This window comes from Xenopus laevis, chromosome 1L (genome assembly GCF_017654675.1).
Source record: "Xenopus laevis strain J_2021 chromosome 1L, Xenopus_laevis_v10.1, whole genome shotgun sequence".
Taxonomy (NCBI): Eukaryota; Metazoa; Chordata; class Amphibia; order Anura; family Pipidae; genus Xenopus; species Xenopus laevis.
The window spans coordinates 202,528,333-202,672,511 of record NC_054371.1 but is presented as its reverse complement, the minus strand read 5'-3'; the positions used below and the strand labels follow the sequence as shown (position 1 = coordinate 202,672,511).

Sequence of the window (144,179 nt, the reverse complement as noted above, 5' to 3'; positions counted from 1 at the left end):
TGATCTGATGTTTTCAAGTTTTCATTATGATTAGTATTAACTTTTAGCACCTGCTCTTTCTTTGACTCATCAGTTTCATTTAATATATCAGCCATCTCACAAACTTGCTTTGGTATAAGCATAGGGTTTTCATCCAGATATTCTAGTTTATCTTCCATTTGATCACTGGCTTCTAGGTCAACCGTTGATATGAGTTCCGGGGCAAGAATATTTAATATTTCTGAACCATCGGAGACTATACTGAAAACATGTGATTGAGTGTCAGGCAGCTCATCTGTGTTCTGATCAAGTTCAGAGTTTGCTAATGTATTTTCTCCTTCAGGAAAGAGGAGATTGCCTATATTCTCTGAAACACTGTTCAGGGCTTTCCGAGGAACTATTGGACGGTTCATTCTTTCTAAACGAGTTCTTTTGGATGTGATAGAAGAATTATTTGCCATCAGGTCATCTGCTTTTTCAGGTGAGGTGGGTAAACTTGTAAATGAAGGACCCGTTGTTGATGAATGGTTTTCACCAGATGATGGAAGCGGATTTTCAACATCTGTAGGTGTCATTGAGATCTTTTCTTTTAACACTGGATTTTGAAGAATATCCTTTTTGCTTTCTGGGTTAAGAATCTGTGCAGTTGGTACAGAATCCATAGTATCTTCTAAAAGTGGGTGCATTTCTGTAGCCCTTTTTTTCAAAGAACTTCTTGATGCAGGGTTACCATTTCTTAAATTGGGACTTTTGATTGTATTCACAGTATCTGTAAAACATAACAATAATAAGGTTACACAAAAAGGTTTTAAGTGAGCTTGGAAAATTTGTTGGTCTAACCTGAAAATGGGATATTATGAAATCATTACTGTATTTTGACAGAATGATAAGAGGTATGTTAATTATGGTAAATATTACGGTGCTAAACAGCATATAGTTACATTCTCAGCTATGTTGTATGTGAGTAGTGTATTGCACATTGCTGACTCATGCTGGCATCAGTCTGTAAGACCAGGTGAAACTTGTCAGCAACTCACAGCATAAGCATGTTAGTTTTCAGATAAAAAAAGTTAAAATTATTCAATATATAAACAACTGTAAGAAAGAAATAAACTAAACGTTAAATAAACTTCCACTACAGTTCAATGGATCTTCCATCACATTTGCAGCTTGTTTAAAATACCATGGGGCAAATTCACTAACCTACGGAAATTCGCCAGCAATGACTAATTCACTAAAATGCGAAGTTGCGTCCAGGGCGCCGAGCAATGGCGAAGTTTTGCTAGCGTTAATTCGGCAAGCAAATCAAAGTTGCGCTAGTGTTGGCTAATTTGCATATGTCGGGAAGTTAAATTAAAATAGACATATATGTTGCAGCAAATACATTACATTACATAAGCCCAGGGAACCTTAATAAAATAAAATAAAATAGAGTTGTTATAATGCCCTACACATGTGCCCAGTGTATAGTTTATGTGCCATATGTTAGGAAATGTAGGGGGTAAGCCGGGTACCCTAAAAAAATGTACGATATTTTGCAGCTTATCACCCTGAAAAACTGCCAGTGTTTTTTGGTACGTATAAAAATGTTCACATTTTTTTTGAGGAACTCCTATCTACTCTATTGCATTTCACCTGGTCTGAGGTGGCGAAGGCAAGTCTGGCGCAAGGTCATTAAAATCTGCATCTTAGCGAATTTGCGTAGTTACGTCCATTCACCAGAGCGAAAATTCGCCTGGCGTTAGAGTGCAAAGTAGCGCTAAAATGTATCTCCTTCACTAGTGAAGTTAAGCGAAGAAGCCCCAAAATGACATCACGCTGGCGAATTTTCGCCAGAGTTAGTCACTTTGTCCTTTAGTAAATTTGCCCCAGAGTGCGAAGTAGCGCTAGAGTCTCTCTCCTTTGCTAGCGAAGTTATGCCAGCGCCCGTTAGTAAATCAGCGAAGTCCCGAAATGATGTAAGTCACTTTGCCCTTTAGTAAATTTGCCCCCATGTTTATGTATCAGTGAACTTTTTATACGCTGACAAAACTCTGAGTATACATTTTAATAGGGTTCACCAAGATTAGAAGTTGTTTTGGGATTCAGCCAAAACCAAGCACTTTTTGCAGAATCAATCAATTCCCAACCCTTGGAGGCCTGTTTATCAAATTTAAATCAGTAAGGTGTTTTGCACAAATGTCTCCTAATTTATTTAAAAATCTGAATATAATAAGCACGAACAAATAAAAACGTGGAATGGATACAACAAAAACCTTGAAAGCTTTTCATGCAATTAAAAGTGCAAAAAAATTCTCAAAGTAAAAAAAGATTTTACAGTTTCAAAGGACAGCTCTCACTAGGGTTGCCATCTTTTAGCCTGGTGGAGACCGGGCAGGGGGCTGTAAATGTGGAGGCGGCAGGCTATGATGCAGGATCGACTATGGGTCAAACCTGACAGGTGGCAACCACTGACTTCAACATGACCTCTAAACACAAAGAAATAACAGATAGGAGCACAGGACTCAATGTCTGAATCACTTACTGAGTAGATCAGGTAGTCCAGGTGCACCAGCCCAAGACTCTCATCTTAGGGAACGTATAAACCAATAGCAGAAAAAAGAGGGGGCATTAATGCACTAAATCGTTTAAAAAAATATATATATATCGAAAGGCTATTTAGGAAAGAGGGCTTGGAAATCTGGTAAAGTAATGTCTACCCTGAGGTTATGCGTTAACACTGTTGGTTATCTCCTCTTTCCCCATGTCCCCATTCTCTCTAACAGTTGAATGATCACAATGTATGAATAACGTGCTTTATTATTATAAAATGACTGTCGAGATGTTATTTTTGTGTCTGCTATATCAACCAAAAATAAAGATTATATATAAAAAAAATATATATATATATATATATTTATTGTAGATTCATCCTAAAAAAGGATCAGTATCTCCATTGGCCCTACGCATTTCATGCCCCCAAGGCACTTAGTCATGGGCCAATGGAAAAACTGATTATTTTTTAAGATGAATCTACAATAAATAATATATATTTCTACAATAAAATATAAATATTTTTATACTATTTTCGGTGGCCCTTGTTGAGTTTCTTAAGTGCCTGGATGACCCCTTTTTTCTGATATTGGTTTAACCAGATTTTAGATGTTGAATTTTTGAATTAGAATTTATCACAATTAATACGTTTCAAAATTTTAGTAATGAGTAATGAATTAAAGCCATGATTTTTAGAGCTAAAAAGAGTCATGGAAACAAAAGAAAATACAAAGTTAATAAACTTTCATAATAAAATGTCATGTGACACTGGACAACTGAAAGCAAAAAAAAATTAGTTAAAAAAAACTGACTTTAGATTTGTTTTCTCAAATTTGAATATACAAATTAGGGATAGGATTTAATTTGGTATTTGCCCCTTAGTGCTCTTGCACTTCTGCCTTAGGTTATAAGTAAACAACCCTTAATAAATAAGGGGCAAGATTATTCAAATTAACATTTTTGAGAAAATCACGGCACAAAAACGTCAAATTCGAATATTTACTGAAATCAACTTTTTCGAGGATTATCAATCATTAAAATAACAAACACTTTAATTAAAAACTGGATAAGCTTCTATAGAAGTCAATAGGAGGTGTATTTTCAACATTCAATTTTTTAACTTGAGTTTCTTTTTTTTAATAATTCAATTTTTTGAAAATGTATGGAACAATTTCCATTCCTGTTGTTTTTTTCCCCCAACATATTAACAGGAGTGAGTTATTCAAGTTGAACAAACCTTCATCAAGTTTGATCTCAATTACTCAAAACTAATGTCTAAGTGTTATTTTGCCTAGCCCAAATGCATCCGTAAATTAATGAAAATAAAACACAAGGAGGTATTAGGTATCCCAGCAATGTACCCCTACCATAGACTAGACAAAAACTACAAAGTTTCCTGTGTACATTGGGCTCTTGTATGCCGTCTTTTTTTGTGGCTGTCTGTGACACTGCTCACAATTAAGGGGCATGTACAGTAAATATATGCCTATGGCCTCGTCATAATAGAACATTTATATTCATGGTGAGAACAATCAATGTTTCATGTGGGGTTCAGGTGCACAAGCGATAGACCAAGAGAGAGTGAGGCTTTACATGTTTTCAGAGTATTCAGGAAAGGACTCACAATGGACCACCATGTAGAAGAAGTGTTATTTAAAACAGTCTTATTTATTTGAATGTTGTTCCTGTGAATAAACTTTTACTTTTTAATCGCACCTCTTCTACACTTCTACTCTTCCAATTGTGCCTGTCTGTCTGAATACTTTTGGAAATATTTATAGAAGAATTGTGCCGAATTAGGCAAAATGTTTGTTCCTTGTGTAAATGCAAAACTGTGTTACCTTTAGCTTTTTCTAATGCTTGTTTAAAAGCTTCTCCCATGTTGTCCGTAGGTCCTCGCTTTGAAGGGTCTGCATTTCTTTTAGAATGGGAGGATTGCCGTGGTAACCCAGATGATGATGATGATCTGTGTTTTTTCCTGGGAAATTTGCCCTCATCCATAATAAATATAACTTTGCCTGGGACAGAACCTGAACTTTCCAAGCTGAACACATCAGAGGTGGTGCTGGCCTCTGACGCCCATGGAGTGGAGCATCGACTCGAGCTGGTCTCCCAGTGTATCCCACTGTCTTCACATTGAACTGCCAACATAGAGAAGGATGAGCTGGCCATAAGGCACTGCAACCTAGGTTTAACATCTTCAGCTTGGACAATTTCTTTTAAACTGAAATTAAAATAAGAACATATGATGATTATTATTATTCCAAAATGCACATCTTTAATTCCCACATTAATTTGCAGCAGGGCTTAGCAATTCAGAACTGAACTCTAACACCCCACTGAACAGAATGGTGTTCGCTCGCTCACGTTCATCTGCTCTGATAAATGTGACAGACAGGGATGTGTTTAGTAGATGAATAATATATAAACTTCTGGGAATCAACCCCTAGTAATAATTGTGGGAAATCTGCCTCCCAAGTCTGATATCAGAATACCAAAAGGCAACAAAAAAATTCCAATCATGATATTAATACCCAATATTTTAAAACATGGGAATGGGATTCATTGGATATCTGCGTTTTTACGTATCATGCTGATACTGATCAAAAATTATTAAGTATAATGCCTGGTGGAGACATTTATGTAGCTTCAAAGCCCATAAGACAAAACATGCAACCCCATATTTAGTGCACTGTTTCTAGAAAAAGTATTTTTATGTATATAGTCAACATGTTAGAGAGTTCATGGTTCACATCATTCCCCACCAGAGCGGAACACATGGTAACTTACAGCAGCCTGTATTTGAGAAAGAAGAAGTAGCAAAACCCTACACTCTCGAACACAATCTAATCTGATTGCCTCAATGAGTAAATTAACTGAGTACTATTTTAAAATATCAATCAATAGTTTCAGAGAAATTTAACATCCACCAATGAATTAACAGAAATAATTACAAAGTGCTAGTGCCGATCTAGTTGCAGTCTCAGACTGCCAATAAATCAACAATTGATATTAATGCAAAATTACTAGTGCTAATTCGATAAAGAAGAAATCTGACATCAACCAATGAAATAATTAATATAAAGTGCTGGTGCCGAACTAGTTGCAGTCTCAGAAGTTCGAAGAATCGAAGTTTAGAGAGATGAAAAATTCATTAAATAAAATTAAGAACCTCAAAAAACATAATTTAAGGAAAAAAAGTAGGAAAAAATGAAAATAGTGAAGAGTGAATATGAGATTGTTTTTCTAGGCCCTGGGACTCCAAAAGGAGAGAAACAAGAACACTAGGCACTGTGGTCACCTTTTCTGTCTATGGTTGAGAGCTAAACTTCCCTACAAGACCACACCTTCAGTGTCATTGAATAAAAGAGAATTAAATGCGGTAGTGGAAGAGGCTAACAGCGTTCAAATCAAAAGACTGATGTCCAAATGAATTGGAGTAAAGAGAGAAAATATCAAGAATCAATGTTGTCTAAAATCAAAAATTATCGGAGGCTCTGCCAAAGCGTTTCGCTTAAAAGCTTTATCAAGGCAAATGGGTACAGCAGCCTTATAAAGCAGATTGCCAGTCAGTGGCGGCCACCATGCTATTATGAGATCAAACTAATTTCCATGGCTTCGTGATAAATATTGCAATGAACAGAGTCCTGTGTGAATGCTGTGTCCTCTTCCCTTAATTACACCTTTAGAAAGCATTACAGGGACATTTTTGTCCTTGATTCCCACAAACAGTGAGAAAGCACAGGCTACTTGTACTGCAAGGAAATTTGGATTCCAGCATAGCAGCAGCTGATAGGGCTAATGTTATTGATTAATAATTTCCTCCTCCAAAAACTTCCATATTCTCATAGAGATATCATTTATAGCTGGAATTTACAGGGTTATACTCTAGTGTCACAGGCACTACATGTGACGCCCTAGGGTAGGCAAGTCCAAAGCGCGGCCCGTGGGCCAATTGCGGCCCGTTTTCAAATTTACACCAGCCCTCAGCCTCCATCATGAAATGAATAATAATGTGGCCCGACAGTACAGTGCAATCAGAAATCACGTAGCAGTATTATTTGGGCACATTAGTGAAATGATCTGAAACTTGGTCTATACTGCTGCCTGTGCAAGTACTGGCACATACTTCTTTAGGGCTGAAAGTGCAATAGACATACTGACGTGCCAGTACAGTAAACTAAAAACTGACGTGCCAGTACGCGTCTATTGCTAACACCTTCAGCACACAGGCAGTAGTATAGACGATCATTTCACTAATCATGTGCCCAAATATTACTGTCAAGGATACACAATTCCTTGTTTAAATAAGGCGCGAAGAATAAGTCCAAACAGACTCCACTTACTAAACGCAGTGTACTTGTCCATCTCCAGGAGTGAATGATCCTGATCACAAGCTAGCGACCTCGGAATGAATGTCAGGCTGAATGGTCGCGGCCCCCACACATTTTCACCTCACCAAATCTGGCCCTTGTTGCAAAAAGTTTGGACACCCGTGCCCTATGGGGACCTAGGAGGTATAGGTGGCCCCATGAGGCCCAAATAAAGAGCAATTTCAACATATACTGGTAAAACAGAATAACCTCTTTATATGCTGGGGCCCTAAAATGAATTTGCTGTGGGGCCCAGTAACATCTATTTATGCCACTGTACCCAAGAGTACTTAAAATCCTTGTGCATAGTGGCAGATTCAACTCATTCAAGGATCGCGAACAGACATCCATACTCACAAAATACATTTGTATAAACAAATATTGTAAAGTATACAGAGTACTCTACACATTTGAGAAGACCTCTAATGAGCCCCCAGCCCCTGCTTAGATCATGTAAGATAGTGCCTCTTCCAAATCCCATCTCTTCCTGGACCCTATCTTAGTTATGGGGTCTGCTTTACCACTGCGTCATCCTTTAAAACCTTCCTAACAAAAATACTATTAGGGTTGCACTTATGTACTTTTTCTACTACCTCTACACTCAAAACCAGAACTTTAAGGATGCAATGTTGAGTACTGTTAATATTGTCTATGCTGAATAAGCGTTCAATTGGGATGTGTAGAGACCAAGCAGATATGGTTGCACTCTGTGCCTTGGCTAGATATGGTTAGATGAGTACTTTATATTGCCATTATAAAGAGATATAGCCCAACAATTATAAAAGGTTAAAATTAAGAGCAGGGCCCCATAGCATAGCAGCTGTTGGTTGGGAGAGTGGGGGATAGCAGGTATAGTGTGTCAAAAAACAGCAACAGTAGGGCAAGTTGGTGTCAGTAAAACTTTATATCAGTGTTGCACAACCTGCAGTCCTTCACCTGTAGTTGAACTTTATCAATCGGGCATCAGAAAGTGTTTTTCTAAATGGCCCACAACTACATAAGGCAGCCCTGAAGCCAAGTAGAAAGCCTAAACTTGCCCAAGACAGTCTGCTGATGTAACTCTGCAGTTTATCAAACACAGCCACCATACCCACGGAAGTGCTGATTTTAGGGATTATCGCTCTTGTGGGCAGGTATATAAATCAGAGTCTCGCCCATTTTGACAGATCTCCTGGCTTAATTATAGAACCATCTGGGCCTAATCAGAACATGTGCACTGCTAACAGGTTACATAACTGAAGTGTGAAACCATGGCATGAAAATGAGAACAGCAGGGCTTTATTATACATTTTATATACAATTCGGGGAGATTAGTCGCCCAACGACAAACTCTTCTTCTTGGGGGCGACTAATCTCCCTGAACTGCCATCTCCTGCCTTCCCGCCAGCTGGAATGAAAATCGCCGGCGGGATGGCACTCGGAATGCTTTGTTTTCCAGTCGCCTGAATGAGGAAACTTCGGGCTACTTAGGAAAATGAAGCGCTATGATTGTCGCCAGGCGACTAATCTCCCCGCATCTGACCGTGTGTCTCTGCCCTACAGTGTACATATGGAAGAAACAAACCCAACTTATAAATTTCCAGTACAGAACTTTTTAACTGCATTTGGGAGGAGGTGGAAAAGGGGATTAAAATGTATCTAGTTGCCCCACAATAAATATAACCGCACTGCAAGGCGAACACAAGGTTATACAGCCGGTAGCCATTGCACAATGACATGACACCCATGAAATGGAATTGAGGATTGATATGTATGTGGCAAACATAAAAAGGAGGGGCCAGGCCAGACTCAGCTGTCATCTCTGCTACCTCTTTAAATAGAAACCCCAGGACAGCCAGGCCAGGAGCTGAAAGAAGAAGATTTTGGAGAGAGCAGGCTGGTTACACAGCAGGATGTTTAGGGAGTGGGTGGGAGGGTTTCAAGGCGTGAAAGGTTTTCAAGGCGTGAAAGGATATACATTACTTGCACTAGTTGTTGTGGATGTCTGGGAACTTTAGTGCTGTTTATTAAAATTGTTGCAGCTCAGCACTTAATTCCACAGTGATTGCTTTGACATGTTTACTTGATTTTCACACAAGTTTGGGAGTTTGACAATTGCTGGAAGACCAAGACTTGGAGATCTCTGATGTATACAGTGAAAATATATCAACTGACACACTTCCCTCTGTTACATTTTTAAAAAGTTGTTCAAATATGGCTTCCAGCTGCTGAGGCCCACGGCTAATGCCCTCTCTGCCCTACCCCAGTCCCACAAAAACGCCCAGTAACAGCAGCCAGAAATGATGTTTTATGAGGTAATAGTGCAAGTGATACAAAGGCTAGCTGCCACACACACACATCACTGTATGACTTTTGGCAGTAATGTTGTGGCCAGGCCAATGCCCTCTCTGTCCTACCCCAGTCCCACACAAACACAAACGACCAGTAACAGCAGCCAGTAATGTTTTGTGAGGTAAAATTGCAAGCGACCCAAAGGCTAGCTGCCACACACATCACTGTATGACTAAACGCTTTGCCAGTGTTGTGGCCAGGCACAGACTCTACCTCTGCGTCAGCTCCTCTGCTTCCCCTGCGTCCAGTACAGTGTCGGGGGATACTTCATCCTCCAGCCCCAGGGATACAGTTGATGCCCTCTCAATGTCTGGGGGGCACAAGCTCTCCATGATCCCGAAATGTTGCCCCTTCCTGGCTTTCTCCCCCTTAGGATCAGCCCCCTGAGTGTCCCAGAGAGACTGACATCTCAGCAGCAACAAGCAGCGTGTGTGGCTTCTATTCCCCTGACTAAGGGGACTCCCAAAATAACCCGCGCTGGCACATTCTGTGTTGAACACCGCCATTCCCTTGCCCTCTGCTGGATCCCCGGGGTCCCTACAACCCCATTGCACCGTCAAAGTACAGAAACTTATTCAAAATATTACTGTTCATGAGGGAGACAGGTCACACAGGTGAGGAGGCGCGAGATGACAAGCCGTAAATAATGGAATTTAATGAAAGTGCAGCTACACTGGGAAAAAGTGACGAGATTTCGACACCACGTTTAGGTGTTAGTACAGTTTATCTGGTGCTGCGAATATTCAGCGCGGGTTTCCGCTTTTCTTCTTTGCCTGTATGGCGCGGATTTATACATATAAATAACGCTCCCGCCTTTTTATCCAGCGACAGGCGAACACCTCAGGAGGCAACTCCCTGCGCGCCTAGTGGAACCGGTATAAATAACCTGGGCAGGAATATGCACGTGATCATCTGTCCCAATGTTGTCGGTATCTGGCAGAAGCCGGAGATATACTAACAATGAAGATGTAGGAGTATTTTATCCTTTAACAAATAAACTTTTTTACAATTCAGTGAAATCTTTTTTTGTCACCCGCGTTGAAAAAAAGATGCATTTTTATAATGAAGTTTAAATCTCAACAGAAGTTTGCACAATTCATGTTTTTTTCACATAATTAGATATTACTACATCTGTTCCAACCAAAATGTCACCCTGCTAGTGGGCTGGGCCTGCTTGCTGACCATTTATTATATGGCCTCATGATTTCTTATGACAGCCTCCAGTTCATTCCACCAGCAAAAATGGCGTCTCCCTCTCAACTGGTCGGTGATTTTCTGTCTCTGCCTGTGCAGCATCACACTAGGGTTGCCCATGGTGGTAAAAGTTATGAGTCATTTTAACTTTACTAATAGGAAATCATTTAAAAAGTAGGGGGAGGGCGATATTTTTTCCAGAAAAGGTGTCATCTCTTACCAACCCTCTCTCGAAAATCCAGTGTTTTTTGGAAATAGGACTGTAAGGCGTACACATTCATACTTTCAGCCACTTGGGTCAGCCTGTGAACAAGGTCTGAAAAAAACAGTAGCAACAACAATAACGGAGCAATAATATAATGGCCACGTCAGGGTGGCGGGTTTCCAGCCAATTTGGGCTATTAAATTAGTAGCCCAATAATAATAATAAGCCCAGGCGGGTTTAAAAAGTATAAACAAGCCACGGTACATATTCAGGCTACGTTTTGGGCCTTTGGCTGGTTTGTACTTTTTTTTACAGTTTTTTATTGCCCTAATGTGCCAAGCCTGGGTCTCCCAATGCATGTTGGATAATTTAGTTTTGCCGACTGCCAAGTTTAATTTAAGACTACAATACCCAGCATGCATTGGTACTGACTTGTGTAGAAGTTAGGAGTTACCAGATTTACCCAGTCTCTCGTAACTCTTAAGCATTCTCGCATTTTCTGGTGACTTTCAGGCAAAAATCTGCTAGCCACCAAAATGTCTAGAGGTTGACCTGTTTTACCAATATTTGTTGAAATTGTATATGAATTCGGGGGCCTCCTGGGCACCCCCCTCTGTAGTTACGCTCCCAGTGATGGGTGAATCTGTCCCATTTTGCTTCATAGAAAAATTAGCAAATCAGTAAAAATTTGAAAAAGGCGTATTTTCACACATATTCTTTTATTTTTTTTTAGACTTTTTTTTTCCACTGCACATATTGTGCTATTTTTCGGCTACTTTTGAAGTGCCTCTTGGCTATTTGTAGGCTGGTTTTGTAGCTGACCTTTGCTGGTTTTGAAAATAAGACAAGGCAACCCTGGCCCTGGAGAGAAGAATGTTACTAAGGGCAAGGCCAGACGTGGCGTTTTTACGTTGCATTTTTAAAAAAGCTCAGTTGGGGGTAAATACGCCACTGAAACCACACTTGACCATCAACATGCGTAGGTCTCTTTTCCCAACATGCATTTCTCATTGTTCTCGTTTCCCATAATTCCGCTGGCTGGAAATATAAATAGAAAAGCTATTTAGAAATAGAAAAACTATTTATATGCAAAATGGAGCAGGACTGATCATTAATACGCAATGTAATTACATCACCGGCCTTAAAACGTATATGCATAATTTATCTCGCAAGAATTTGGACACCATGTTTTAAATACGCTGCATATTTACATGAAGTGTGGTTTCAAACTTGCAGATCCCATAGTTTATTGATTTGGTAGTTTCTTGACGTTTCTGCTAAGAAACGCCAATACTGACGTCCCGTGGCGGATTTCAGCTTGCAAGCGCCCTGTAAGAATTGCCATAGTGCGTTTTCCATTAGTTTCAGTGGTCGTGCAGTTTATGCGTATTTACGCCGGACAGAGCTTTTTTAAAAGCGCAATGTAAAAACGCCACGTCTGGCCTTGTCCTAAGGATGCTGCTCATTGCAAGTAGCATATTGCAAAATATAAAGAATCAAATAGCAGAGATCCCCACCCCCCATGATTGGTAGTATTAGGCAAACCCATATTTAATCTGTAATATAGGCAAGAAAAAATCATCTAGCCAAAGAGCATCTCAAGGCACACATAAGGCACGTAATCACAAGAGGGTTCTCACCTATCATCAGTGAACTCTGATGAGCATTTCCCCATTCAGGCATCTTCCAATACTACCAATCATGGGATAGGGATCTCTACTATTTTATCTTAATATTTTGTTGGCATACTGTTTAAGCATTTAGGACTGTAGGGGAATTGTTTTCTCCCCCTTGTACCCGGGTACATAGGACTAGAGATTTATGAGGGAAGTCACTATCACTTTTGTTGTTGTTTGTGAATTCTTAACTCTATGATGTTACAATAAAGTGTGTCTGTGAGCCCTCGTCTGTTTCTCTATGGTTCTTTAAAATCGTTATATTGTATTTATTCCTGGAGGAGCTCCCACTGTGAAATTGGGTGTGGGTGTTATTATAGGGCACCCCGCTTTGGTTACAGGTGATTTATTAAGTAAACTTTGGGTTGACATGGTCTACAGCGCCTCGCATGTCGAAGCAGTCTTTTTAGTATAAAGCTGGGTGATCTATTTAAATGGTGACAAAGTAGGGCACATTGAGCCTATGAAGTTTTCTCCATTTGCAGGCAGATAGAATTGGAGGCTAGACTTTACAGGGAGAGGTGCGAACCATCCAGAATGATATGACACAGTAGCATGTTCAGGTTGACCAATGTCCAAAACTTCACTGTACAGAAAACAGTTGTCTGGGAAAATAAGTTAGAAATATGTGCACTGAAGTAGTAGTAGGGCCCTGGGCCCAGCAGCTTCTGCAAACAAAGCCCCTGCAATAAGACACAAAAAAACTGTCTTTTACAATGTCTTTTTGAAAGTATCATGATATATTACTAAACATTGGGTGGATTGATGCAGCAGCTGTGAAAAAAAGCTCTGGGCTCAGGGGCTCAGCACCATCCCTCTAGTGCCCAGTATTGTGAACTAACAGCTCTGGAATAGAAGGCTCTTTACACAGGAGGCTAATTAAAAAAATAAACTTGCTAAAATTATTATTGTGCTCAGGGGAGCATTTTCTGCACGGTCTATGTCAGCAACCATTAGTTTCCTTTTTTACTACAACTGCTTATACCTCTGCCCACTTTGTGATCTATTTATACTGGAAACAGCTGTGAAATAAATGCAAAATCATCATTATTATTATTGTTGTTAGAATATGGTTCTTTTTCTCATATGTATATATTATATTTGGTGCATCTGTACTTTCTTAAAGAAAGGCTCTTTATACCCCCCCCCCCCCTAGAATCTTGGCTATGTAGCACCCAAAACTCATTACCCAGCTCACTAACTTTAGAAAGTTGGTATGCTGTTAAATGGAACGTTTAAAAACTTTCAATAAAATGTTATAGACTGACCTATTCTAAACAATTTTCAACTGGTCTTCAGTTTCTATATTTTTTGTAATCATTAGCTTGAATATGCTCTGGGTGTCAGGAGTCATTAGCTTGGACAATCAAAAAGCAGAATTTTATAATTATTTTTTTAAATAGTTAGATTTTTACCGACCCTCTACTATTCATTATCCATACTGACTACCATACTTGTCTGGTAGCTAAGGCAATTTAAGGGGGCCTGTGGCCCTAAGAAATAATTCAAAATCCTAATTTATTGTCAGGCATAAAAAACTTTATTTATACTATATATAATCTTTAAATATTGTCTACTTTCTTCTTAAAATCCCCTTTCACAGCAAACAGACAGCAGACATTTTGTGGAAGCTCTTATTAAGGCAAGCTTTGCATCATCCCAAAATCATGTGTATCGATCAGAAAGGGCAACCTGATGCCCATGCCTATCATACAGTTATGGACCATGAGGAGGAAACGTAAATTGGACAATGAAAGTAATTGCCTGTTCCACCTTTGTGCCAGAGGTATAGAGGTTGGGGAAGAAAGTATGTGATTGACATATGTGCTTTTTAAATGTGTTTACAACAGGTATGGATGTTTTAATCAAATAAATCATTTGGATTTCATGTTTAATTTGTAAAGGAATCTTTTATCTGGACCTCTAGCAGCCAAAGAGCTATAATAATTCTAAGCTTGACGGCTGTACAACAAAGTATTTAAATAATTCAAAGCCCAAAAAATTAAGAGCATTTGCAGTCGTTAGCTGGTAATGTATGTATGTATGTATGTATGGTATGGTAATTGCTTCTTAATGTCTCTAGTACAGGTTTGAGCCACTGCATCAAGACCAGTCCCCTGTCAATCCAGTCAGGAGAAATGTTTCTCTGGCATATACAGAACCAGTAAGGTGTGGGGACATGAACCAAGGACAAGAATTTATACCATATGGCTGCTGTATCACCAGGCTGCAGGGTTGGACTGGCCCGGCAGGAGACCGGGAAAAAACCCGGTGGGCCCCCGCTGGGCCAGACCCCTCTGCCAATCTCCTGGGCCTTACGCATGTGTGCTGTGCGGCTCCGGCTGCGCATGCACGCTGGCACGGCACCGGCCGCACCGCATGTGGGTCAACGGCGCCACCATTATAGTGGGGTCCGGAGGGGGGCCCTGGACAGAAGTCCTGGTGGGCCCAGGGCCCCCCAGTCCGACCCTGCCAGGCTGTGGAAGTATACATTATAGAGCACTATTCCACTTGACTTCAAAATTTAATTTCTTTCACATGACTCACTGAAACATGTGTATTATAATAAAGTATATTTAAATATACATTACTGTATATGAGGATATTAGAAGTCATCTCGGAGTTCAATGACCAATGTTCACACATATATACACACACACACACACAATACAAGAGTCTGAAAATCTTGTAAATGATATCCTTAATGTTGCTTAGAGATGTAATATCTATCACGTGTCTCAATCAATATTGTGTATTATAATAAATAAAGTACCCCCTGTTGTAAAATATGAGGATTTTAGAAGTCACCTCTGAGTTCCATGATCCTTATAAAAGCATTTGGGCCTTTGGCTGTGTCTTTCTATGGTCATGGAACAACTCGGCAACTCAAAAATCATTGTATTTTTACAACAGGGGGTACTTTATTAACTATATATTTTAGTATATTAAAGGGGAACTCCGGCTTCCAAACCAAAATGTGAGAGAGGCCCACAAAACACAGAAACCCCTAATATACCCACCATAGTTACCCGTTTCTTCAAAAAGTATGAATAAATGCCATTTTCTATGCTGAAATCCAGCTGTTTAACAGTTCTTCTCTTTCTGCATCATTTGAAATTCTGGCAGGAAAGGAGGGACTTAAACACTGATGTTACATATATATTTAGACACTTCCTAGCTAACCACTGATGTTCAAACCCAGATAGCAGACTACTAAGTAGCTATCTCTTCCTGGATGAACCAACGCCACCTCAAGCTCAACAAAGACTGAGCTCATGGTCTTTCCACCCAAACAAAGCCCTTCTCTTCCTTTCACCATAACTATTGAAGGCATGACCATTAACCCGGTTAACTCGGCACGTGGCCTGGGGGTCATCTTTGACCAATCCCTCTCCTTCTCTAATCATATTAATAGTATTGCCAAAACCTGTAGTTTCTTCCTCCACAATATAGCCAAAATACGCCTGTTTCTTTCACAAACAGCCAAAACACTAATTCATTATCCTTATGTTATCCCGTTTAGACTATTGCAATCTCCTGCTAACCGGTCTTCCTGACTCCCATCACTCTCCCCTCCAATGATGAGAAAGAAGCCCTTTCTGCATGTACGCCACAAACAGTTGCTTGTTTTATGCAAAAGCTCATTTAGACAAGTCACAGTCATTTTGGAACAAAGTGCTTTGGACTGATGAGACAAAAATTTAGTTATTTGGTCATAATAAAAAGCGATTTGCATGGCGGAAGAAGAACACCACATTCCAAGAAAAACACCTGCTACCTACTGTCAAATTTGGTGGAGGTTCCATCATGCTGTGGGCTGTGTGGCTAGTTCAGGGACTGGGCCCTTGTTAAAGTCGAGAGTCGGATGAATTCAACCCAATATCAAAAATTCTTCAGGATAATGTTCAAGCATCAGTCACAAAGTTGAAGTTACGCAGGGGTTGGATATTCCAACAAGACAATGACCCTAAACACACTTGGAAATCTACAAAGACATTTATGCAGAGGGAGAAGTACAATATTCTGGAATGGCCGTCAGAGTCCCCCTGACTTGAATACCATGGAAAATCTATGGGATGATTTGAAGCAGACTGTCCATGCTCGGCAACCATCAAATTTAACTGAACTGGAGAGATTTTGTATGGACAAATGGTCAAAAATACCACCATCCAGAATCCAGACACTCATCAAAGGCTATAGGCGCAGGCGTTTTTTCATTGAAGCAGGCGGAAGACACAGGGAAGCAGTTCGGGGAGATTAGTCACCACAAAGAAGAGGCGATTAGTGGCCGGGAGACAATCTCCCCGAATCTCCAGGTGTGCCCTTACCCTTTAACAGTTGGAACTGATAGTTTAAACCTCTGGGATAGCTTTGAAACTGACAGTTGGGATAGCTTTTTGTAGATTGGACACACCTGCCTATAAAGTTCAAGGCTTAACAAGCTAATCCAAACCAATTTGGTGTTGCCAGTAATCAGTATTGAGCAGTTACATGCATTCTAATTTGCAAAATTACAGGGTACCCAAATTTTTGCACAGCCAGTTTTTCACATTTGATTTAATTAGATACAACTGAATACTGCTTCACTAAAAATCTTTGTTCAGAAAACACCCCAGAACTCAGATGTTCCTGGGAAATTAAAGACATACCACTGTTATGTTTTTTGTTAAAAGTGGAGTAAATTATTATGCAGGCTGAGAGGGGTTCCCAAACTTTTTCATATGACTGTATATTGCAAAGCTGCTTGAAATTATGTTTACTTTTCAAAAAGCTTAAGTTATGTTTATGCGGCATTCCCCTTTCAAAGCAGTGGTTCATAATATATGTTTTTTGGTAATTCTTCACAGTATGAGGCTGTACCTCCAAGGTGAACCCCTTTCAGTGTGTCCTTGCGGGTGAATATGAATCCTTATCAGAGCTCTGGATTCAATGTACATTATGAGGCACATTTATCAAAGGTCGAATTTTTAAAAACTCACCTAATCTCCTATAAATTCTTCTGAATGGAATCGACCCGAAAACGCTTAAACTAATTTGAAAAACTCTATTCCAGTTTTTTTTCTCCGAAAAAAACTCGAATGTCAGGAAGGCTGCAAACAACTCAAAATTGATCCCTGGATCTCTCCCATTGACTTAAATAGAGAATTTTACTTACCTACTTGACGTAAATTCCTTTTCTTCTAGTCCCGACATGTCAGTACACATGGGCATTGCCCCTCCCAGACCTGGAGGTAGGACCTATAACATAGCCAATCAAAATGAATCATGACCTATAAGACCACATGACTTCCTCCTCACCACAGTTATACTTTTGCCATAGCAGTACAGTAACCAAAATAAATAATTGGGATGGGAAACCCTGTACTGACATGTCGGGACTAGAAGAAAAGGAATTTACGTCGAGTAGGTAAGTAAAATTCTCTATTTCTTCTACGTCCCTCCATGTCAGTACACATGGGATCTACCAAGCCATGCACCGAAAACAAGGGGTGGGAATAACCAACATAATGCAAAAACCAAACTGATGCTAAGGAGGCCCTGAGAAAAGGCCAGCATCACATCCATCCAACAGGGGAGCTGATAAATGTATATCTCCTGAAAAGGGTAGATAAAAGGCACAAGAACAACATGACCTAGGACATGGTAAACGATTAACAAGAGCTACAAAATCAACCACAAAATTACAGAGACCGGTACTTGAGGATCAAGCATTGCAGATTAAGAATAAACATATTCTGTTTAAAAAGGTTCCCTCAGTGACTAGAGGGATACCTGCAATGTGGTTATCTGACAAAACCCCACCTGGGGAAGAACAAAAATCCTGCAACTCTTAAAACAAAAAAGGTGCCTAGGACAAAACCAGAATGATGGCAATAGCCATCTCAGAACTAAAACACCCTAGAAACCACCAGGAAATCAATCAGATCAGAAACTAAACACAACTTGAATGCATCTATCACCAGTGCTGGAGAAATACACGATCCTCAGCAATAGCAAGTGGCCCTAAAAAGACTTGGCCCACATTAGCCTGGTCCTGCATCTTAATGGAAGCAGCTCAAACCTCTACACCAGAGATCAGTCCAAGATCCACTAACTCCATGCTAATAATAGCTAATGAAGACTTAACCCAGAGTTGGTGTTCATTTAGTTATCATAAATCAGCATATCATTGTAACCATTGTAGAGCCATGCTGGTACAGCCCAGTAGCTCCACCAACCACCAAATCTAAACTGGGTATACAACAGCACAAGGATAAGCTGCTGAACCAACCAATGTGACTTAAAGCCATCTACCAGTAAGCTATGCTGTTGCCCCAGCCAACTGCTACACAAGCAAGCAATGGGACCCAAGCCAATTACAGTTCTAGAAAACACCCACAAAAGCCGAGGCCACTACAGCTCAAGCTGCACAATGCTACAGTTTATGCAAAAACTGAACCAAACCTGTGACCATACATAGAAGCTACTGAACCAGCCAACAGCTGGGATCACAATCCAAAATCAGGCATGCCAGAAGCTTATATCCTACAAAAACTGGTACCAACCAGCAATGATGCACAATCCACTGGCAGAGAGCCAGCCACCATACATGCAACCAGTGGTGGACCAGCCAGCTATTATGTATTCCAACATAGATGTGCAAGGCCATTGTCACACTAGCAGGCCAAGTTGCCCGTCAGCTGAAGTGTTTGCAAAAAACCCGAGTGGAATTCGAATACACAAGCAATAGTAAATAAGCCAGCTATTGTGAATGCCACCCTTAGGGACAAGGTAACCAACTGCACTGGCACCTGACACAAAAGTCAATTTCCATACATGCAACAATGGAGCATGTTTTGCATGTTGAACTTGCAAAACCCTGGTCCACAAGCCAGCCTTATTGATAATAAGCAGTGGCATACAAGACCAAAAACAATGCATGTAAGGCAGAAGAAAAGGTTAGCTGTAAGCCAACATATGACCAACATCAGCTGCTGAATACCAATCAGCAACAAAATTAGCTATGGGCTGTGAAACTCAGAGCAAACATCAGCTGATGGTACAACCCATGCTAGATCCAACCAAATAGTCAATCATGCCTACTGCTGGTGTAACCAGAACCATACCTGCAAGGATTGCAGACAAGACAAAACCAATGGCTGTTGTCCTGCCAAGGATTGCCGCAAGGCAAACAGACATGCCCACCAAGGGCCACAGCAAGAATAGTAACCATGCCTATCAGCCGCCACAGCCTGGCTGGTGACCTATGCACCATAGGTCACAGCCAAGACTGGCAGCCACAAGCCCACAAGGACTATAATAAAAACTAGCGGCCACCTTAGCCAGGGGCCACAGAAAAGGCCAACAGCCCAAGAACCCTGGTAAAAGGCAAGCAAGCACCTAAGTTAAGGGCCATGAAAACAGGCCCGCAGCCATAATAACCCAGGTAAAAGGACAACCAAACAAATGTGCCAAGGGTAAAAGACCACATGAGCCAAAGGCTCATGCAACAGGCCAGCAGAACAAGGGCCCTTGTAAAAGGCCAGCAGACCCAGGAGCCGAGGACCATGGTAAAAAGCCATGGACCAAAACAAGGGCTCTAACCCAAGCCAAGGGCCATAATGAAAGCCAGAGGCCACACAAACCCAGCTCCCTGGCGAGATGCCCGAGGCCACACAAAGGGCCATAGACTACAAGCTGGCTTCAAGCATGTTAAGGTGCCAATAGACATAACAGTAAGTGCCCTTTAATCTACCAACAATTAAAGAAGGGAAACCTACAGTCACAAAAACTCAGTAGATGTAGTATAACTACAACTGAGCTCCCAACAAAAGCCACCAGATGGGAATAGAATATCTAAGAGAAGGCCTACATCACACAAAAAGACACCATATAACTCGGAACACTGCCTGTTAAGTGTGGAAACATCATAGGAAAAAATGGGGTACAATGCTGCTACAGCAGAACAAACCCCTAGCCGGTCCTGGAAATACCAGGTGTAATAAGAGCACACTTGCCTACTGTGTCTGCGCAGAGAACTTGGGCTCACAAACCTAAGACCTCAGGTGACAACTATACAAGAAGTCAGAGGAATACAGGCACCTAACCAGATAATATGCGCTAGACAGTAGGAATAATCCAGACAGATCCTTGGTGGCAGACTGCTTCTAAGGAGCAGACTCAGGGGCGTAACTAAAGAGGAAGCAGACCCTGCGGCTGCAGGTGGGCCCAATGAGGCCCAAATAAAGAGCAATTTTAATACGTATTGGTAAAAAAGCACAACCTCTGGATATGTTAGGGGCCCTAAAATGAATTTGCTGTGGGGCCCAATGACATCAGGTTACAGCACTGAGCAGACAATGTAAGGAAGGAAGGGGCTACCATACTGCTTCAGCAATGCAAGCCTCCAGCCAACCCTGCAAGCACCCAGTGTAATAAAAGGCAAATATAACCTCTGTGTCTGCACAGAGGACAATAGAAACAACAGTAGCAAACTGAGGAGTATCTGCACATTACCTGATAGCAATGAAAAGTCCGCAGGTTGGAAACTTCAGCTAGAACCCGGATAGCTTTCAGCTGAGGGACATAATTAGCTTATTAACATGCAGACTTAGTACCTTGTGTAACTGCATTTAGCACAGAGGACTCCAGCTCACAACATACGACTTCATATAATATAAGAAGGAACACAGGCAGCTTACCAGATAGCTCAGACTTGTCAGCAGGAATATCCAGTCCAGTGGAACACTGCTTGTTAAGAGCAGACTCATAAGAAAGGAAGGAGGTGCCATACTGCTTGAGCACATGAGCCAATATAACCACTGTGTCAGCCAAGAGGATGTAGGTTCACCCATACAAAACTTAAAATATTAAACAACAATAGCAAAGGGGCCAAAGGAACACCTGCACCTTACCAGATAGTGACTAGTTAGCTTGATGGAAACTCCAGCCAAAGCCCTGATAGCTTTCAGCCGAGGGACATAAGCATATTAACATGCAGACTTCCCAGTGAAATTAATGTTTCAAATATACAATGGATACTGAGAAATCAAAATCTCTGGATTCAGGTACCACACTGCTTAGGCAGAGGGATTCACCAGCCAGTACTTAAAGTGTAGCAAGAGCCAATACTCTATTTTGCACAGAGGACGCCATCTCACAACATAAGACTTCAGATAATACAAGAAGTCAGGGGAACACAGGCACCTTACCAGATAGCTCAGGCTTGTCAGCAGGAATATCCAGGTGGAACACTGCTTGTTAAGTGCAGACTCATAAGAAGGAAGGAGGTGCCATACTGCTTGATCAGTGCAACCTCTAGCCCTTCCTGGAGGTGCCTTAGTAACAGGAGCCAATATAACTTCTGTGTCTGCATAGAGGATGCAGGGTCACCCATACAAGGCTTAAAATATTAAACAGCAATAGCAACAGGCCGAAGGCACACCTGCACCTTATCAGAGTGGCTAATTAGCTGGATGGAAACTCCAGCCAAAGCCCCAATAGCTCTCAGCTGAGGGACATAATTAGCTAATTAGCATGCAGACTTCCCAGTGCACTACACACAGTAGATAATGAAGAATCATACTCACCAGCTTCAGGCTGTTATAACTAGCCCATATGCATACCCACGGCCCTTTTGCAGAAGTTCTGTAGAGTTCTGTAAAGTCTCACATAACTCAAAAGAAAAGGGGAGTCCAAAAAGCTCACAGGTAACAATGTGGGAAGCCCACACCTGTGTCTGTTCCCAAAAAAGCACTAGATTGAATCTTGTGCCTCGCTGGGCATATAGCAGGGGGGCTGTTTTAGCACAGGGCTAGGACCATGGGTATGCCCACACCTGCACTTCTTCCCAATAAGCGATAATTTACAGATTATGCGTCTTGAGGCATCAGGTAAATTCTTCTCCATTACCTGGGAATCATCCCTCTGTGTCCACATAGAGATAAAAAATAAGCAAAAATAAATAAATAAATAAAAATACAGAAGAAAAAACAAAAGGCTCACAGGTAATAATGTGGGAAGCCCACAACTGTGTCTCTTCCCAAAAAGCACTAGATTTAATCTTGTGCCTCGCTGGGCATATAGCAGGGGGGCTATTTTAGCACAGGGCTAGGACCATGGATATGCCCACACCTGCATTTCTTCCCAATAAGCGATAATTTACAGATTATGCGTCTTGAGGCATCAGGTAAAATCTTCTCCATTACCTGGGAATCATCCCTCTGTGTCTACACAGAGGTAAAAAATAAATAAATAAACAAACAAAAAGAAAATACAAAAGAAAAACAAAAAAAAACAAAAACTGTGTTTGATTTCTCTCAAAATTCAACAAAAAATAAAAAGTGATGAGGGAGATCCTACCTCCCTGTCCAGTAGGACAAAAAATAACTGTGGTGAGGAGGAAGTCATGTGGTCTTATAGGTCATGATTCATTTTGATTGGCTATGTTATAGGTCCTACCTCCAGGTCTGGGAGGGGCAAATTTGACCGTTTTGACCATAAAAAATCCAAAAAAAAAAAAACCCTCAAAAATTAGAATTTTCCAGTCGACCCTTGATAAATCTGCCACTATATGTACCAGCATAATGGTTTTTATTAGTGCAAACCCCTAGGGCAAATTTCCCTTAGCATTTCTTCATGAATTGCAAATAATTACATTTTGGCTTCTGTAGCAAAATTTCAATTACAAGTTTGCCTTCCAAATGCACAACCGGTGATATCCCATTTATCCCACCTGATGACAGTCAGAAAGTTGATCCCTTCCTGGGGCTGCACCAGAGCCTGCAGCTGCTCTAACTTCCATTGAATCACAGCCCAAATGGAGATGCAAATATACTAACACATTCCTTTGTGAAAGTCTATCAGGGACCACCAAAAAGTGTATATATAATAGGAACACACAAAGTGCATACATCACACACTCCAACCTCAGACTATGAAGCCGATTTCCTAAATCTAGGTTTATTTATGACATTGGACAGTTTACAGAGTGCGTTAACATAAACATGGCAATATAAGTACTAAAAAAATGTACAAAACATTGTTTGGGTCCTGCCCTTAAGAGCTTACAATCTACATAAATTAAAAGAAGACCGTAATTGAGGATGCCAGATATAAGCGCTGTAACCAAGCCTAAATGAATTAGGAGGCAGGATTCCAGCTTAGTTCTGAAGAGAAATGGCAACACATTTTAACCCTTTAAGTGCCAGCAGAATTTCACATTTTGGTTACGCGAAATGCCAGCCGTTTTTGAAACATTTTGTGCTCTCTCACTTTAGGGGCATTTTCTGAGGGGAAACCTATAGTTTACCTAGGAAAACTATACATTGTTTTTTTCGGTAGAAACTGAGCTTTCTAAATCTGCCGGAGTTTTCATGTATTTCCACCTGTGCAAAAAAATTTATAGTGCTAAATACCAAAAAAAAATGAAAAATTACCATTTTTCATCGTATATCAATTTATACCAGAAAAATATTTCATTTTAGGGATGAAAATCCAACTGATTTGGAAAGCCTTATGTCTCTCGAACGTGCCAATACCAGATATGTATAGTTTTAGGGAGATTTAGGATTTCTGTACAGCAAAAACTCCCGGCAGTATATTACCGAATTTTGAAAGCACTAAGGCAGAAAACGGCATGCTTTAGATTCCAAGGCAAAAAATCCTGAAACCGTAGGTTTACCCCAGAAAACCATACATTTTTGAAAAGTACACATTCTGCCGATTACAAAATGGGTAACTATGTCTCTCTACTCCCAACTACCAAACATAAAAGCTTGTCTGAAAATAGCGGTTTTTCAAAAAAAAATTCAAAATTCTGAAAAATCATTTCAAAGGTTTTATTTTGCTGCTCCGCATATCCCAAACTATATTAGGTACCAAGAAAAAGCACCTGAAATATGATTGCCAGGGGTCCACTGAACAGTTTGATACCCATTATGCATAGGTTTACCAAAGTATCTGGCATTTAGAGACACCAATATGAAGTTAGCACATCCAAATTGATCAGGACTTTACTTCAGCTACTGAGAAATCAACACATTGACTGCATTTTTTGTGGGGTAAAAACACAGAAATATATGTTTACCCCCCAAACCCATATATTTTTGGAAAGTACACATTCTACTGAATCTAAAATGGGTACCCATGCCTTTCTGCTCCAAACTACTGAGTCGCAAGGCTTTCCCAAAATTGTCGGTTTTGGTGAAATATCTGAAAATTGCCTCAAACCTTCAACTTCCCAGCACCATATCGCCCATGTATCATTACGTACTAAGAAAAAGCACCCTAAATATGATTGCCAGGGTTCCTCTGAACATTTTGGTGGTCATTGTTCATAAGTTTACCAAAGTATCTGGCATTTAGAGGCCCCAAAATGAAGTTAGCGCATACAAACAGTCCCGTGGGTAACTTCAGCTAATGAAAGATCAACACATTGACTGCATTTTTGTGGGGTAAAAACACAGAAATATATGTTTACCCCCCAAAACCCATATATTTTTGGAAAGTACACATTCTACCGAATCTAAAATGGGTACCCATGCCTTTCTGCTCCAAACTACTGAGTCGCAAGGCTTTCCCAAAATTGTCGGTTTTGGTGAAATATCTGAAAATTGCCTCAAAGCTTCAACTTCCCAGCACCATATCACCCATGTATCGTTACGCACCAAGAAAAAGCACCCTAAATATGATTGCCAGGGTTCCTCCAAACAATTTGGTGGCCATTGTTCATAGGTTTACCAAAGTATCTGGCATTTAGAGGCCTCAAAATGAAGTTAGCGTATACAAATAGTCCTGTGGGTAACTTCATCTAATGAAAAATCAACACATTGACTGCATTTTTGTGGGGTAAAACACAGAAATATATGTTTACCCCCCAAACCCATATATTTTTGGAAAGTACACATTCTACTGAATCTAAAATGGGTACCCATGCCTTTCTGCTCCAAACTACTGAGTCGCAAGGCTTTCCCAAAGTTGTCGGTTTTGGTGAAATATCTGAAAATTGCCTCAAAGCTTCAACTTCCCAGCACCATATCACCCATGTGTCATTACGTACTAAGAAAAAGCACCCTAAATATGATTGCCAGGGTTCCTCTGAACATTTTGATGGCCATTGTTCATAAGTTTACCAAAGTATCTGGCATTTAGAGGCCCCAAAATGAAGTTAGCGCATACAAACAGTCCCGTGGGTAACTTCATCTAATGAAAAATCAACACATTGACTGCATTTTTGTGGGGTAAAAACACAGAAATATATGTTTACCCCCCAAACCCATATATTTTTGGAAAGTACACATTCTACTGAATCTAAAATGGGTACCCATGCCTTTCTGCTCCAAACTACTGAGTCGCAAGGCTTTCCCAAAGTTGTCGGTTTTGGTGAAATATCTGAAAATTGCCTCAAAGCTTCAACTTCCCAGCACCATATCACCCATGTGTCATTACGTACTAAGAAAAAGCACCCTAAATATGATTGCCAGGGTTCCTCTGAACATTTTGGTGGCCATTGTTCATAAGTTTACCAAAGTATCTGGCATTTAGAGGCCCCAAAATGAAGTTAGCGCATACAAACAGTCCCGTGGGTAACTTCAGCTAATGAAAAATCAACACATTGACTGCATTTTTGTGGGGTAAAAACACAGAAATATATGTTTACCCCCCAAACCCATACATTTTTGGAAAGTACACATTCTACAGAATCTAAAATGGGTACCCATGCCTTTCTGCTCCAAACTACTGAGTCGCAAGGCTTTCCCACATTTGTCGGTTTTGGTGAAATATATGAAAATTGCCTCAAAGCTTCAACTTCCCAGCACCATATCACCCATGTATCGTTATGCACCAAGAAAAAGCACCCTAAATATGATTGCCAGGGTTCCTCCGAACAGTTTGGTGGCCATTGTTCATAGGTTTACCAAAGTATCTGGCATTTAGAGGCCCCAAAATGAAGTTAGCGCATACAAATAGTCCTGTGGGTAACTTCAGCTAATGAAAGATCAACACATTGACTGCATTTTTGTGGGGTAAAAACACAGAAATATATGTTTACCCCCCAAACCCATACATTTTTGGAAAGTACACATTCTACAGAATCTAAAATGGGTACCCATGCCTTATTGCTCCAAACTACCGAGTCGCAAGGCTTTCCCAAAGTTGCCGGTTTTGGTGAAATATCTGAAAATTGCCTCAAAGCTTCAACTTCCCAGCACCATATCACCCATGTGTCATTACGTACTAAGAAAAAGCACCCTAAATATGATTGCCAGGGTTCCTCTGAACATTTTGGTGGCCATTGTTCATAAGTTTACCAAAGTATCTGGCATTTAGAGGCCCCAAAATGAAGTTAGCGCATACAAACAGTCCCGTGGGTAACTTCAGCTAATGAAAAATCAACACATTGACTGCATTTTTGCGGGGTAAAAACACAGAAATATATGTTTACCCCCCAAACCCATATATTTTTGGAAAGTACACATTCTACGGAATCTAAAATGGGTACCCATGCCTTTCTGCTCCAAACTACTGAGTCGCAAGGCTTTGCCAAATTTGGCGGTTTTGGTGAAATATCTGGAAATTGCCTCAAAGCTTCAACTTTCCAGCATCGTATTGTCCATGTATCATTACCAGCATAAAGCATCCTAAATATAAACATAGGGGTCTACTAAACAGTTTGATGCCCAATATGCATAGATATACCAAACTATGTGGCGCACAGAGACCCCCAAATGACAATATGTATAGACATTTTCACGGCTGACGCGCTGGCTGCTGCAATATAACCACTCGGTGTGTGTATTATGCGACATTAGACCACCTAACAGTACAGAGACCCCAGAAAACCATATATTTTCAGAAAGTACAGATTCTGACGAATCCAATATGGGTAAATAAGTGTTTCTACTGCAAACTGCCAAACTGAAAAGCAATGCTGAACATAACGGTTTTTATCAAATTTCTGAAAATCGTCACAAAGCTTGAATTTTACCCCATTATATGCCCCACATTTCGTAACTTATCAGCATAAAACATCCTAAATATGAACGCCAGGGGTCTACTAAACACTTTGATGCCCAATATGCATAGATATACCAAACTATGTGGCGCACAGAGACCACCAAATGACAATAGTGTATATACATTTTCACGGCTGACGCGCGCTGGCTGCTGCAATATGAGCACCTGGTGTGTGTAATATGCGACATTAGACCCCCCTAACAGTACAGAGACCCCAGAAAACCATATATTTTCAGAAAGTACACATTCTGACGAATCCAATATGGGTAAATATGTGTTCCTACTGCAAACTGCCAAACTGCAAAGCAATGCTGAACGTAACGGTTTTTATCAAATTTCTGAAAATCGTCACAAAGCTTGAATTTTACCCCATTATATGCCCCACATTTCGTAACTTATCAGCATAAAACATCCCAAATATGAACGCCAGGGGTCTACTGAACACTTTGATGCCCAGTATGCATAGATATACCAAACTATGTGGCGCACAGAGACCCCCAAATGACAATAGTGTATATACATTTTCACGGCTGACGCACTGGCAGCTGCAATATAAGCACCTGGTGTGTGTATTATGCGACATTAGACCCCCCTAACAGTACAGAGACCCCAGAAAACCATATATTTTCAGAAAGTACACATTCTGACGAATCCAATATGGGTAAATAAGTGTTTCTACTGCAAACTGCCAAACTGCAAAGCAATGCTGAACATAACGGTTTTTATCAAATTTCTGAAAATTGTCAGAAAGCTTGAATTTTACCCCATTATATGCCACACATTTCGTAACGTATCAGCATAAAACATCCTAAATATGAACGCCAGGGGTCTACTGAACACTTTGATGCCCAATTTGCATAGATATACTAAACTATGTGGCGCACAGAGACCCCCAAATGACAATAGTGTATATACATTTTCACGGCTGACGCGCTGGCTGCTGCAATATGAGCACCTGGTGTGTGTATTATGCGACATTAGACCCCCCTAAAAGTACAGAGACCCCAGAAAACCATATATTTTCAGAAAGTACACATTCTGACGAATCCAATATGGGTAAATAAGTGTTTCTACTGCAAACTGCCAGACTGCAAATCAATGCTGAACGTAACCGTTTTTATCAAATTTCTGAAAATCGTCACAAAGCTTGAATTTTACCCCATTATATGCCCCACATTTCGTAACTTATCAGCATAAAACATCCTAAATATGAACGCCAGGGGTCTACTGAACACTTTGATGCCCAATATGCATAGATATACCAAACTATGTGGCGCACAGAGACCCCCAAATGACAATAGTGTATATACATTTTCACAGCTGACGCGCTGGCTGCTGCAATATAAGCACCTGGTGTGTGTATTATGCGACATTAGACCCCCCTAACAGTACAAAGACCCCAGAAAACCATATATTTTCAGAAAGTACACATTCTGACGAATCCAATATGGGTAAATAAGTGTTTCTACTGCAAACTGCCAAACTGCAAAGCAATGCTGAACATAACGGTTTTTATCAAATTTCTGAAAATTGTCAGAAAGCTTGAATTTTACCCCATTATATGCCACACATTTCGTAACGTATCAGCATAAAACATCCTAAATATGAACGCCAGGGGTCTACTGAACACTTTGATGCCCAATTTGCATAGATATACTAAACTATGTGGCGCACAGAGACCCCCAAATGACAATAGTGTATATACATTTTCACGGCTGACGCGCTGGCTGCTGCAATATGAGCACCTGGTGTGTGTATTATGCGACATTAGACCCCCCTAAAAGTACAGAGACCCCAGAAAACCATATATTTTCAGAAAGTACACATTCTGACGAATCCAATATGGGTAAATAAGTGTTTCTACTGCAAACTGCCAGACTGCAAATCAATGCTGAACGTAACCGTTTTTATCAAATTTCTGAAAATCGTCACAAAGCTTGAATTTTACCCCATTATATGCCCCACATTTCGTAACTTATCAGCATAAAACATCCTAAATATGAACGCCAGGGGTCTACTGAACACTTTGATGCCCAATATGCATAGATATACCAAACTATGTGGCGCACAGAGACCCCCAAATGACAATAGTGTATATACATTTTCACAGCTGACGCGCTGGCTGCTGCAATATAAGCACCTGGTGTGTGTATTATGCGACATTAGACCCCCCTAACAGTACAAAGACCCCAGAAAACCATATATTTTCAGAAAGTACACATTCTGACGAATCCAATATGGGTAAATAAGTGTTTCTACTGCAAACTGCCAAACTGCAAAGCAATGCTGAACATAACGGTTTTTATCAAATTTCTGAAAATTGTCAGAAAGCTTGAATTTTACCCCATTATATGCCCCACATTTCGTAACGTATCAGCATAAAACATCCTAAATATGAACGCCAGAGGTCTACTGAACACTTTGATGCCCAAAATGCATAGATATACCAAACTATGTGGCGCACAGAGACCCCCAAATGGATATATAGTAGATAAAATTTACAAGGCAAAACAAAATAAGGCAGTAAAGGGTGAAATGCAAAAAAATCCAATAAAACCACAAAAATCAATGTTTTTTTCCAGACTAGTGTTATCAGCTGTCAGAATCACAGTTTGAATATTTTAGATGGGCCAAACAGGTTATACGGCTAGAAAAAAGTGAACACAATATATGCAGAGCTGAAAATGCAATAAAATGGCTAAAAATTCAATAAAATGGCTAAAAATGCACCAAAATACCCAAAATTGCAATATAATCACCGAAATAACATACAAAAGGTATTGCACAGTACGGTTAGCGAATACGCTATGCGTAATGGCAATAAAACATTTTTTTCAGCCAAAAAAAGAAACGATGCGATAAGAAAAAAAAAAAAAGGCCACAATGCCATGTATGTGCGTGTGCGTGTGTACAAATGGTAAATTACATGTTATGTGCGCGTGTGTGCGTGTGCACATGTGTGTAAGTGCAGTGAGTGTAAGTGACCCCCCCAATCCCCAAAAATGTATGTGTAAGTGTGTGTAAGTGTGAATCTAAGTGTGTATTACTGTAATAAGTGTGTGTTGGTGTGTTTGTGTGTGTAATTGTTGCACTAACCTGAAAAAATCGCTGGAGACTGTTGCAGGCGATCAGGAAGAGCCCCTGGAAGACATCTGCCTCGTGGTTCCTGTCTGTGTGCTGTGGGGGCGGAGATCGACGATCCGGTGCAGGCTGCAGCAGCAGGACACGTAAGTAACACGTGCCTGCTGCTGTTTTTGGGCCCCTGGGCGATCGCGCCCCAGGGGCCACTCGATCCCCTGCTCTGCTCGTTGCCTAGGGGCAGGGGATCGAGCAGGAACGGAGCGAGCGGCTCTAACAGCCGCTCCTCCGCTCCTGAAACAGGAAATGCTGCAGAACGTAGAATCTACGTTCTGTGGCATTTCAAGTACCTTTGCCACAGAACGTAGATTCTACGATCTGTGGCATTTAAAAGGTTAAGACAGGTTCAAGGAAAACTAGGGAGTTTAAAGCTATAAGGCTAATAGACCACAGGACTGTTCCATCAGCTTTTCTTCACCTGCCTTTTCTACACAGGTAGAGAAAAGCCAATATGCTCCCCCATTTCCTCCTTCTTACAAGCACCCTGACGGCCTATAAGTAAGTAACATGGAGCAAGTTTAACCTCAAAAACATGAAAATATGCATTTTAGCTATGAAATTTGGTGTGTGTGTGTGATGAAGAGAGATAGAGAGAGAGAGATAGAGATATATATACGCTAGGTCAGTGCACCCAGAAAACAAAATGAATGCCTAGGTGCAGGGACTTTAAACATTAATGATAACAAAACAACAAATAGTCCGCACGCATAGGTCTTACTTGAAAAAAATTGGTGTAATTTATTCAACGTTTCGGCTCAGCCACGGGCTCATGTGGCTGAGCCGAAACGTTGAATAAATTACACCAAGTAAGACCTATGCGTGCGGACTATTTGTTGTTATATATAATATATAGATATATATATATACACACACATACATATACAGTACACACACACACACACAATATAAAATTCAAAATGCAATGCTGATTACCAATTAATTCAGACCCATACTACCCAGAAGCACAGACATCAATGCACCGTATGTAAGAGTTAATTGATAATCAGGCAGCAGCAGTTTTTATGACAAATGTCACATCACGTTTTGCAGATTTCCCTCGACTCCTAAGTTTTGTTTTTCAACAGCAGCCCAAAGCACACTGAGCATGTGCAGTGTCGCTGACACTCAAAAGATGAGCCCGCAAGTTTAGATGCTGCACAGCTCATGCAGAGAACTTTAAAGATCTGTTACAGGGCTGCTGAACCACTGGACTGGATCTGTAAACTAAAGGAAAACTATACCCCCCAACAATGTAGGTCTCTATAAAAAGATATGGTATAAAACAGCTCATATGTAAAACCCTGCTTCATGTAAATAAACCATTTTCATAATAATATACTTTTCTAGTAGTATGTGCCATTGGGTAATCATAAATAGAAAATTGCCATTTTAAAAAATAAGGGCCGCCCCCTGAGATCATACAATTCACTGTGCACACAAACATACTAACAAACCATACATGTTAGGTCACATGAGCCAATTAACAGACAGAGTTGTGTCTTTTGCTTCCACACTTCTTCCTGTTACAGTTAGAGTTGAAGTATTTCTGGTCAGGTGATCTCCGAGGCAGCACAGAGACCATCACAAAATGGTGGCTCAAGGCAAGAGATGTAAAAGGACAATATTTACTTAAAAATATATTCCAGTTTGGTAAGATTCTTTAATATGCCATTTAATATGATATAAACTTTCTGTTGCTTAAGTGTTCATTTTGGGGTTATTGTTTTCCTTTAGGTATATAAAATACAGCATTTCTAACCATACGCTTTTTTTTTAGCGCTGTAGAAAAGAAAGATGAATAGCAGATATGCAGCTGGTTACTGTAGTGCAAAAAGAGGAGGGTTTTAGAAAAGGATAATTAAAATATTGTATATCTGCAATTTCTGTATAAACCAAGATTGAATGAATCAAATTTGCTGACAATCATTTTCTTGTACATACATTTTATTCCATTCAACACCATACAAAAGAAAACACAGAACAAATTACATTACTCAATGTTAAAAAAAACAAACAAAAAAACAAAACAAAAAAACAGAGGAAACAAAAAATCTCAAGAAATTGATAACACAGGTCTCTCTGCAACACAAGTGTGACCCAGACACCAGGTTGTGCCATAACAGGTCAAAAGCAAAATTTAAGAGAGGCCTTAAAAAGGAATGAGAGGTTTTGATTTGTCTCTTTCAAACATTAAAAACCTTTTCTGGTGACAGAATTATTCATTATACGTTGTTTTTATAAAGAAATTGATCCAACAGCAATAATTGATACACCACATCAGGTGAGGTGTGACATAGCAAGTTTTATGTTTTTCTGTGCCGATCATCATTAAAAAAATGCTGTGCCTTTTATGCAGATTGTATTAATGACATTCAATATACCCTGAGTCCCACGCCTCCTTATCCAAGCCTGTCAAGATCAATGCTAAATCGATCCTACTGCCATCATTTTCCTGGAACAAAGCTTTATAATTCAATTAACGGTAAGAGCAGCTATCGAAGCAAACGTATTTCAAGCTCTAATGTATATTCTAATTACCTTTTCACCTGGATAAGGAATAAATAGGTTTCAGTAGCCGTTTCTGTTGGGCTGGAACATGAATAAATGTGATTAGTCAGTGTAGTGCAATTATACCATAGCACACAACCATAAAGTAAAAAAAAAAAAAAAAACAAACAAACAAAAAAAAACACAGAAATGATTCAATGTTTGTATATAAACAAAAAGCAACGTTTTAGCATTTCTCCATTACAGATGAACACAGGACATGAACGTGACACAATAAAAATATACTGGACACAGACATAAGTGCCCAACACAAGGGAAGTGTCGGAGATCACACTGCAGTGTAAAAGGCCTGTATTTCTCTGCAGATTCCAGTTCATAACGAGTGCATTTTTTTCATGATTCCTTTGACAGGCAGCAAGCTGTACAGATCTCTGTTGTCCCTCAGTGCTACCCATGCCTGTACATAGTGGAAAAACACACATTAGCAAAAAGGGAACATAAAATCAAGTTCATCCTGAAAATAGATCCCATAAATGACCATGACAAACACATGCCTGAAATGACATACAGAAGTAACCCTTCAGTAGCTGGAACTAAAAAAAGACCTGCACTTCTTAACCTTGGGCTCACAGATGTTGCTCGACTTCAACACTCAGAATTCTTCAACACAGCTGTAGTTCACTAAGTTTAGAGGTAAAGGCCTGAAAACTAGCTTCCACACTCCATAGCCACTACTTAAAGGAGAAGGAAACCCTGTAGAAAAAACCCCATACTCCCCCACCCCACGTAGACCACCCCTCCCTAGTCCCCCCCAGGCTAACTGCCCCCGTGGGGAAATGCCCCATACTTTATACTTACCCCTTGTCGCAGATTCTGACAGCGGACTTCACGGCATCCATCTTCCAGGTCTTCAGTAAGCTGACTGGGAGATCAGCAATCTCTGTCAATTTCAGTGCATGTGTAGTTGTCGCAAACCGGCAAATTGCTCCAATTGCATTCGCCGATATACCGATCTCCTTACTCTCAGCTTACTGAGGACCCAGAAGATGGATACCATGATGTCCGCTGCCAGAATCTGAGACAAGGGGTAAGTATTCAGTATGGGGCATTTCGTCTGGGGTGAGGAGGGTCTGCGTGGGGTGGGGGGTACGGGGTTTTTTTCTACACGGTTTCCTTCTCCTTTAAATATTTTCTCCAGTCACAGTCACTGTTTTATCCCACTTGAACACACACTCTGGGGTGCTATAAAGGCTTTCTTCTATATGAATTTAGGTTTGGCTAACCTAAAGGGGTGGTTCACCATTAAATTAACTTCTAGAATGGCTAATTCTAAGCAACGTTTAATTTGGCAGCCATTTTTTCTTTTTTATTGTCCAGGTATGGGATCCGTTATCCAGAAACCCGTCATCCAGAAATCTCTGCATTACAGGAAGGCCAACTCACATAGACGCCATTTTATCCAAATAATTTGAATTTGTAAAAATTATTTCCTTTTTCTCTGTAATAATAAAACAGTACCTTGTACTTGATCCAAACTAAGATATAATTAATCCTTACTGGAGGCAAAAGAAGCCTATTGGGTGTATTTAATTATTTTTTAGTAGACTTAAGATATGAAGATCCAAATTATGGAAAGATCCATTACCTGAAAAAGCCAAGGTGCCAAGCATTCTGGATAACTGGTCCCGGAGGGAGGGGGGGGGGTCACTGACCCCATCTTAAAACAAATGCTCTGTAAGGCTACAAATGTATTGTTATTGCTACTTTTAAATTACTCATCTATTTAGGCCTCTCCTATTCATATTCCAATCTCTTATTCAAATCAGTGCAAGGTTTCTAGGGTAATTTGGACCCTAGCAACCAGATTGCTGAAATAGCTCCAGAATAAAAAGCTAAATTCCAGAAAAACCAGAAATTGAAATGAAAATATCATTCTCTGCATCATACTAAAATTTAACTCAAAGGTGAACATTTTGCCCCACTGTAGTTCATCACAACCTTGAACTGGGCCAGGAACTTTGGCAATTTGTACTGGTAGTACAGCACTCAAAGGTCAAAATGTTGGTAGTTATCCTCCAATATCTCTTGTACAAGTGATTGGGACTCATCTGAAAGTGCCGTTTGTGTTTTCAGGCATTTCTTATGGAGAGCAACTTCAAGCCTTGCATTATTGGGATGTTGTGCATGATCACTTAAGTCCTTAAAAGAGAACTAAACCCTAAAAATATGGCAAAAAAATGTCATTTTATATACTGAATTTATTGCACCAGCCTAAAGTTTCAGTTTCTCAATAGCAGCAATGATCCAGGACTTCAAACTTATGACAGGGGGTCACCATCTTGGAAAGTGTCTGTGACACTCACATGCTCAGTGGGCTCTGAGCAGCTGTTGAGAAGCTAAGCTTAGGGGTTGTCGCAAATTATCCAGCAGAAAATGAGGTTGGTCTGTAAAATAAGCTGATGCTACAAGGCTGATTATTAAATGATGCTACTTGCACTGGATTCCGTGCTGCCATGTAATAATTATCTGTATTAATTACTAATCAGCATTTCTATTCTATGTGTACTGTATATTGTGAGTGGGTCCCTAAGCTCAGTAAGTAATAGCAGCACAGAGCATGTGCAGTGAATCAGCAGAAAAGAAGATGGGGAGCTACTGGGGCATCTTTGGAGAGACAGATCTTTACTGATAAAGGGTTGTTTGCCTTGGGCTGGTACAGAAGCCCAAAACATAATGTACAACATTTCTAGCTACTTCTTTATTTAAGCTTTAGTTATCCTTTAACTTATTGACTAATTTTGTTACCTTTAAAAATTCTGCCCGAATCAGGTCAAACTTCTGCTTCTCATAGACAGCCCTAGCAGTGTTTGATCCATCAAATGGCTCTGTGTGCAGAAACACAACATTTTAGTTAGAAAGAGAAAAAAAAAAAAACTCAAATTCAACTGGTGGTAGTGTAAAGCACTTGGCATACCTTCTACACAGATGTATTTGTTTCTCCACTCATAGTCATCTGTTCTTGGAAGGGCTTTGGCTTCTCGCAATGAAATGATGTCTTTGCTCCAGCTAGTGGAGAGAATGAAAATATATGTTCAAAATGTATATTGGTAATCTCTCACATTACATTACAGGCATGGGATCTATTGTCCAGAAACCCAGGAATACAAAGGAATACCATTTTACATTACAGACTCTGTTACTCTGTTAGCATTAGAAACTCCTACAATCAGGTTGGCAAGTGTCAGTTAGAAACTTCAAGTAGCGATCACTTACAAAAGTAGCGAAGAATGATCAACATGACCTTTAGGTAACTTTTAATGTACATTAATCTTTTAGTCTTTTTTTTAGTGTCAGTATCACAACAATTCTTATTTTTTTCCTTCTTCTCTGTAGTAATAAAACACTACCTTGTACCAGATGGTAACTAAACTGCATAAGCTCAAAATCTTTTTCTTTTTTTAATTTACTGTTAAAAGGGGTAGTTCACCTTTAAAATAACTTTTATTATGTTATAGAACAACCAACAACTTTTCAATTGGTTTTCATTATTTATTTTATAGTCATTTGTCATTTCTTTTGATTCTTTGCAGCTTTCAAATGGGCGTCGTTGTCCCCTTCTAAAAAAACAAATGCTCTGTAAGGCTACAAATGTATTGTTACTTTTTATTACTGATCCTTCTATTCAGGCCTCTCCTATTCATATTGCAGTCTCTTATTCAAATCAATGCATGGTTGCTAGGGTAATGTGGGCCCCAGTTACCAGATTGCTTAAAATGCAAATTGAAGAGCTACTGAAGCTAAATAATTCAAAAACCTTCAATAAAAAATTAAAACAAATTGCAAATTATCTCAGAATATCAGGCTCTACATCATACTAAAAGTTATCAAAGGTGAACAACCCCTTTAAATATCTCCCGATTCCTTAAGGCAAGTAAATATCAAACATTTTCTGGAAAACCCCTGGTTCAAAGCATTCCAGATGTGTGGGTGTGTGTTTTATGGTGCCTCGGTTGTATCTTACTGATGCCTCTTCTATTTTCCTTAAAGAGAGTGTACAATGTTTCTACTATTCCAATTACCATCCTGAGAATGGGATTTAGGACGCTAGTTCAGCAGAAAGGTGCTATTTTACAATGTGCGGTATAACAGGATTTATTTTATCTCAACTCGCAAGCTAGTCACTGACCTCAGAAGCCTACATACAAAATGAAAGGTAAACAGATCACTATTATTGTAGCATAAAAAAAAAATCAGAATCAGAATTATAACTTACTCAAATTCTACTGCAAAATATTTGAGGAAGCCCAGAAGCAGGTCCCCTAGAGGTGTTTCATTTTTGGAGAGGAACTGAGGGATATTACGAGGAGCCTGATGGACAAGGTGCAACTGCATAGTTCGGTCAAAGCATTCCTATATGAGAAAGCAGAACAGACAAATTAATCAAAGCCATTCTATATTTGATAACATTTTAAAGTAAAATTACTAAAGCTTTTTTCATAAGCTTAATCTCCAAAACCTCTTTTTAAAGGCTGCAATTCACATTTTCTGCTTGACTAGCCCTAAGCTTAGCTTCTTAACAGCTGCTCAGAGCCCACTGAGCATGTGAGTGTCGCAGACACTTTCCAAGATGGTGACCCCCTGTGACAAGTTTGAAGTCCTGGATCATTGCTGCTATTGACAAACTGACACTTTAGGATGGTGCAATAGGTTCAGTATATAAAATATGTCATTTTTAGCCATATTAATTATTAGGGTCTAGTTTTCCTTTGACAACTCTCCAGTTGGAATGCTTACAGGGGACTTACCCAAAAAATTAAATTAATATAAACTTAGGGAGGGTGCTTCTCCAAGCACTTTGTAATTTACATCATTTCCAATTTTTCTTTTTTTTTGCAGTTTGAGATATTTGCATTTTAAGACTGCTAATACTAGGTGTTTGACACAATTGAACGTCATCAACCCAAGGGTTAACTAAATACAGGAAATGCATAGAAGGTGCACAGATAGTTAGGGTCGCTGACGCCCTAGGCCGTAAAAAAGCCACTGAGCCTGCCTATTAGTAGAAAACTTAATATCTCAGAAAAAAAAATATAAAATGAATGTAAATGGCAATAGTGCTGAGAAGACGCATTCATTTTTATATTTTTTTTGGTTGAGATCCCCTTTAAACTTACAACCATCTTTGAATATAAAATCTTTTTCAACAAAAATGTTAAAAGGAAAAAAAAAAGGACTTACTGGATATTTTTTCTGTAGAGATGGAAGAATAGGTTCAGGTAGGGCTATGAAAAGAAAAATAACACAGCTGACCAAAAATTATAAACATTAACATGCACATACAGTTATGCCTGTAAATATTTGGACAGAAACAACTTTTTTCTAATTTTGGTTCTGTACATTACCACAATGAATTTTTAATAAAACAACTCAGATGTAGTTGAATTGCAGACTTTCAGCTTTAATTCAGTGGGTTGAACAAAAAGATTGCATAAAAATGTGAGGAACTAAAGCCTTTTTTAACACAATCACTTCATTTCAGGGGTTTAAAAGTAATTGGACAAATTAAAAAAATAAAAATAAAATGTTCATGTCTAATACTTGGTTGAAAACCCTTTGCTGGCAATGACAGCCTGAAGTCTTGAACTCATGGACATCACCAGATTCTGGGTTTCCTTCTTTTTAATGTTCTGCCAGGCCTTTGACTTTACAGAGGCTTTCAGTTGCTGTTTGTTTGTGGGCCTTTCTGTCCGAAGTGAAATGCAGCTCAATTGGGTTCAGATCAGGTGACTGACTTGGCCATTCAAGAATATTCCATTGCTCTAATAAACTCCTGGGTTGCTTTGGCTGTATGTTTTGGGTCATTATGAAACACCTCCCAATCAATTTGACTGCATTTAGCTGGATTTGAGCAGACAGTGTCTCTGAACACCTCAGAATTCATTCGGCTGCTTCTGTCCTGTGTCACATCATGGATAAACACTAGTGTCCCAGTGCCACTGAGGTCTCCGATGAAGTATGTCTATACGAAACGCGTCAGACCATAAACTGATGTAATTCTTTTTTAACCAATGTTTAAATAAAAGTAATTTTTTACTGAAAAGTTGAAGCGACCAATCTGTGACCCTGGAAGTGCGCTCCCATACCTTGGGATTCTTCCCAGTGCCACTGGCAGCCATGCACTCCCAAGCCATCACTCTGCTTCCCAAATGTTTTATGGAGATGTGGTATGCTTTGGATCATGAGCTGTTCCCCGCCTTCTCCATACTTTTTTCTTGCCATCATTCTGGTAGAGGTTGATCTTGGTTTCATCTGTCCAAAGAAAGTTTATCCAATACTGTGCTGGCTTTTTTAGACTTGGATATCGATACGTCTAAGTCCTGGAGAATGCTGTTCACTTGTTTGGCTGTTGTGAAGGGGTTTCTCTTCTGCAATCATCCACCACTGTTGTCTTCCGTGGACGTCCAGGTCTTTTTGCGTTGTTGAGTTCACCAGTGCTTTCTTTCTTTCTCAGGATGTACCAAACTGTAGATTTTGCCTCTCCTAATATTGTAGCAATTTCTCTGATGTTTTTTTTCTGTTTTTGCAGCTTAAGGATGGCTTGTTTCACCTGCACGGAGAGCTCCTTTGACCACATGTTGTCTGTTCACAGCAAAACCTTCCAAATACAAGCACCCCCCCTCAAATCAACTCTGCTTCATTGATAGACATAAAGGAATTGCCCACACCTGCCCATGAAATAGCCTTTGAGTCAATTGTCCAATTACTTTTGAGCCCCTGAAATGAAGTGATTGTGTTAAAAAAAGGCTTTATTTCCTCACATTTTTATGCAATCTTTTTGTTCAACCCAGTGAATTAAAGGAACAGTTCCATGTGAAAATAAAAACTGGGTAAATAGATAGGCTGTGCTAAAAATAATAGCCAGAACACTTCTTCCTGCTTTTCAGCTCTCTAACTCTGAGTTAGTCAGCGACTTGATGGGGGGCCACATGGGACATAACTGTTCAGTGAGTTTGCAATTGATCCTCAGCATTCAGCTCAGATTCAAAAGCAACAGATCAAAAGCAACTTGAGGCCTCCCCTTAAGTCTATGATTGGTTACTGTCTGGTAACCAGGGTAACCAGTCAGTGTAAACCAAGAGAGCTGAAAAGCAGAAAATAGTATTCTGGCTATTATGTTAGACATCCAGTCACTCAAGCCTTTATACATTACATTTTTGCCTAACTATATTAGAAACATTATTTATTTAGCACAGACTATCTATTTACCCAGTTTTTATTTTTACATTGAACAATTCCTTTAAAGCTGAAAGTCTGCAGTTCAACTGCATCTGAGTTGTTTAATTTAAAATTCATTGTGGTAATATAGTATAGAATAAATCATCACAGATTCTGCATCAGCTGTTAGTAAAGCTCAAGGGGGGGGGGTTTGGGGAACTGAAGGAGCTTTGCAGCATTCACAACTCCCGCAAAAATGGCTTTTAAGTTTATTTACTACTGGTAATAAGCATAAACTGATGATACATTAAAGGGGTTGTTCACGTTTAAATTAACTTTTAGTATGTGATGTAGAGAGTGATATTCTGAGACAATTTGCAATTGGTTTTCATTTATTATTTGTGGTTTTTGAGTTATTTAGCTTTTTATTCAGCAGCTCTCCATTGCATTTTAAGCAATCTGGTTGCTAGGGTCCAAATTACCCTAGCAACCATGCACCAATTTGAATGAAAGACTGGATTATGAATAGGAGAGGCCTGAATAGAAAGATAAGTAATAACAATACATTTGTAGCCTTACAGAGAATTAATTTTTTAAAAAGGGGGTCAGGGACCCCCATTTTGAAAGCTGGAAAGAGTCAGAAGAAAAGAGCAAATAATTTAAAAATGATATAAAAGAAAAATGAAGGCCAAGTGAAATGTTGCTTAGAATTGGTCATTCTATAACAGGCTAAAAGTTAACTTAAAGATGAACCACCCCTTTTATCTACAATATATATTACTTACTTTGTAAATAGTGCAAAACCATTAAAACTATAGTGTAGCTGCTCAGAGTACCACGGCTGGCATCGTTTATTCCATGATGGTTGGCCCACTTTTTAATGACCAGTACCAACGGTCGGACCCGTTTATCTACTGTAAAGGAGATAAGTACAGATTAATTATGAGCAAGTTTGCAGACCAAATTCATTGAACAAAGGCATTGATATTTCAACTTAGTCACTGTGACCAGTTTACACAGACAGCAGCTTTGTTTATGTTTTATTACACATGTAACTAAGGTCTATATATAGAAAACATTCTTTTGAAAATGTGCAATATCACAATGATATAAAATATGTGCACAGGATTTCAAAGATCGGTACAAAACTGCAATCATCAAGATAAACTGCCATTTAAGCAAATTACCGATAACAATAACTATAATATATGCAAATTATGATTGCATCCAAAATGCTTTGAACTCCTTTATCCCACAAATCACAGCACTCCTCCTTCTAGCTGGTTTCTCCAGCCAGCTAGATCCTCCTGGAGACACCTGTGAATTAAATGGGTCCACTTTATATATTTATACTACAGAAGGAGAGCCCCTTTCTTTTTCAGTACATGTATAATAGGGGTGCCATATCCTTATCAACAGTCTGCTTATCATCACTATATTACATATTTGAAATCATACATGTAAGTTTAGGTCATACCTGCAACGGTTATACAAATAACTCCTTATAAAAATATACCCCCCCCTTTTTTTACACAAGATCATTTGGTTGGTTTTATGGAAAAAACACGTGCATAAACACTGAAAAATAAATACATATATATATATATATATATATATATATATATATATATATATATATACATACATATATATACATACATATATATATATATATATATATATATATATATATATATATATTTTTTTTTTTTATTTTTTTTTTTTTTCATATATTCTATTGTGAAGGAATGGATTCTGGGACTCTAAGGGGGTTATTTGTCAAAGATTGAATTTTAGTGCTTTGTGAGGTTTTTTTATACCTTGAATGAACTCACAACTCAAAGGGTTTCTAATTTAAGAAAAAACTTGAATCCGTGAATTCGGGGTAAACAACCCATAAACTCGAATTAATTGAGTTTAAGGCAAAAAAAAAAAACCTTAATCACCATGAAGGCTAATAACATCTTCAAATGGTTTAAGGGACTTTGAAATGGACTTCTACATGACCTCAACCGATATTAGATGGTGTATTTTATAATTCAAGCCATTTCCAGCTTGGGGGTATAATAAATCTTGAAACGTTCAAGCTTTTTGTTGAGTTTTGACTGAAAAATACCATTGAAAACCGAATTTTTAGTGAAAAAAAAAACAAAAAAAACAACAACTCGCCCTTTGATAAATAACCCCCTAAATCCCTCTGCTTTCCGTGATGTCCGATGCACAGATTTTCTGGAAAGCAAAAAGCCCTTTAGTCTCAGAGTCTATAAAATGGAACAAGTTAAAGAAGTGCTTTAATAACTCTTCCAGTTTAAAAAGAGAAAGGGGTGCATGGGAATGGCTCAATTTGAGCAATCACATGTGTAAATTATATATATATATATATATATAAATAATTTACACATGTGATTGCTCAAATTGAGCTATATATATATATATATATATATATATATGGATAGGTTTCCCTTTAAAGGCTTGATGTAACTGTATTACAAAACAAGAGCTAACTGCTATACCCAAGGAGCCTGTGTGCAGCCATGTAACTTACGGTATGCATAGGTTCTGAGAAGGAAAGTGTTTCGGATTCCTACAACATTGTTTACATTCAAGTCAAACTCCGCACCACTAAAAATTAAAAAAAATTTAAAAAAAGTTAATTTTTTTCTTTAAAGGAAAACTATACCCCTCAAAAATGTAGGTCTCTATAAAAGTATATAGCTGCTTCATGTAAATAAACCATTTTCATAATAATGTACTTTTTTAGTTCTATGTACCATTGGGTTATCATAAATAGAAAACTGCCATTTTAAAAAATAAGGACAGTCCCCTGGGATCGTGTGATTCACGGTGCACACAAACATACCAACAACCCATACATGTTAGGTCACATGAGCCAATTAACAGACAGAGTTCTGTCTTTTGCATTCCATTGCAAGGAACAGCATGAAGAAACCCATTTATTGACAAGACAGTAATCACATTCTACAAAATACAAAAAACATGAAATAACTTGAAAGATTACAACATTCTCAACAACTTTTTAATATAAAGTAACAGATAGCTACAGTTATTAAAAAGTTTTGCATTAATATAAGCTTTGTATGGTATAGAAAACCAACATAGTTTGCAATTAATTTTTATTTAAATGTTTTGCAGATCTCCGGCTTGGAAAATTAAATGTTACAAGGTTGCTAGGAGTTAATTACACTAACAACCCAGTATCAGTTTTGACGTTAAAAAAAAAAAAAGTAGAGGACATGTAAACACTCACAGCAGGCCATGCAGAAAAGGGGACAAGCTGCTACCATACATTAGACCTTGTGTCTGGGACCCCCTCTTCCCCTGTCATGGCATCTGTTTATGGTAGTTATGCCAATAGGTGTTGGTAACTAATCACTTAAAGGAACAGTTCAGTGTAAAAATAAAAACTGGTTAAATAGTTAGGCTGTGCAAAATAAAAAATGTTTCCAATAGTTTCCAACAGAACACTAACTCAGAGTTAGAGAGCTGCAAAGCAGGAAGTAGTCAGAGACTTGGGAGGGGGGGCCCACATGGGACATTACTGTTCAGTGAGTTTGCAACTCATCCTCAGCATTTAGCTCAGATTCAAAAGCAATCGTTATGACCCCATGTGCCCCCCCCATCAAGTCACTGATTGGTTACTGCCTGGTAACCAATCAATGGAAACCAAAATAAAAGCAGGAAGTAGAGTTCTGGCTATTATGTTAGACATCCAGTCACTCCAGCCTTTATAGATCATATTTCTGGTTAACTATATTAGAAATTATTTTTATTTTGCACAGCCTATTTACCAAGTTTTTATTTTTATACTGTAAAATTCATTTAACGAGATTTGTGTTCATATATCCTTTTTTGCTATTTTGCTAGTTTGTTATTTTAAACATACAAGCAACAAATCTTTTAATATGTAAAATTTATATATAAATAAAGCAGCACGTAACTATTATAGCTAGGTGTAATGCTCAACAGCTAGATGGCTCATATCATAGTTCAGAAAATGTAAGCAACATAAAAGTTTCTTACAATTCACAGACTACAAGCAGTGACACATAAACCAGAGAATTCTATGTTATAGGAAAAGGGTAATTTACCTGACTTTATCCCTGAATTTCACAATTGGCACTTTTGCTCTGATAAACTGAGGTCTCTCAATATATGCTGAAAAATATAAATGATAAAAAATATTACCTACCGGGTGTGCAAGAGTTTAGATTATTTAATGAAAAAGAAAAAAAGAGTTGGATGCCTTTTTAGAAAGTGAGAAAATACATAATTAAAGAAAATAGTTCTTAGTACAAAGTTGATCCAAGGGCTGATCCGATTGGCTTCCTGGATTTAGATGAATTCTTTTCCACATTCGCCTGGATCAACTAGCAGTTAGGCAGGTTTCACTTTTTTTTTTCATCCTCATCTACTATATACTTTACTGTATTACTATGTTGCAGCTACTTTTATTTCAATTCATGTCACTTACATAGTCTAGTGTAGAAGTGTTTGTGGAGTAAGCTGAGTATATGCCTTGCTTCTGTATTCTGGTTCATCTGCAAGAGAAAACCCTTTATGTAACCAAGAAGAAACGTAAGATAGCAACAAGATATGATTGAACCCTGCTAGAAAAACATTTTCTAAAAAGCGCACAATTTATTTATATTTCAACATGTTAATATTCCTGCATTTATAATAGTAGAGGTATGGGATCCGTTATCCGGAAACCCATTATCCTGAATTACGGAATGGCCTTCTCCCATAGACTCCATTTTATCCAAATAATCCAAATTTCTAAAAATGATTTTCTTTTTTCTCTGTAATAATAAAACAGTAGCTTGTACTTGATCCCAACTAAGATATAATTAATCTTTATTGAAAGCAAAACCAGCCTATAGCGTTTATTTAATGTTTAAGTTATTTTTTAGTAGACAAAAAAAATCTGGTTATCCGGAAAACCCCAGGCCCCGACCATTCTGGATAACAGGTCCCATACCAGTAATATGTAATATTCTGTGTGCAAAGAGAGTGCTGTGCCTTCATTAGTGTTGGTGTCACCTGAGAGGACATTGCAGATAATGTTAACTATAATTCTTTCCTCAACATATGTGATGAACTAACTGTACCAGCTAACTATGAAGTGTATCTGATCACAAGCTGCAAGCAGTATTGGCTAGCTGGATTGCATTGAAATAGGGATGTACAGAACCAGGATTTGAAATGGAAATGAAACATGCTAGTACAAAATTGTATGCCCTTAAAAACAATAACACATTGTAAAAAACACATCAGTTAACAGTGCTGCTCCATTAGAATTCTGCACTGAATTCCGTTCCTCAATATAAATATATATGTTTCCCAGCTGCCCTCAGTCATGTGACTTGTGCTCTGCTAAACTCTTTACTGCAAGTTGGAGTCAGGGCTGGTCCTATCAAATGTGGGGCCCAATTGGGACCATGCTGGTGGGGCCCCTAGACAAAGTTTTGCTGGCTCCCGACACACCAAGTATTTAGGAAAATAAGGGCATACAGGCACAAAATAGAAAGGAAAGGGGCAGACAAGTTAAGAGAGTGAGAGGAGTTGGGGGCAGGCCAGGCAGCATCATGTGCTGGGGGAAATATTACCTGTGCTGCCCTCTGGTGCGGGCCCCCAGAGGCGCGGGGCCCAATTGGGCCCAATTGGTCCAATAGGCCTAAGGCCGGCCCTGGTTGGAGTGATACCACAGACCCCCCCCTCCAGCAGTCTAACAATAGAACAATGGGAAGGTTACCAGATAGCAGATACCTAACACAAGGTAACAATTGCCTGGTAGATCTAAGAACAGCACTCAATAGTAAAATCCAAGTCCCACTGCAACACATTCAGTTACATTGAGCAGGAGAAACAACAGCCTTCCAGAAAGCAGTTCCATTCTAAAGTGCTGGCTCTTTCTGAGAGCACATGACCAGGCAAAATGATCTGAGATGGATGCCTACACACCCATATTACCAACTAACTAAATACACTTGCTGGTTAAGGAATGACATTTTATTTTGTGAGTGAATTATTTGCAGTGTAAACAGTGTAATCTAGAAATAAAGACATTTTATTTTGTGAGTGAATTATTTGCAGTGTAAACAGTGTAATCTAGAAATAAAAACACTATAAAATCATGACAGAATCCCTTTAACTTAAAAACAAGGTACACTCAAAATAAAACTGGAGTTCCAATACTGGGACCAGGGAATGAACCTGGACTTCCTTGGAAGCCTAACAACATGTAAGAGTGATGACTTGCTTAAAGGAACCGTATATATTTTTTTAACATTAGTTCAAAAGTGCAGGTGCTTAACATACTTTCTACATATTGTTTTAATTATCTATGTTTTTTTATTATACATAGGTAATTTAAACTGGACAAAATCTGAAATTGCAAGTCATTTGGCTGAATTCTAAACCAAAATCTGAATTTGGTGCGTCCCTAATCAAAAGAGTTAGTAGAAATGTTTGTTTTAGAACTTACTGGCTCCTCTTTTAAAACCAGGCACAAATCTGCATCACTGCTTCTTATTCCAAATCCATTAAGGGAAGAACCAACCAAGTAAAGTCTGCTCTCTAAACAAAATGAATAAGACCATTAATAATTTAAGCATTGTAAACATAGAAAAAATATATTTAAAAAGTTACATACGTGGAAATATTTGCTGAATTTCCCTCTGTAGTTCTGCTCGACAGATATCTTTTTTCTTTAAGTCACAGACCTGCTGTTGCAATGCTTGAAACAAGTCCAGTATCTGCTTGCTCAGCTACAACAAAATAATTCATTTTATCAACTGATGACCATTTGGTAGATACTACTGTTTTACTGGCAACACTGGAAATATTGAATGTCTACTTCTTGTTCAAATTAAAGCCATGCCAACATATTCCTATATTATGGTAGGACCATACTGTATAATGGTTAGAATATGCTTTATCTACAAGAATGTCCCTAACATGCCCCCAGCACAGAGGTATCTACCCCTTCTCAAACTTAAACCAGGCTCAATATGGAGAGCCAATCTCACTTATGCTGGAGTACTGTTAACATCCGTACTTCACCTTCTGGAAGTATTCATCCACCCTCAGCCAAGTGAGACCAAATGAAGCAGCAAATATAGAGCAGGTAATACCTTTTTATTGGCTAATTTAGCAGATTACAAAATCTGAGCTTTTCAGACTACTTAGGTCCCTATTTCAAGGATATGGGGGACCTATGCAGTCCCAACAATGGGGCAAATTCACTAAAGGGCAAATTTTTGCCTGCAAAGGCTCAACCACACTTCGTTCCACTAAGTCAGGCTCAAATTCATTACCACTACAGCTAATTCACTAAAATGTGAAGTTGCATCTCGGCAGCCTAACGATGTCGAATTATCCGAGAGTAAATTCGTCAGTGATAGCATTTCATAGCAAAGTTTTGCCAACGATTGTTTCTGCCTAGCGAAACTTCGTTAGTACTCTTACACTTAGGTCAATTTGAATTGGGCGGGTACATATAGGTCGTATAGACGTCTTTATCAGATATGTTGGTGTAAATACTTGAAGGGGCCACTTATAATTAAAAAATGTCCAAGGAAGCAAAAACACAAACAAACAAAAACAACCACAAGAGATCCTCTAATGTCCTAGACATGAGCCCACCCTCAAATAAATGTGGCATGCCCTTCAAATGGTTAAAAAAAATGTTAAATGTTTTTAACAGTTACAACTTTTAAAAACAATCCCAGTTTAAAATGTGAAAAAATTCAGTGTTTTTTTCATTTTTACAGGATATTATGTCACTGCCATAAGATTGAGGAGGATGTAGCTTCATCTTACTAGTTAGCCATCTAGTAAATCTGCTAAATTCTATTGTATCACTACTTATCTATATTGCTATTATTAATTATTGCTAATCGTTTCCCCAGATATCTTGGTCAGTGCAGTTATTTTCCCCCTGAAGAAAAGTGATCAAAAGTTAGTGATTGAATTCACTGGTTCCTAACATATTGGCACCACCCCAGCAAGGGTATATTTAATTTAATTTGAACATTCTATTTGATAGTAACTATGGTGGACAAAAACGTTTTCTTCTATTGAAAGATCCCAAATACAGATACACATGTTGAATAAAATAAATGAGCCCTGAAGGGCATTAACTCACATTTTAGAAGTGGTTTCATTTTATACATGTTTTCTACAGGGCACATTTATTAAAAGAGAACTAAACCCCCCTTTAGGGAAAAGTCTCCACTGGCCCCCTTCCCTGCCTCCCTCCTGCACAGTGCTACAGCAGATTATGTGTCCCCTCTAGGGATATTGACCCGCACCTGCAGAAGAGCGCAGCAGAGCTCACAAGCGCCATCTTTGTCACTTCAGTATTCTTCGTGAAGTGAGCGTCTTATCAGCGCATGCGCAGTTGGAGCAATCTTCCGGTTCGTTACAACTGCGCATGCGGCAAAATGTAAAGGAAACTGAAAGGGAAACGAGAAGCTGCGAAGAAGATGGCGCCCGTGAGCTCTGCTGCACTCTTCTGCAGGTGCGGGTCAGTATTCCTAGAAGGGACACAATCTGCTGTAGCACTGTGCAGGGGGAGGCAGGGAGGGAGACAGTGGGGACTTTTGCCTAAAGGGGGGTTTAGTTCTCCTTTAAGGGTTGAAGTGAAAATTCCAATTTTCCATTTTTTTTATTTGGTCAAAACTCTCAAATTCAAATTGTCAATTATCCAAACTCGATTTGAGTTTTAATTTGAATTTCGAGATTTATCTCTGGCTCTTTAAGAACTCAAATTCGACTAAAACCTGCCGAATTACTGTATAAGTCAACGGATGAGGTCCAGGGATCAATTTGGTGATGTTTGCAGTTTTATTATTTCGATTTAAGTTTTTCTAATTCGATTCGAGTTTTCGGGTCGATTAAATTCGTCCAAGCAGAGATAATTCGATTTTATTAATAAATTTAGATTAGTCGAATTTATGGGAGTTTTAAATAACTCACATTAATTCGAAATTCAACCCTTAATAAATCTGCCCCTACATGTTGTTCAGTCTTCAGAGTACCATATGACAAAGGATTTATGGAACCCTTGATAATACCTTGTCTTTAGCAACAGGCAAAGTGGTGTCTATGTGGTCATATAACCAGCAATCCCCTGAATTTGAAGAATGTCCTTTTAAAACTGGAGGTGATGGCGACTGCAGCAACGGGAACGCTGGAGATCCTGGGTATGAACATCTGATGTCACCTCTTAAAGGCACTGCTTGGTGATTTACAGTTTGTTCTTGTGGAGACTGAAATCTTTGTCTTTTCACATCATAAGGACTGTTTCCCTCGTCGCTTCTCCTCCTGAAAAATAAAAAAGGTATTCTCTGCAGTCTGACACTAAAAAAAACCTCCACCGCAATGAGCATTTATTTATATAGTGCAAACAAACAGTGATAGTAAATCAAAATAATGATGTGCACTGCAGAACAATCCAGACAAAGGCTTTGGATATTAAACAAAATAACAGAAACTCCTCTGAGTCACCTAACATGTGATTGCTATTCACAGTTAAATCCCGTTTACCCAAAATGAGAAAGCATAAAGCTCATTATACATTTTGGAATAAAAAGGAGGCAAAATTAATTAAAATGTAAATACCAATACCTTTTTATTAATCGTATATATAATTAATTCATCCACTAATAACAGTGAAGTTCTTCATCCGGGAGATCAAAATATACACACAGTATATAATGTCATATTGTTGGTGCCTCACTTGGGATATTTTGGAGAGTTTGAATATTTTACATTACAATTTTGGATAAGCGGGTATTAACTGCATTGCAAAACACTGGACTGATACGGATTTTAGAACGTAAAAACTTCATATATAAACTAGCAAAAGTGCAATTAACCATCTTGTATTTAAATTGTGAAATGGACAAGTTTAAATTTCAAGGAAAGCTTACCGTATTAACGATTCAATATGGAGGATTTGTCTAAGTAAAAATGGTAATCTGGGCAAAAAAGAACCTATATTTCACTGTGCACATATTTACAGAGCATTATGAGAGGTTTGGTTACAGTGCATTTTCCTGACAGTTTAATTTGCAATAATAATTGTGAAAACAGTTATATGCAGTGCATTTTCTAATTTGAATATCCACCTCATAAATGTATATACAGTACACACATCTGACAGAAATGTACATATACCGAGGGTTTCAATAAACTCAGATTCTGAGCTGATAAAATGACACACATATCAAAAGCAAGATGAATCTAACTACTGATTACCAGTTTAAGATTTGATATTAGGACGGCTACATTCCCCTAAGGGTCAGGCCACACAAACAGATTCGGGAGATTAGTCGCCCCAGCGACAGAAATCTCCTCTTCTTTGGGGCTGCGGCAATGCACACGCAGCGCATCGTTTTCCGAAGTTGCCCGAATCGCCGCGTGTGCATTGCCACAGGCGATTTTCATTTTAGCCGGCGGAGGGCAGGCAGTTTGGGGAGATTGTCGCTGGCTGGCGCGACTAATCTCCCCAAATCTGCTTGTGTGGCCAGACCCTTATGCTTGTTGCATTAAGCCAGATGCCTGTTTAGACTTCCTCTTTGGCTACACACATTTGCCAGAACAGTGCCTGATCTGATCATTTGCCAGTCAGCAATCAAGTGATTAAGACCACAATAAAAACATATACAAATTGGATAATTGGCCAATGGAACACTGAACCATTCTGAACAGATTTCAGCTGAAAACTTGATTTTGAACCTTACACAATGACATTGGTCAGTTTCAGGATTCTCCCCAGCCCCTTTATTTTTGCTCCCACCTTGAGGCCGGTCAAAAACCTCACCCTACTTGATAGAACACTTTTTATGCAAGGTGGTAGGACTGCAAACATCTGCAATTTCACTACACGCTTCAGTCTGTTCTATCATGCAGGCAAGGTTTGAGTTGAGATACTTTTTGATCACATCTGCAGATAAAAACATTTTTTGGTTTATTTAGAAATTGCCCAGCTTCTCTAACTACCTGATATTATTTGGAAGCAGCACAAGAGAAGACAAAAGCAGAGCGTAAAAGAAATCTATTGTTGTAAAACTTTGTAAAAAATAATAAAAATAAATAAATATACATATACATATACATATACACACACATATATACACATATATACACATATATACATATATATATACACACATATACACACATATATATACACACATATACACACATATATATACACATATATACACATATATACACATTATATATATATATATATATATATATATATATATATATATATATATATATATATATATATACATACACACACATATATCTTCCAAACGAGTATCCGCACTCCAAGATCAATCTTGATAAGGTAAATCTTGCATACACCAATATTTCACAGACCAGCACTCCCTTTGATATAAGACAAACAATCTTTTATTGCATCTTTATCCAACGTTTCTGTCCCTTTTGGTATCATCCTTGAAAAAGGTCCCAAAAGGGACCGAAACGTTGGATAAAGATACATACATACATATATACATACACATACATACATACATATACATACATACATATACATACATACATATAGATATACATATACATACATACATACATATACATATATACATACATATATACATATACATACATACATATATATATACATATATATATATACACACACACACACACACACACACTATCCTGGAGTGCGTCATTCCTTGGAACACGAATATATATATATATATATAGTCGTGTTCCAAGGAATATATATACACTATACGGTACACTATATTTAGTTATATTTTATTTAGGTACCGGCAATTAACTTTTTCAATTGTGAGCGAACCGATCTTTGATAATTTTCTGTTTCACTTATATTGCAAGTATATAGCATAGGCTTATACTCGATTCAGTTTCTGTTTTCCTAGGTAAAATTAGGTACCTCGGCTTATACACGGGTCGGTTTATACTCTAGTATATTTGGTAACTACATACAGTGACAAAGAAATATTTACACCACAAATTCATAATCTTTAATGAGGGGGTGGTTAACATTTAAGTAAACTTTTAGTAAATTAAAGAATGGCAATTTGCCTCCATCTTCTGACTCTTTCCAGTGGGGGTCACTGACCCCATCTAAAAAACAAATGCCCGGTAAGGTTACACATTTATATTACTTTTTTCATTTTTTATTACTCGTCTTTCTATGCAGGCCCTCCCCTATTCATATTCCAGTCTTTTTTTTTCAAATCAATGCATGGTTGCTAGGGTAATTTGGACCCATATTGCCGACATCAAACTGGAGACCTGCTGATTAAAAAGCTGAATTAAAACCAATTGTCTCAGAATGTCTCTACATCATACTAAAAGTTCATTTAAAGGTGAACAACCCCTTTAACTTTGATCCATCTAAAAGAAGAAAAGGATATTTAATGCTTTACATCTTCGGTGTCGAGCTATCCTTGATAACAATTCTCATAGCAGTAGTCTCTCTCAAGAGATTTAGTTTCCATAATTAAACATAATAGTTGAACAGAGTCCGCTTCACAAGATCACACCCAAAGGAATGGCAAATAACACAGATGCTATAGATGAGATTGATTAAGGTTGTTTACTCTGGTGTAGAAATAGCAGCATAACTGTATCTTGCAATAAAACTGCTATACAAATTACCAGGAGAAATAAATTTTTTTGCCAATTTACTGCTAACGAACACCTTTTGGCTTTCCAGGTAATTGGCTTACCTATGAGGCAAATATATGATGTGTTTTAGGAACAATTAGTAAGTGTTCCTAAAACAGAGACTTGCCAGGTGCCATTACAGGAGACCATATTACTAAAGGGACTATATTACTAGGGAAACTAACACTCACAAAAAAAACTATCAGCAGATCACTAGACTTGGTACAGCAACGACACAACAACAAAAAAAATAAAGGCAAGGCTAAAATGTACAAAAGATAGAATACTTGAATTTATTATATAGTTTATTTTTTGTATCATTAAAATTCTATAAATTAGAAAACAAAGTCCACTTTAGGCAAATCCATTATGGATAAAGCGTTCTTATAGATAATAAACTTGGCTGTAACAAGCAATGACAGTCAGCAGCTACAAGGGCAAGTGAGTTGTATTGAAAAGGGTATTTGCCGGTGGAAGGAGTCATACTTCTCCTTTGCAAAGTATGGGTAATGCCCCATGTAAAATATGTTTTGGTCTCCAGCGCTCAAATGAGATATAAATGAATTAGTGAGAATACAAAGGACAACTAAACTGGTAAATGGTATGGAAAGTCACAGTTATGAGGAAAGAATGACAAATTTAGGGATGTTTATACGGAGAAAAGGCACTTAAGGGGGGGGGGAAATGATAACAACGTATGAATATATGAGGAAAAACTTGTTTAAGATGGAGATGAGGCACTTAAAGGAACAGCAACACCAAAAAAATAAGTGTTTTAAATAAATTAAAATATGATGTACTGTTGCTATGCATTGATAAAAGTTATGCGTTTGCGGTAGAAAGACTACTATAGTTTATGTAAATAGGCTATTGTGTAATTATGGGCAGCCATTTAAGCTAAAAAATGAGAAAAGGACAGGGTACTTAACAGATAAGCTCTGTAATAAAATACAATAGCATTCTACAGAGTGCATCTGGTATCTGCTATGTAACCCTGTGCTTTGAATTGCTGCCCCCATGGCTACACAGCAGCTTGTTTAAATAAACTAGAATGGTGTTTCTAAAGCAAGCATACCAGTTGTACCAGTGCAGGGAAACAGTATATTATATTTTAATTACTTTAAAAACACGTTAATTTTTGTTGATGGTACTGTTCCTTTAAGGGGGATACAATAATGTATAAAAATATAAGGGGTCCATACAATAAACTACATAATACTTTATTATCAGTAGGTCCTTCCAAATTACACAAGGGCATCCATTCAGATTATAAGAAAATAGGTTCCTTTTTAATACTCGTTATGGGGTTTGTTCCAGTGAGAGAGCTGTGAAGTTATGGAATTCTCCCTAAAATTCTCCTTAAATCAGTTATATTGGCCGATACATTAGATAGCTTCAGGAGTGGGTTAGATGGCTTTTTCAGCAAGTGAGGACGTACAGGGCTACTGAAAATATATCCTAGTACAAAATTGATCCAGGCATTGGTCTGATTGCAATCTATAAGACAGAAAAGATGTTTTCCCCCTTTGGGGCAAATTGGAGAGGCTACAGGTGGGATTTTTTGCCTTCCTCTGGATCAACTGGCAGTTAGGCAGATTTAATTTAGAAATAAAACGTTCAATTACAGAATACTATATTTATAGTGTGTGTGGTGTGTGTGTGTGTGTGTGTGTATACATACACACACACACTTTCCACATGTATAGATGTGTTTTAAAGTATATTTATATATAAGAAATTTTGTTCCTGAACCAGTATGGCACTGATATTATTGTTATACCTTATGTCTGTAAACTATTAGGGGAATACCTACATAATGGGACGTATTTTAAGGATCTGATGAAGGGGAGTGAAAATGGTTCACCCAAAAAAATGGCTAAACTGTGAGGGCATGTTTTTCTTGTTTTTAATGACATTTGATCTTTATAGGGCTTTCCTGTTCTTAAACTTACAGTCTTTTGCATTTATTATGTGTGTGTGTGTGGTGTGTGTGTGTGTGTGTGGTGTGTGTGTGTGTGTGTGGTGTGTGTGTGTGTGTGTGGTGTGTGTGTGTGGTGTGTGTGTGTGTGGTTTTTGTGTTATGAAATGACAGATAACTGCTTAGCTCAGAGTAGTGTTATAAATAATTATCTAGTATTTCAAGAGATCATACAAAAAAGCTAAGCAGCTATAGCGAGACTAGTACCGGTAAATATGACTTGTTTCTATAGGTCAAGAAGCATCCTAGAATACCCTAACAGGCAGCTAACAAAAAGAGATATAATTCTAACAAACACATCTCAGAAACATATTCAGGCACATTTTGATGCCTCAAGGGTAAATGGGAAATACACATAAAACAAAGTATTTAAAAACTCACTTTCTGTTCTGGAATGAGGATGGAGGGGATCCAGGAGAGATCAAAGGGCTGTGATTCAAGTACGACCATGGTGGTGATGACAAAGGGGGTACAGTCAACACATTGCCATTCATCAGCAATCTAGGAAGACTAACATATTTTGACGTTATTTAAAAGACCACATGCATGTACTTCTGTTAAAATGTCTGCTTTACTAATGATCTCTATAGCTAGACACAAATGGGTGCTATAAATAGTAATATTGGTGCTACACGTTTAAGTAAATAGCAAATTCTGCCCAAGCAATGTGAAAATGTTGAAATACATTGTTGCTAGTACAGGTATGGGACTGGTTATCCAGAATGCTGGGGACCCAGGGTTTTCCAGATAAGGGATCTTAAAATAAAGTGGATCTTCATGCCTTAAAGGGTTTGTTCACCTTTGAGATAACTGTTAGTATGATGTAGAGAGTGATATTCTGAGACAATTTGCAATTGGTTTTCATTTTTTATTATTTGTGGTTTTTGAGTTATTTAGCTTTTTATTCACCAGCTCTTCAATTTGCATCTTAAGCAACTGGTAACTAGGGTCCAAATTACCCTAGCAACCATGCATTGATTTGCATAAGAGATGGAATATGAATAAGAGAGGGCCCGAATAGAAGGATCAGTAATAAAAAGTAACAATACATATGTTGCCTTACAGAGCATTTGTTTTTTAGAAGGGAGTGAGCGACGCCCATTTGAAAGCTGCAAAGAGTCAGAAGAAAAGGGCAAATAACTATAAATTTATAAAAAATAATGAAAACCAATTGAGAATTAGAATTGGCCGTTCTATAACATAATAAAAGTTACCTTAAAGGTGTACCACCCCTTTAAGTCTACTAGAAAACCATGTAAATATTATATAAATCTAATAAGCTGTTTTTGCTTCTAATAAGCAATTATATTTTAGTTTACAAGTACACGTATTGGATCTGAAACCCCTTATCCAGAAAACTCTGAATCGAGGAAAAGCCATCTCCCATATACTCCATTTTATTTAATAATCCAGATTTTTTTAAATGATTTCCTTTTTCTCTATAATAAAACAGTAGCTTGCACTTGATCCCAACTAAGAGATAAATCCTTATTGGAAGCAAAACCAGCCTATTGGGTTAAAAGGATTTTCTAGTACACTTTAGCTATGAAGATCCAAATTATGGAAAGATCAGTTATCAGGAAAGCCCCAAGTCCCGAGCATTCTGGATAACAAGTCCCATACCTGTACAAGGTACGGTTTTATTTTTACAGAGAAAAATAAATTGTTTTTAAAAATGTGGGTTATTAGGATCTGGATAAAGTGGCATTTCTGTAAATAAGAGCTTTCTGGACAATGGATTTCTGAATAATGGATCCCATACCTGTATATGCAGAATAAACTGGCTATGACCCAACTAAAACCTGGGGGTTCCTCCAATCCAACGTATGCTGTGCATATGAGTAGGATCACTTCAAAAACACTTTAAACCTCAACTGATTTTTAGAGGCACATTTATCAAGGGTCAAAATTCAAATTCATGCGAGTTTTTTGAAAACTCCCATGAACTCGAAATTCGACCAATCAAAACGATAAAAAAGTCCATTTTTTTTTTAAACTCTGATGAATAGGATCGACCCGAAAACTTGAATCAAATCAGATTCAAATTTTAAAAACTTGATTTTTTTTTCTCCAAAGGCTACCCAAAAAAAAAAAGATGGCTCTGCGAGGCTACAGTTTTAGGGTTATGGCTACTTTTCATTCATTTTCTTTTCATACAGGCCCTCTCCTATTCTACTTCCTGTCTCTGGCTCAAACCAATGCCTGGTTACTAGGGTAAATTAGATCCTAGCAACGAGCAATTCTGAAGTGGAGAGCTGCTGAACAAAAAGCTAAAAAAATAAAGACCAATTGCAAATTGTCATATTAAAAGTGAACTCCCTCCAACGCAGCACAATAGCCCAGGGAACTGATATGAAAGTGACAGCAGCTTTATGGAGCCCCTGCACCGTCTCTGTGACTCACTTGGCATTTTTGTGGATGTTGAGAGAAGCCTGGAAAAACTGCTCTGGGCTCAGCAGGTCCGGGGCCACACTCACTGGCACTTTGCTGAGATAAGCGGAAGTCTGTTGTTGCCGGGCACAGGGCAGGGGAAGTGGAATGCGGCCCAGGCTGGGGGAGTTAGGGTACATGCTCCTCCCGGCTAGGGGCGCACATTAGCCTGGAGATGCCAGACTGTGACCAGCTCCCCGTACACTGCTCGATGGAAGCAACGAAGCGAATACAAACGTGACAGCAATTTGCCTGACAGAACAACACAGCGACTTTCCACTGCAACTCCGCGGAAAATGGCGGTCACCAGCAGGGGGATTGTTACTTAGGAAGACGATGACGCGAACTGCAACTCTTCCGGGGTAACCGGGTAAGAGCACCTGCTGCCATGGTAACGAAACCAGTGACATAATGGAGTGTATAGATGGGTCAATCGGTATGACGTGTTACGTGAGCACGCCCCCTGCAGTTGTCGGAACGTGGTGACGGGGATTGCGCCATTAATTAGTCAGACATGTGTGGGCCCTGACGCTGAGACCCAGAATAGTACCTGGGCTTTCAATCACTTAAAGATCCGTGAAGGCCCAAAATAAAGTCACACAAAGATCCAAAATAAAGCTCCATTTGATTGCATCTTACAGCAGCTCCTTTGGGGCAAGTTGCATGTGAGGTGGTGCAATTGCATGAGACTTCCCAGCAGCCATTCATAACCAGTGTGCGCAGATATTAGAAGTAAAGGTGTGGGCCCTTTATGTCTGTAATCATGGAACACTGAGGCTAATAATTACCTTATCTTATGGACGAATTTAATATGTTCACTATTATGTCACTCTTATTTATAATGCTATGGATTAGGAATCTGGACTGAGAGGGATTTAAAATAGACGCTGGCATTTTAAGTACACAGAAAGCCCAATAAATAGTGAATGGCATCTTAGAGCAGCCCCCCTGGTATCTGCCAGAATCTACAGATTGCCAGTCTGGGCTTGATTATGAGGTAAAGTTGGATGGAAGGCTGTCATGTCTCTGGGAAGTGTACCCTGACCTGATATATAACTATAAGGGAGGAACTCCACAATGCGTGGTAACAGGGATTGCACTAAAAATGAGTCAGACAGGCTCTCAGTTATGGGTGGTTGCTGAAGCTGAGACCCAAAATAGTGCCTGGGATTTCACACAAAGGTCCGTGCAGGCCCAAAATAAAGCTCCATTTTATTACATCTTACAGCAGACCCTTTGGCGTTTGCCAGTCTGGGCAAGTTGAATGTGAGGCAGTGGGGTAAATAGAGTTTGGGGGGTCCCTCTGCAAACAAACCCTCCCCCGCTCAGCGCCGATTCTGGGGCTGCTGCTGCCTGAGGCAGCAGCCCAGATGCCGCCCCCCTCCTCTCCCGCTCCGCGCTTAAAAATTAGCGTCGGAGCGGGTTTCAGGGGGCAGTATCGCTAGTGCATTGAGCGCAATAGCGCTCTTTGCACTAGCGGAGCCGAATTTCCGGGTTAAAACCCGGAAGTTCGGCTCTTAAAGTTATAAGAGGCGGCTTTTTGCCGCCCCTTGTAACTGGCCGCTCACTGCCGCCTGAGGCAAGAGTTTCACCTTGCCTCATGGCAGAAGCTGCCCTGCCCCCGCTGAGAACTAATGAAGCACATGTTAGCCAGCATACCTCCCAACACTTTGGAAAGAGAAAGAGGTATTAAAATATTTGCTGTGCATATCGTGACTATTTTTGACCACGCCCATTTTTGTGGCCACACCACTAATTACCATGTCCATTTTACAAAATTTGCCAGGATATCAAAGTTTGAACACATTTTTATATGTTCAAACTTGAATTTCCTGGAGTCCAGCAGGGAGTAGGCACAAAACAGCAGCAGCCTATATTGAAACCAGGGCTAGAGCCATAAGTACATGGTCTGCCTCCCCACACTTCCCCTCCCCTGTGTCTCTCTCTCTCTCTCTCTCCCCTCTTTCTACCCAACCCCTTTGTTCTGCCTCCCCTCATAGGAGAGCGGAACTGAGGCCTGCCTGGCCCACCTGGGGGGCGGGCCCTGGTCCAAGCGCACCTCCTGCTCCCCAGGTAGTTACACCACTGATGACAACTATGTTACTTCCAATATTTTAATAATTTCAAAAATGTCATTTTAGAAACAAAAGGTTGTTGTATGTATAAGAACAATAAAACTTGTTTAGAAAGTTGGTATGGGGCAGCCTACAGTAACTGGTGGTCAGACACGCACAGATATTATCATACGATTTGGTGAGTGTATGGCAGATGACGAGTCGACCGATATCAGCAAAAGGCTTGGATATTTGTCAGCTTGTCGATTGACCAAGTTGTAGAATTTTGATGCGCCAGCCAGTGTTTAATGCTGAAGCACTAAGGGGCCTATTTTTTTAAACCTCAATTTTTTTTAAAAGGGGAAAAATCTAATTTTTAGGAGGAAAAAAAAAGAAGGAATATTTTTAGATATTTATTATACTCCAAAGCTGCTAAAAATCTGAATCCAAAATACTCCAGCTAAAACCTGTCGAGGTCATGTAGAAGTCAATGGCAGATGTCCCTGAAGATGTTTCTTAACTTCGTGATCTGCGCTGGTTTCCGTATGATAGTCTGGTTTTTCTGATGACAACTCTAAAAAATGGAGTGATTCAGGCGTTAAACTTGAAATATTCATAAGAATCGAATTGTTGCACAATTATGTCGAGACTTTTCCCTCACTGACTTTTTCAAGCTGATTTTTGATAATTGAGTTAAATTAGTGGATAGTTCTATTAATATTTTTGTATACAGAATGTATTTTTGTAGATAAAATGTACTTGGGACAAATGGCACCCCATATTGCTGTGGGTTAGTCACTGAGAGGGCTTGTTGTGCCAAAGATGGAGGGATTAACGTTTGCCAGTGGCTGGTTGTGACAATCATACATTTATTTTTTATATATATCATTATTATTATCATACCTCCCAACATTTAGGAAAAAGATTTGTCGCGATATGCGCTCGCCGAAATTTGTTTGACCACGCCCATTTTTTGTCCACCCCTCCCTAATTACCATGTTCATTTTACATCATTTGGCAGGTTTTGAAAGTTTGAACACATTTCTGTGGTTTTTATATGTTATTACAGTTTTGCAAATGAAGGTGAAAAGCTGTGAATCTTAAGTTATCTTATCAAACTGTCACAAAAGAATGTCAAGTATCTATTCTGGGCTGTCTGCCAAGATGCAATTAAGTTAGAAACTTTGTATCTGTTTCTGGTTGTTCAGTGCAGCAGATCAAAGAGAAACCCGGGACTTATTAGTACAAATCCGTGACAGCGGGTTGAGCTGTCAAAAGCGGGACTGTCCCGCTCAAAACGGGACAATTGGGAGGTATGTATTATTATTATCTCATTCAACTGCTAAAATCCTTTCCTTATTGATATTTATTTAGTGTAGAACCCAGGTTTTTACCCTAAGCATCATACAAAAATAGTGCCAAAGTCTATTGTATGACAGTAACAATGGTCAGGGGCAGGGCATAAGGGCTCCTGTGAGATTGCCCTCTCTGTGCAAAGCTACTATATAACCATTCCCTGCTTCAGTACTTTTTGTGGAATCAAAAATCCATGGCACATGGGGTGAGGGACAAAACACGCCAATTTGGCAACTTCCCTTTTTCAAAGCAGCAATCACCTGAGAAGTGGCTGCATCCATGCTTGCAGGTGACTACCATACAAGTGGATATGGGCAATATTGAAGGTCTCATTTGCGAAGTGCAAATAGGGCATTTTTTGCAGACTGCAGTTGGCTGTGTAGCCTGACCCCCAGATCAAGTACTGACTGCATTAGATGAATGTAAAAGAGCACTAAAGCCTAACTAGGAAGTAGCTAGAAATATTGTACATTATGCTTTGGGCTTCTGTACCAGCCTAATGCAACCACAGCCCTTTAGCAGTAAAGATCTGTGTCTCCAAAGATGCCCCAGTAGCTTCTCGTCTTCTTTTCTGCTGATTCGCTGCACATGCTCTGTGCTGCTGTCACTTACTGAGCTTAGGGACCGACTCACAATATACAGTACACATAGAATATAAATCTCACAATATATGGCTGATTAGTAATTAATACAGATAGTTGCTACATGGCAGCACAGAAACAAGTGCAACTAGCATCAAAATTTATTAATCAGCCATGTAGCATCAGTTTATAGTACAGACAAACCTTATTTTCTGCTTGATAATTAGCTACTATCCCTAAGCTTAGATTTTCAACAGCTGCTCAGAGCCCACTGAGCTGTGCGTGTCAAAGACACTGTCCAAGATAGTGACCCCCCTGTGACAAGTCTGAAGTCCTGGATGATTGCTGCTATTGAGAAGCTGAAACTTTAGGCTGGTGCAATAAGTTCAATGTATAAAATATACAATTTTTAACCATATTCATTTTTAGGGTTTAGTTCTCTTTAAGGCTACAGTCACACTGGGCTGATTCTCAGCCTGTGGATAAATTCAAGCCGAGAATCAGTGCTGTTCTGTACCTGCAGCCAGAACCATTGTTTCAACACATGTTCAGGGCACACAGAGCAGATTTCAGTGATAAGTGTTAAAGTGATAAAGTATGTATTTTGGTACATAAATCCTCTCTGTGTCAACATGTCAAACTTATAGCCCCGATCCTGGTAAAAATGTATAATGAGGTGAAAAATGGGAAGCCCCTCCCAGACTCTATGAGGGAAACACTGACAATCTTAATCCCGAAATCTGGTAAGGACCCCCTAGACTGCTCATCATACAGACCAATCGCACTGATCAATGCGGATGCCAAGATATTGGCAAAAGTATTGGCATTGAGACTGGCCCCACATTTATCAGACATAATCTCGGCAGATCAAACTGGCTTTATGCCAGGTCGCTCTACAGATATCAATATAAGGAGACTGTTTACTAATATTGCAATACACCATGACAATGCCGGAACTAGAGTAATAGCCTCATTGGATAATGAAAAGGCTTTTGATTCTGTGGAATGGGAATACTTATGGGCCACAATGGAAAGGGTGGGTATACGTTCAACATATATTAAATGGGTACGAGCGCTATATCACAAACCAATAGCTAGAATAAGAACTAACATGGATGTATCAAAGGCAGTTCCAATAAAAAGGGGAACGAGACAGGGCTGCCCCCTCTCGCCTCTGTTATTTGCAATAGCAATGGAACCGCTGGCTTGTCGGGTCAGAACTGCACCAGTCGTGAGGGGTCTAACCATTGGTAAGATGAGCGAAACTATCTCAATGTACGCAGATGACACACTTCTGTATTTACCTAACTCTGGTCAGGCTCTCACACACGCCCTTAAAATTATTGATAGCCATACCGACTATTCGGGCCTTAGAATAAACTGGTCGAAATCTGTTTTATTTCCCATAGACAAGCTCCCAGACAATCACCCACAACAATCGCTAGGCTTAAAATGGGTAGATAAATTCAAATACTTAGGTATTTGGATCCATGTAAACCTAGAAAAATACAGTGAGTTGAATATACTTCCTCTTATTAAACTTATAGAGAAAAAAAGGGATTTATGGGCCAATTTACCACTCTCACTAATTGGAAGGATAAACCTGTTTAAAATGGTAATAATCCCAAAACTAACATACATTTTTAGACAATCACCAATAGGCATTAAAAAGTCCATCTTTGCAACAATAAAGTCCCTAATGCTATCCATATTTTGGAACAAACTTTCCCCTAGACTAGCCCTCACGACGCTGCAACTTCCCACCTCCCAAGGAGGGCTAGCTGCCCCAAACCCCTATCTATATTATATGGCGGCACAATTGGCAGTGGTAAGACAATGGGCCACTTCACCCAAATCAAATGCAGCAATATCTCTGGAAGCACAGGTCCTAGACTCATACGAAGAACTTAAAAATATTTTATATAGGGGTACAACCTACTCCGTTAAGATCACCCCATTGATGAAAGCTACGATTAAAGTGTGGAAAACAGCCCTACAATTTTATCCAGAGGCAGAACATCACTGCTCAGAGTATACCCCCTTGTGGTGTAATCCTCAACTGATGCATCTTAAGCAAGTGCCGGATCCACAATACTGGGCACAATATAACATAAAGTACATTGTGGATATTATAGCTGGAGGCAAATTGTTAACATTTCAGGAGCTGAAAGAGAAATTCTCTCTCCCAAACCAATTCCTATTTAGATTTCTACAATTAAGACATGCTTTTAATTCTCAATTCCTGACCCAATGTATAGACACCACCCTGAATAGCTTAGAGCAAGTAGTGCACAATAAAGAGTTAGCCAAACCTTTATCACACTTCTGTAAGAAATTGATTCAACAGTGCAACTCCACTTTACATAAGGTGTTAAGCAAATGGCAACAAGATATCCCTGACATAACAACTGAAAATTGGGATGAGACCTTGGATCTGCTTTATGAGGGGATAATAAGCGCTAAGGATAAAATTACACAATTAAACTACCTACACCGGACATACCTTATGCCCCAGAGACTGCATAAAATGCACTCAAATGTTAGCCCGGTGTGCCCTAGGTGCGCTTTCTCATCTGCAGGCTTCTTTCACATAGTATGGGACTGCCCTTCCATACGAAAGTTCTGGGAAGCAGTTATACATCAGATTCATGGGAAAACTGATATTCCTTTACCAAAAGACCCTAAGGTATTATTGCTTAACCAACTAGAGGACGTGGTCCCTGTATGAGCTCAGAGGACTCTGGTGTCAATACTCTCTGGTGTATGTTTGCAAAAAAGGCTGTTGCAATGAGGTGGAAATCGCAGAATGGCCCGACACAAAAAGATTGGGAACAATTAATTGATAAATCCATAGCTCTCTACAAGCTCACTTATATGAGACGGGGATGCCCGGAAAAATTTAGCAAAATATGGGATTTGTGGGTGGACACAGAACCAGATGCAAATCCCCCCTGAAGGCTTACCTCATCTCACCTAGCTATATTTTAAAGGTTAATTGTAAATGGTAATAAATAATAAAAAAAATGTCTATATCTATGTCTGATTCTGATCAATGCAAGGCATTTAAATTTAATCTATTGGAATGACAACACCAAGCCGGTTTTTCTTTCTTTACTTTGTTTTTCTTTATTTAATTGCTGACATTGTATCCTTCTTTTACATTTGGTATATGGTATACCTTTTGTATACAAGGATATGTCTGTAACTTTCTATGCAATCTTATGGTTTAATAAAAAAAGAATTGTTTAAAAAAAAAAAAAAAATCCTCTCTGTGTGCCTGCACCCAGGCTGAAGCAGAACAATAAAACTAGCCTCACTGATAGTGGCAGAAATACTGGGGGAGCAGGGGGTGTGATTGGGCAGGGCCCTCACCCCCTCAGGGCCCCCCGACAGCTTGCGCACCTTTGATTGCGGGTGGAAAATCGTGTACAGAGGGGGGCCGGCTGCATTAGTCAAAATACCTGATATTGTGTACAGTATATTAAAGAGTCGGATTTACTGACCTTATATCTTGGACAGTACATTCTTAAGACCATATCTACCTTCTGTTTTTAGCTTGGAAAATGTACAGCTACAGAGGGAACTCCTGCAAAATACAGGGGATTGCAATGTGTTTGATTACTTCCAGTATTATCTGATTATCCATTCACAGTGTCTATTATATCATTTCCTGACATTCCCTCATATGGTTTTAGGTGCTCAATGTTTTTTAGGTCACACAAAACAAATTTGCTGGGTGCATCTTATTTAAGATTTGATAAGCCACACATGCATTTTTGCATTTATCTGATAGTGTATTAGACAAAGGAGCCTATAATTAAGATTTCCAATTGGCAATCTGAAAAATTAAATGGATGCAAGGGTTCCATTTCCGTCTCAGAACGATGCCTTTATCATAATGATATACAGGAGAAGGCTATACAGTAATTGAACTTGTTTGTCAGAAGCACATGTAGCCAATTATCAAAGGCTGTTCCAAGAAATCCTATCTTATGAAGACCCATGAGGCTTTCATGATTAATATTTTGCTTGTGTTTTGTTCCGATTTTGCAGGATGAATGGATAAACATTGCATGGAAATAGCTGACAGCTGCCCATGCCTTTCATTTCCCTATAGTTGTCAACAGCTGTCCTATTGTGGGTGAAAATTTTGTATTTTTCATGTTGATTTGTACATTTACTTACTTTTCAATTTTTCACATCTCTGTATATAGTTCTGAATGCTGGTGATGTAACAGGGCGAATTCATGTTTAAACGATTCTTGAAAAAATACACATTTTGCATTTTATCTTTCCAGCTTCAACTGAAATTTTGGGAAACCATGAATAGAAGACCACCTTTTGGTTATACAAACAATCAAGATAGAGACCAGACACCACACCAAGTAATATTTTCAACCGCTGTGTGTATTTTATTATTATTATCCTTGATTTTAGTATCAAGGATATACTTGGCAAAGGGGAGATCCATTGACTTGCAACCCTGTCTTTAAACTTGATAACAAAATGACAAATCAGTATTACTTGTTGCATCTCAAACAATTCACATTATAATTAAAACATCACATTGAATATGGTCTATGAATAATGTGCATGTCCAGGATTCAGTCACCAGCAATGCAGCCTATTATGAATGCTGCAAACTCTCCTCATTAAATAGCCAACTATTGGTGGTGGATATAATTATACTCTTCTCCATTACCTCCTCAAGGGGTTAACAAACAGTTGACCAATTGTTTTATCTGTATTGGAGTACTTTTGCATATTCACAACGTTCATGTGTATTCCCTCGTGCTTTACATCCATTCCAGCTTATTAAATCTCTTCCAGTGTCTTACAAATGTTACCTTCATCTTTTGGACTATGTTGGAGGTGTTTTTTTTTTATAAAGGGACACATATTTGGCCGGCTACACATTGGAATTCCACATTCACACAGAGCACAGAATGAATGGAATTCTGCAGAAGAAGATGCAGACAGTGGCAAAATAAAATAATAGTAATAGCAAATATCCTAGCAATGTTCCACCAACAATTTAAATTTATTTCACAATGTGCCACTGTCAGTCTACTGGATTGGAGTGACAGTGACCCCAGCAACCAGAACATTTTATATTCCATGTATAACAGTACTGATAGAACTAAGGATCATTTCAGATAGAATGAAGAACCATTTTAAAGTTATTTTACTGCCTTTCTCTCTCATTTGGTTGCCAGGTAGGCAGGTTTCCAGACAAATTGGGCTACTAATTTAAAGCCCAGGTGGGTTTTGAAAGTACAAACTAGCCATGGTACAGATTTGGGCTACTTTTTGGGCCTTTGGTTGGTTTGTACTTTGGAAAGCAGCCAAAAATTTTTTCTTGCCTAATGTGCCAAGCCTGAGTCTCCCAATGTATGTTGGGTAATGTAGTTTTTCTTTAACAATTTTCCAACTGCCAAGTTTAATGTAAGACTACAATACCCAGCAGGGCCACCATCAGGTGGGGACGGGGTACAAGTGTCCCGGGCCCGGCCTGAAGGGGGCTGGCAGTGCTGCACTTTCGAAAGAGCCAGGCCCCCTTTGACAGCACCAAAGCCGTGCCGCCATTTCCGAAGTCCCAAACAGCCGAAATGTGGATGTGCCGAACAGCCAAAGTCCTGAAGCGCGAAAGGAGGCGAAGTTGAAGTCCTGAAGCCGCGAGTTCAATTCTCCTGAACACCAATTTGAGGTTTTTTTTTTAATCCCATGGCCATTAATGTATTATTTTAATATTCTATAGGCCCCTGCCACCAATGTTTTTTTCAAAAATATTCTTTGGGGCCCCAATTTTTTTTTAACTTTCAAGGGGGGCCCTGGCACCACAGTTTTTTTTTAACTTATAAGGGGGCCCTGACCATCAATGGGACTGACTTGTGTAGAAGTCGGGAGTTAACAGATTTTTGTCTCGACCTGCACCCGACCCTAACCAGCCCGCTCCCTACCCGCATCCGACCCGGACTCGATGCTCACCTTTATTTAAAGACCCGAGTCTGCCCCACATTGACGTCACAAAAGGGGCGGGGCAGGCGGAAGTTGGCAGTCCTGGGCCGCGACCCACGCATTTTGTCCAGGAGTCGGGCCGGACCTGCCCGACCCGCGGGCCTCATGTCGGCCCGCACATCACTACTCTGTACCTGAGTCTCCCATCACTCTTAAACATTCTCACATTTTCTGGTGACTTTACTCAATTTCAGACAATTTGGGGGCAAAAATCTGCTGGCTACTAAAATGTTTAGAGGTTGAGCTGTTTTACCAATATTTATTGAAATTGTATTTTGTATTAGGGCTTTATGGGGCCCGATACTTCCTGGGCCCACCCCCCTTTGATTTACTCCCCTGTTGACTGGTGAATCTGTCCAATTTTTCTTCATGGAATAATTTGTGAAACAGTGAAAATTAAATTTTCAAATTTATTCATTTCTATTTTAGACTTTTTTTCACTGCACATATTGTGCTATTTTGGGCTACTTCTGAAGTGCCTCTTGGCTAGTTTTAAGCTGGATTTGTAGCTGACTTTGGCTGGTTTTGAAAATTAGACCTGACAACCATGATAACAGTCTACTTGGATCTACACTGTCAATAGGCCTAACGAGTCAAAACTCACATCCCAGAGGATTTTGTGTTTTGTAAATTTTCTTGGTTATTGCTTATTTTTTTTTTAATGTAATCCTGCTTTGCTCTTAAAATGTTGATTTCCATGGAATACCTTCCCAGGATTTCTCCTGCCTTACATTTAAAATTGCAATGGAATGGTGCAACACTTTTGGAACAATTAAGATAATGACCAAGGGGGGGGGGATAATAATGGAAAACAATGAAATCTGTCCCAGTAGTTATTTCCCATAGTTTTATAGTTCTTGCTTGCCCACATTTTCTCAGCTTTTCTCCCTACCTACCACCCACCTTTGCACCTTTCCCCCATCCACCCATGCCGCCTAAATGTTCCATGGCCTTCTGCCAACCCTTAAACTATTATTGCCATATGATATACCTCTTTGAACAAAACCGACTGACACATTAGTTTTTGAAGATTTGAAGGGACCAGAGGTCACAGGTTTATTAACTGCAATTCAGTTCCCTTATTCACAAATGTGGTACCACACCAGCTTCCCTCAAGAGTATACACCAAGGAGGAGTCAGGATCCCCTGCCCTGGTTTCTCTCTTCTCTGCGCGCCCCGTGGTGGTCTATGCAATAGGTTTCCCTGCAAGGCTGACCATACGATCACAGCCTACTAGCCTGAGCATAGCCCCACCCTCTGGTGCTTTCTATGGTGTGCCACATTCTGCCACCAAGAAGAGGGGACTCACACTCTTCACTGTCACCATTGCTGCACTCTTCTTCTTTTTTCTTATCTGTGCCTCTGGTCCCAATACCTTTTCAATACCCTCTTGTATGTTAGCATTAAATACAGTATGTCTAGGCCTATATCTGATAGGTGCACTCCATCCTCCCTGTACAAAGTATCCAGACAACCTTCCCTGGGTATAACATAACAGGTCAATTTTGCATGTCAGATGGTGACAACACCCCTCCCCTTATGTACTGCTTGTAACAATTGGATGTCCATCTACTCAAATCTTTTAATTTTTCTCCTAACGAGCCTTTCTCTGCCACCGATGTTGCTTCTCCTATGCTGAAGGAATGTGTACCTAGCTCACTTACATCCAGCACTACCACTGGACATATCCTTTTTAAAAATTGCCCCGAATTGATATCTGGACCATGCCGTACCATCCTTGTGCATCAAAAATGGCCCTTCCTCTCTTCCTCTGCAAGCTATGAATTCCCCTACTGCTTTTAAAGGGCAATTCCCCCTTTCTGTTCTCGCATGGTTATCCAGCTACCCTTCCCACTCTGATCAGTCTTTGACCTTCTGATTAAATAAAGTACTGCCTTCTCTTGCACCCTTACGTCTCCCAACTGCAATCCTGCCGATTTCTTGCTTTCTGATGGGGGTACCAGCTCACCTATCCTAAATGGCTGTGGTATACTCAGGGCCGCCATCAGGGGGGGACAGGGGGGACAAGCGTACCGGGCCCGGGCATGAAGGGGGGCCCGGCAGCGCTGCATTTTTTGAAGATCCGGGCCCCCCTTACGAGCGCCCGAGCCGTACGTCTTCCCTCTGCGTTGCCGAATGCGGAAGTGCCGAAAAGCCGAAGCCGATGCGCCGAAAAGACCCGAAGTCACGGAAAAAGCCGAAGTCCCGAAGCGCTGAAAAGACCCGAAGTCACGAAGCGCCGAAAAGAACCGAAGTCACGAAAACAGCCGAAGTCCTGAAGCAGCGCAAAGACCCGAAGTCACGAAAGAAGGCGAAGTTGAAGTACTGAAGCCATGATTTCAATTCTACTGAACACCAGTTTGTGTGTTTGTTTTTTTTTAAATCCCCTGGCCACCAATGTATTATTTTAATATTCTATAGGCCCCTGCCACCAATCTTTTTTTTAAAACATTTTTTTTGGGGCCCCAATTTTTTTTTTAACTCGTAAGGGGCCCCTTGCCACCATTGTTTTTTTTTTTTTTAAAAAAAATTAAAATTTTTTTTTGGCGCCCCAATTTTTTTTAACTTGTAAGGGGGCCCCTGCCACCAGTTTTTTTTTTCAAAAAAATTTTTTTTTTACATTTTTTTGGGGTCCCAATTTGTTTTTAACTTATAAGGGGGCCCCTGCCGCCAATGTTTTTTTTTTTTTTTAAAAAAAAAGGGTTTTTTTCAAATTTTTTTTGGGGCCCCAATTTGTTTTTAACTTATAAGGGGGCCCCTGCCACCAGTTTTTTTTTCAAAAAAAATTTTTTTTTTACATTTTTTTTGTGGGATCCCAATTTGTTTTTAACTTATAAGGGGGCCCCTGCCGCCGGTTTTTTTTTTCATTTTTTTTTGTTGGGGCCCCAAGTTTTTTGGGCCCCAAGTTTTTTTTAACTTATAAGGGGGCCCCTGCCACCAATGGTTTAAAAAAAAAAAAAAAAATTTTATTTTTTTTTGGGGTCCTGACCATCAATAGCTTTTTACAACTTGTGTGGGGGGGTTACTTTTTTAGCGCTGATGTCTGTGTGGTCTTTTAACTGCGATGTGGAGTGGGCGGGATATGGGGTGGAGCTTGGTCGTCAGTGTGGGCGGGGCCCCAAAAATTTTGTTGTACGGGGCCCCGTGATTTCTAATGGCGGCCCTGGGTATACTTGCCACGTTTTTATGGCCAATTAATTCCTTAGGAGCTGCAGTTCCCTTGGGTCCCCAACTGCCACAGTTGCTCTGGGAATGGGTCTCCTTGCTTCTGTGTGTGCGGTGCCTCAGAGAAAAAGCGTGGCTCGGAAATTGATATTGTTCTCTAGACATCTCAATACTAGCCCTCTAAGCAAAGTAATGACTGTACCAGACAATGCGGATAAATTATTGATTGCATGAACTACCCTCATGTTATCTGTCCAAAAAAAACGACTTCCTTATCCCTCAGCTCCTCACCCCATATCTCCACTGATGCTATAATAGGAAACAGCTTCAGGAAAGTCAGGTTCTTTGTTAGCCCCTTAAGGTGGCCATACACGGGCAGATAAAGCTGCCGATATCGGTCGTTTGGACCGATTTGACAGCTTATCTGCCCGTGTATGGGGGCTTCCGACGGGTCTTCCCGATCGATATCTGGCCACGATATCGATCGGGAAGGTTGGATTTTTACCCGACCGGCCCGTCGGAGCCGCTTGGCGCATCGTAATTAGATCATTCGGCCATACGGCCGAACATTCGAATTACTCCCGATAATGCCGTTAGTGGCATATCGGGGAAAGATCCGCTCGTTTGGCGATGTCGCCAAACTAGCGGATTTTGGAGTCTATGGCCACCTTTACTCTGCCAGTCTGTTGGCCGTTTCTGCGCGCACCATCTATCTTAAAAATAGGATCCAAATCCTGTACTACCTGCTGTTTCTGTAAATAGCCTTAATTCCTGGTTGGTTTACACTGGCTGTGACCATATCCTGACCCCATTTAGTTGCGGTAAATATGTAGCAGTGCCTCTAGTTCATTCAGCAATTCCTTGCAGACTCTAGACTGTTGGTCCACTTGAACCCACTACTAAAAATTCATCCAGGTAATAGGCTATGTACCTTTGCCCTGACTTTTTCTCCGAACACCGATGTACAAATTAGGGATGCACCGAATCCACTATTTTGGATTCGGCTGAACCCCCCGAATCCTTTGCGAAAGATTAGTCCGAATACCGGTGGGAAGGGAAAAACATTTTTTACTTCCTTGTTTTGTGACAAAAAGTCATGCGGTTTCCCTCCCTTGCATATGCAAATTACGATTCGGTTCGGCCGGGCGAATCCGAATCCTGTTGAAAAAGGCTGAATCCTGGCCGAATCCCGAACCAAATCCTGGATTTGGTGCATCCCTAGTATAAATGAGCTGAAACACTCAAAGAAGGCACATGAAACTGCACAACCCATAGGAAGGCACCTGTCCACAAAATAATCTCCTTAGAAAAAAGAACCTGTGTATTTAAAACGTTCTTGGTCTAAAGGGAGGAGCCGGAAAGCCGACTCTATGTCCAGTTTAGCCATTTTTGCATTTAACCCTTTGGCTTTCACTACATCCAGGGCCTGATCAAATGACAGAAATTGTACCGAACATTGTTCCTTATCAATACCATCATTTACTGAACTACCTTCTGGGTATGATAAATGCTGTATCAGCCTGAATTTACCTGTATCTTTTCTTAGGTACCATGGGGATATGATCAAACCTTCTATGGGGGGGGGAGGGGTTCTTAAAAAGGCCCGTTCATCCTCACCAGTTTTTCCTTTTATTTTTTCTGGGTTGTCTTAAGCTGATTTAAGGTTCTTCTTATTCTTCGCTCCCTTTACAACCTTCTGAACTGGTATCCTAAAACCTTCTGTAAAAAATTCCTCCAAAAAAATTTGCTATCAGTTTGTTGGGAAACATATTTACCAGGGTATCAGGTTTTCAATCTTTCCCAGCATTGTTCCGAAAGGAATTACATGTAGCTACAACCTCCTTATTTACACAGTCAATTGCCAGATTCTTACAACCACAGCAGGAACAAACATTCCTGAACCTACAACTTGCCCCTTTAACGCAACTCTTCTCATTAAAACCCCCAACACTCCTTTCTGCTGTTGGCCTGTTTGTTGCCCGCTGGCGTATCTCTCCTATCACTACCCACCCATTCTTTCCAGATATCCATGTCTTTCTGCCCATAACTTGAAGAATTGTTGTCCTCCAGCTTCTCTCTAAACTCTCTCATAATTAACCCATGCATTGCTGCAGTATGTGGTAAAAGTATTATAAACAGTATACATGTGCTTCACTGCATGGTCTTGGGCTTCTGGGGTGGCTATGTAACTGGGAGCAGTCATGTGTAGAGTGCATACTGCTGGCACTATGGGGGATGCTGGCACTAGCCCTATAGTGGTGTGGGGGTGGGCTTTCCCTTGCTGCTCCCCTTCTGCATACCCTGTGGCCAGGTGAATGGCGGTCTCTGCCTCCCCTGCTGGGGCTCCTGTCTCTGGGCCTCTTGTACTCACCGTACTGATGCCCACGGGGGGAGCGCTCCCGTGATCCCACTGCGAAGCCTGTGCTGCCAAATAATTCAGAGCAGTGCCTGGAGTGATGTCTGCTGCCCGAGTGCCTCCTAATCCTGCCACCATGCCTCTTTTCCCTTTGTTCCGGGCTGTAATTGGGCTGGCAAGCAGGGAAAGCCCCTTCCTCCAGTAAAGCTTTGAAAAGCCTTGCGGCGGCATCCTCTCTGGTCTACGTTTAGGCCGCCATCTTGGATCCCGCAAGGGTTCCAAAATGGCGTCTGGATCCGAAGAGTTCCCTCCGGTCCTTCTGCTTGTGGCTGCCTTTGTGACGAGGAGCTCTGGGCTGGGGTTAGGGATCTGCTGGCCCGAAGGTGGGGGAGGTCGGGTGACTTAGCTGGTGGGTGGCTCGAGATCCTGGCTGGCTGCATGGGTGGCTGGAAGTAGTGGGGTCCGGTGAGCAGACTTGAGACCAGGGCTTGGAACATGCTGAAAGCCGCTTCATCCTCTGTAGCGCTGCTGGGATGTTGATTCATCCCTGAATCTCTTTGGGTAACCTGCTGTCCCTCTAGGCTGTCTTAGCTCCATCCCACAGTCAGTACCTGAAAGTACAAAAAACAAAATATTATCTGCCTACTCTTGCCCTGACTGCACCTTTTAACCCCCTCTAACCCCACCCCTTCACACCTGTCCACCCCCCTGCTAGGGGAGGGAGGGGGAATGCCTTGCCTTGCCATACACTCAGCCCCCCCTCCCCAGGCAGTGCTGGCCCTAGGCCCGAGAACAATAGGCCTCATATGCCTCTGTCTGATTCACTGCGGCCTCTTTTTTCACTCCCCCATTCCTATGCTTGCTCCTCCCCTCTCTCTCACTTTAAGGTAGGCTAGGATTTGTGTCAATGCCTTTGCTTCTGCATAGATGATGCCCATGTCAGCAGCCAGTTTAGCGCAGATGAAGGACACTATGGAAGAAGGATGCTCCAATCAACCAACGGAATGAATGGATCGCTATTTTAGTGCCAGGGAGTGTGTTTAACAATGCAAAGGGGCAGTGAGCTGTTGGGATCACAGAGGATTTATCCTATTTAATCCTGCTGCTGCTGCTGCTGCTGCTGAAGAAGAGACAGGGAAGCTTACCGCAGCATCTACATTGTAACCTGCCTGCCTTCTGATTTATTTAATTGTCTTTTGTTGCGCTTCCCCTTTTCGTTCTCAATCCCCACTGGGAATGTCACTGACAGGCCCGGATCAGTGGCTGAGGGCGGCGCTGTCCTTGCAATCTGGGGTTAGCATAGCGTGCATCTGCGCCCCCTCCTCCTCCCCTTGCTTCTTGCGTCACTGTGTGCGCGTTTCAGAGCGATGTTCCGAGCGTCTGGCTGAGGGATGGCTGCTGCTGCCTGTGTCCTGCTGCTGATGGCCGGGGAAAGGCTGCACCCGCCACTGCTACTGCTGCTCAGCACTGAGTCATCGGGCCGGCGCTCTCCGTGGTGCTGAAGTTGCCGACTGCGTCCCTCCGGTGAGGGTTGGTCTGCGGAAGGGGAGAACCGGATTACTGGGGGTTTGTATCAAAATGATCAATGCACATCGGTTATGTTTTAGCTGCCTTTATAGCATCCTACAGTGCATGCATATATTTCTATATTATTTAGTTCTATATTGGGGATCCAAAATATGATCTCCCCACATTGGTGAGTCCTACCAGTATCTTTTTGTCCTGACTGTCATAGACATGTGGTGGAACTGGAGACTGTGTGAAATAACATGCAGTCTGCCGGAATAACATGGAGCGATAGCTGTTGTGTAGATTTTCCTTTGAGGACAGATCATCAGCAGACTGGCAATGGTTAAACCAGCCCTGGGTATTTCCACTAAAACTCCTTCTGTATAGCTACTGGGTTTTGCACCATGCCATCTCTGCAGCGCCCGCAGCAGCATTCAGTGCCAGTGTAAGCACTTGGCAAACACTCTAGTCTTAAGGCAAGTACTGTATATCCTCAACAAGGGTTGCAATGCAGGGGATCTTTAACCTGCAGCTCTCCTGCTGTCTCTTAATTACGCCTAGCTAGGGATGCTGGGATTTGTAGTTAACAACGCTGTGTTAATCTTCAGTGTCTCTACAGCTGATATAGAAGTAAAGGTCCCACCAGCTTTTGGAGATATTGAAAATTATCAGTCAGCAGCAGCTGCAGAGTTGCAGGTTCAAGGTCTGTGCTTGGTTTGAGACAGTTCTACCTCCTCCATCTTATCTGAGGGGTGAACTGTGAGCTCAATGATATCACCCCCCCCAACAAAGGGTGTCTAGGGATCATGGGAGTTGTAGCAGGGGGGTTGCAGTTTTTACCTTTAACCCATCACCTTCCCCTACCAGAAGGTCTAGCAGTGTGTTTTATTGTAAAGCTGAAAATGGATTAAATTTGAGATTTGTAGAATGCTTCTAACATTTTCTTAGATTTGATCAGTTGCAGGTTTTAACCCTTTTTCATGCCGATGTGAGATTTCCTTTTCCACTGCTGTTATGTCATTCCTTGTGATCTGAGCAATGCTGCAGTGCTTTTCTCCATTCCGCCTCATCTCAAACTGATTAACAAACTGTTTTCACTTCCAACCAGTCTAAAACAGTTTAACATTTAACCGCTTGGAAATCTAATGCTTTAATATATATATAACCCCCCCCCCCCAAGGTTAAATGTACTGTCAGGTTGGAGTATTGTAGTTTGCCTGGATATTTTAAAGGGATTGTTCACCTTTAAATTAACTAAAAGTATGATGTAGAGCGTGATATTATGAGACAATCTGCAATTGGTTTTCATTTTTTATTATCTCTGATTTTTCAATTATCTAGCTTTTTAACCAGCAGCTCTCCAGTTTGCAGTTTCAGCAATCTGGTTGCTAGAGTCCAAATTACCCTAGCAACCATGCAATGATTTAAGTGAGACACAGGAATATGACTAGTAGAGGGTCTGAATAGAAAGAGGAGTAATAGGAAGTGGCAATAACAATAAATGTGTAGTCTTACAGAGCATTTGCTTTTTAGATGGGGTCAGTGACCCCCATTTAAAAAGCTAGAAAGAGTTTGAAAATAAAGGCAAATAATAAAAAAAAACTATAGAAAATAAATAATGAAGACCAGTTGAAAAGTTGCTTAGAATGAATTAAACTATAACATACTAAAAACTAACTTAAAGATGAACCACCCCTTTAATGATTATCAGTCAGCTTCATCCCTTAATTTTTCTTAATGATGTTATTTATGATCTAGTACTGGATTCTGCCTGTGGAGAGGTCCCAAGAGGAGGAGGAGGAGGAGGCTTGATTCTAGCACAGGAAGAAGTACTGGAAGGTCTGCAGCTACTGGTCACACAAGTGCAAACTGTATATATGTCTGTGTGTGTGGGAAGAGCAGCGTGGGAAGCAGATTACTGTGGAGAAGGACATGGTTGGAATAAGCATTGGGCTGGCTTCTTAGTATTCCCCCACACTACGAGACGCTGGGTGCAGCAGGCTCATATAGACATACGTCTTTTGTTGGATATACTTATTTTGATATACTTCTGGTGTTTTGTATTACATTGAGATTTACAGACCTTTCCATTTTGGGGCCAGTTTTTTTTTTAACTCTTTGGAAACAGCTTTGGATTTAAAAGCCAGACACTCCATTTATTCATGTTCCCCGGAGGAGTTGAGTGACAGAAGAGGACTATCAGCACTGGGAAGTATTCTGTTCAAGGGAAAATCGGGTCCCTGAGCTAATGGTGCAAGAAGAAAGCCACCTCTAATAGTTATTCACTAAAGGTCAGAAGCGATCCCTATCTGGGCAAAATGGGGTAAGTTTTTGTTAGACTGTGCTAGCCCTATTGCTATGATGGTAATTGGCACAGTGTTTCTAAACTACAACTCCCAGCATCCACCCTAACATTTCAAGCTGTCACGGGTTATTGGGATTCATAGTTCAAAGGGAAATATTGTGAAAATTAAGATTTAATATAAGCTTCCTCATACTGAAATAAGAAACTTTCTAAATATAATCGATTAAAAATGATTATTTTCTGAAATAATCAAGTTTATCTTCATTGATGTTTCTTATTTAGAGTGCAGAAGGTTATATTCAATTTTCATTTTCGCGATAGTTCCCTTTTCAGGACAGGCTGCCCTGCCCCACATCTGTATTATAGAACACGTGGCGCTATACTTTGCCTTTTCTTACCTGAGTTATATACAAGAACTGATGACATTACAGATTCTGTTTGACCATCAGTATAAAATGAGTTTGAATGACATCTGGGGTGAAAAATCCATTCTCCCTAACCCTTGTTTACAGTCCAGTCTTGAGTAATCTTAATACTCTATAAACATAACTATGTTTGACCTGTTAAAAGGCACGTGTTGTGATTGAGTAGACAGATGCATATTTAATGGTAGCAAATGGATGCAATTAATCATATTGATTGCAGTTGCCAGATACATTGTGTTTGAGAAGGATTGACAAATTTGTCATATTTGTCAGTGCTACAGTTAGGGCTCTTACACACGGGAGTTTTTGCCTGCGCTCCCCTGCCTTACGCTTTGTTCCATTCAGCCGCAGGGGAGCGCAGGAGTAGACGCAGTCAGTTATTTTGAAGGGGGCTGTACTCACACAGACACATGTATGCGCCGAACGCAGGTGAAATGCAACATGCTGCGTCCCAACCTGCGTTTGGTACTTACATGCGTCTGTGTGAGTACAGCCCCCTTTAAAATAATTGACTGCGTCTACTCCTGTGCTCCCCTGCGGCTGAATGGAAGAAAGTGCAGGCAAAAACAGCCATGTGTAAGAGCCCAAAAGGTGGCCATAGACGTAGAGATCCGCTCGTTTGGCAGATTGCGGGACTACATACACGCACAGATGTGGCCGCGATCCGACGGGATTTGTTAACCTGCCCGATTGAGATCTGCCTGACTTTCGGCCAGATATTGATCGGAAAAGCCCATCGGATGGCCCCACACTCGGTCTGTCGGCAGCTTTTATCGGCCCGTGAATGGGGGCCTTTAGGTTGGAAAATGAATTGTCCTGCTGTACTAATACATAGCTGGACTATTCTTTTCAGTCTGTTTAATGTGTTAAAGGGGGGGGGGTTCACCTTAAGGTTAACTTTTAGTATGGTATAGAATGGCTAATTCTAATCAACTTTTCAATTTGCCTTCATTTTTTTAAAATTCTTTGCCGTCTTCTTCTGACTCTTTACAGCAGGGGTGCCCAAGACGTCGATTGCGGTCTAGTAGATCCCGTTAATGTTCCCAGTAGACCGTGACCGACCAGAGAGGAGGGGACGTTGAAGACTAGAGCCGTGACGTAACTAAAGCAGGTCATAGACTTAACAATTACGATCTTTATTGGAAAAGATCTTTCCAAGAAAGATTGTTCGTTTCAATACACACGTGTAGAGCTGAATTGTCAGATATACAGGTAGAAACAATAGAATTCTACCTGTATGTGACGATTCAGCACTAACAATGGCCTTCAAAGGTACCCGATCAAAATTTTCTGTCTAGCCCGATATTCAAGTCCTCTGCCGATATCAGTTGGCTCTTTTCCCACCATACACGCACCAAATATCGTACGAAAATTTGTTTCGTATGATATTATCTGTGCGTCTATGGCCACCTTAAGGCTCTATCCATCCAGCGGGCTCTAGGACCTCTCCTCCATCCTATCTGCCACTGTGGTTCCGCCCCTCTCACTCCTCTCGAGCTGCTGCCATGCTGTGCAAGTGTGGGAGCAGGATGAAAGGGCCTCCAGTGGATGGGCCCGGGGTGCTGCTGGCTGTTGTGAGGTGCCAATGGGTTGTGAGGGGCGTTGATGTGGGGGAGGGGAAGTCCGGGGCCTACAGCACATATGAGACTGGTAAGATATGTGCCAACCTTCTGTGCATATATGGGAAGTTGGGAGTCTGTCATCCTTTAAATAAATTTAAAAAAAAAAAGTGAAATGCCAAAGCCATGTCGTTTAATAAAGCATGTCTGTTACTTCATAATAATTTCCACAGGCACTAAAATTTGTAAGCTGAGTATAATTATTGCCTTTTTAGGTATGATTGTACCTTTGCTGCTTTCATAGCCTAATGTTGCCAGCCAGGCCTGGACTGGCAATCTGTGGGGCTGCTATGAGGTGCCATAGAAAGTCACACCTTAGTGGGCTGGTGGGGGGCTTTTTGGGCATTTTTGTGGGCCTCTACCTGAAATGGCAGGGCCTATTTTGTTTCTCAGTTCAGACCTGTACCAGCTTCTTGGAATGCTCAGTGGTTTAGCACTTGCAGATTATGGTTATGGAGATTGGGCAACAAGTGGGTCTTTTAAGGTGGCCATAAAGCTAAAGGGTAAGATTTGCAACAGTTGCAGTCAGTGGATACTACCATGGATAGTGTTTTATAATGAAGATTACATCACTATCCTCATTGATTTTAAAAGGGATTGCTCACCTTTAAATTAACCTTTTTTATAACCATTGTATGGCCATACTGTAGATGGCCCACTTTTTTTTGTCAAGGTAGATCTCCTGATGGGGGTCAGGTATCAAGAGTAGATCCCAGGGTAACAAAGTCTGGGCATCCCTGCTTTACAGCTTTCAAATGGGGGTCAGTGACCCCATCTAAAAAAACAATTCTCTGTAAGGCTACAAATGTATTGTTATTGCTACTTTTTATTACTCCTCTTTCTATTCAGGCCATCTCTTATTCATATTCCAGTCTCTGCATCAAATCAATGCATGGTTGCTATGGTCAATTGGACCCTAGCAACCAGATTGCTAAAATTACAAAAAATAACTCAAAAACCATAAATAATAAAAAAACAATTGCAAATTGTCTCAGAATATCACTCTCTACATCATACTAAAAGTTAATTTAAAGGTGACCAACCCCTGTAATAGAAGAGTCGGGCCATCCAGGTCTGTTGTTCATTCATGGTAATTACACACAGTGGCTTGAAATCGTCTATTACCCCAACTTCTCATTAAATCAGGTTTGTCTATTTAACGAAATGGGAAATACAATTGGTATTTTATTTGCAACATTCTGATTATAAGCATTAGCCGGATCTGAATTCATATGTAGTGTCCGTCGAAAAATAAAGTCTGTATTTGTGCCTAAAACAAAAGTGCAATCGATATGGAGACATCATCAACTGGCAAGATATTCTTCTTTTCTTTCAAAACACAGCAGTTCTGTCCTACTTTACGGTTGAGATTCTGCCTATCTTTATAAAGGAGGGTTCAGACTACAGTGATATGAGATAAAACACATTGTTTACAACAAGAGAATTGTTGAACCTCTGTTAGGACTAATTAACATAGAAAAGCTTTAGCAAGGCAATATAAACCATGGAACAGCAGGGACATTATATTTCAATTATGTGAACTGCATATATTTTTTAGGGCCATTTTGAAATGATATTATCTGTTTCAGCAATGACTAATATTTGGCACTTCAGAAGAACTGCAGCTCCCAGAATGAACCCCCCTCTAGCTTTGAGAGTTGTCCGTTTGCAACAGATGGAGTGTCCCTGCTCCATGATTAATTAAGCACAATGTTACTGTGTCAGAAAAATCTTTAAAAATCTTACTGGGGGTTAAAGGCTGACATGCCGAAATCTAAGAAGCAGCAAGAGCAGCAATTTCTCAGGTTGCACTGCTGACTCTGTGCAGAAATACATCCAGTCTATTTATTATGTAACCAGAATATACTCACATTCCAGCTCATTGGTTCATAGGTGAAGGAAGGAACCATTTTATTTTGGCACAGGGCAAATTCTGGATTTTCTGCTGATTTTTAACTAACACTGTCTTAATGTAACCCCCATCTAATATATGATATATTATCATATGCATACAGGCTATCCTTTAAGGAAGGCCTTAGGGCTCTTACAGATGAGCGGTTGTAGCTGCACTCCCCTGCGTTCCATTTTTCTGCGTTCAGCGCCGCAGGGGAGCGCAGGAATAGACGCATTAGGTTTTTTTCAATGGGGCTGTACTCACACAGGCGCGTGTAGGCGCCGAACGCAGGTTGAGACACGCGCCTGTGTGAGTACAGCCCCATTGAAAAAACCTAATGCGTGTATTCCTGCGCTCCCCTGCGGCTGAACGCAGAAAAACGGAACGCAGGGGAGCACAGCTACAACCACTCGTCAGTAGGAGCCCTTAGGGTTGGTGTCTCCCACTTTAGGCACAGTACATACCTCTTTTAGAGAGGAATTGAGCTATATATACACAAATATGCCCCATCTCTCACACAACTTGTACAACAGGTGCTTATTATCTGAGATGTCTAACTTCAGCTGTTGCTGAAAGACATGTTTACAGCATTCCCAGACAGATGGAGGAATGAAGTATGGGGTTTTCAGTTCACTTCAGGTATAGAATTCTATGGCAGCAGGTAGCATTTACGGATCTACTGTTTGAAACAGAGAAAGCTTCTACTCAGGTATGGTAAAGCATTCTGCAGAATAAATATAGTCTTATAGCTGTAATCTGAGCCCTGAGTGAGCAGGAAGAGACTCAAGCAAGAAGTGATGTCGTACCAAGCTAATATGGCAGCTGCTAGCCTAAACAAACAGAGAGAGCTTCTACTAAGGTATGCTAAAGCATTCTGCAGAATAAATATAGTCTTATAGCTTATAGCAATAAACGTCTTCGGTAGATTTCCTTCTCCTTTAAAAACGACTAATATCATGAAATCTGTAGAAAAAAAATTATTTGCTAAAATGCTCACCAGAGAACAGCAACTGTATATTCATTGTGTTGAAGGGTTTATGTATCCGTAAAATCACCCAATTCTCCTTTGCTTACTTTCAATAACATTCAGGATTCTTTGTACTGATAGTTTCCCAGTGTTTGTTTTGAACTATAATTTGGTAATTAATACTGGTTTCACATATTTCCCATAATTAAGATGATTTACTGGTAGTATACCATTCTTGGGGTATAGGTAATGTAGTAATCCCTACACTTCCTTATTCCCTAGTTGCTGGGCAGTATGGAATGTATCCAGTTTGGATAATTAGCATAATGTGTAATGTGCATCATTGGCCCAGAGGCTGATGATCACTTCCTGTTATACTTCATTATAGTGTTGGCCAGACGGTGGATCTTCCTCTTTTGTCCTCCACTTCAGGAGGGAGTGGATGTTGCTGGAGAGCCTGGGACTTAGACCCCTATAAGGAAAGACCCCAAGGGTTGTGAGGTCCGTGGTGAAGTCAGGTATACAGGACCCCGGTGAATGAGGTGTTCTCAGGACAGGGTAGATTCTGTAAGAGCACTTTCTAGGAAAGTGAGACAGACAGAATTTTATAGCAAGAGCAGCCTAGCTCCATCTAGGAGGTATAGCGATAGGGCAGCTCTGGGCAGACTGGCCTTTAGTGTAGGGCTCACTAAGCTGAATAGGAATTTAGGTTTAGTGTATTCCCTGTTCCAATGAGTGGGGATACTGATCACTGTCCAGAGATCCTGAGGGTGCATCTATCATTCTGGTACACTATCTCCACAAGGATGTCACAAGGTCCTGGCTCTGAATTGCTGTGATGTTACCTGACATGTACAGTATGTGTAGACCTCAAATTAATTATTTATTCACACAGCATAAGTGAGTTGCAGATCAACTACATCTCACTTTCACCCTTTCAAGTAGCAAAGGCCCATCCTGTGGAGAGAGCATCAAATGTAACCAGTGCTCTGCCCAGTGTTGGACTGGGATGCCAGGGGCCCACCAGAAACCCTTAGGCTTAGGGCCCACTTTCCAAACTACTATACCTCCTCTCCTCACTCAACCTCTTTATTCTCCTTGTCTCTTTTCTCTACACGCTATACTATATTCTTCCATTATTAAGCCTATTTATTCTCATAAAGAAATAGAGAATGACCATGAGATAGGCCAAATGTTTAGAAGCAAGAGGCCCACTGACCCCTGGGCCCACCTGGAGTTTTCCTGGCATCCCGGTGGGCCAGTCCAACACTGGCTCTGCCTGTTTCCTAGCTGGACAAGGTCTAGCCTACATGGGGTTACAATACAACAGAGTAAGAACATCTTCATAAATGCATCTAATGATTTCATGCATACAAGATTCAATGCAGTCTTCTATATGCCCAATTAAAATTTTATAGAATATCCAATTTTATATATATATATATATATATATATATATATATATATATATATATATATATATATATATATATATACAGTATATATATATATATATATATATATATATATATATATATATATATATATATATATATCTACGGTATATGTTGCTCTTGTAAAAAAATCATGTAACCATCTGTGGATAAACTGTCGCTGGAACCATCATGGTTGTTCGCTCTTATATAAAATGCTCTATGTACAAAACAATCTGGCCCCATAGGATGTAATGATTATTAATGGAAAAATAAAGGTGAATCTACTTTAAAGTTGTACTATGCCCCTCCACCCAAAAAAACCCCAACATATCTAGATCTGTTATTAATATTTAATCAGCTGGCTTGTGAGAATGTTTCAGGAGTCATAGCACAGAGTGCAGAGAATATAATCAACCACACAGATCCTGCTTTCAATAGCAGTTACATTTACTAACTGTAAACCCCACTGAAAATGTGTAATTAATGTATGATGGAAAATTTGCTTAGAATTATTTTCATTTATTAGGCAAGAAATAGGTTTTGCATGTAGTTTTCCATAATCACAGATTGTAAGATTTCCTACCTACCAACTGTCCTGTTTTTCACGGGACAGTCCTGATTTTGACAGCTCAACCCACAGTCCCGGATTATTACTGAAATGTCCCGACTTTCTCTTTGATCTTCTGCACTGTACAGCCAGAAAAAGATGCAAAGTTTCTAACTTAATTGGCTTTTGGCAGAGAGCCCAGAATAGATACTTTTGTAACAATTTAAGATAAGCAGGTCTCTTGGGGAAACTGACTTGCAGCTTAAAGGAAACCCTGTAGAAAAAAACCCTGTACCCCCCACCCCATGTAGACCCCCCTCCCTCCTCCCCCCCCCCCCGTGGAAATGCCCCATACTTTATACTTGCCTCTCGTTGCAGATTCTGCCAGCAGACTTCACGGCATCCATCTTCCGGGTCCTCGGTAAGCTGACTGGGAGATCGGTATGTCGGTGCATGCACAGTTGGAGCACTTTGTCGGTCTTCGACAACTGCGCATGCGCTGAAATTGACGGAAATTGCTGATCTCCCGGTCAGCTCACGAGGACCCGGAAGATGGATGCCGTGAAGTCCGCTGCCAGAATTTGCGACGAAGGGTAAGTATAAAGTATGGGGCATTTCCCTGGGGGAGCAGTTAGTCTGGGGGGAGGAGGGAGGTTGGTCTACGTTGGGGGGGTATGGGGTTTTTTCCTACAGGGTTTCCTTCTCATTTAAAGGGCAATTCATCTTCATTAGCAAAACTGTAATAACATGAAAACCACAAAAATGTATTCAAACTATCATAACCTGCCAAATTTTGTAAATTAACATGGTAATTAGGGGGCGTGACCACAAAAATGGGTGTGGTCAAAAATAATAATCGCGATACACACTGCAAAACTTTTTGTCCGTCTTTCTGTTTCCAAAATGTTGGCAGGTATGTGATTTAGTTGTGGTGGAATAATAAATTCATACTGGCTGTGAACACTGCATGCAGTCTCCTAACACACACATTCTTGTCCAGCTTGTTTGTGGCTGGTGGCAAAAATGAAACCAGCAGAAGAGGCTGGGGAGAGGGACTGCCATACAGTAGACCCCATAGTCAGAGTCACTGGGAACTACTAGTTCTGTTACTGCTCATAGTCCAATCCCCCCTGTAATTATGCCACAGTGGGAGAGGGGGAGTGCAATTTTTAACTCTTTAAGGGCACCCTTTATGGCTGATCGTAGTAATGCCAGGTTAAAGGGGCTTTTGTCAAGTAAGAGAGTGGTCACTACCTTCTTATCTTATTTTTTTTCATTACCATAAATGGGAGACCATACTTAAAGTGAACCTGTCACCCAGACATAAAAAGCTGTATAATAAAAGTCCTTTTCAAATTAAACATGAAATCGAAATTCTTTTTTTATTAAAGTGTTCAAACTCATTTAAAAATCTGAGCTGTCAATCAAATATTGCCTGCCCCTCCTCTATGCCTTAGGCATAGAGGCAGGGCAAGCAATTACTTTCACTTCCATTTAGCACTTCCTAGCTGTCACTCCTCTCCCCACATTCCCCCAGTTGTCAACCATTTAATTGTGTATGGACATCAGGTCCCCCATTCTGGTGCACAAACAAGATTTTGAGATGATGCAAAGCTTGCCTTAATAACAGTGTCCACAAAATGGCTCCTGCTTGCTTGCTATAATTGAGTTCACAGACTAATGGAAACAAGATTCAAATAATTTATACAGTGTAATTAAAGTTCATTTTGCTTGACTAACATGATAATACTTTTGTTTGCTGCAAATCATCACTGAGGAAGGGCCATAAGGTCCGAAACGTTTGATCCTTGTTGAGTGCAGGGGTGCTCTGCCAATGAGACAAGTTGAAAAACTTGCCTCAGGCGGCAGCACCCCCTGGTTGCCAGGGGTGGCAAAAATGCCACTCTTGGTAACTAAGAGCCGAATTTCTTTTTTTTCAGCCTGGAAATTCGGCTCTTCTAGTGCACTAGCGACGTGGATGCCCCCAACCACCTCCGGCGCTGAAAATGTTAGTGTCGTGGCAGAACGCAGGCCGCCTTGGGCGGCAAAATGTTCAGTATCACCCTTGGCTGAGTGTGTGTAGCACCTTGGAATAAATTTTGGGAACACCCCGATTTGCATCAAACAAAGGTATTGGCGTTCTTTTCCTTTATTGGGTTCATTGCTGGCGTGTGGCTAGGCCAGTGCTTTTAGCTGCATCCCCTTTTGAATTGAATATTGTATCGTAATAAAATCAAAGTTCAACCTTCAGCATGGTCCAGTAACACTGGTACAGTGGGTCAGGTACGGTTTGGGTCAGAAGTGGGTGGGGATGTGTGTTGACTTTTTTGCCGACCCCCACAATACTAGTGTGTAACACTCAGTATGTAACCTATTGGCCTGTGGTCACACCCACGGGTCAGTGGATGCATTGTCCAACCTGATGGCATTGTACAGTTTGGTTATACACACATATTGGCACACGGCAGTGGTAGTGCTTTAGTAGTTTAGTTTTCTAAAATGCTATTCACCCGCTATAGAAATGATATATTGTACATGGTTGCATCAGCTTAAAGGAGAAGGAAAGGTACCGAAGCAGTGTATTGTCAATAGATTAGCCAGAATAGTGTAAGATATAACACTATTTATTCTGTAGAATGCTTTACCATACCCGAGTAAACAGCCCTAAAAGCTCTCTCTGTTTGTTTAGGATAGCAGCTGCCATATTTGCTTGGTGTGACATCACATCAAGCCTGAATTTCTCTGTTCAGTCATAACTCTGGGCTCAGATTACAGCAAGGAGGGGAGGAGGGAGAGAAGAGCAAACTGAGCATGCTCAAGCCCAAGCCCTCGAGGTTAAAGATGAAAACAGGAAGTCTGATACAGAAGCCCATGTGTACACAATAGAAGGAAAGAAATGCTGTGTTTCTTTTGACAGAGGACTCAGAGCAGCAGGGCCGGAACTAGGGGTAGGCAGAAGAGACACGTGCCTAGGGCGCAAAGGCAGAGGGGCGCCAGGCACGTACCTCTTCTGACGCCATCCCCTGCTCGGACCCTTGTTCCCTTAACCTGCAGCATTTCTGTGTCCTTAATCTGCAGCGGTACGGAATAGTGAGTGTGCGCATGCGCGATCCCGTTCTTCAACGCATGCGCACTCACGGGTCCTTGGCTCTTTCGCACATGCGCACTTACGCTGCCTCGAGTCTTTTGCACATGCGCAGTCTCGCATCGTTGGCGAGAACAGTGGGGAGGCTACAAAGTCGGCTGGGTTGCCTGGGGCTCCCGGCCGACTTGGCCCGGCACTGCAGAGCAGCATTACATTGGGGGTTTATTGGTATATTTATATAGACCTTTCTGATAAAGCTTACTTAATTTTAGCCTTTCCTTCTCCTTGAACGTAGGGCTCTTACACACGGCTCTTCTGTGCTTTTGACATGCATTTCAGACACAGGTTTGAGCGCATCTGAACACATCAGCTAATTGATACCATTTATTCTATCTGCTTGTACTCATGAGAATTCAAAGTTGTATGTCATTGCATTCATGTTTCATTGTTGTTTTTTTAGGCGCACCATACTGCATTTTCTTGCACTTGACATGCATTCACAGTACAATAGAATTAAAAGTTGTGTTAGAAACTTACAAAAACACACTTGGTTACGTTTTAAAAAATGCATATAAGAATGCAATATATTTGTTTTTAAATGCTCAACATGCGTTTGTAAACCTTTTTATAAACTCTGTAGGTTAAAACCTAAACCAGCAGAAGTACTGTAATTATACAATCAATTTATGTAGGGATGAACAGAATCCAGTATTCGATTTGGAAATTGGTTTTGGCCTTTTGCAGCAGGATTCCAAGATCAAAGTGTCTTTCCAAACTGAAATCAAATCCTAAAAGGAATACTGATCATGGGAAAACATGTTTTTTTCAAAATGCATCAGTTAATAGTGCTGCTCCAGCTGAATTCTGAACTGAAATCAGTTTCTCAAAAGTTTTTTATATTTAATTTTGAGATCTGACACAGGCTAAACATATTGTTAGTTTCCCAGCTGCCCAAAGTCATGTGCTATCACCTCCCTCCATTTCCTCTCCCCAGCAGCCTAACAACAGAACAATGGGAAGGTAACCAGATAGCAACTCCCTAACACAAGATAACAGCTGCCTGGTAGATCTAAGAACAGCACTCAGTAGTAAAATCCAGGTCCCACTGAGACACATTCAGTTACATTGAGTAGGAGAAACAACAGCCTGCCAGAAAGTAGTTCCATCCTAAAGTGCTCGCTCTTTCTGAAAGCAAATGACCAGGCAAAATGACCTGAGATGGCGCCTACACACCAATATTATAAATTGAAAAAATATATACTTGCTGCTTCAGGAATGACATTTTATATTTATATATTTTATACATATTTTATTTAATAATTTCCTGTATCTTGTCATTTTCTGACCACGGAGCTTTAGCTTATATCAAAGCTGAAATAGGTTTATGTGAAATGGTAAGAATTGAAATTTTTTGATCATAGTTGGGTGTGTTTTTTTTCTTTTTTTTCTTGCTGTGTCTGGCTCTTATTGTTGTTATGTAGTGATAATATACAATATTGCAGACATTAAAAAGCAAGTGGGTGTATGTTTCCTGTCCCATTTTATGTAGGACTGAGAATGTTAACGGCAATCTGCACCACGCTCACTGATGGGAAGAAACAAAGCAATGGCTTTTATTGCCGCAGCCAGTGTAACCATACGGGTGCAATCAGTGGGACGTTTCTCTAAAGGGTAAAAGTGAGATTGTTCTAGTGGATGAATGAGCTACTTGGAACACACTTCTGCAAAACAAAGCTGCCCATTTCCTTCCCACGTACCTGTATTATCTACACCGTCTGCTGTGTGGGGCACCTTTTGCATTGCCCGGTAAATACTTTTCTACTTCCATCTTTCTAAGTGGTGTCCTGCAGTCAAAATTGCTTAGCATTTGTCTTGTGCAGGCTTGCTTGTCTCTAAATAAATGCACAAAAATGCCTTGTCTGCTATTTTGTAAATGGATTATCAGTTGAAAACCAGCAGTTATGAGACTTTACGTGATGAAACATCCTATTATATGTATTATATTTTGGCCCACCTTTCCTTAAATACTTAGCCTACTTTTTCAATCTTAAAAAGTTTAAAAGTTATTTGTGTATGTAGTTGTTTTTTTTATCACAAGCAATATCTGTCTCTGCACTGCTGGCTCAGACTGCTAAAACATTGTAGCAGAAGTCAGCTTTCAGTAGTCATTACATTAATAAATGACTTTAAGACTACCAAAAATGTATATTGCAGGCTGTCAGCCTTTGTGCTCAGTATGTTTGCATCCAGTTCAGGAAGATTATTGGTTCCATTGTTGGTGGTGGTATAGAGCTTTATTGAGAAGCCCTCTAAAAACATGCTACAGCTTACCTGGGTGCAGGTACCACTAAAGGAAGAGTAACACCAAAAAATTAAAGTATTTTAAAGTAATGAAAATATAATGTATTGTCGTGCTGCACTGATAAAACTGGTGTGTTTGCTCTAAAATAGTTTATATAAACAAGCTGCTGTGTAGCCATGGGGGCAGCCATTCAAAACTGAAAAAGGAGAAAAGGCACAGGTTACACTGCAGATAACAGATAAGCTCTGTAGTATACAATGGGATTCTTCAGAACGTATCCTTTATCTACTATGTATCCTGTGCTTGAAAGGCTGCCCCCTGGCTACCCAGCAGGTTCTTTATATAAACTATTGAGTAAATTTTATACTTGCCCACCCGACCGTTAAGGATTATACCCATTATTCTATTCCGCATAACCAATATAGTCGGATTGACTACCTTTTCATCTCCCATCATGTCCTGGATTGGGTAAGAAACACAGAAATCGGGGCTCTGACTTGTTCCGATCACCACCCGGTCCATTTAGATCTGAATGTCCCTGACCTTCCCATACGTGCTTGGTCTTGGCGACTTAATGAATCCTTACTGGATGATGCCCCTTGTCTTGCTGAATTAAGAGAGGTAATTTCTAATTTCGAATCCGATCATAAAGAAGACCTTACCCCGTGTCTAACTAAATGGGAAACTCTGAAGTGTATGTTGCGGGGTTCGTTGATTAAACACGGAGCGAGACTTAAGCAACAAAGGGCTAAAGTTATGCGGGAGTTAATTCTTAAAATTCAATCCTTGGAACGATCCCACAAACAATCTCTGTCCCTACAGGTATTAGGCTCGTCAGGAATTGTTAGCTCTTACTCAACAACGCTATAAGAAATTTATTGAACGGTGTAAGGGTCGGTTCTATGAGATTGGCAGTAAATGTGGGAGTTTACTGGCTAGACAGTTAAAGAGGAAACATTTGGCCACCTACATTCCCCATATTAACACTCCAGATGGCTCGACCACTCACCTCTCCTCGGAGGTGGCTGAGACCTTTAAGCAGTACTATCAGGCACTATACAATATTACCAATCCCGCCGCATCACACATTTCCCCACAAATGTTGGATTATATCAAAAACTCATCTCGCATAACGAATCACGACCCGTCCCTGCAGGAAGCATTAGCTCAGCCTTTTACAGCAGAGGAACTTAAGGCAGCCATTACAACAACTCCGAGCGGAAAGAGCCCGGGTCCTGATGGTTTCTCAGTGGGAATATACAAATCCCTGGGAGGGAATTTGGCTCCGGCAATGCTAGCGGCTTATAACTCTATCTCAGATCTCTCGCCTCCCTCCCCGGCATTCTTGGAGGCTACCATCACCTTAATTTTAAAACCGGGCAAAGACCCGAAGAACTGTACCAGCTATAGACCCATTTCGTTGTTGAACGTAGATACCAAATTGTACGCAAAACTGCTGGGTAACAGAATTAAGCCGTTGTTGAATGATTTGATACACCCAGATCAGGTGAGTTTTGTGCCCGGGAAGGAGGCGAGAGATAATACCTTGAAGGTCTTCTCTCTTATACAAACTGTTCAAACGGGGAAAACCCCGGTGCTCTTATTGTCACTGGATGCGGAGAAGGCCTTCGATAGGGTGAGTTGGGCCTTCCTTAAAGCGGCAATGCTGCAAGTGGGATGGGGTGAGCGGTTTATATCTAAAGTAATGGCCCTTTATACTGTTCTCTCTGCTAGGATTAGAGTTAACGGGATCCTGTCTGAACCGTTTAGTTTAGCGAATGGGACACGTCAGGGGTGTCCCTTATCTCCATTGTTATACATTTTGGCGATGGAACACCTTTTGCAAGCGATTAGATCGAATCAGCTGATATTGGGGCCCACGATTGCGGGCCAGGAGGTCAAGACTGCCGCATTCGCAGATGACCTCTTAATATTTCTTAAATCTCCATTCCTATCCACTCCGCCCTTACTTGCGGAATTGGTTAATTTTGGGAAGTTTAGTAACTTTAAAGTAAATGTCACAAAATCTGAAGCTTTAGATATTTCGCTGACCCCGGGAGAAGCCAGGCGAATACAGGAGAATTTTCCGTTTTCCTGGCAGTCTCATTCGCTTAAATACCTAGGCATTCAAATCCCCAGAGATCTGAGCCAGACGGCAACATTGAATTACAATACATTGTTAGCTCAATTGAAACAAGATATCAGTTCTTGGGGGTTGTTGCACCTGTCATGGTTTGGAGGGATCAACGCAATAAAAATGGTTATTTTGCCAAAATACTTATATTACTTCCAGACCATACCTCATCCACCGCCCCCAGGGATGATCCAGAAGGTCAATACTATTTTGATACGATTTGTTTGGGACAACAAATCGCCGAGATCGAAACGGTCTATTCTATTTACCCACAAACGGAAAGGAGGCTTAGGGCTCCCAGATTTGCATACTTATTGCCAGGCGGCCAATTGCCAGCGTATAGTGGACTGCTTCTATCACACCACTTGCAAACTATGGGTAAAGCTTGAGCAAAACCAGATGAAGCAGCCCATAACAGCGCTTCCTTGGCTGAAAGTATCTGACAGACTTAATAGACAACTTCTCCCCCTAGTTACGCAACTTACACTCTTTATGTGGGATAAATTATCCAGATCAATTGCCATCTCAAGTAACCCAGGACCTATGACCCCGCTGATTGGTAATCCTAGTTTCCCTCCAGGTACTCTGAGTAAGGGGTTTTTACATAAACGTGGGCGTGACACTTTGACATTTACCTCAGTCAGAAGTTCTAATGGCATAGCCCCCCTTCACGCTATTGTTGCTGAACCAGGGAACTCTTTCTCCTTTCAATTTATGCATCACCAGTTAGTACATTGGTTCCAAACACACTCTGAAAAGGTTAAGTTATTAACAGATACAACGCCATTTGATGAGCTATGTCTAGCTAAGGCCCCACCACAACATACCATTTCGCAGATTTACAATATCATTCGCAATCTGAAACAGTTACAGTTACCTGGTTACACTACGAAATGGGCAGCTGATATCAAACGCAACATTACCGAGAAAGAGTGGGACGTAAGCTTTAAGCTAACACATACGATGGCGACAGCCTGTAAAGCGCAAGAGACGAATTATAAAATTCTGTCCAGATGGTATCGGTGCCCGGTGGTCCTTCATAAGATGTTCCCAAACTCCTCTAACAAATGCTGGAGGTGTAATTTACACATGGGGGATATGCTGCATATGTGGTGGGAGTGTCCTATGATTCGAACCTATTGGGTCGCTATAATAAAATGTATATCTAAAGTGATGGCTATGGACCTCCCCATTGACCCTGGGATGGCACTTTTATCAATACCTCCTCCACAAACCATTATTGTGCGGAAGGCATTGGTTGCTTTCGCCCTAACGGCGGCAAGATCAGTTATTCCCAGATATTGGAAACAAAGTGTTACCCCGCCCGTAGGGGACTGGATAAAGGAACTTAATTCTATCATGCGCAATGAAGAATTGCTCTCTTATTCCAACAAAACACAGGACAATTTTGTCCGCACATGGTCGGCGTGGGTCGTCTTTAGAGAATCACCTGATTATACTAATATGCTGGTCAGTTAATTGCGTACTCTGTTTCTCTGTCCCTCTACCTGTATGTCCAAGACAGCTCAGGGTGACCTTGAGACAACTCATAGGATGTTACATACTCGGGTTTAGTATTCCCCCTCGTTTGCTGAGAGGGGAATTAATGGTTTTGCATTGGAACTGTGTCCCCCCCCCCTCCCCTTGTTATTGATGTATAGCGTGCATACATGACTCTACTTTGAGGTATATGGTTAAAACTCTTTGTACTCATTGCTATGGAAATTGTATATGTGACTAAGACTGCACTTCGATTACTACCTTGCAATGTGCGATAGTCCATGAATGCTACTCTCTGGATATGTATGCATGTAACTCTTCTATATCAGTCTTGCTGTTTATTGTGTGTATTCTGTCTTTTAAAAACGAAAAATAAAGAATATATAAAAAAAAAAAAAATGTTATACTTGCCGAAATGTACTTTTCCCTTAGTCCCTTCGGCAGCAACCGTGAGATTTATCTACCTCCCTGTTAGGTAGGACAAGTGGCCAATCACAATTTAACTAACCCCACCTATAATTATGAGTTAACTCCCCCTCCTTACCAGTGTATCAAAAAAGTACACACACAGAATGCAAGAATTTTATTAGGGTGGGACAACTTTTGCTGCCAAAGGGACTAAGGGAAAAGTACATTTCGGTAAGTATAAAATTTACTCATTCCCTTACGTCCCATATGGCAGCCACCGTGAGAGTTCCAGTTATAACGCCTTCTGGAGAACTTTCCTACCAAAGGAAGCTTCCTGAGAGGCTCCTTGAAGCGGTCTCATATGAAATCTGGCCCAAGGTACTGCATCTATCGCTGATGTCATTAACCCCAGAACCTTCATTAGGTCTTGAAGAGAAGAAGTATTGTGAAGAATATGGTAATCTGTTGAACTTCTGTTAGAATGAGATTTATCTTGTTCCTGGGGGAAAAAAAACTTCATCTCTGATGTATTGAGGATAAACCCCAGAAATTGAATGGATCTTGCTGGAGTTAGCACCTACTTTTCCCAATTCACCAACCAGCCTAGTCTTTGTAGAAGCTGAACAGTTCTGTCTAGGTGCTTCTTTAGAAGAGACTCTGAGAATACCGTAATCAATCAGTCATCTAGGTATGGAATCACTGAAATTCCCTGTTTCCGTCATACTGCCACTACAACTGCTACAATCTTCGTAAATATTCTAGGAGCAGTGTTTATCCCAAAAGGCAGAACTGTAAACTGATGGTGTAGAGCACCTCCGATGTAAATTGCAATTTGCAAAAACTTCCTGTGAGCTTTGAACAGGGGCAGATGGAGGTAAGCATCTTTTAAGTCCAACAAAGCCATATAGTCCCCTTGATCTAAGATATTTATGACTGACCTGATGGTCTCCATGCGAAAGGACCTTTTGTGAATAAACTGGTTGACAAACATTAGATCTATTTTGGTTCGGAATTTCCCATCTGGCTTCAGGAGTAGGTTCCTAGACCAATTTCTGAAGTAGGTACAGGTTCCAGAACCCTTTCCGCAATGAATTCTGAGATGGCCTGTTCTAATGCCTTCTGCTTTTTGAGATCTGTTAAAGTAGTAATTACCACTCTTGAAGGAGGTATGGATTTGAATTATATTCGATATCCTTCTGCAATGAGCTGCAGTATCCATGGTTCTATGACTATTTCTTCCCATTCTGGAAGAAAATAGGTTAGTCTCCCTCCCACCGGCAGGGAGAACCTGGCGTTAGAAGGTACTCTTCTTCCTCTGGGCTGATTGTCCATCACTTCCTCTTTCATTCTTCCCTGAGGGGGTATTCCTGAATGGACGAAAGGCACTCTGTATAGCTCTGCCTCTTGGTCTCTGAAAGCTAGATTCTCTTTTAGGAGAATATCTCCTTGAACGAAAAAATTGATTTCTCGGTTTCCTAGCTGTTTCTTGAGGAAGATGTTTGCCTCCCTTAGAGTCTGAAATGGATTCAATAAGCTTGTCAAGTTCTGAACCGAACAACCACCCACGTTCAAATCCCATGGAACAAAGGTCGTATATAGATGTAACATCAGCCGACCATGTTCTAAGCCATAGAGCTCTTCTGGCTGCCGTGGAGAGTGCCATAGCCTTTGAAGACAGCTTAATACTCTCTATAGTAGCATCACACAAAAAATCTACTGCTGACCCAATCTTAGATAGGAATTCCACAGGGCTACTGCTGTGGAATAACAATGCTTCAGGATACCTTCAGCTTTTCTTAAGACCAGACCCATCCTCTGTCTACAGGAATTAAAGTATTTTTGGATAATCTGGCCACCGGCACATCAACCTTGGGAGGCAACCCCCAGGCACTCACCTCTGTTTCCTGAATGGGAAAAAGTAATTTATGTTGTTTAGTAATCGAGGGCCCTTTTTCCGGACTCTTCCACTCTCTGGTCATAAGATCTTTCATAATAGTATTAACAGGAAAAGTCGTAGGTTTCCCCATAAATTGTGATGAGGAAGTCTTAGGGTCCTCCCACTCCAATGCTTCCATGGTGGTTCTGACCCTCCTAATTAATGTAGAGGTACTGTCAGGTGGAAACAGATAGATAGCTTCTTCTTCTTCTGAGGATACTGCAGAATAATTATCTGACTCTTCTAATTGAACTGTGCTGGAAAAGGAAGAATGCACCAGACTTGAGATGCTTTTTAAATTAGTCACATGCTGAGACTGGGATAACATCTCCTTCATGGTGGATCTTACAACATCCTTAATCCAGGCAATTGAAGTTTCTGGGTGAACACAATTTCCCTTCTCCTTATCCGCCAAATACTTAAAGGAACAGTTCAGTGTGAAAATAAAAACTGTGTAAATAGATAGGCTGTGCAAAATTAAAAATGTTTCTAATATAGTTAGTTAGCCAAAAATGTAATATATAAAAGCTGGAGTGACTGGATGTCTAATATAATAGCCAGAACACTACTTCCTGCTTTTCAGCAAAAAGTGAAGTTCCGCCACTAGAGTGAAATTCCGCAGCTCTCAATTCATTTCTATGGGATTTTGGAAGGCGTATTTATCAATGGGTGAAAGTTCATCCTTTGATAAATACGCCTATAAAAATCCCATAGAAATGAATGGAGAATGGCGGAATTTCACTCTAGTGGCGGAACTTCACTATTAACTTCACTCTATGATAAGTATACCCCTATAACTCTGAGCTAGTCAGCGACTTGAAGGGGGGGGCCACATGGTACATTTCTGTTCAATGAGTTTGCAATTGATCCTCAGCATTCAGCTCAGATTCAAAAGCAACAGATATGACCCATGTGGCCCCCCCTCAAGTCTCTGATTGGTTACTGCCTGGTAACCAGGGTAACCAGTCAGTGTAAACCAAGAGAGCTGAAAAGCAGGAAGTAGTGTTCTGGCTATTATGTTAGACATCCAGTCACTCCAGGCTTTATACATTACATTTTTGCCTAACTTACTATATTAGAAACATTTTTACACAGCCTATTAGTTTTTATTTTTACACTGAACAATTCCTTTAAAGCAATGCTCACAGAATCTCTTGTCATAATTATCAGGCAGCTGATCATCACAAGCTCTGCACTGCAAATGTTTAGATTCCCTGTGCTTCTTTGCAGGTGGTTCACTATTTGCAACAGTGGCATCTGCAACACAAGAACAACATCATTAGTTTCCGTGAAACATATTAACAAGGAGGGGTTCACCACAAGGTACCTTATAGCCTACTCAGGAGGCTGCAATCCAGGCAGGAATCAACACAGTTCTCAGCGTGCACTCTCCTCCGCATCTAGAAGGCAACACGGGTTAATAATGTCATGATTTGTACTCGCACGTGACAATTCTCAACTCGAGCGACTATTTCCGTCGACTATTTCCGTTGCGCAACAATTTCCACACCGCGCTCAACTTTTGTGCACATGCCCATCAGAACGCTCCTGACTCCTTGAGACTCCAGCGTCCTCAGACCACCAGTAACTCCTCTCCAGAGTGAACATCGGCCTTAGACTGTGAGGTGCCCACTCACCTCTCAAAAAAAGCATACTCCTGGAAAGAGTTAACTGCTGAACGATCAATACGTCTCCATCGGCCATCTTTGGGACTGGCAACCCTAAGGCTGCATAATGAGAAGATAGACCAACACCCAGTGGAGTAACTAGATGCTACTGGGCCCCACAGCAAATTAATTTTAGGACCCCCAACATTTCCAGAGGTTGTCCTGTTTTACCAATATATATTGACATTTCTCATTAATTAGGGCCTCATAGGCCCCCTATACCTCCTGGGCCCCCCTGCAGCCGCAGGGTCTGCTTCCTCTGTAGTTACGCCCCTGCCAACACCTAAGGGCAGTAATCTACCCCCAGCAATTTACCCCTTGGGTGTCATGCCTGTAAATGTGATGCTATAAAAAAATTATATGCTTATAAAGCTGTGTAATGATTTTATATGAAAAAGTTAAAAATTCTGGTCTAAGACTAACATTATATGCAACCAGCAAGGTGACTAGAGTCCCACAGGCCAAGGGTTAAAATTGGCACCCAGGACCCCTGGCCCATTACCTGCTTTCCTCCTACTGCAGCCAGTGCTGGGTGCAGGACAAAAATTCCATTGGTGGGTCCCATAAACACCCCCTCCCAAACAAACTGTAGTAGTACTACTCTAACCCAACTTCATACACATATTTATTTGCATTATTGCATTCTGTGACAACCAGATGTTAAAATATATCATTTCATTATCCATATATCCATAGAAGCATTTTCTAGGTCTCTTAGAATGTAATAACTCAGCAGGTGCTGTGTTCTCAAGAGATTCTTCTTGACGCAGGAACATTTTCTTGGAAATATTTCTTCCATTCTCTAGTGGAATATTCATTTTTGTACAGAGAATGTATACCATGCATGGAAACAATGCAGTTATAAAGCACTGCGTAACTCAGGGGTGCCCAGACTTTGTTACCCTGGGATCTACTCTTGACACCTGACCCCCATCAGGAGATCTACCTTGAAAAAAAAAATTGGGCCATCTACAGTATGGCCATACTATGGTTATAAAAAAGGTTCCTTTAGCTTTATGGCCACCTTAAAGGACCCACTTGTTGCCCAATCTCCATAACCATAATCTGCAAGTGCTAAACCATTGAGCATTCCAAGAAGCTGGTACAGCTCTGGACTGAGAATAAAAATAGGCCCTGCCATTTTAGGTACACAGACGCCCAAACAGCCCACAAACAGGCCCAAAAAGCCCCCCACCAGCCCACTAAGGTGTGACTTTCTATGGCATCTCACAGCAGCCCCACAGATTGCCAGTCCGGGCCTGGCTGGCAACATTAGGCTATGAAAGCAGCAAAGGGACAATTATACCTAAAAAGGCAATAATTATACTCAGCTTACAAATTTTAGTGCCTGTGGAAATTATTATGAAGTAACAGACATGCTTTATTAAACGACATGGCTTTGGTATTTCACTTTTTTTTTAAAGTTTATTAAAAGGATGACAGACTCCCAACTTCCCATATGTGCCCAGGAGGTTGGCACATATCTTACCAGTCTCATATGTGCCCTAGGCCCCGGACTTCCCCTCCCCCACATCAACGCCCCGCACAACCCACTGGCACCTCACAACAGCCAGCAGCACCCCGGGCCCATCCACTGGAGGCCCTTTCATCCTGCTCCCACACTTGCACAGCATGGCAGCAGCTTGAGAGGAGTGGGAGGGGCGGAGCCATAGTGGCAGATAGGATGGAGGAGTGGTCCTAGTGCCCGCTGGATAGAAAGCTTCTGAGCCTTAAGGTGGCCATAGACGTAACAAAAAAGATTGTTCGTAACTAAGAAAGATCGTTTGTTTAGATACATACGTGTAGAGCTGAATCGTCAGATATACAGGTAGAAACAATAGAATTCTACCTGTATCTGGCGATTTAGCACTAACAATGGCCGATGTTTTTGTCCCTTCAAAGGCACCCAATCAAAATTTTCCGTCCAGCCCGGTCGACGAGCTGACCAATATTCAAGTCTTCTGCCGATATCAGTCGGCTCTTTTTCCACCATACACGCACCGAATATCAGAAGAAAATTTGTTTCGTATGATATCTGTGTGTCTATGGCCACCTTCAGTTACGTCACTGCCCTAGTCTTCAACGTCCCCTCCTCTCTGGTCGATCGCGGTCTACCAGGAACATTACCGGGATCTACTGGTAGACCGCAATCGACGTCCTGGGCACCCGTGGCATAACTTGACGGCGCTATATAAATACATGATGATGATGATGAATTATCAACCACTAAGAACTGCAGATGCTAGAACAAGCCAGGTTGTGCACAAAAATGCCGGAAATTGTCTGAAGAGTCTACTAATCGCTAAAACCAGAAACAACCTTTAAAGGGGTGGTTCACCTTAGAGTTAACTTTTAGTATGTTATAGAATGGCCAATTCTAAGCAACTTTTCAAATGGTCCTTATTTTTTTCTAGTTTTTAAATTATTTGCCTTCTTCTTCTGACTCTTTCCAGCTTTCAAATGGGGGTCACTGACCCCATCTAGAAAACAAATGCTCTTAAGGGTAAAGGCACATGGGCAGATTCGGGGAGATTAGTCGCCCCGGCGAAAAATCGCCTCTTCTTCGGGAGGGCAATCTCCCCGAACTGCCTTCCCCTACCTTTCTCCCAACTATAATTAAAAATCGCCAGCGGGATGGCACTCGCGGCGTTTCGTTTTCCAAAGTTGCCTCACTAGGAAACTTCAGAAAACTAAGTGCCGCGAGTGCCCTCCTGCTGACGATTTTTCATTATAGCAGGCAGGAAGGCAGTTTGGGGAGATTGTCGTCCCGAAGAAGAGGCCATTTTTCACCGTGCCGACTAATCTCCCCGAATCTGCCCATGTGTCCTTACCCTTAAGGATACATATTTATTGTTGTCGTTGCTTTTCATTACTCCTCCATTCTCTCCAGGCCTCTCCTATTCATATTCCAGTCTTTTTTTCAAATCAGTGCATGGATGCTAGGGTAATTTGGACCATAGCAACTTGAAATTGCAAACTGGAGAGCTGCTGAATAAAAAGTTAATTAACTCAAAAACACAAATACTAAAAAATTAAAACCATTTGCAAATTATCTCAGAATATCACTCTTGACACAATACCAAAAATTAATTTAGGACTGATGATTATGTGAGTTTTCCTATGCTCAGGAATGGAATTTTCATGTATATTCAGATAGCAGTATCTTGGAAATCTGGTCCCACCTTTTTTGCCTCTTAGACCTAGTCCAACTGTAACATTTGAGGCCTCCTCTTGATATATACTGAATAATACAAAATATACATAATAGGGTCCCAGACAACTGTACTAGTTATGTGCGTGGGTTGTGCAGGCTTCGGGCGGGACCTCACATCACTAAACGGTACCACATGCACCAGTCTGATGGATTCCCTGTCCATGCAATATACAGTGTATATATATATATATATATATATATATATATATATATATATATATATATATATATATATATATATACACACACACATTTGTTTGCATTTTAAAATTCCTATCTGATTGGGTGGGATTTAATTCACAAAAAGCAATTGTACTCATGTCGGGTTCTAGTTGCTTGTGTTTTCAAATGCAGCAGTTGAATTTAGGGATAAAAGGCAGGAGTCCACATATAACTAGCCATACCATATTTTATGCACATAAATAAATTGCAAGCCTTTCTTTTTTTCTCAGTCACATGATTTTTCCTGTGTCGGAAGAAAGGCTTTACTGCTGGTGTGTTTGTTGTTATTCATAATTTTTTGTCTCCAGCATGGGTGTCCACAGAACATTTTTCAGGGGAAGGGGGCAAGTAAGTTAAAGTGGTGGTTCACCCTTAAGTTAACTTTTAGCATGTTACAGAATGGCTAGTTCTAAGCAACTTTTCAATTGGTCTTCGTTATTTATTTGTTATAGTTTTTGAAGTATTTGCCTTCATTTTCTGACTCTTCCCAGCTTTCAAATGGGGGTCACTGATCCCATCTAAAAACAAATGCTCTGTAAGGCTAGAAACATGTTGTTATTGCTACTTTTTATTTATCGTCTTTCTATTCAGGTCTCTCCTAATCATATTCCAGTCTCTTATTCAAATTAATGCATGGTTGCTAGGGTAATTTAGATCATAGCAACCAGATTGCTGTAATGGCAAACTGGAAAGTTGCTGAATAAAAAGCGAAATAACTCAAAAACTCAGATGGTCCTTTCGTACTAAAGTATAACAAAACATAGAACAACATTCATGGAAGATGATTACTTTGTTGCAGAGCTATTTTAGATGATTTTTTTAGATGATTAAAATGAGGGGTCTAGCATTTCTGGGGGATGCTTCAGTCAAAAATTATACCAGTGCCCTTCCTTTCAGCTGATGGAGACAGAACTGTATTCTGGTCACTAGACTAGAACTTGCTATTAAAGACAAAGGCATTGTTGTGCTCCATAAGCCTTCTGTCTACCACACCTTCAGACTGCACACAGGAGAAACACCACGGAGAAACCAATGTATTTTGCATTAGAATGTAGTAAGTGACCCCTAAGCTTAGCTTTGCCAAAGTTGCCCAGATCACACCGACTATGTTAGTGCAGTGTCACAAAAAGATACATTTTGCAGGGCTTTGTTAAAAATCTCTCCAGACCCAGTTTTAAACACCAGACTCAAGGCCAGTGAGTCTGATCTCCTTAATTAACTTCTATTTTCAACATCCAATATATATATATATATATATATATATATATACATATATATATATATATATATATATACATATATATATATATATATATATATATATATATATATATATATATATATAGAACTGGAAGTGCCGGCACAGCACGTATACTGGTATAAGGTGCCTGGGTGCAGAGCTATGTATTAGTATTTACAATGGCTCAAAAGAAGCTAGCACACACAGGACTTATGGAGAAAAAAAGGTGTTTATTTTAACAGAAAAAAACTAATGTTTCGGCTAGGTCCCTAGAAAGGCTAGGGACCTAGCCGAAACGTTAGTTTTTTTTTCTGTTAAAATAAACACCTTTTTTTCTCCATATGATTTGTTTTCTTTCTAAACCACTGCTAATGGTCCACTCAAACAAGAGCCACATTTTAGTCTCTGTCTCAGTCTCTGTCTCTCTATTCTGTTTGTGAGCATTATACACGTTTTCAACTAATTTTATCACAGTATATATATCTCAGTATATAAAAATCCTTCCGGCCAGGGCTCCTTATTTTATGACATTACATACATGTAGACCATACCTCCCAACATTTTGGAAGTAAAAAGAGGGGAAAAAAAAATTTTCCCGCACGTAGCGCAGCAATTTCTAGACCACACCCCTTTCTGTGGCCACACAGGTTATGAAAGTTTGAAAATATTGCTCCTTATCTAAACTGTGTTTTTTTGTCTCAAAATTGTTACAAAGTATCTTATTTGCACCTGTTACCTGTTCTGGCCTCTCTGCTAAAAGCCAATTAAGTGAGAAACTTTGTTTCTTTTTCTGGCTGTTCAGTGCATAGAAAAGAGGGACTTTCCAGTACAAATGAGGGACTGCGGGTTGAGCTGTCAAAAGAGGGACTGTCCCTCCGAAAAAGGGACAGTTGGGAGGTATGATGTAGACACAGCCTTGCTGGTATTAAAAAGTCGACCCTTGGAGATTGCTTTAGGCTTCTCTAGTTTGGAATACTTTGTTCTAAACCCTCACTATGTTTTTTCAGTACAAAGTAGTGTCTTTTTAAACTGTCTACCTGGTGAGTCACTGGAACCTGCTAGTTATACAAATAATTTTAAAGGGGACCTGTCACCCTAAGAAATAATTCCAAATCTGATTTTAGGATGTTAGTCAAGTAAAATAAACTTTAATCGCACTATATAAATGTAGCGCTATAGTAAATTGAGTGCATAAGCTCCACTCCCAATAAATGTGCTCCAGATGAGACTTTAAAATCTTAAGGAGTGAGCCTTTGCAGCGATGTGAAAGCAGGGTGTAGTGCAACTGTAATTGTATTCAGGGTGCAAATAATTGGGCACCAGTGGTTCTTATAACTTAACCATAGAACAGATTTATTGGACATATACAATCCTCAGTGGAGTAAATATTAAAGCGAACATTCAGGATCATACATCACTTTGGATAGGCAATATTCACAGCACCTTTGGTCAATATAAGTTCCCTCGGGAACGAGAACGATGTATGCAGCCTTGAGGAGGTACAGCCATCTTTCAGCCTTTTCCCTAAGTGGAACCTGAGGGGAATACTCTATCCTAGGTCTGTACACTTCCTCGGAGGAGCCTCAAGCTGCTCAGCTAAATATCCTAACTGTCTGTCACTCCTAGAGTGATCTATAAAGGTGAGTAGCCTATCCTTACTAGACCTGACCTGTCTAGGTTCCACTCGAGCTCTGCCTGGCTGCTCAGGCTAGAGCCAGCACAAGATGGACACTGAAAGCATGGCTTCAGAGGCGTTTATACTCTAGCACAGTGCCATCTGCTGGTCACTGTGAGAAACAGCAAGGGGCATAGCTTAGAGCAGGAATAGGAAACAGTACCCCTCCCAACTGCATTTTAGGACCCAGTTAGGTGTCTATAACACTAGAGACACTGCCTGCTAAATAATACTGGGGATGGTTATTTTACACATCCCTGCATAAACTATATAAATATTGTTTCTTTTAGCCTTGGAATTCACAATCAATGGCAGCAGCCATTTTGTAGACACTGTTGTTTAGTCAACCTTTAGATCATGCCAAAATCTTATTTATGCACCAGAATGGGGCACCTGATGCCCATGCCTATGCACTGGCTACACAGTTAGATGGTGAGAAGGGAGGTGGAATGTGAGGAGTGCAATGACATCTAGTAAGTGCAAAATGGAAAGTGAAAGTAATAGCCTGCCCCGCCTCAATGCAGGCAATATATGATTGACAGATAGGTGTTTTAAACGAGTATATTACAGGTAGAGATGTTTTATTTAATAAAAAATTGAGTTTAATTTTAAGAGGACTTTTATTATACAGCTTTTTATGTTTGGGTGACAGGTCCCCTTTAATATTTCTACTTCCCCATTTTGCTGTAAGAAATAAATGAAATACATTATCAACTAAATGAATTTTTGAATTGAGGAGCTTGCAGTTTTATTTGATTTAACTGCCCCGTAATTCATTCCTTGCGGTAGAGATGTTCGTGCTGTTCTGTACTGTGTCGCTGGAAATGGGCTAAAAGCTATTTTTTATATCCATATTTTTTAATGCAGGGATTAAAGCACCAGTTCATCATTAGCAGATAAACTATAACTTGACATTTTGTTAAGCTGTGAAAAACGCACGTATACCATGTGACCCCCCCTTTTTTTCAACCACTTTTGAAAATGAATCTGTCCCTGTATTTCACTAGCGTGACTTCAAATGGCCCTCTAAGTGCAATCAGAATGGATTCGTAGACAGATTTATTTTTAGCCTCTTAACATTAGGTCAAAGTGAAATCTGTAGAAAAATATGGCGGTGTGAAAGTTTTTTGATAAAACACTTCCACTGTGACCAATCACAGGCACAGTATGGATGTGCCGAATTCACCTTGAAGTTAACTTTTAGTATATTGTAGAAAAGCCAATTTTAAGCAACTTTTCAATTGGTTTGGTCATTATTTCTTTTTTTTATAAATGGGTTCACTTACCACATCTAGCAAAAAAGTTCTATAAGTCTACGCATTTAGGGGGTTATTTACTAAAATCCGAATTTATCTCATATTTTATTTTAAATAAAACACAACCCCATGCCCGATTTTAGCTTATTTATTATTAAAAAGATTCTTTCAAATTTTTTCTGGACTTTTTCCCAAATTACTACAATTTTTTGAGTTGTTTCCCAAAAAAAACAGAAAAAGTCGTATTTTTGCAGTAAACCCATTTCAGACCAAGAAAACTTCAAATTGAGATAGGTGCCTCTCCCATTGAGTTATAGAGGACCTTGACAGGTCTGAGATGGTGGATTTTTGGATTTGGGCTTTTTGTAGCATTGCGGTTTAAAAAAAATCTAGAAAAATTTGAGTTTTTTCCCCCTCTAAAAATGCGAGTTTTTGAGTGAAAAATCTCAAGATTTTAACGCTCTAATTTTTATAAATAACCCCCTTATTGTTAGTGCTACTTTTTATTACCTATCTTTCTATTCAGGCAAGAGTAATTTGAACCCTAGCAACCAGATTACAGAAATTGCAAACTGGAGAGCTGCTGAATACAAAAACGAAATAACTCAAAACCACAAATAATAAAAAAACTAAAACCAATTGCAAATTGTTTCAGAATATCACTCTCTACATCATACTAAGAGTTAACTTAAAGGTGTACAACCCTATGGTACTCTATGAGCATGTGGTACGGAAGTATATTCTGTTACCTGTACTTTTTGTTCGTACCCAAAAGCATGTGAGATATATAGTGCCATTCATTTGACCCTTGTATTGCTATGTGGGTGTTTGTGGGAAAAAGCACTGTATTTGGCAAAACAACAGTGAAATGATTTGTACTAAAATAATTTTCTCTATGTCGATAATAATATAACGGGGGTGCGAGGTTTTAAAACACGTGCATGTGCGCATCTAAATTATGGCTGTTTTATGGTGTAGTTCTTTGAAAATCATCATACTGCTTGGTGGGGGAGTTGACCTTTAGCAGCCAGTAATCTCTGTAAAATGATACATATTTGGTTTGGCATGCTTGGGTGCTATGGGTTTTTCAAACTCAGTTGTGCTTTCATGCGTATAAAAGCATAGGTTTACATTTTATTCTCTATGTTATGTATTCAGAGGGGTAGGGGGTCAGAGGAAGACTGTGGAAGTGAAATCATGCACACGGGGCGCTAACGTCACTTCTACTGAATGCGTTGCGTGACGTCAATGCACATGACATAGAGCGACATCGGACCTAAATACAGCCCTGGCTGGGACCAAGTTATCTAGAAAGCTCCAAATTACGAGAGTCTCCCATACACTCTATTTTAAGCAAATAATTCAATTTCATCAAAAATGATTGCCTTTTTCCCCTGTAATAAAACAGTACCTTGTGCTTGATGGTAAGTAAGCACAAATCCGTATTGGTGGCAAACAGTCCTGTAGGGTTTATTGCATGTTTAAATAATTATTAGCAGACTTAAGGTATGGAGATCCAAATTAAGGGAAAGACCCCTAATCTTGAAAACCCCAGGTCCAAGACTGTCCAGATAATAGATCCTATACCTGTACCTCCGTGTCTGGTATGTTACAGTATAACTGGTAATCCTGCACAGAGATGCACAGCATTGTTTAAATGCCTTCAGGCAGTTGCACAGACAGGCCGGCTGTATGAGTCAGTTCTGAATCACTGCAGTTTGCCTTCAGCAGAACATTTGTCTTAACGCTGTGTCAAGTGGAATACTGTCTGGCACTAAGAACTCACGATTCAGTTTGGGATGTGGCAGAATCTGAGCCTTTTTCATCTGGATTTGGTATTCGTCAAAATCCATAGAGGACTGAACCACCCCTTTGAGTTACCATTGTTGCTAAGCAACTACTTACACCTGCAAAGTGACATCACTTGGCCTTATATGCCCACATGGCTTGGCTCTAGCATCAATGCACAGGATTTGGGCTTGGTATTCACTAAATCCATAGACGATTCGGTTCAGTATTCTGTGTGGGATTTGGCCACGATTTGGTCTTTTTCAGCAGGATTGAGATTCGGCCGACTACTTCTGCCCGGCCAAACCGAATCCTAATTTACATATGCAAATTAGGGGTGGGTGTCACAAAACAAGGAGGTAAAAATGTTTCCCCCTTCCCATCTGTAATTTGTATTTGTAAATTCGGATTCGGTTCGGTATTCGGCCAAATCTTTTGCAAAGGATTCGGGGGTTCGGCCAAATCCAAAACAGTGGACTTTAGTGCATCCCTAAAAGAAAAAAAAAAAATATATATATATATATCTAAAATCCTTGTGTTTTCCGCACACCACTGTGTTTTGCTATTGATATTAGTCCATAAGAAATGAGAGGAACCTTCACAAAGGTTTTATTTTAAAACCATAATTTTATTTTAGTCAATTAAAAAACATACCAACGTTTCGGTCTGTGACAAGACCTTTATCAAGATATTGCATAAGACCTTTATCAAGACCGATCTTGATAAAGGTCTTAGTCACAGACCGAAACGTTGGCCTGTTTTATGGAAATCCAAATTCTGGAAAGATCCGATATCCAGAAAACCCCACGTCATGAGCATTCTGGATAACAGGTAACAGGCCGGAAAAACCCAGGCCATGAGCATTCTGGATAGCAGATAACAGTCCCAATACACATATATATATATATATATTTTCAAGAAAGCACATACAAAAAACAGCAACCACCTAGGTGCTGAGTTACACAAGCAAAAATACAAAAACCAGCACGCACAGGATTTTGAAAAAAAATCTTTACTGTTTGATAGATGTTTCGGTCTATCAAAGTTTGGTGTCAAGACTGAAACATCAATGGAAAACAGTAGTGATTTATTTTAACCTGTGAGTGCTGTTTTTTGATTTTGGTTATATATATATATATATATATACCCAAACACATATCTAGGCAAATAAGGCTCTGTATACAGTGTAACATAATCCCATGTGTATTACATCAAAACATTGAATGAAAGCAACTTATATTTATAAATAGTCTTTTTTAATTAAAAATCCATTGAAGTGACAACCTATTTGTCACTTTGTGTTAAATTTTCTGTGATAATATCAATGATTATATTAGTGGGAACATGTCCTACAATCAGGGATCTGGCAACTGCCCTTTATTCTGCGTTTCTTTCTGCCTTTCCAAGCTAAACGTATCTTTATAGGCCACAATGTGTGTGAGTGACACGTGACTCCACAGCTCTGAGATCCAAGCCGTAATATTATATAGTAGCCAAGTCACGCAGCCAGAATAGTTCATTTACCTCACTGGTTTTGAATTAGAACCATGAACTTTAGTTAGTGTATTGAATTGTCATCCAGTCCGTACATGTTTATTCCCAATCACTTGCCGTATTTCCGAACTTTCAGCATAATGGGTTTCTGGATAACAGATCCCATATTACCAGTATAAATATGGTATATTTTGATGAAAGATTATACGCTTTTCATTTATATGACCTTGGGTATATTCTGAGCATTCAGCCTGGATTCTCCAACCTGGCTACTCTGTTGCAGCAAAACTTCAAAAACAGTTGCTGCAATGTTGCAATTTTGGCATGATCTAAATGTTAAAATCTAATGAAAAGGACAGTCCACCTTGAAGTTAAATATTAGCATGTGTATAGTCTAGTTTTTAGTTCTGTGACTCCGATTTGGAGTTTTCATTGAAATCTAATTTCTAGGGTCCCACTTACCCTAGCAACCAATCAGGGGTTTGATTGGCTGAAAATGAATTTCAGCAGGATTATTGTGCTCTCTGGATGCAGTGAAAATCACTTCTCCTTTAAATTATCCTTTAGTATGATATAGAGGGTGATATTCTAAGATAATTTGTATACTTTCCATAAGCTACAACTTTGGATTGTGGTGCATGATTAAAAGTGAGATTTTTTGTACATTAATAATTATAGATAAATAATAAATACAATAAAGAATTATAAAACTTAGTGAGTACTTCTTGGTATTTTACATGGTAGATCTTTCTTTGCCTTGCTTAGCTTTCTTGTCTAAGTCACTCTGCTAACAGATCCTCCTGTAAGTGGCTCAAAACGCTGCAGTGCTGTAAATTATGGGTTTAGATAGGATAGAATCTCTGACCGCTGAATAGTCTGAATAGTCTTTTATAAAGAAGAACTGCTGGTTTGTGAGAGAACATTCATTTGATTACACGTCCCTCTGCAAGCACAAACGTGGTGATTATTTTTTTCAGAATTACTAAACCTTTGGCCACTGTTATTGCTTTCCGGCACAAAGACTAAAGGTGGCCATACATGGATAGATCCGCTCGTTTGGCGATGTCGCCAAACGAGCGGATCTCCCTCCGATATGCCCACCTTGAGGTGGGCAATATCGAGCTGATCCGATCGTGGGCCCTAGGGCCCAACGATCGGATCCATTGATCGCAAACGGGCGGTCGGATCGCGGGACCGCATCAACGAACAGATGCGGCCGCGATCCGACGGGATTTTTAATCCCATCCGATCGAGATCTGGCCGACTTTCGGGCAGATCTCGATCGGGCAAACCCGTCAGGGGCCCCCCATACACGGGCCAATAAGCTGCCGACTCGGTCTGTCGGCAGCTTTTATCGGCCCGTGTATGGCCACCTTTAGATGTTTTAAGTCTTTAGTAAGGCTCCATGACAATGTTGTAGCCTAAGGGCTCTTACTCACGAGCGGTTCAGCCGCAGGAATAGATGCATCAGGAAAAATGCAGCATGTTGCGTCTCAACCTGCGTTCGGCGCCTACACACGCCTGTGTGAGTACAGCCCCATTGGAAAAAATGTAATTTGTCTATTCCTGCGCTCCCCTGTGGCTGAACGCAGAAAAACAGAATGCAGGGGAGTGCAGCTACAACCGCTCGTGAGTAAGAGCCCTTACTCCCAACTGTTCTGATTTTCAAGGGATGGTCCCAATTTTAACAGCTGAACCTGCAGTGCCAGTTTCTTACTAAAATGTACCAAATTTCTGTTTCATCTTCTGTACTGATGCCAGAAAATCAATGTTTCTAAAACTTAATTCAATAAGAGCTCAGAATACTCAGCACCTGCACTTAGATACAATTTTTACTAATAAGATAAGCAGGTCTCTTGGGAGAACAGATTTGCAGTTTAAAGGAATAATTTGATGTAAAAATACGGGGTAAACACTGGCAAAATTTTAATCTATAAAGGTTGGAGTAAACAGATGTCATAATAGCCAGAACACTACTTTCTGCTTTGCAGTTCTTGAGTTAGTCAACGACTTGAAGGGGGGCCACATGGGACATAATTGTTCAGTGAATTTGCAATTGATCCTCAGCATTCAGCTCAGATTCAAAAGCAACAGTTATGACCCATATGTGCCAATCAGTGAGCTGCAAAGCAGGAAGTTGTGTTCTGTTGTATTGGACATCCAGTCACTCCCGCCTTTATAGATGACATTTTTGGCTAACTAACTATATTATAAACATTTTTTATTTTTTTATCTATTTACACAGTTTTTATTTTTACACTGAACAATTCCTTTAAAGGGCAAATTCACCTTCATTAGCAAAACTGTAATAACACATAAAACATGTCCCTAAAACCCCCCAGAAACATCTTCAGACTTTCCATAACCTGCCAAAAAATTGACATGGTATATAGGGGGTGTGGCCACTCTTCAACTGATTCTCTTCAACTGCTGCTGAACTACAACTCCCAGAATCCACTGACAGTTCTTTACACTATTTATTTATTTTTTACCTTTCTTGCCGTATGAGCAAATGCGGTATGATTACATCTAGAGATGTTAAGTACTTTGTGTGGTTCAGTGGAGCAGCTGTGATTTAATGAACACGTGCAAGATATTAAGGATTGGGATTACCGCACATTTTTAAAGTGCTTTATACTCCTGGCAATATAAGATAGAACCTGTGCTGAGCAACGTTTAGTGTGATTGTGACAAGCTATTTTACTAGCGCTGGCAGATGGAATTTAGGGGTGGAGGTAAAGTTCTGTGACAGGCCTATATTTAGTTTTTGTGTATCACCCTGCTGGACCATGAGAGCCAGGATTTAATGTTGCAGTCTATGTTATTATACCTCTCTAGCTGGGGGCGAGCATGGAAAGTGACATGACTGATGCTTTCTTTTGGGGAGAGCCTCTGTCTTCATCTTGGACAACTATACTAAGGCCAAATGAGATTCAGTACTTCTGTTTTGTCCCCTACAGCGAGCAACCCATCTTTAGCACCAGAGCCCATGTCTTCCAGATAGACCCCAACACTAAGAAGAACTGGGTTCCAACCAGCAAGCATGCCGTTACTGTGTCCTATTTCTATGATAGCACAAGAAATGTCTACAGGATAATAAGTCTGGATGGATCAAAGGTAAGACAGGACTTCTTCATATCTGAGCTGTCATTGGCAAGATGGAATTAATTAGTGGCACACAGTCGCTGGCATCAGATAGAAGTCTAGCACACGCCACTTGCCTTTGTTACTGAGCAGGCTGTAAATACACATAGCCACGGCTCTGTTGAATCTGGTTACACAACTTCAAAACAAATGAAAAATGCATTTGTTCCCCTAATTTTACACTCATTTGCAAAATAATTGCTGTGTGTTTTAGATATGTATGATATTGGGCATGGTATTCTTAGTCTATTCCAATAATGTTACTGTAGTTCATAGAAAATAGTATGAATCCAGCACGCAGCCAATAGGCGCTTAATGAAGAATGCTCTCCTCTTAGGAGTAGACTAAACGCACGTCTGAAGTCAATAGTTTTAACCAGGAAAGAGGTGTGCCCAGATGGGGCTGCAATCCGACGGGATTTTTTAACCTGCCCAATCAAGATCTGGCCAACTTTCAGCCAGATATCGATCAGGGAAGCCCGTCGGTTGGCCCTGCACACAGGCCAAAAAGACGCTGACTCGGTCTGTCGGCAGCTTTTATGGGCCCGTGTATTGGGGCCTTTAGTGCCCTTTCTCAAGTGTTACAAAAACAAATACAAGATAACATTTTAAAACACATCACTCCACCCCTTGGACATTGGAATATTAAGGGGTGCAGTGATGTGTTTTAAAATGTTATCTTGTATCTGTTTTTGTAACACTTGAGAAAGGGCACTATAGGCCCCCATACACCGGGCCATTAAAGCTGCCGACAGACCGAGTCGCCGTGTGGGACCATCCGACGGGCTTAACCGATCGATATCTGGCCGAAAGTCGGCCAGATCTTGATCGGGCAGGGATTGCACACGGGAAGTTTAATAAAATATCGTATCTCCTGCGCATCACCAGTGTTTCTAAATCCAGTGTGGTTGGGCAGCATGCCGCCCCATAAAATTCTGCCGTCCTAGGCCTGGGCCTTGGTGGCCTTTCCACAAATCCAAGCCTGGTTCTTCCCATTCAAAACTGGCATAAAGTTCACCCCTGAGCCAAACCTGCCACCAGAAGGGATGCCCCTTGACAGTTCTAAGTCTATAATATAGATTATACTGCATAGTATATTTTCATCCATTTCTTAGGGCCTTATTTATCAAAATCCAAATTATTCTGACTATTTAAGTCAAAAAAGTTTGACCAAACTGAAATCCACAATCGGACCTTATTATTAAAAGAGCACGATTTAATTGAATCAGGGAGAAACATGTAAAAATTGTATGGAAAGCCAGCATTTTTCAGGGTTTTTGCCCGAAAAGTTCAAAATATATTCAGATTTTCAGGCTAATTTCCAAATAGGATAAGGACCTCTCCCATTGACTTATACACAACATCGACACGTCTGAGACTTAGACTTTTTCCATGCTCGGGATATAATAATTCTCAAATAATTCTAGTTTTTGGCATGCCATTTGGACTTTAATAAATAGCCCCCTTAGTGTACAGTATGGTACCTGTGCATTACAAGGAAATACATAGCAGCAAGATGGACAGTTTGGAAGCCCATCCTCAACATTGCCATTTACTTTGTCTATTTAAACACCAGAGTTTGGCTCTGACAGGGGCTGGTCATGGGTTAGGCATCACAGTGCACTTCTGTATTGGGGATATTCATTATGTAATGTCATAATAATGCCTGCATCACTGTAACAAGAAACCTGAAAAATACTGGCTTTGGGGTAAAGGAATCATGGACTTGTATCAAAAGTTACTTTTTGCACTTCTGTGTAGTTGCAGTTGAGGCTACTCTGTCCATCCTTTAAACCAAGCAGTGTTAACGATTTAGCTCATTAGCCATGTTAATGTGCTTATTTATTTTGTTCCCAGGCAATAATAAACAGCACCATCAGTCCAAACATGACATTCACAAAGACATCCCAGAAGTTTGGGCAGTGGGCAGACAGCCGGGCTAATACAGTCTATGGCCTGGGATTCTCCTCTGAACATCATCTCACTAAAGTAAGAGACCTGATTATATTGTCTGGACATTCTTTATAGTACAGTCAATGGTGTAACTGACTAATGAATACTTGATTTGTTATGTATCCTCCCTGATGACTGATGCATTGCATTATTGCCTTTACATCCTATTTGGTTATGAAGACTGATATTCTACTTTACTTTTATTGAAGGTGTTTTATCTTCTTGCTGATACTGAATTTTCAAAATTAGATTTCCACATATATTTTGGTTTTAACACACTACAATTAAATGTATTTTTACCTATACAGTATAATGTTCTATATACAGGTATGGGACCCTTTACCTGGGGTTTTTTCAGATAACGGATCTTTCTATAATTTGTATCGTCATACCTTATGTCTACTAGAAAATCATATAAAAATAAAATAAACCCAATAGACTGGTTTTGCTTCCAATAACGATTAATTACAGGGTACTGTTTTATTATTACAGAGAAAAAGGAAATCATTTTTCAAAATTTGGATTATTTGTTTATAATGGAGTCTAAGGGAGACAGCCTTTCCATAATTTGGAACTTTTTGGATAACGGGTTTCTGGATAACGGATCCCAGTATAAAGTATTTATAAAGCGCCAACTTTATAGTGCTGTACAATACAAAGGCAAATACATCAAGCATACAGATTACAGTTACTGACCCATACAACAGAGAAAGAGGGCCCTGCTCATAAGAGCTTGCAATCTGTGTTTGGTTCTTTTCTTATTTTAATATATATTTCATTTATTCAGTTTGCAGAAAAATTTCAGGAATTTAAAGAAGCAGCTCGATTAGCGAAGGAGAAATCCCAGGAAAAGATGGAATTAACTAGTACGCCTTCCCAGGTAACTGCTATGTAATGGCACCAAATGCTTATTGTAATCCACATGGGTTATAAATGTGGTCACACTCTGCTCCAGATGATCTGTGCATGGTCAATTAAAAATGCATTTGTTTGGTAAGGACCATCTTAAAACAACAAAATGTCTTTATTTCACTTACCAGTTATGTCCAATGTTTAGGTTCACATTGGGACCTTTAGTAGGGATCTATGATAAATAAATATATAATATAAAATCACCAGCGATTTTATGTCTCTGAAATTGATCAACAATATAGTTAGTGCTAATGAAACAAAGCAGAAACACCTCCCTTAATTCCATTCTAATTTTAGTTGCTTTTTTGTCTTCTAGTGAATTAGGGCCAATTGCATGTGACATCTGCCCATCTCCTACACAGTGAGAAATTGGTTATGGTCCAGTGCCCAGAACACAGGTGTCCGAATTGGCTGGAAAAGGCAATAATAACAGTTGGTTTTGCAAAGACAGCTCTTCTAGATAACAAGAGACCTGCTGACTCTAAATTGAAATCCAAATACCTAAATGCAGGGCCATTTATTACACATGCACCCCTTTGTAGTGTGGAGCAAGTTTTCTGTATTCCTGTAGGTTCTGATACTCAAGATACATTATGCCCCATCCTAGAGCCGGGAGTTTTGAAATTCTAGGAGGAAAAATATAAAAAATGTTCCCAGTAAGATAAAATTTTTGGGTCTCCAGCAGTTGGTGGGCTAGTTGGAGGGGTGTTGGCTGGACATAACTGGTGTAGAGGCTGTTCAGGTATATCAAGTAAAGTGAAGGTTGATTGGGGGAGAGATATAAAAGGATTATTAGTGAGACAAGCACTGATGAATGTGTTTAATAAGTATGTACTATTCAAAGAAGGGGACTGCAGGGAAACATTGGGTAGAGAAAGATTTATGGTGAGAGATCAGAGCAGTTTAAAACCCAAGATGCATAGAAAATGTTTTTAAATTTTGTGCACTAAAGGGCAGTATTATAATAAACATATTTTTGTTGAGTAAGCTTGATTTAATATTTTAATTTTTTTAAAAAAAAAAAAAAAGCATAGCTGCTAATACATATTGGTAAGCATGATTTCCTTCAGTTATAAGATTTCGAATTGCTTCTGCATTACCAGGGTCTTCCACAGGCAGAGCTTTTCACCTGGAAATGTTGACAATCGATTGTGTTCCTTTTGACCTGCACCTGTGCCAGTAGCCTAAAAGAGCTTTCAGGTCCAACTCACTTAGAGTGGAAGTCATATTGTACCCCCAGCACATTCCCCCTTACACTCAGGCAGCAAACTGAATTGCTAAGAGTTGGAAGTGGGTTGAGCCAGGAGGTTCAGTAGGCTCTTCTGATGAAGATTCTAGAAACTGGTCCTGGAGTTGGCAGAATTGTCCTATGGTGTCTATATCTCTATAACGCATTAATTACTGGGAAGGGGTCCCCCCTCTCCTTTCCCCATGGCACCAGCTAAAGCCCAGTAGACTAAGACTTGGGAAGAATGTCTATTTGCTATTCTAGATGAAAACTACTGAAAACTTAAGGTTAATTAGGATGGCTATTGGGTGAGCATTTATTTGCTCACATAGATGTTCTTAGAACCATAGCTGAAAAGCTGATACCATAATGTTTTCATATATTCCTAAATTCCTAACCTTATTATTAGTAAAGGCAGACCCTGGTCTCCTGAAGGGAGACTATAATGAGTCAGAGTCACATGGGGCTGGGCATTCACTTTTCTTCACCTGCGTTTTGTATGAGCCAAACCACTCTCATATGTATGTGCAGGCACTTGTTTGTAACACACAAGCGATTATTGGTGTAAAAATGCATACTTTTGCATGAAATCTGCTCTGTGTGTCTGTACACAGGCCGACCCCATGCCCGTCACTGTAAATACACAAAAGAGCAGATAAGAGTGGACTGGCTCTGTAAAGAACCCAGGAGAAGAAATGTGCCATTAGCCTGGTGGACCAAATAGTCTGTCTCCTATAAAGCAGTAATTAGTGACTTAGATAAGCATCACAGATCATGCCTGATTAAATGTTAACAACTAGAAGAAGTTAGATTGAAATACCTTTTCTAGTGACATAAGGTATTTAAGCATATGCATTGTTTTTCTGGAAAACTTTGCTTTATTACAATGTTTCTCGTGTGTGGTGTATATGTTACTGGCAAGGACCAGCACATGGTTAAGATGATGAGACTATTTGGCTATAAATTAATTTTGTCAATGTATTTACATGTATATTCTGGGGTGCAGGAGTCTGCAGGAGGAGACATCCAGTCACCGCTAACACCAGAAAGCATCAATGGAACTGACGATGAAAGGACAATTCCAGAAGTGACACAAAACTCCGAACCAAGGGCTGAACCTACGCAGAACGCATTGCCATTTACACACAGGTACTGGGAAGCTTATTTGGCTGTACAATAGGGAGCACACAGGAAACACATAGATAACTGACAAGTACTGACAGATACAGGAGGCACAGTGGGGCCTACAAATTAGAGCTTCATTTTGCTGTTTTTTATCAGTTATATGGGGCAGATTATCTCTGCTTAGCATAAAAGGGAATCTTCTCCTGAGCTGTCTTGGGTCACTAAGCTTGTGAACATTGAGGGGCATATACCGTAAGTTTAAAATATCGTAGAGCTGCTGCACATGCCCTATAACAGAAAAAAAGAGCATTGCCAGTGCTGAACTGCTCTTCTATTCATTCATTACATCTTCTCCACATTAAAATGACAATCTCTCTGAGCAATAGAGATTTAAAGTGCATACACCCCACTCACACGTAAGCAAGTGATGTACTTGCAAGTTACAACTGTTGTTGGCCTCCAGCTCACAGATTCTGGTCACAGCAGCCAGTGTGCAAGAGAAGAACAATAATTTGTAACAAATCATTCATTTCTAAATGACCCCAGCTTTAAATTTCAATAATTTGTAAGATTTTGCCCTACACATTTTTGTCACAATCAAGTTAAGGCATTTACACTGTATAGTCCACCTCCCCCATAAACAGGGCTGGATTTCTCGGCAGGTGCCCCTAGGCCACGTGGTCCTATCGCCCGACCGCACAGACCTAGTGCCCGCCCGCACTCCACCCGCCTGTGAGCGCATGCGCTTATACGCCGGCGAACTGGGGACAGCTCCCCATAAAGCGGCTGGGCGGAATGCCGCTCCTAATTTTTTGCAGCTCTAGGCCCGGGCCTTTGTGACCTCACCCATAATATGAAAAGGAATTTCATGAAAACACGGTATTGGTGATTTATACAAAATATATTTTGTATCATATCTCACTAAAAAGGAGAAAAACAGGACAGGGCAAAGCCAGACTGGAAATAGTAGTCTGTGGATTCCGGCTGTAAGGTGCATGAGGGTAGGCTGTTTAGGCCTCTGTTTATCTGAAATACCAAAGCCTATTTTTAAGCCAGTCCCACCCTAGGAAAAAATCATGATGGTCAAAATACCCCATAACCCCCTAAGCCTTTGTGTTGTGTTTCTTAGATCAGGACAGTTTACCTCTTTAGAGATTAAGAAATATAAATGTCCTTTGGTTATGGAGTATGGAGACTGCAGATCATGATTGGGGACTTATTCCTATAGATCTGCTCTTGTTGATTACATCATTAACAGCCCTCCCCTAGGGGCCTCAAATATTAGCCCACTGGTCAGCTGGGCAGTCTGGGTGGTGGGCCCTGTCAACAAGTAAAATGCATCCCCAATAAAAAGAAGCCCCCTTTTGATAGTATGATTTGATCCCTGGGTCAATGTTTGGATAATAATAGCCCTGTGCAGATTTGTCTAAAAAGGAAACGTGAACAGTCTGATGTTGTACTCACCTAACAGAATATATTTAAACCTGCCTAATATCTATTTGTTTGGGGGCAAATGCACTGCTTATTGAATCTGGAATGGCCAGCTCAGCAGCCAATGATATCCTGTATAACTAAAGTTAGCTTTATGTCAGGACTAGCTTCCTGAGGATTTAAAGGAGAAGTCAAGTCTACCCGTGTACCTCTGGCTCACGCAGGTCAGTGATGGTAAGACGGTCTTGTGACATTGCTCAGGTTTAAAGATAGCAGCATTTGATTGATGAGATTATAAATAATGTTATTGATGTTGTAAAGGATTTTACATAGAGACTGAGAAGAACATCACATGCAAGAATGTGCTTAATTATAAACATTTGCAACATTACATGCAATATTATTTTCTGGTTTCCTGGATAATTGGGCTTTGCTGGTGGTGCAGCTCCCTCTGTACTTTTCCTATGCCACAGGCCCTGTCAGTTACTTAAGATGGGGTACTACAGTCATACTGGTGGTCAGTAGCTAACATAAATCTTGTAGACTAGTGATATAAAATCTTTATTAGTGATGAGCGAATCTGTCCAGTTTCGCTGAAAGTTTTGCCCAAATGGAAAAATTTCAATAGGCGATTTTACTCGCAACTAATTTTTACGCTTGTGTCAATTTTTCTCGCTCCAAATGCATTAAAGTCAATGGGTGTTTTTTCTTATGGCGACTTTTTGTCTAATGCATTAAGTCAATGGACATTTTTTATTTTGGCAACTTTTTTTGTCCTAATGCATAAAAGTCAATGGGTGTTTTTTCTTATGGCGACTTTTTCTCCTAATGAATTATAGTCAATGGGAGTTTTTTCTTATGGCGACTTTTTTGTCTTAATGCATTAAAGTCATTGGGTGTTTTTCCTTATGGCGATTTCTTTTTTCCAAACGCATTAAAGTCAATGCAAGTTTTACTTATGGTGACTTTTTTTGTCCTAATGCATTAAAGTCATTGAGCGTTTTTTCTTATGGCGATTTTTTTTCTCCAAACTGCATTTAAAGAAAAATTTTGGCAAAATTTCGGCAAAATTTGGAATCACTAACCTTTATGATACTCAATGGAGTATCTAGAACATCAACTTAGCATTCACTCCAAATTAACACTAAACTTGTTTTCATCCTATACTTCTAGGAATAGATAATCATTATCCCAAAATCCCTCATTTTTGGGACCCCCTAGAAGCTCAAGCCCAACAGTTTGAGAACCTATAGGAGTTGACCTACAGGTTGTATCAACCTTTTAATGGGGGGGTCTCATACTAGAGAACCTTGATTGATTCCCTTTGGTAACTACCTGTGACCATGGACAAGTCATTAAAGCTGGCCATAGACGTGCAGATGTCTTCATCATATCCGACGAACAATAGTACATTTGCAATCTTCAGACCTGCAGCTAATCCTTCAGATTAAATAAAGTAGTAAAAGGAACAAATCAGATTCTGGCCATGAATTGACAGGTAACAATCATGTGGAAGTTATACCCAACAAATAGTAGTGACAGTCACCCATTGATGTCATCAGAGGACATCAATAGGAGATATTATCGTTAACCAATTGACTAAATGACCAATCGCCATGGTAGGAAAAATGTCAGGACGATCCACATACGGTCCAAAAATGTTATATTTGCGTCTACAGCCAGCTTTAATCTCCTAATGTCTCAGTATACTTAGCACACCTATCATGGCTGCCTTGTTTACTGTAAAGCACTTTGAGTCCCACAGGAGAAAAGCAATACAGTATATAAATAATTCCCCTTCTCTTTCTATCTATCAAGAGGTTTATGTATGTACAAAATGGTGTCCAATTTGCTAACACATTAAACTTCGGCTAAACTCATTATGTTAAGCTACAGAAAGCCAATGGATAACTGTAACCCCCACCAACATTAAAAAAGAAAAACCTCAGCTGCTAACAAAAAAAAATGGATCTCACGATGAATTTGTCATTGTCACATTAACTAGCACATTCCTTATTTCATGCGTTTGTTCGTGCTAAGAGTAAGAACCAACCTCTCCCGAATGATTAAAAATGTAGGTGACATTTTCTTTTTGCTCTTGTCTTTTGGAATAATAAACAAGTACAGGTAAGATACTTTATACCTAACACTGATGTTGCACAATGGCTCCCCTATAGGATACCCACTGTGAGGGGTTTTTCTTGGAAAGTTCTGACCTTTCAAAACCAGTTACTGATACCGTTATATGATGGATTCTTTTGCTATTTATGCTAATCAGTATTGCGTATTTAATGTGACCAGATAAAGTGATTTGGTGTGTTTTAGATGCCCAACTTGACCTTGCTAGGTGTTGCACTAAAGGATTTGGAAATTGATCACCCATTGACCACCTTGTTATTTAGCAGCAATAAAAATAAAATAATATTTACATTAATGTTTGATTTTAGTGCTTTGTAGATATTTGCTGTTTTATACTGCTAATACCAGGCTCAGCAAATGGCTTTGAAAGTCTGAATGTAAAGCTGGTCATAGACACAAAGCTACTATTGTACCAAACGAAGATTCATACACATTTCGGACTGTGTGTGGAGTGTCCCAACATTTTTGTGACGATTAGTCGTTCCGTCGATTGGAAACGGCAAACGATTTATGTAGGCTACCGATAATATCTCTTCATGTATTGCCTATATGACGATATCAATGGGTGACTGTCACTACAAACTTCCATATGATTATTGTCTGTCAATTAATAAACAGAACATCATCTGATTTCTTCTCTTTACTACTTTATATTAATCTGAATGGTTAGTTGCACGTCAGAAGATTGGAACGGACGTTCATTCGTCCGATATATAGTGAATAAAGTTCCCCCAGTTGTAAAATATAAGGATATTACAAGTTACCGAGGAGTTTCATGACCATATAAAAACACGAGGCCGAAGGTCATGGATCCTCATATTTTACAACTGGGGGTACTTTATTTATTATAATACATAACTTTCAGTTTGTCACGTGACAGAAATGACATCAGAACTCACCGTTTATAAGGATATCATTTACAAGATATTCATGGCTTTTGTGTATTATATCCTGATAATCCACACGTCTATAACCCCAAGGGTTGCTGGGGAATTGAAATAATCAACAGTTCAAATGGATCATCTAAGCAAAGCGAACACAGACACAAAGCTGTGTGTAGAAAGACTGCTGAGAAGGGGACTAGGGCTGCCACATTTGTGTGGTTGAAAGTCTGAACTGGGGCCATAGTGGATGTTAGGGGAGGCAAGCTCGGATTTGTGGAGAGGCCACCAAGGAAAATACCCGGTGGGCCCCGACCCTTAATGGGCCCCCGCCGGGCCAGACACCTCTCCAGATATCTTTAAAAAAGTTTTCCTCCCGCAGCGCCGATCAGCGCAGCGCCTTCTGCGCATGCGCCAGGCGCCTTCACGCTGGTGCGCCAAGCGGCGCCTTTGTGTGCGCGCACTCGGCGCGTCGCAGTAGGGGGCGGGGGGGGTCGGAAGGGGCCCTGGACAGTAGTCCCGGTGGGCCCCGGGCCCCCCAGTCCGACCCTGTTTAGGGGGCAGCATGCTGCCCAACTATACCCACATTGGTTCAGAAACACCGGGGATGCGCAGGAGATACAATCTTTTTTTAAATTTCCTGTGCGCCAATCTCCATTGCTCCAGTCCCGATTATTGAAAATTTGAACGAATAAAATGGTGGGGACGGGGCGACGAAAGGCAGCACCTAGGGGTGCCCACTATGTAAATCCGGCCCTGAGGGGAGGAGCTTATTAAATTGGGGTGGGCTGATGATGATGGCAGGAGTTGAGGTTAATGCAATTAGAAGTTTTTGAAGAAGAGTCGCACAACAGCAATATTTTCTGCAGGTGGGGGGCTTGCCCCTTTTATTGTCACACCATGTGCATCAACGTTTCGGGGGGTGGTGATGAAGGGAGGGTGAAAACCCCCGAAACGTTGATGCACATGGTGTGACAATAAAAGGGGCAAGCCCCCCACCTGCAGCAAATATTGGTGTTGTGCGACTCTTCAAAAACTTCGAATTGCATGTGACTGATGGTGCCAACCGTCTAGAGGGATCAGCACCACCAGGCAGGAGAATCATAGGAGAGGAAGGGAGGTGCGGCAACAGACAATTATAGGAGTCGAGGTTAAAACACGACAGTCAATAAGTGCAGAGTCCTATTCGAGCTTGTGACTCGTAATCCAGACAGGCAGCTTTATACCCCACATCCATGCAAAAACTGAACTATCTAGTTCAAAACCATACAGGTGGCAACTCTAATCTGTTCCCATCCCTTGTCTTCTTCATATACTCCTTCCTCTATCCTTGCTCTAGTCCTTAAAACTTTTAAACCCTCTTCTTCTTTTATATTGCTCCTACATTGCATATCTACCTTAACTTACATTTTTATAAACAGCTCAGTATGTGGTTATTTTTCAGTATCTTCTGTTATTTCATTCTCGTCTCAGCAGACACTTCTTAACACCACCAACGCTTTTCCAGATGTCTAAGAAGGCATGTTTACTGATTCTTTTACTTAATTCATGATATAGATTCCTTCTTTTCAGTTACAGCATTGTACCTGATATGAATCCAATAAATATTACAGAATAAACATTATGACCAGTAAGATAACATGGTTGGATATATATCGGGAGAGAATTATTCCCGAGTGAATTAAAAGTAATAATATTACTTATTCCAGCAATTGAGAGACAGCTGGGAGTTTAGCGACAATATTCTGTTGCTATTGTTTTGATGCTATACAGTATGCATGTATGGCTTTCAGTGTGCGCTCTAAAGGCTCCTCAAAACTACATATAGACACTTCACATGAGGGTCTTTCGTAATTTCTCTAACTGCAATTTTCCACTATTCAGTTATGCCCAATTGAAAGCCCATGGATCCGTTTGACCCTTCTGATGACACATGGGGGCAAATTCACTAAAGGGCTAATTTTCGCCAGCGACCGCTTCACCACACTCCCCGAAACTTCGCCAAATGTAGATGTAGCTTTGTTTTATCAGTTCACCTGGTCTGAAGTGGCAAAGTAAACTCTGGCTAAAGAGGTAACGTTCAGTAAAATTCGCATCTTTGTGAATTTTTGGAGTAACGCCCGTTGCCAGAGGCGAAAGTCATCTTGCGATAGGGTACGAACGAATGCTTGCGACGGTCTCGTTCACTAGTGAATTGTCCTCTACGCCTGTTAGTGAGTTGGTGATGTCCCTGCAGATGAGATTTCTAGAGACGGCCACTTCGCCCTTTAGTGAATCTGCCCCATAGATTGCTTGGCTCCATAGACTTTGTAGGAGATCAGTATTTAATATAATCCAGATATACATATATGATCTGAAATATGATCTGAATCAACAGGTCTCATTTTAAGGAATATTATTATTTTTATTGTGAATGAACTTTATATTAAAACTTCTGTCATATACAATGTTTTTAAGTCTATTGTCCTGTCAAAACGTTGACCATGGGCACTGGCTATGCCTTACGTATCACAGACCCATCGTCAGCTTGGAATCATCTGGGGAGAGCAAGTAAGGATTCCTGAGGGTCCCCACCTGAACAATGCTAGAATATCTCCTAGGGTAGTGTTTGCAGTTCATACAAATGGGAAGGTCTTGGCTTGACACCTCCATTCTTTCTTGGAGGATTGTGGGCATCACACCACTGTTTATTTCCAAACAATCAATGTATTCTGTAGTCCTGATACTAAGGGCTAGGTCACACGGGCGTTCTTACTTTGAATTTTTAAAACCGTGTATTCAAGCTTAAATGCATACAAAATGAAGCCCTACTGAAAATAATAAAATGCATTATAGCATTTCCCACGGGGCATTTGCAAGCCAACATCCGCTACGCAACGTCAGTATGTGTTTTTCAGCAGAAACGCTAATACTCCAAGGAAACACCATATTACTGAACTCTATGGGATCCGCAGGTTAGGAAATCTCCCTTGTAGTTTTAGGGCTGAACTCCACGGAAATAGTTTGTACCACTTCCATTATATTTGGCTCCTCGCAGCGCACCGGAGTTCAGCCCTTACCCTAACACAGCAGTCAATTTAAAACGATTGCAACTGAACGCCAATAAGGACTAAAACAGACAATCACAGTTCGGCCTGCGCGAAGCTGCTGAGTAAAATGCCTCATTGAAAGCTTAATAAGTTCAAAAAGTCTGGCAAGGTTACCTAATGTCAGTGTTCAATTAGGGCTGAATTATTGTCCATAGATCCATCCAATGTTCCTCCTTTGCAGCACTTTGCCAATGCCAAAAGCCCAATGCCTATAAAAAAACAAGTGCTTTTTATAGCTAAAAAGCCCTTGGTAAGGGAATTGCTTCTACATTTACAAGTGCTCTTTTGAAAGCAATGTTATTTTCATGACTCTTATCCAATTTTAGCCTTACCCAGCACTGAATTACTAGACCTCAATAATCTTAACAAAAGCTCTAATTTGTATGTAGCATAAAAAGCAACTGCTCATGTGATTAAGTCATGTCACGGTTTTAGAAAAGCCAAGTGGATGGAAATTTGCTCTACGGATAGAAGTATTAGAACGTGTGTTTTTCCCCCAAAGGTAAATGTCATGTCTTATCTGACTTATAGACATTTCCTTGAGCAAACCCCATAGATAAATTCATATTAATGTTGGCTGTATCCATTTTACAATTTAATATGTGGTCAGTTTGATTCCAATCACAATGCATGTGATCTAACAACCAGGCAGACTGTCTGTCTGCTGCATATACCTTGGGTCAACCATCACTGGCCAAATATGTTTTCCACCATGTGTGATTAATACTAATGGGATTTGATTGGAGAATTGATTTTGACAGATCCTTGCACTCCATATAAAGAACAATATTTTTTGCGGACACCCCAACCCATTTGGCCCATCACCATTATTACTATTGGCATATATACCTCGAATGTGCTCTCCTGTTAATATTCAAATACTCTATGTATGACTTCCTCTTGAAGATTGCATTTGGAAGTCCAGTCTACAACAAACACTGTTTAGAGAAGGGCTACAGATATGACAAAGAGACTTCTAACATTTACAGCAGAGAAGTGAGAAGGGGAGAAATAATGAGATAGGAGATTAATACAGTAGATATGTCTCCCAGTCAGTGGGAATCATCAGAAGTCTAGTACAAGGGCTCATAAGCCACATATTTGGTGGAGAAACTAACCCCTTGCCATGTTCAAAATTATTCCTATTGGCTATAATAAAAAGTATGCATGTTTCACATTGCATTCACATGCTAATTTAAAAAGGCCCAAAAAGCCATGTTTTCGCCCGAAATGCACCTATCACTATAACATTTTGCACCTGGCAATTCAAGCAAATGGCTTCTATACAAAAACAGGAGCAACAGGTGCTTTGGTGGCAGGAACATCAAAATGTAGGTACTTAGGGGCAAAAGGTTGAATTTTAAAGTTTTTTTTATACCTCGAATGAACCCACAACTCAAATAGTTTCTTATTTATGAAAAAATTAGAACAGAAAAAAACTTTTTTGCGTATCCTGAAAACTCGAATTGATACAGTTTTTGTTGAAAACCCTCTGAAAAAAATTCAAACCTCATGAAGGCTATTAACATCTTCAAATGGTTCAAGGGACCTCTGCCATTGACTCCTACATGACCTCAATAGGTTTTAGATGCGGTATTTTTGGATTTGAGCGATTTCCAGGGTCGGGGTTTTTTTTTAAAAGACCTTATTGGCTATAGAACAAGAGGCTACCCCAAATGCAAAGCAAAACAAATTTTGGTAGAAAGATGTGAGCAAATATTAATGTTGCCCTGGGTCAGGCTGACCAACCAGGAATAATCACTGTGGGCTTTGTCACCACCACGGGCTGTTGCATCTAAAGTGTCACTAGCCTGCCCGCTGCCTTTGACCCCCTGCTCCCATCTGCAGGCTGGCAGCCACCACAAATATTAATTTCACCTTAAAGGGATCCTTTCATCAGAAAACATGTTTTTTTCAAAACGCATCAGTTAATAGTGCTACTCCAGCAGAATTCTGCACTGAAATCCATTTCTCAAAAGAGCAAACAGATTTTTTTATATTCAATTTTGAAATCTGACATGGGGCTAGACATTTTGTCAATTTCCCAGCTACCCCATGTCATGTGAATTGTGCCTGCACTTTTGGAGAGAAATGCTTTCTAGCAGGCTGCTGTTTTTCCTTCTCAATGTAACTGAATGTGTCTCGGTGGGACATGGGTTTTTACTATTGAGTGTTGTTCTTAGATCTACCAGGCAGCTGTTATCTTGTGTTAGGGAGCTGCTATCTGGTTACCTTCCCATTGTTCTTTTGTTTGGCTGCTGGGGGGGGGGAAAGGGAGGGGGTGATATCACTCCAACTTGCAGTACAGCAGTAAAGAGTGATTGAAGTTTATCAGAGCACAAGTCACATGACTGGGGCAGCTGGGAAATTGACAATATGTCTAGCCCCATGTCAGATTTCAAAATTGAATATAAAAAAATCCGTCTTTTGAGAAATGGATTTCAGTGCAGAATTCTGCTAGAGCAGCACTATTAACTGATTCATTTTGAATTTTTTTTTCCCCATGGCAGTATCCCTTTAAAGGGGTGGTTCACTATTAAGTTAACTTTTAGTATGTTATAGAATGGCAAATTCTAAGCAACTTTTCAATTGGTCTTCATTATTTATTTGTTATAGTTTTTTTTAATAATTTGCCTTCTTCTTCTTCTGACATTTTTCCAACATTCAAATAAGGTCACTGACTCCACCTACAAGACAACTGCTCTGTAAGGCTACAAATGTATTGTTATTGCGTCAGTCTCTTATGCAAATCAATGTATGGTTGCTAGGTTAATTTCAACCCTAGCAACCTGATTGATGAAATTGCAAACTGGAGAGCAGCTGCATATAAAGCTAATAAAAATGAAATCCAATGGCAAATTGTCTCAGAATTTCACTGTCTCCATGATACTAAAAGTTAATTTAAAGGCAAACAAGGCTGAGAGAAGCAGTGTATGATAACGTGACTGGCTGGCATGCTTCACGTGGGAGAATCAGAGAGGCAAATGCTGACATTCAGCTAAAAACACTGGCATAAAGCTCTAGAAGGTGCGAGTTGTTATACTGATTGTACTAACAGTCATGCAAGAAACGTCACAATATTTCCCTATTTTATCATTGTAGCTGTTATATTTGGAGCTGTTTTATTGTAACAATTCTGAAATCACTTATGTTCTTTGAAAAACAAATGAACAGAACAGGATTGGCCGACTGCTGGTGTGAGCAGAACATTAGCATCTATAGAGAATTATCCTTCTGTAAATCTGTTGTCCCTCATTTATTTTTGGTGAGATCATTCATTAACATGTATCTGCTCTGACAAATAATACTCCATATGGCGAAACGAATGGGGTTTATTTTTCACAAGTGACCTACTTTCCGTAGAATAAAACTGCTTCCATAGCCTGTGGCTGCAAATTGTGATCAGAGATTCAGATAGCAAAGCTGCTGCTCTAATATACAGAATTCATTCTAAAGATGATTTTCAGCAGCGATGGAAGCCGACGTGAGGATCAGAATTAAACTGGAGTAAAAGAGCAACTGGAGGGTCAAGTTTAGCAATATCAGCAGTGGCCAACCTGCTGGAACCATTATTTATTAAATTCAAAAAAATACTGCTCTCAGATTCAGTGCTTACAACAATCCTTATTGAGTGTGGTACCCTTGTAATTGTTCAATAACTGCACCCTCTCTCTATGTATTAATTCCTTCCTGAGATTTGTCTTCAGCCACAATTCCTTTGAGAGAATAGTACAGGTATGGAACCTGTTATCCAGAATGTTCGTGGCCCCAGATTTTCCGGATAAGGGATCTTTCTGTTATTGGGATTTCCATACCTTAAGTCTACTAAAAAATAATTTAAGCATTTATGAAACCCAGTAGGCTTATTTTACCTCCAATTAGGATTAATTATAGCTTAACTGCAAACAAATACAAGGTACTTCTTTATTATAAGGGCAGAGACACACATAGAGATTCAGGGAGATTTAGTCGCCCGGCGACAAACCGCCTCTTCTTCGGGTGACTTATCTCCCTGAACTGCCTTCCCGCCTGCTAGAATCTAAATCGCTGGTGGGATGGCACTCGGATTGCTTTATTTTATGAAGTCGCTTGAAGCTGCCTCACAAGGAAATTTCGGGCAACTTTGGAAGGAAGGCAGTGCGGGGAGATTAGTCGTCTGAAGAAGAAGCGATTTGTCGCTGGGTGACTAATCTCCTGAAATAGCAGCGTGTGTCTCTGCCCTAAGAAAAAAAATGGTAAAAAACTGAATTAACTCATTAAAATTGCTTTTTTGTAATTCTGAACTTTCTGAATAATGGGTTTCTGGATAATGGATCCTATAACTGTTCTACACTATACGGCCAAAAGTATTTGAATATCTGCCTGCCTAACATCATATTCCAAAAGGAAAGGTGTTAAAATATGAAGTTGTTTTCTCTTCTTTCTTTCCTTCTCTTCTTGGAATGTTTTCCACAAGATGTAGGAACATTGTTGTTGGGATATGTTTCCATAAGCATACCAGGCCTAGCTTGCATTGGTGATCAGTTGTGTTGAGGTCAGGGCTGTGTGAAGGCCAAGCCAGTTAAAGTGAATGTTCACCTTAAAATGGACTTTTAAGGATAATTTCGAAAATTATATTTTGAGACAATTTGCAATTGGTTTTCATTATTTATTATCTGTGTTTTTTTAATTACTTAGCTTTTTATTCAGCAACTCTCAAGTTTTCAATTTCAGCAATCTGGTTACTATGGTCCAAATTACCCTAGCAACCATGCACTGATTTGAATAATAGACTGGAATATGAACAGCAGAGACTGAGGGCCTGAATAGAAAGACTAGTACTAAAAAGTAGCAATAACTATAAATGTGTAGCCTTACAAAGCATTTGTTTTTGGGTTAGTAAGTCAGTTACCCCTGTTTGAAAGCTGGAAAGGGTTAGAAGTCAAATAGTTAACAATTCAAGAATAAAACATTTTAAGGCCAGTTAAACAGTTGCTTAGAATTGGCTATTCTATAACATATTAAAAGTTAAAGGAACAGTTCAGTGTAAAAATAAAAACTGGGTAAATAGGCTGTGCAAAATAAATAATGTTTCTAATATAGTTAGTTCCTGGTTTTCAGCTCTCTTGGTTTCCACTGATTGGTTACCAGGCAGTAACCAATCAGTGACTTGAGAGGGGGCACATGGGTCATATCTGTTGCTCTTGAATCTGAGCTGAATGCTGAGGATCAATTGCAAACTCACTGAACAGTTATGTCCCATGTGACCTCCCTTCAAGTCGCTGACTAACTCAGAGTTACAGAGCTGAAAAGCAGGAATTAGTGTTCTGGCTATTATGTTACACATCCAGTCACTCCAGCCTTTATACATTACATTTTTGGCTAACTAACTATTTTAGAAAAATTTTATTTTGAACAGCCTATCTATTTACCCAGTTTTTATTTTTACACTGAACTGTTCCTTTGATGCCTAAATGTTCCATGGCCTTCTGCCTACCCTTAAACTAACTGCCATATGATATACCTCTTTGAAAAAAACAGACTGACATATTAGTTTTGGAAGATTTGAAGGGACCAGAGGTCACAGGTTTATTAACTGCAATTTAGTCCCCATAGTCACAAATGTGGCACCAAACCAATTTTTTCTCAAGAGTATCCACCAAGGAGGAGTCAGGATCCCCTGCCCTTCTTTCCCTGGTTTCTCTCTTCTCTGTGTCCCATGGTGGTCTATACAACAGGTTTCCCTGCAAGCCTGACCGTACGATCACAGTCTACTAGCCTGAGCATCAGCCCACCCTCTGGTGCTTTCTCTGGTGTGCTGCATTCCGCCATTCATTCTGATCATCCTTGTCTTGGTATTCCTTCCGCCACCAAGTTCCTTCTCTTCTGCAACCATCCATCACCTGAAAACCAGCTTATCAAGGGGGATGGGAGGGTGGGAAAGTGCAAAAAACAAAATATTATCTGCCTACCCTTGCCCTGACTGCACCTTTTAACCCCCTCTAACCCGACCCCTTCACACCTGCCCCCCCCCAGCTAGGGGAGTGAGCGGGCATGCCTTGCCATACACTCAGCCACCCCCCCCCCAGGCAGTGCTGGCCCTAGGCCCGAGAACAATAGGAATGATATGCCTCCGTCTCATTCACTGAGGCCTCTTAAAGGTGAACCACCCCTTTAAGTCTTGTATTTGCACCTGGAGCTTCTTTTGAGAAGTTTGAATAATTATATGGAGGTTGAGAGATATGATTCTATTACAGAATATGACTGGAGAATGAGGTTGGGTACTGCATTATTGGAAGTTATCTTAGTCTTAGATGTTTCTTTCATATGTGATTGTGGACACAGATCTTCCATTACAGGTGGAGTAAATGAAATATGTGCTTTAACTAGTGAAACCCACATCCAGGGCCCACATTGACCACACTGCTGCAGATAACACTGAGGGGTTAGTTACGAAAATCCGATATCTCATTGTTTCAATTAAAAAAGCTTGCCCAAACTCCCATACCCTATTTTGTCGGATTTTATAATAAAATAACTCTAATTAATCGGATCGGGGTAAAAAAAAAACAGATAAAATCATCCAAAAACCCGAATTGCTTGATTTTTGCCCAAAAAAAACGAATTTATCGGATTATCAGGCTAAACCATGCGAAGACGACATATTTTCGGATTCTGGCTTTTTGCAGCATCGTGGTTTAATAAATCTCCAAAAATTCAAGTTTTTTTTTCTGTGGGCACTGCATGGTTATGGTCCCAAGATGAATAGCATGAATATATTGTATGTGTAGTCACATTGCATCAGTAACTAGGTTACATGTAGAATGGATTCCACTAATCTATTATCTAGGTTGCTTGGGACCAGGGATTTACTACATAAGAAATCCTTATGAAATTTCGATCATTACATCTTATGTCAGCTAAAAAATCATATTGTTTTGCCACCAATGTGGATTCATGCAGCTTAGTTATCATCAACTACAAGCTACTGTTTTATTATGTCAGGGAAAAAATTTCAATTATTGAATTAAAACGGACTCTTTGGGAGATGATCTTTCCATAATTCAGAGTGTTCTGGATAACGGGCTTGCGGATAAGGGTTGCCATAGCTGTGGTATAGGTAGATAGGTGGCAGTTCTCTTCAGTACCAGCGTTGCTATGGGTTATTACTAGTTGCTATGGCTGGGCAACCCTATCAACCACATTTTGGCAGCATTCAGAATATGAGGCCTTTGCACTGTAATGTATAGAACTTGTAAATATTATAAAGGGCTTATTTCTAAGTTCTAATAAATTGTCCCTGAGCAAAAAGGCAAAAGACAGAGAAGTTAGAAAGGCAGCGCTTTGTCTAATTGTGATAATTATGTTGCAATTTCAAACATTAGGCCTTTCCTAACATTAACACATTCTTTCTCTGTCATAGCTAAATAGATTTTATACTCTATTTCTCTCTAGCAATTAAATGCCAGCTAAGTAGAAATGTGCTTTTTGTTTAATTATATCCTAATTTTATTGATAATGTGATCCTTCCCTGCATTCTGCCTGCGGGCGTTTCAGCTATGTGCAGATCTTGAATGTAAAGAAATCTACATGAAAAGCCAAGCAGGGTTGGTGTGGGGGTGCAGCAGAGAGGGCATTTAAAGGAAGAGTAACATTAAAAAGTAAAACAATTTACATTTAGGGGGTTATTTATCAAGGTCCGAATTTATCTCAGTATTTCTAATATCCAACTCCGAATTCCCAAATGGACCTTATTTATGAAGAAGAAAGCCCAAAAAATAGGGTCGGGCAAAACATTTGCGCCCGAAACCCCGAAATCATCGGATATCGGTACGGACATCAGTGCAGACACTGAGACCTTCCCCATTGACTTATACAGGACTTCGAGAGCTTTAAGATGCTGGGGTTTAAGATTCTGAGTTTTTAGACCATCATAATTTAATTATTCTTGAAAAATTAGTAGTTTTTTTTTTTTTGCTCCAAAAACTACAAATTATTCGAGGTTCAGATATTCAGAGCTTGATAAATAACACTGTAAAAGTCTTGATCTGTTTATGCAGTGCCTGCCAATAAACTACTTCTTGGCAACATTAGAGGTACTTCCATCAACATTAGAAATAGTTAGAAATAGACATTTCCATTGCCAGGGTCGGACTGGGCTGGCAGTAAAAACCCGAATGGACCCTGCTGACTCACAACTAGAGAATAGGTGTCAGGTTGCGGCTGGGTTAGAAGACCTGAAGGGGGATTGTGTCTGGGGCGGGGGATCATGGAGGGGGGTTGCGGCTGGGCCAGGGGGCAAGAGTGCGTTTGGGAGCCCCTGTGGTGAAAGCACCACCGATGCCACCTTTTATCATCCTCCATTCCGGATGGGTCAAAACCAGACTGTGGAAACCCAACTCAGACACTGCAGTCTAATGATGTCCATTGCATTTGTATCCCATTTGCAAGTACAAGAGCGTTCATTTTGACACATTGCCCATAGTTGCATTAAGCACAGCTCAGTCAGCGACGGCAATAACACTGGAATTCTGGGGGGAACTGCATTGCGACTGCATTGAAAAATAGCCTAATGTATTATACAGAGTGTATCTTTTATCTGCTGTATAAACATGAGCCTTTGTTCCCCGTTTGGCTGGAATGGCGCCCCATTGGCTACACAGCAGTTTAGTTGGATTATGAAACAAACACATTGTAGCAGTACATTCTGTTTTAAAACACAGGAAACACTTTAAATTGTGGTGTCACTGTTCCTTTAACCTTGACCCCCAGTATGAAGGGCCCTTAAGAGCAGGATATTTTTACTTCTTGGGACTATTATTATTTGTTACATTCTCCTCGGCCAGTCGTTGCTGAAACCTGACGCCTCTTCTCACCTTTGCACTGGGCAGTACAACAAAAACAAGGACTGGTGAAATGGACTTCATATTCTCCATTCATCAACATGGTTTCCTTTCGTCTTATATCTTCTCTACTTACTCCTTCCTATGCCTCCGTGTCCCCTACCCATGAAAGCTGAAACACCCGTGATAATTCTGCCCTGTCATGCGTGTCATGCTGCTTGTCCTTCATACATTATTTAGAAGATTTTAGCACAGACGAAAAAAACAGCCATGTTTGTAGAGAAAGGACTTGGCCTGGTGGTGCAATGTCACCTTGTATCTGGAAATGACTTAATATGTCTCCTACGTGCTTCACCTGCAAGGTTATTACAATGCAGTTTATTGGGGGGTATATTCAGTACAAGCTCTAATCCTACTGTTTCATTCTGTAACCTTTGTTTCTTAATTGTTTGATATAATATTATGACAGAGCACTGCGTGTTTAAAATGATGATCTAACTTAAAGTATTTACAAATCTGTGGTTTTGATACTGCTGTCACTGAATGCAGCACTATTGTATTCAGCTACAATTTGTGCAAAATCCGGGAAAATGTGAAATCAGGTGTAAAATTAGGGAAAACTTAAAATGAGGGTATGTAAAATTGAGGTTTCACTGTAATCCACAAGGACTACTGTAACATAATTTTTTACACTGACACTTTTATTATAGGGTCCCAGTGGGCGAGAGCAAATGATTTACTGATTCTGCAAAATAAATGTAAACTTTTGTGTCTGAGGTCAGAAGCATTACTAGAAAGCATCACATTTTGTCTGGTGTGCCATTTGATTAAACGTGTTACCCATAGGAGGGTGTTGTCCGTTTCAGTGTTAGGCAGTTGGTGAGACACCAATGGATCAATGCCTTTTACAGGTATGGGACCTGTTATCCAGAATGCTCAGGTCTTGGAGTTTTCCGGATAATGGATTAAATATTAGGTTTAGGTTGGTTTTGCCTCCAATAAGGATTAATTATATCTTAGTTGGGATCAAGTAGAAGGTACTGTATTATTATTACAGAGAAAAAGGAAATTATTTCTAAAAATTTGGATTATTTGGATAAAATGAGTATATGAAAGGTGGCCTTTCCATAAATTAGAGCTTTCTAGAGAATGAGTTCCCGGATAATAGATCCCACACCTATTTTGCTTAAAGTCCCTTTTGATGTCCAGCATTTGGTCTGGGCTCCCTTAATAACAAGGTTATAGATATATGAACCCTCACTCTGTTTAGCTACTAAATGCAATACCATATGCTACATCTCTCACCTGCTTATTTTATATAGTGCCCACTCCCACACCTTGTGTCTCATTCCCTTCCCCCTTTAGATCGTAAGCTCTTTTGCACAGGGCCTTCCTCACCTTTTGTACCGGTATTGGTCGTTATGTATGGAACTCTGCATGTTCTATGTATGTAATTCATGTGATTTCTTTGCATAAACACATTTATTTTACATCTCTGCACAATATGTTGGCTCTCTAAAAATATATGTTAATAATAATAATAATAATAATAATAATAATTGCTATTTGAGCCATTTAGTAACAGTTTTAGAATATCTATGATTTTGATGGCACCCACGGAAATGCCTTGCGTGGAAACTTTTGGCCACTTGGGAAAATTACTTTTAAAATTACGTGTATGTTTCTCCCAGCAATTTATTATTGTTGGTGGGAAAGCATTTTCGGGAGATTTGTTGCCCGCTGCAGCACAGATTTATCGTGGACCACAAATCTCCCCATGTGACTTTGCTCTTAGGCCAAAAAGTGTCAGCTGGAACCACAACCTAACTGACCTTCAGTTAAACTAGGACTATCTAGTAGTAGTATCTAGTTTCTCCCCATATCTTAAAGGGATTGTTCACCTTTAAATGAATGTTTATCATGATGTGTAGAGAGTGATATTCTGAGACAATTTGTAATTGGTTTTCATTTTTTTTATTATTTGTGGTTTTTCAGTTATTTTACTTTTTATTCAGCAGCTCTCAAGGTTGCAATTTTAGCAATCTGGTTGCTGGAGTCCAAATTCCCCTAGTAACCATGCATTGATTGGAATAAGAGACTGGAATATGAATAGGAGAGGCCTGAATAGAAAGATGAGTAATAAAAAGTAGCAATAACAATATATGTGTAGTGTTAGAGCGCATTTGTTTTTTAGACAAGGTCAGTGACCCCCATTTCAAAGCTGGAAAGAGTTAGAAGAAAGCAAATAATTCAGAAACTATATAAAAGAAAAAATTAAGGCCAATTTAAAAGTTGCTTAGAATTAGCCATTCAATAACATACTAAAAGTTAATTTAAAAGTGAACCACTCCTTTCACCACCCTTATGTGTGGACCTCCAGACACTGCTCTGGCCAGAAACACAGTTTGGGAAATATGTGACCTATCACTTAAAGGGGTTGTTCACCTTTGAAATAATTTTAGTATGACGAAGAGAGTGATATTCTGTGATAATTTGCAATTGGTTTTCATTTTTTATTATTTAAGGGTTTTGAGTTATTTAGCTTTTATTCAGCATCTCTTCAATTTGTATTTTAAGCAATCTGGTAACTAGGGTTCAAATTCCCCCAGCAACCATGCAATGATTTGAATAAGAGACTGGAATATGAGTAGGAGAGGGGCTGAATAGAAAGATGAGGAATACCAAGTAGCAATAACAATACATTTGTAAACTTACAGAGCATTTGTTTTTTAAAAGGGGTCAGCAAATAACTATAAAACTATAAAAAATAAATAATGAAAACCCACTGAAAAGTTGCTTAGAATTGGCCATTCTATAACATACTAAGGGGCCGATTCACCAAGGGTCGAATATCGAGGGTTAATTAACCCTTGATATTCGACTGGAAATTAAAATCCTTCGACTTTGAATATCGAAGTCAAAGGATTTTAGCGCAATCCTTCGATCGAACGATTAAATCCTTCGAATCGAATGATTCGAAGGAATTTAATCCAACGATCGAAGGAATATCCTTCGATCAAAAAAACTTAGGAAAGCCTATGGGGACCTTCCCTATAGGCTAACATTGAGTTCGGTAGGTTTTAGATGGCGAACTAGGGGGTCGAAGTTTTTTCTTAAAGAGACAGTACTTCGACTATCGAATGGTCGAATAGTCAAACGATTTTTAGTTCGAATCCTTCGATTCGAAGTCGTAGTCGAAGGTCAAAGTAGCCCATTCGATGGTCGAAGTAGCCTAAAAAACACTTCGAAATTAGAAGTTTTTTTTACTTTGAATCCTTCACTCGAAGTTAGTGAATTGGCCCCTAAAAGTTACCTTAAAGGTGAACCACCCCTTTAAATACAGGATGCATGTTATGTTATGCATTATGGATTAATGGAATTAAAGCCAGATAAAACGTACAATTTTTTAATCAGATTATCTTTAATGAGGATGAAAAGGGATGATGTTGGATATTTTATAGCTGATATATGTATAAAAACCAATGTGTTAGCAGTTATAAGCATAGAGCTGAGAGTGTATTTTCAGTCTATTAGATGTATATTGTTATTGGTCACAGAATGAGTTCTTTTACCAAATGCTCCTTCTATTTCTGGCAGTTCTGCAATCAACAAGCATTGGGAAGCAGAACTGGCTACACTTAAAGGAAATAATGCCAAGCTCACAGCCGCCTTGCTGGAGTCTACTGCCAATGTGAAACAATGGAAGCAACAGCTTGCGGCCTATCAGGAGGAAGCAGAACGTCTACACAAACGGGTTGGTACTGACATCTTGTACAGAGACGGGGATCCCAGCGATGGCTGCCCATTAACCAGCAGCTCTTATTCTACTCACATTATACCTCCTGCATCACATTCAGTGCTAATGACCAGGCCCCTGTATACAGATATATGACTTCTAGAAATCTAAAAAATTCTGTTATTCTTTCACCTCTTAATAAGTACTTTCAGATTTACCTCTGTGTTTGCCTAATTGGCATCTTAAAGGTGAACGGATAATTATTTCTTTATATTGTGACATTTCTATTCTATGTGTACTGTATATTGTGAGTGGTCCCTAAGCTCAGTAAGTGACAGCAGCACAGAGCATGTGCAGTGAATCGGCAGAAAAGAAGATGGGGAGCTACAGGGGCATCTTTGGAGACACAGATCTTTACTGCTAAAGGGCTGTGGTTGCCTTGGGCTGGTACAGAAATCTATAACATAATGTACAATATTTCTAGACTACTATGTGTATTAATTACTAATCAGCCTTATATTGTGACATTTATATTCTATGTGTACTGTATATTGTGAGTGGGTCCCTAAGCTCAGTAAGCGACAGCAGCACAGAGCATGTGAATCAGCAGAAAATAAAATGGGTAGCTACTGGGGCATCTTTGGAGACACAGATCTATTTTTTAACATTATTATTTAATGCGTTAACGGTTACAACAAAACAGGTAAGGCGAAGGAAGAAAAGTAGAGATAAAAAAGTGGGGATGCACTGAATCCACTATTTTGGAATCCTTTGCAAAAGAATCCGCTGAATACCAGACTGAATCCTGTGAAGGGGAAACATTTTTTACTTCCTTGTTTTGTGATAAAAAGTCACGCAATTTCCCTCCCCGCCCCTAATTTGCATATGCAAAATAGGATTCAAATTCAGTTTGGCCAGGCAGAAGGATTTGGCCGAATCCCAAACTGAATCCTGGATTCAGTGCACCCCTGTAAAAAAAGAAGGCGCTGAACGCAGGAAAAATGCAGCATGTTGCGTCTGAACCTGCGTTCGGCGCCTACACGCGCCTGAGTGAATACAGCCCCATTTCAAATAATGACTTGCGTCTATTCCTGCGCTCCCCTGCGGCTGAACGCCAAAAAACGGAACGCAGGGGAGCGCAGGTCAGAACGCTCATGTGTAAGAGCCCTAAGAAAAGTTAGAAAATTTAAATTCTAATTTTCAATTCGACCCTTGAGAAATCTGCCCCTTCATGCAATAGTTGTTCAACCTGTTTCCAGAAGTTTGTTACTATAGGGCATTCCCAAAAAAAATATGGAAAAATAAGGAAAGAATGCCTTTCCCTTCACCTTCCCTCCAACATCTGTCAGTGACATTCAGTACATTTTGTTCAATTTCACCAGACAGGGCTGCTCCGGCCATGAGGTAAGGTGAGAATCTTGCCTCAAGCGGCACGAAGCGGCCAGTTAACAGGGGCGGCATAAAGCCGCCTTTGGTAACTTTAAAAGCTGAATTTCCGTTTTTTAAAATGGAAACTTGACTCTTCTAGTGCAGGGAGCGCAATAGCTATCTCTGCACTAGCGATGTGGCCCCTCCTCGTCGATACAAGTTAGAAGCGCGGAGCAGGAATGGAATGGGAAGGAAAATCACGTGACTTTTCGTCCTTAAACAAGGAAGTAAAAATTGTTTTCCACTTTTTGCTTTCCCGCCCTCCAATTTGCATATGCAAATTCAGATTTGGCAGATTTCGGAATCTTTCACAAAGGATTCAGGGATTTGTCTGAATCCAAAATAGTGGATAATAGGTAATATTTCTCTAGGTCAGGCACTGAGAGCTTTCCTTGTGTCATTTTCCTAATTAAGGGATTAGTGATGTGTGGGCTGATCTCAGCACTTCCTCTGTGGGTCACGCAACTTACACTGCTGGCTTCCGGCTTCTATTTTTATAGGTGACTACTCGCCCTGTTGTGATGTCATTGGTGGGGCGGGTTGGCACGGGCCTATAAATAGAGGGGAGAAGGCAGGTGCAGGCGGACTTGGGTTGGTGCGGGTGGGGTGGGTATCAAAAAAACCCCCGACCTGCACATCACTACCCTTTGGTAGTCTCGGCTTATGATGTGCCCAAATGAAATTGTAGATACATTTTTCTACTTCCCTTATATTTTTACCCGGTATAATATAGGTTTATAGTAGGATTGAGTCACATGACTCAATGAAACGTGTGTATTATAATAAATAAAGTACCCCTTGTTGCAAAATATAAGGATATTAGAAGTCACCTCGGAGTTCCATGACCTGTATAGAAACCTTCGGCCTTCAGCCTCATACCTTTATATGGTCATGGAAATCCTCAGTAACATATAATATCCTCAGTGTCGGACTGGGACACCAGGGGCCCACCCAAAAACCTTAGACCAGGTGCCCACCAAAGAACCGTAGACCAGGGGCCACTCTCAGTACTATTATTCTTCCTCACTCAGCCTCTATTCTCCTAGTCTCTTTTCTTTACATACTATAATCTATTATTCCATCTATTTAACTTCTTTGTTCTCAAAGAAATAAGCCGAATGTTTAGCAGCACGAGGGCCCACTGACACCTGGGCCCACTGGCATCCCTCCCAATATTTTGAAAATAAAAAGTGGGACAAAAAAGTTGCAGCGAGAATTTTTTTGACCACACCCATTTTTGTGGCCACACCCCCTAATTACCATGTTCATTTTACAAAATTTGGCAGGTTATGAAAGTTTGAACATATTTCTGTGTTTTTTTCAGTTATTACAGTTTTGTTAATGAAGGTGAATTGCCCTTTAAGCTATGAGTCCCAAGGGACCTGTTATCTTATATTGTTACAATTACTTATTTTCTTGTTACAAATGTATCTTATTTACAGCTGTGGCTGTTCTGGGCTCTCTGCCAAACGCCAATTAAGTTAGAAACATGGTTTCTTTTTCTGGCTGTTCAGTGCAGAGAAAAACTGGACTATCCAGTACAAACGAGGGACTGCGGGTTGAGCTGTCAAAAGAGAGACTGTCCCTCTAAAGACGGGACATTTGGGAGGTATGCACCGGGGGTTTTCCTGGTTTCCCGGTGGGCCAGTCCGACACTGAATATCCTCATATTTTACAATAAGGGGTAATATATTACATGATAACAGGTCGCTATCATAAATGATGTTCTGCTATAGGAGTTATATGTAAATATATATATAATGTTGCTGGAACAGTTACTACAAATCAAGGCAGCCGTTAACATTTGCTGACTGAAACATCTAAAGAAGCTGCCAGTTCCCTTCAACAAGCCAACGAGTATATCATGTTCTCATTAAAAAATATCCCTTTCATCTCTTTTTTCTACATATAAATAGGTGAGTGAATTAGAATGTATGAGCAATCAAGCTAATGCTGTGCAGTCTCACAAGTCGGAACTGAACCAGAAGATTCAAGAACTAGAAACCACTCTGAAAAAGAAAGAAGAGGTGATTCTATGAAACATATTTATTTATTTTATCTATATGATTTTATATATATATAAATATATGGCTTTGTAGGAAGGTGCGGTTATTGATCACTACTCTTCGCCTTTTTAATGTTAGATTATTATAGTTTATGACTAAGTGCCCACAAGGCACGAAATGTGTAAGGTGTTTTTTTTTAGATGGTTTTTGCCTAAAATAAATACTTTTTTAACTGCATCTATCAATTGAGTGTGGTCCGGTTTGTGGCTATTCTAAATATTTGCATGATGTTTGCCTCCCCGAGCTGAAGGTCTGGGGCACCTGGGCCCCCCATCACATTTCATAAGTTAACCCTCACTCGTACCATGCTCTACATTGAGTATTTTTTCAGAAAATGATAGATTATTATTAAGTCTCGTAATGGAATGAAACATCACCTGATCCAGAAAAGAGCATCAGCTTTTATTTGTTGTAACGCAGCTGTTTCTATAGGTGCTTTTCTCACTTGTTCTTTGTTAATCCAGGAGATAGAAAGATTGAAAGAAGAGGTTGAACATGCTAAAGATTTGCAAGACCAGAAGGATTCTTTGAGCCAAAAATTACAGGTACATTCTTGTTGCATCTTGTATCCTCATTACCAGTTATTGCTCAAAGGGCAAGTAAATCCAGGCAAAAAAAATCAGTGTCGTTGCCAAGAATACTGTATTTTCTGTTTATTTATGCCAGTCTAGGGAATGTAGTGAATATTTGTTACATTAAAAGTGGAAATACAGTTGACCCATGGATAGTTTTTCTGGCCATACACAAAAATGGCTAAATACTAATGTTCCCTCTCGGAAGGGTGAAAGTATGGACAATGAGGATGCCCACAGCACTTATATTTTTGCAGTAGTGATGAGCAGCTCCTGCCTTTCCAGCAATAAAGTGGTAACATTTTTAGTTGTCTTGGAAACCTGGCATGAGTGACAGCTTTCATCTTATGCAAGGAGCTGACAGGAGAAATGAAGCACACGTTCCTTTTTATAGGACCAAATTATTCAGCCCAGTTATCTAGGGAAATAAAATTAACTCTTACATGATAAAACAGGGATGCACACACTGTGGCACTCCACACCGATCCAAATGTCAGATGCTACTGTCCCAACTGCCACACATTTACCTGCTATCTCACAGTCACACTCCCTTCCCATAGACTATTATCCACTGTTACTATAGGCACCATCTCTCCCTACTATACCTGCTATCCCACAGTCACACTCCCTTCCCAGAGACTATTATCCACTGTTACTATAGACACCATCTCTCCCTACTATACCTGCTATCCCACAGTCACACTCCCTTCCCAGAGACTATTATCCCACTGTTACTATAGACACCATCTCTCCCTACTATACCTGCTATCCCACAGTCACACTCCCTTCCCAGAGACTATTATCCCACTGTTACTATAGACACCATCTCTCCCTACTATACCTGCTATCCCACAGTCACACTCCCTTCCCAGAGACTATTATCCACTGTTACTATAGACACCATCTCTCCCTACTATACCTGCTATCCCACAGTCACACTCCCTTCCCAGAGACTATTATCCCACTGTTACTATAGACACCATCTCTCCCTACTATACCTGCTATCCCACAGTCACACTCCCTTCCCAGAGACTATTATCCACTGTTACTATAGGCACCATCTCTCCCTACTATACCTGCTATCCCACAGTCACACTCCCTTCCCAGAGACTATTATCCCACTGTTACTATAGGCACCATCTCTCCCTTATATACCTGCTATCCTACAGCCACAAGAAATAATGGTTCACCTAACATAGTCTTGTACTATAGCCCTTGAAAGTCTTGTAGTACTGTTTGCCAATGGCAGTAAACCCTAATTTGGTACAATTTGGCCTTTTCATTGTTATTATTTTTCATCTGATGCATGACCCGTAGCAACCATAGCGGTTTGAATTCCAAGTGGAAGAACTGCAGAACAAAAAGTTCAATATTTCATAAACTGCAAACAATAAAATTCTGACTGACTGAATATTGTTAGAGTGCCATTGTCATTCAATAAATGTATTTCAAAGTCAAAAGTGGATTCTGTAAGCTGCTATTTCTGTCTTTACAGGAGGTAGAAACACACAACAAAGAAATGGAAGGACAATTAAGTGACTTTGAGCAACGGTTGGAGAAAAGTCAGACCGAGCAGGACACTTTCCGCAATAACTTGAAGACCCTTTTAGAAATCCTGGACGGAAAAATCTTTGAACTCACCGAACTGCGAGACAACCTGGCCAAACTAATAGAGTGCAGCTAGAATGAGACCGGCGCCAATGGCTTACCCTCTTCTTAAAGATGCTCTGTCTCTCGTGACAGCACTAAGATGGGCTCTGCCTCCAAGTTGCACAAAACCAGAATGGGTTGCAAAATTTTTAGTCGGGTGACGTATAAAAATTAAGACTGAACTAGCTAAAAAAAAAAAAGAGGGGAAATTTAAAAATAAAAAAATAAAACTTGAAATACAAATTACCTCCTATTCCATTATTGGCCATAATGAACTTTAAACACATTTGGTGCCAGATGAACTCTAGCGCCGTATGTTTCCGGTTATTTGTATTCCTCAACTGACAGTAGTTTCATGCAAATCCGCCTTTTTGGTTTGCAGACAGAATAGAAAGTAGTAACATTATCGGATTGTGTTAGACACACTATTCTGGGTCGGTTTTAGGGTAGAGCAGATTGGGCTGTTGCCTGGCTCCCCAGCACCACAGTGGGGGGAAAATGTGAAAAAATATTAAATGTTTTCAGTAAATACATCAGGGATCTCCAAGTTGCACCCCAGCTATAACTGTCTGCTAGAGGGGTGCAAGTTGCCCTTCCCTGATTCACATAAATTTACCCTCAGATTTTAGTGCCATCGCCCCAGGCCCCTCTCCTCTATCTCCGGCCCTGGCAGCATTTATGTTTATTTTTTTTACAGGGTTTTATTTAATTTTTATTTTGAAATACTAAAATCTATTCTTGCAGTGTTTTGTGCTGAAACGTAGTGGCAGGAGGCGCCCTCGGTATTTTCGTTGGAATCTGAACATTTTTCTCAGGATATTTTTGCACTGTTGGAAGAAAAAAATAAATAAAGTGCATTACCGACCTTTGCCAGGAGGGAGAGAAAATGCATCTTTAACCGCTTCACCGTTCCTCCAGTTCTCCAACCGGTTGTACAAAGTTCTTCCTTTTTTCTACTGGAAGAGATTTCTCTATGGAGTTCACCCTGCTCTTCTTTAACCGGTGTTTACTTTTTTTCCTCCATGATTTTAATGCCATTTATTTAACCATAGGATCTCAGTTTCTAATATAATGTAAAAACCCAATTCCAAAGGCAGCTGGGTCAGGGGGTGGGGGGTGGGGGAGATTTAGGTTGTTATTTAAGATATATCTGAAGATTATATAAATATATATATAAATATATAAAAAGAAAAACACACGTTTACTATATGGACTTTAATCTGCGTATGAGATATGAGTATGTTTCGAAATGAATGCAAAATGTTTACTTCTGTTTTGGGGAGACCTCATTTCCAAATGTCCCGATGCATCTCAGTGTCTGTAGTGAGAGATATTTAGGAACCCCTGATTGTTCTCAATCTTATTTAATGACAAACGTTCTGACTTTGACTTGACTGATAGGGCTCTTCCTAGGAAACGAGGGCCGGCGCTTTAAGGCGGAGCCCCCTCATCCTCTAGGAAATCTCGTGCCATGATTTAAAGGGCATGTAAAGGCAAAAAAATGAAATCCCATTTTTACTTTCTTTAATGAAAAAGAAACCTATCTCCAATATACTTTAATTAAAAAATGTGTACTGTTTTTATAAGAAACCTGACTGTATGCAGTGAAATTCTCCCTTCATTTACTGCTGTGGATAGGAATTGTCAGATGGTCCCTAACTGCTGAGCAGGGAAACAATCATACTTATGAACAGCAGGGGGAGACCCCGCCTTACTTCCCAGCCATGCATAACTCAAGCAGCTTTGTTTATGATGATCCCTAAGCAGCCCAGACCACACTGAGCATGTGCACAGTCTTAGTCTTGTAAAGATGTTTAACAAAGTTACAAGATGGTGACCCCCTGTAGCCAACTTTGAAAGAATAAATTATTTGTTTGATTAGGCTTGTGGTGCAGTAAGTTCATGTTTATATTTAGTATACAAAATACAGCATTACTAGCCTTATTCTATTTTATACTTTACATGCCCTTTAATGTGATATTGGACTGTAACTTTTCTATACCGACAGAGATTGCTTGTACAAATAGCAGTGTGGGGAATTAAGGGCCACTGAATTTATCCCAGCAATCCCATTTTATGGTTTTTTGGTTGGATTAAAGGGATCCCGCCACCGGCACGCAAGTTCAGGGTTTTGATTCTGATTTAAAAAAGAACTCTGAATTCTTTTGTTTGCCCTCAAAGAAGCATCTGATACAGGAGCAGTTGAGATGGTACTGCCCGAAGGCATTGTTGTGATTAGATAGGTAGACTTCCTGTTTATCAGAATTTAGCCACGCCCTCCAGCTCCCGCCCATTTCCTGAAAATAAGGAAACCGCTAACTGCTGCCTGGGCCTTTTTGAAGTGGATTTGTCAATTCCTAAATTTGACATTTCTTCTCAATTGCTAGCTTCAATGGGGAGAAACTCCATAGTGTTGATTTTCAAGATGTTTTTTTTTTTGAGCAGTACATCTTGAAACTTTGATTTGTGTTTAATTAAACTATTTCCAAAGACTTTATTGAATCCTGAATTCTAATAATTAGGCTCCCAAGTATATAACAACCGAGTTAAAATTAACTATTAGTATGTTATAGAATGGCTAATTCTAAGC

At 40.1% G+C, this 144,179-nt stretch overlaps 3 protein-coding genes across 9 annotated transcripts in view; 1 reads left to right on the top strand and 2 right to left on the bottom strand.

Moving 5' to 3' along the window:
- Nucleotides 1–10,089, bottom strand: part of cmya5.L (cardiomyopathy associated 5 L homeolog) — a 50,148-nt gene extending 40,059 nt beyond the window's left edge. The window contains exons 1-3 of the mRNA XM_018265518.2: nt 9,429–10,089; nt 4,353–4,735; nt 1–748 (exon numbers count right to left, since the gene is read on the bottom strand). The exon at nt 1–748 is cut by the window's left edge and continues 1,684 nt beyond it. Of these exons, the coding sequence (XP_018121007.1) occupies nt 1–748; nt 4,353–4,735; nt 9,429–9,721 (1,424 nt within the window). The 5' untranslated portion in view covers nt 9,722–10,089. The remainder of the gene's footprint in view (nt 749–4,352; nt 4,736–9,428) is intronic.
- A 22,262-nt stretch (nt 10,090–32,351) lies between these two features.
- On the bottom strand, nt 32,352–57,648 carry tent2.L (terminal nucleotidyltransferase 2 L homeolog). 3 transcript variants are annotated; one of them, XM_018246291.2, is made up of 15 exons: nt 57,235–57,648; nt 55,213–55,341; nt 50,105–50,152; nt 49,247–49,496; nt 46,822–46,936; nt 46,654–46,745; nt 44,641–44,707; nt 44,258–44,324; nt 42,694–42,770; nt 40,934–41,062; nt 38,172–38,215; nt 37,207–37,343; nt 35,908–35,999; nt 35,739–35,818; nt 32,352–33,390 (listed from the first exon to the last, which is right to left on the bottom strand). In XM_018246291.2, exons 1-15 carry the CDS (start codon nt 57,399–57,401, stop codon nt 33,307–33,309), a joined length of 1,578 nt encoding a protein of 525 aa, XP_018101780.1. In that variant the 5' UTR covers nt 57,402–57,648; the 3' UTR covers nt 32,352–33,306.
- Nucleotides 57,649–73,789: 16,141 nt separating this feature from the next.
- Nucleotides 73,790–141,806, top strand: homer1.L (homer scaffold protein 1 L homeolog). Of its 5 annotated transcripts, XM_018249310.2 has the most exons (10): nt 73,790–74,357; nt 76,059–76,623; nt 110,375–110,531; nt 112,415–112,546; nt 113,298–113,390; nt 115,657–115,799; nt 135,735–135,891; nt 139,218–139,328; nt 139,832–139,912; nt 141,435–141,806. In XM_018249310.2, the coding sequence occupies exons 2-10, from the start codon at nt 76,619–76,621 to the stop codon at nt 141,621–141,623; spliced, it is 1,068 nt and encodes a 355-aa protein (XP_018104799.1). In that variant the 5' UTR covers nt 73,790–74,357; nt 76,059–76,618; the 3' UTR covers nt 141,624–141,806.
- The last annotated feature ends 2,373 nt before the right edge of the window (nt 141,807–144,179 follow it).

Bases quoted from the DNA above. Each gene is read 5' to 3' on its own strand.
- tent2.L (XM_018246291.2), bottom strand. From the start codon at position 57,401: ATGTACCCTAACTCCCCCAGCCTGGGCCGCATTCCACTTCCCCTGCCC. The intron at 49,497-50,104 runs GTAAGCTTTCCT...TTTATTTTTCAG, and splicing joins CATATTGAATCGTTAATACG to GAGGAGAAGCGACGAGGGAA. The intron at 46,746-46,821 runs GTATGTAACTTT...CATTTTGTTTAG, and splicing joins AATTCAGCAAATATTTCCAC to AGAGCAGACTTTACTTGGTT.
- homer1.L (XM_041582497.1), top strand. From the start codon at position 110,265: ATGGAAAGTGACATGACTGATGCTTTCTTTTGGGGAGAGCCTCTGTCT. The intron at 110,532-112,414 runs GTAAGACAGGAC...TTTTGTTCCCAG, and splicing joins TAAGTCTGGATGGATCAAAG to GCAATAATAAACAGCACCAT. The intron at 135,892-139,217 runs GTTGGTACTGAC...ACATATAAATAG, and splicing joins CAGAACGTCTACACAAACGG to GTGAGTGAATTAGAATGTAT.